Source organism: Pleurodeles waltl, chromosome 6 (assembly GCF_031143425.1).
Source record: "Pleurodeles waltl isolate 20211129_DDA chromosome 6, aPleWal1.hap1.20221129, whole genome shotgun sequence".
NCBI classification, from domain to species: domain Eukaryota; kingdom Metazoa; phylum Chordata; class Amphibia; order Caudata; family Salamandridae; genus Pleurodeles; species Pleurodeles waltl.
The window spans coordinates 413,128,745-413,272,923 of record NC_090445.1 but is presented as its reverse complement, the minus strand read 5'-3'; the positions used below and the strand labels follow the sequence as shown (position 1 = coordinate 413,272,923).

At 48.2% G+C, this 144,179-nt stretch overlaps 1 long non-coding RNA gene across 1 annotated transcript; it reads right to left on the bottom strand.

Annotated features, from left to right (window-relative positions):
• Positions 1–49,733: 49,733 nt before the first annotated feature.
• On the bottom strand, positions 49,734–134,505 carry LOC138301945 (uncharacterized). The gene is made up of 3 exons (XR_011205181.1): positions 134,399–134,505; positions 133,056–133,138; positions 49,734–50,042 (listed from the first exon to the last, which is right to left on the bottom strand). It is a non-coding gene; the product is annotated as an uncharacterized lncRNA (long non-coding RNA).
• Between the last annotated feature and the right edge of the window lie 9,674 nt (positions 134,506–144,179).

The window sequence follows — 144,179 nt, the reverse complement described above, 5'->3', positions numbered from 1 at the left end:
TCCACCTATGATCACATTACAAACTGGAATTGTTGGCAATATATACTTCATATGAAAGAATTATAGTGAAGATACATATCTACAATACTTATCTATTTACACCTAATAAACTAAAGTCAAAAGGGAGTTATGGTTAACAAATATGATTACAGTGGCTTCACCATCAAAACAAACTAAAATAATTCCATTGTTTAGGTTCTTCTTTCACCTCATGTTTTCCATTGGATATTGGCTATATAGACATCTGTTGATGAGTGATTTGGCATATTAATGTAGTTGTATGTCTGTGCGATAAGTGTTTTGTGGTCATATACTGCCATTTGTGTGTTCATCTAATAGTGCTCCTCAGTGTATATTTGATGTTGGGTTGATGTTACGGTGGGATTTCACCAGAAGTCTTGAGCCTCCAGAGTAAGACAGTGTGCTTATCACAAAGTCAGGCAGTGTGCTGAAGGATGTCATTCTCAGCACATGGCTGGGTATCCTTACACCCTAGAACACTTTGGCATTTCTGCAGCCGCGATCATCTGAAGGAGAGCTCTGAAAATTGTGACTAGCATCTGATAGGAAATGTATTGGTAGGACTTTGGAGTTCTGCAACAGGAGAAAGATGTTAAACTTGGGCTTCTAACATGCTTAGTCAACACTAAGGCCCTAATTTCGACCTCAGCGGTCTTCCTTAAATACCGCCGAGGTACGCCGGGCTGAAGACCACCAGTGCAGGCGGTTTTCCGCGCAGCGTATTATGGCTCTCATTTCGACCTCGGCGCTGAAGACCGCCAGTGCAGGCGGTTTTCCGCGCAGCGTATTATGACTGCTGGCAGCCCTTTTTCGGACGGAGAGCCATCAGCAGCCATACTGGCGGTCGGCGGGGAAGTGGAGGCTGCTCCACCTCCACCGCCCCATCATCAGAACACCACCCAACGAATCACGTCCCATGATTCAGTGTGGTGGTGTTCTGGTGAGGGGGAGCTGGCGGCGGAGCAGCCCCCATGGATCCCGTCCCCGCCCGAAGGATCAACGGACAAGGTAAGTTGATCGTCCGTTAGGGGGGGTGTTGTGTGTTGTTCGCGTGCATGGGGGTGTGCGTGTGAGTATGTAGAGGAGGTGTGTGAGTGCATGTATGCATGCGGAGGGTGTGTTGTGTGTATGGGAAATGTGTGCAGGTCGGTCTGTGTGCATGTCTGTTTGTATGTGTGCAGGTATGTGTTGTTGTAATGTATGTGTGCATGTTGGGGTGTGTGTATGTGCATGTTGGGGGTGGGGGTGGGGGTGGTGCGGGGGTGTGTGTATGTGCATGTTGAGGGTGGGGGTGTGGGGAGGGGGGTCCTGCCACCTTTGGGGAGTGGCAGGGGGGTGTGGGGGGAGGACTCTGGGGTGGGGGAGGGGGGAAGGGGAGACCCCTATCAGTGCCAGGGAAGGAATTCCCTGGCACTGATAGTGCCTACTGCCATGGATTTTGTGGCAGTTCCAAACCACCTGAAATCCATGGCGGTATGCAGGGTCCTGATACCACCGGCGGTCGGTGATGGCCGCCGGGCTGGAGACCGAAGTCTCCAGCCCAGCGGTCGGAGTGGAGAGGTGGCGGATGACCATGGCGATAACCACCATGGTCATAATTCAATTTGTTTTCCGCCGGCCTGTAGGCGGTTTTACTGCCACTTCTCCCCCATCCACCAGGGTCGTAATGAGGGCCTATGACTGCTGGCAGCCCTCCGTCCTTTTTCGGACAGAGAGCCGCCAGCAGCCATACTGGCGGTCGGCAGGGAAGTGGAGGCTGCACCACCTCCACCGCCCTGTCATCAGAACACCGCCCACCGAATCACGTCCCATGATTCGGTGTGGCGGTGTTCTGGTGACGGGGAGCTGGCGGCGGAGCAGCCCCCATGGATCCCGTCCCCTCCCGGAGGCTCAACGGACAAGGTAAGTTGATCGTCCGTTAAGGGAGGGGGGTGTTGTGTGTTGTGTGCGTGCATGGGGTGTGCGTGTGAGTATGTAGAGGAGGTTTATGAGTGCATATATGCATGAGGGGGGGGTGTTGTGTGTATGGGAAATGTGTGCGGGTCGGTCTGTGTGCATGTCTGTATGTGTGCGGTATGTGTTGTTGTAGTGTATGTGTGCGTGTAGGGGTGTGTGTATGTGCATGTTGGGTGTGGGGGTGGTGTGGGGGTGTATGTATGTGCATGTTGGGGGCGGGGGTGGGGAGGGGGGTCCTGCCACCTTTGGGGGTGGCAGGGGGAGGACTCGGGTGGGGGAGGGGGGTGGGGGAAACCCCTATCAGTGCCAGGGAAGGAACTCCCTGGCACTGATAGTGCCTACTGCCATGGATTTCGTGGCAGTTCCAAACCACACGAAATCCATGGCGGTATGCAGGGTCCTGATACCACTGGCCCAGCCTAGCGGTCGGAGTGGAGAAGTGGCGGATGACCATGGCGGTAACCGCCATGGTCATAATTCCATTTCTTTTTCCGCCGGCCTGTTGGCGGTTTTACCGCCACTTCTCCCCTGTCCGCCAGGGTTGTAATGAGGGGCTAAGTCCTAGAAGAGGTCAAGTGTTACCAATCGTAATTTTCTAGACAATGGTTGGTCCAGAGATACCTGCCTGAAGTTCCCAATCCAAGATTGAGTTAAGTTGCTCCTTTGACATCAGTTCCTATTTAAATCATATACATAAGGCATTAAAGAATAGAGGATGCATTTCAATGCATTTGTTCCCTTTTGTCATGTTCTTTGCCCACTTTACTACTATTGTTGTCCCTGACTTTGCTTCTTTCAGGATGGATTCCATTTGGCATTCTTCTGCATGTCTTTATTTGGCTCTTTCATTTTCCCTGATATCAGATAGCATTTGGGTTCTTGTTGCCCTGCACATAACCAGTGTCAGGTTGGAGGGTGCAAATTATCCACCTCTCTATTCAACAAGGTATGGGGAGTTTAAATGATGCCCCCTGCACATAGGCAGTTTCAGGTGGGCAAATCTGTCATCCTTGGTGTTAGAAATGGGGTCTTTGGTTGACAGTCAGGTTACCCCATGTTCAAGCAAGGACACTCTAGTCAGGGTAAAAGAGAATCACCCTCAGCTAACCCCTGCTTACCCCCTTGGTAGCTTGGCAGAGCAGTAGGCTTAACTTCAGAGCGCTAGGTGTAAAGTATTTGTACCAACACACACAGTAACTTAATGAAAACACTACAAAATGACACAACATCGGTTTAGAAAAATAGGAAATATTTATCTAAACAAAACAAGACCAAAACAAAAAAAATCCGACATACACAATTCAAGTTATGAATTTTTAGAGATTAAACTCAAAAATAGCGCTTAGAAACAAAAATGCTTCGATGAGATGTTAACACGGCGTCGTGACGGAGTCGTTCCCAACAAGCCGACACCAGCGGCGCCGGACACAGAGTCGTGTAGACCCCCAAGTACAGTACCTGTGGTGAAGAGTGAAAACAAGCCGATGCGCGACGTCGGGGATCGCGGCGTCTGTGCGAAACGTTGAATCCGTGCACTTCGAGCGGTGTGGCGATTTTCACGGAGTCGCGGACTTCAGCGGGGCTGCAGCGGCGTCGGGCCTGCGAAGAGCGTCGCGTTCCAGCGAGGGTCACGGCGTCGGGTGCAGGCGGCGTTACCGGATTCAGCAGCGGAATCGGTCCGGAGTCGTTCGAAGTCGATTTCCTTGGATTTCCACCAGCTTTCCTTTCAAGGGCCCAGGAACTGGATAGGGCACCACTTGTCAGAGCAGGAGTCTCTCCAGAGACTCCAGGTGCTGGAGAGAGAAGTCTTTGCTGTCCCTGAGACTTCAAACAACAGGAGGCAAGTGGAGATTTCTTCACAAGATGGAAGGCACACAAAGTCCAGTCTTTGCCCTCTTACTCGGGCAGAAGCAGCACTGCAGGAAAGCTCCACAAAGCACAGTCACAGGCAGGGCAGCACTTCTTCCTCAGCTATCAGCTCTTCTCCAGGCAGAGGTTCCTCTTCGTTCCAGAAGTGTTTCGAAAGTCTGTAGATTTGGGTGCCCTTCTTATACACATTTTAGTCTTTGAAGTCACCTTTCTTCAAAGGGGACTCACACCTACTTGTGAAATCCTGCCTTGCCCAGGCAAGGCCTCAGACACACACCAGGGGGTTGGAGCCGGCATTGTCAGAGGCAGGCACAGTCCTTTCAGATGAGAGTGACCACTCCACCCCTCTCTCCTAGCAGAGATGGCTAATCAGGAAAATGCAGGTTACACCCCAGTCCCCTTTGTGTCACTGTCTAGTGCGAGGTGAAAAACAACCCAACTGTCAAACTGACCCAGACAGGGAATCCACAAACACGGCAGAGTCACAGAATGGTTTAAGCAAGAAAATGCTCACTTTCTAAAAGTGGCATTTTCAAACGCACAATCTTAAAATCAACTTTACTAAAAGATGTATTTTTAAATTGTGAGTTCAGGGACCCCAAACTCCACATGTCCATCTACTCTCTAGGGGAATCTACACTTTAATCATATTTAAAGGTAGCCCCCATGTTATCCTATGAGAGAGACAGGCCTTGCAACAGTGAAAAACGAAGTTGACAGTATTTCACTGTCAGGACATATAAACCACATTACTATATGTCCTACCTTATCCATACACTGCACCCTGCCCTTGGGGCTACCTAGGGCCTACCTTAGGGGTGCCTTACATGTAAGAAATGGGAAGGTTTAGGCCTGGCAAGTGGGTACACTTGCCAAGTCGAATTTATAGTGTAAAAGTACACACACAGACATTGCAGTGGCAGGTCTGAGACATGATTACCGGGTTACTTGTGTGGGTGGCACAACCAGTGCTGCAGGCCCACTAGTAACATTTGATTTACAGGCCCTGGGCACCTCTAGTGCACTTTACTAGGGACTTAACAGTAAAACAAATATGCCAATCATGGATAAACCAATTACATACAATTTACACAGAGAGCATATGCACTTTAGCACTGGTTAGCAGTGGTAAAGTGCTCAGAGTTCAAAAGCCAACAGCAACAGGTCAGAAAAAATAGGAGGCGGGAGGCAAAAAGGTTGAGGATGACCCTGCATAATCAAAAAAATCCAACACTTGGGAAATGTGAGGAGGATTTAAATCAAAGTTATTTCATAATTTGGCAATGTCAGGGTGAAGTTGTGATACATTATTTGACCCCCCATTTGCGAAGGCGAGTAAGACAGATTTGAGCTATCCCAATATAATTTTTGATTACCTTCTTGTCTTTGGGCAAGGCATGAGGGCATGAGCACCAGCCCCTCTCCGAGGCCTTTATGCAAGGCAAGGGAGAGAATAAATTAACTCCTCTTACTCTTGGCCAAGACTGAAGGAGAGTGTGATTAGGCCACTTGGACCTGACCATGACAAGGGGGTCAGAAGCAAAATCATACTTTTTTTGATTCCTAGTGGCCTTCGTATCCAACCATGTATAAATAATGCAGCATCAAGTGTTCAGACCATGCCCATTTTGTTTCTTCCATTTTACTTTTCTCTTGTACAGTGTTGATGCAATTTTTATCGTTCACAGGAATGAAATACACATCAAGACCGACAAACCTTTTGACCCAGTAAGATGTGTGGTGAACCATAAGCAGTTACTTCAAAACTACCCCAATAATTTAGACACTATGACCAAAGTGACCTCAGAAGGAAAACTCCATTCAGGAATCTAGTTCAAAGCTTTATTATAAACACAAGCTCAAAGTCATGTAGACTATGCGCAAAACCAAATTATAAAGAGACATAGGGGGTCATTCCGACCCTGGCGGTCCATGACCGCCAGGGCCGGGGACCGCGGAAGCACCGCCAACAGGCTGGCGGTGCTTCCTGGGCTATTCTGACCGCGGCGGTAAAGCCGCAGTCAGAAAAGTGGAACCGGCGGTTTCCCGCCGGTTTTCCCCTGGCCCAGGGAATCCTCCATGGCGGCGCTGCTTGCAGCGCCGCCATGGGGATTCCGAGCCCCTTCCCGCCACCCTGTTTCTGGCGGTTCTTACCGCCAGGAACAGGATGGCTGGAACGGGTGTCGTAGGGCCCCTGCACTGCCCATGCCACTGGCATGGGCAGTGCAGGGGCCCCCTAACAGGGCCCCACAAAGATTTTCACTGTCTGCTTAGCAGACAGTGAAAATCGCGACGGGTGCCACTGCACCCGTCACACCCCTGCAACTCCGCCTGCTCCATTCGGAGCCGGCATCCTTGTTGCAGGGGCTTTCCCGCTGGGCCGGCGGGCGGGCTTTTGGCGGTCGCCCGCCGGCCCAGCGGGAAAGCCAGAATGGCCGCCGCGGTCTCCTGACCTCATTCGGCGGTAACCGCATAGCGGGTGGCGACCGCTGCCCGCCGCGGTCAGAATGACCGCCATAATCACCAAGGCTTGTCCAAGGCGATGAAATAAGATCAGGCACACTAATGTTAACAAAACTAAGCATTCGAGAATTAAAATACAGAAATTTAACAGAAATATCTGAGACGCAGCAATCACAGAGTGCATGAATTTCATAATCATTTAGTCAATTCAAATTCAGTCAAGCCAATACCATTTGGCTGGGCTCAGGTCAAACCTACAGCTAACCAAATTAGGAACATACATGTGTGATGAGTAACAAATGCAGGCAAAATACAAAATACAAAAAGGGACAAAAATAATTGGGAAAAATAGAATAACTCGGGGCACCAACTAAAAAGTAAAATAGGGGTCAGCATAGTGGAGAGTATAACCTAAAAAGGGCATTTCAAGACTCAAGGGTAAATAGCAGAGAGGAAGATACCTCTCCAAGGGATACAGCATTCAGGGAATCTTCATTAGCAAAGCATCAAGTCAGCAAGGCATCTGCCAGCATCAGGAGACATCTGGAGAACTTCTCTCTCTTATGGACATCTCAGCAAAGTTCGATCCACAAATGATATATCAGTCCACATGAACTATTCTGATTGTTTTCCATGGATAAGTTCTTTTTATGAAAAAGAGGCATCATCCAATCAAAATATTAGCAAACTTCAGATTGTAACAATCCAGTATTTTCTCAAGTCTTTCATGAGAACATCTCCTCTTTCCGTGTGATTCCAGTGGGTTGAAACAGAAGTATCCCATGTTCCTACAATATTAACTTTCCAAGGCCATATAAGCCCCCTTTTCACCTTTTAGACGTTTTACAAGTAGGGCTTTGCTTCTCATGGAAAGAAATCTGAAATACGACTTCATGTTATGAAAAAACAATATAGCAGTTTACATAACTGCAAGTGCAAGCTCTGCAGGCCTCATTTAAGCTAACATGAGAAAATCATAAAATGCAGTTAATTAATACTCTTTAGTAAAACATGTATAATATGAAAATATAAGTTCATCATTAATGATATTTCACCAATATGAGTAAAACATTTAGGGGGTCATTACAACCCTGGCGGACGGTGTTAAAGGTGCGGTAATACCGCAAACAGGCCGGCGGACAAAAAAAGGGAATTATGACCGTGGCGGAAACCGCCAACATAGACAGCCACTTTAACACTCCGACCGCCACGGCGGTACAGACAAGCAGCGCGGCGGTCACCGCCAACAGACAGGCGGAACACAATCTACCGCCCACAGTATCACAACCCGCCAATCCGCCACCTTTTCCGGGGCGGATTCACCGTGGATAAAAACACGGCGGAAACAGCTTTTGCAATGGGAAAACGCTCACCTTAACACACTCTATGAGGAAGGAGGACACCATGGAGCCGGAATTACAAATCCTACCTGCCCTTGTCTTCCTGCTCATTTATGAACACCAGCAACGGCGGCGGCGAAGACAGCGGTGAGTACTGCACCTACGACATAGGGCAGGGGGGAGGCAAAAGTAAGGGGGACACACACGAAACACCCCCACCCCTACTCTCGTACATTATAACACACACAGCTATGCATGTCAAAACATCACAGTAACAACCCACAACCCCCCCGGAAGAATGCAAAGACCAAAGGAAATCATTCGATAAATTGTAATGTATCAAAATACAGTTACCAAATATATACAGATATAAATATATACACAATCAAAAGTATATACATTACGAGAAGCAGTGCAGGTATGCACATATCAATGTCTGTGCACCACAGGTCCAAAAATGCATGGGCGAGGCCCACAATAGATACCTGTCCACAAACGGAGAGAACACTGCTGGGGCATCAGATAGATATACAACAGGCACCTCAGGGGGAAGGTAAGGGGGGTGCACCTCAGCCGGATTACAGCACCACGCCAGATCCACGACGGGGCTCCATGTCCATTGATGTATCCTGGGGAATGCAAAGCCACAGTTTCTCAAGTCACTACAGTGGGTGTGTTGCCCACTGTACCATCCTGGGGAGTACAAAGCCACAGTCTCGCAAGTCTCTACAGTGGGTGGGTTGCCCACTGTACCATCCTGGGGAGTGCAAAGCCACAGTCTCTCAAGTCACTACGGTGGGTGGTTTGCCCACTGTACCATCCTGGGGAATGCAAAGCCACAGTCTCTCAAGTCTCTACAGTGGGTGGGTTGCCCACTGTACCATCCTGGGGAGTGCAAAGCCACAGTCTCTCAAGTCACTACAGTGGGTGGTTTGCCCAATGTACCATCATGGGGAGTGCAAAGCCACAGTCTCTCAAGTGGATGACAGTCTCCACTGGTTCTGGAGGGGGAATGGTGCCCACACTGCATTTAGCTCCCCGTGACGGTTCCTGTACCGTCACAGTCCCAGCTGTACATGTGAAAACGATGCTTGATGTGGCGGTGATTCCCTTGTTCAGCGGTGCATTGCCATGCCGGTCTCTGATCTGTTCAGCGGTTCTCTGCCCTGTTCAGTGGTGCTGTGCCCTGTTCAGCGGTCTTCACCATGGCGGTGATTCCCTTGTTCAGCGGGGCTTTGCCATGGCGGTCTCTGATCTGTTCAGCGGTTTTCTGCCCTGTTCAGCGGTGCTGTGCCCTGTTCAGCGGTCTTCACCATGGGGGTGATTCCCTTGTTCAGCGGTGCATTGCCATGCCGGTCTCTGATCTGTTCAGCGGTTCTCTGCCCTGTTCAGCGGTGCTGTGCCCTGTTCAGCGGTTTTCACCATGGCGGTGATTCCCTTGTTCAGCGGGGCTTTGCCATGGCGGGTTCTGACCTGTGCATTGGTGTGTGGCATGACAGTCCCTCATTTTCCAGCGGGGCTGTGGCAGCCGGGGCCCTCCTGGGCACTGACTCTGGCGGTGGTCTCCTGACCAGTGACGATACTTGTGCCCTCCTGGGCAATGACTCTGGCGGTGGTCTCCTGACCAGTGACCATACTTGTGCCCTCCTGGGCAATGACTCTGGCGGTGGTCTCCTGACCAGTGACGACGGTGCTGGCGGTGGCGTCCCGGCCGCCGGGGAGGATGGCGCCCTTCTCCGCCGTGCTGCTCTCACCAGACTGTGCAGACTTCCTCTGGCCCTTCACCACCTTTGGAGGAGTCACAGCTGACTCTGCAATCCCCCTGGGACCCTTGTGAGCAGTTTTGCCGCCCGGAGTCTTCACCCTGTCCCGTCGGCCACTTTCCAACTTTAGATGCTTTACAGGGGGTGGACTGGCAGTGCTTTGGCTCCGTGTCACACTGCCTTCCCTGGTGGCCGGTGCACTCCACACACCTGTAACACGCACCACAGGTACTGGAGTTTTTTTGGCTGAGGCGCTACTACGGGACTTATGAATTGGAGGGGTGGAGATGGGGGCAAAGAGGTCAACGTTGCTGAGGGAGAGTTTATGACGAACACTGGGATGGGTCGCTGGAGGGGGTCTGGGAGTGGAGGAAGAGGAGGTGGTTGTAGGAGGTGTCACTTTAGGTGTTTTGGGTGCAGGTGCAGGTACTGGAGGCTGTCGTGAGGTGGATGGATGTTGGGTGTGTGGGTGCCCGCGTTTGTGTACTTTGGGAGGGGGCGTCACAGACACACTGGGAGAAGACACAGGGGACGTGTAAATGGGAGTGGGGGTGGTGAGTGCAGGTGAGCTGGGTGTGGTGCTGGGTGTTCTGGTGCGAGTCCTAGTGCCTGTAGATGTAGTGCATGCAGGTGAGAGTGTAGACGACACTGGGAGGGAGGAGGGAGACGATGAGGAGGGGGACACAGTGGAGGCAGTGGATGTTGCTGTGTCTGTATGTGTCTGATGCTTGTGTGAGTGCCTGTGGGATGTGTGGTGCCTATGTTTGCCTGAGCTACTTTTGTGTGTTGAGGTGTGTGCATGCTTGTCTGTTGGTGTGCTTGTGATAGGCTGGGGTACAGGGGACTGGGTCTGGGTGGAGGAAGTTGGAGGGGAGAGGCTAGACACAGGGACAATGGCTGCCATCAGTGCTGAGGCCAAAGATTGCAGGGTTCGATGAAGGGCAGCCTGACCAGAATGAATGCCCTCCAGGAATGCATTACCGTGTTGCAACTCCCTTTCTACACCCTGGATGGCATTCACAATGGTAGACTGCCCAACAATGAGTGACCTAAGGAGGTCAATGGCCTCCTCACTGAGGGCAGCAGGGGTGACAGGGGCAGGGCCTGAGGTGCCTGGGGCGAAGGTGATGCCCACCCTCCTGGGTGAGTGGGCACGGGGCGAACGCTGAGGGGCTGCTGGGAGGGCGGTGCTGGTAGGGGAGGTGGCGGCTGTACCTGTAGAAGTGGGGGGCACAGATGGTGCCGCCACCACAAGGGAGCTCCCATCGGCGGACGAGTCCGTGTCGCTGTTTGGTGATCCGGTGCCCGACGTGAAGCTCCCCTCGCCCTCCGTCCCACTGGTGCATTCTGAGTCCGTGGTGTGGCCCTCCATGGCCATGTGGGATGCAGCTCCCTCGTGCTCCAGTGCCACTGTACCTCCGCTTGATGATGCTGACGCACAAAAGAACAGGGAGAGCAGAAAAAGGGGGGGCGACAGAAGAAAGACAGGTTGAGTGCATGGCATACCGCTACGTTGGCGGACAATACAGACACAGCAGCCCCCTGCACTACGCCGTGCTCCTGGCCTCTACAGATGCAATTCCTGGGATCTGGCCTACATGGCTATGGTGGACATCTGCACACCTGGAAGCCACAGGGGCATGTATACCTGTACTTGGCACTCTACTGCGGTGGGGTGGAGTGCCACATGGCCTGCATTACGGAGGGGCCTAGCCTATGGAAGTCGCCCTGGCCTAGGGAAACCCACAGCCCTTCTCCCACACCTAGACCCCTCAACTGCGCGCAAAGTCCCCAGAATGATTGTGTACTCACCCCCTTGTGTCTGCTGTGATGCCCTCAAGCGCCCATCCAACTCAGGGTAGGCCACCGCCAGGATCCGGAACATCAGGGGGGTCATGGGGCGACGGGCACCCCTCCCACGTTGGGAGGCCATCCCCAGCTGAGCCTCCGCCATCTTCTTGCTCCAGCGGCGAATGTCCTCCCATCTTTTACGGCGGTGGGTGCCCCGTCTCTGGTGGACCCCCAGGGTCTGGACGTCCTTGGCGATGGCACGCCAAATGTCCTTCTTCTGGTGGGCGCTGACCTACATGACATGCACAGGGTAAGAAGAGAAGTCATTAGCAAGAGCACTGTCGAAGTGAGTGGGCCCCATCCCTGCCCTTGCCATGTGGCACATGCATTCACAGTCCTTCATGTTCACTGCACTCTGCCCCCTTCCCTCTTACAACCAGCCCTCTCCACCCAGGCATAGCCCATACAACGTGCTCCCTGTGTACTTACCTGTTGGTCTGGAGGACCGTAGAGTAGCGTGTACTGGGGGAGGACCCCGTCGACTAGCTTCTCCAACTCCTGAGCAGTGAAGGCAGGGGCCCTTTCCCCAGACGCAGCAGCCATTGTCTCTTCCAGACCGAGGTCATAGCAGCACTTGCAGTGTAGGTCCTCTCCTGTCGAAGATCAGGTATCAAGTGATTGAACAGATAGAAAATGGCAGTCACGTCCGCGGCGGTGACGTCCGCGGCGGTGCGTATCATCACCGCCGGCGCACTTCATCATTGGCTCCTGGGACCCATAGGGTCCAATGCTAGCCAATGCAGCATTGCGCCGCGGTCTATGACCGCCTACCGCGACGGTGTACAACGCCAGCGCAGTTACCTCACATCCCACTGTCCCAGTTTAGAGGTCAGGCAGTCGCCATTTCAGGGGTCCACATGGCTTAATTTGCAACTGCGTCACACATACCTGGGCCTACACTCGACACACATACTAGAAGAATTTTTGTCTTTGGTGTCGTGTTCTGTGTATCTGTGGCTACATACCTGGGATTTTGTTGACTCTGTGGTCGCTGTTGTCCTTCCTAGGCATCGTCAGCTTGGACATTTGAGAAGATGGCGGAATCCTCCGGTGTACCGACCGCTGGTGGACCTGTTGACAATGGAGGAGCGACATTTACTCATCACCTACACGTTTGACCGTGCCACTATCCAGGAACTATGTACCCAGTTGGAGCCAGATCTGATGTCACCAATCCGCCATCCCACAGGAATCCCCCCTCAAGTGCAGGTGCTGTCAGTGCTCCATTTCCTTGCAAGTGGGTCATTTCAGACAACAGTGGCCATGGCATCAGGGATGTCCCAGCCTATGTTTTCCAACGTGTTGTCCAGAGTGTTGTCTGCCCTGCTGAAACACATAAGGAGCTACATCGTTTTCCCTCAGGTGGAAGATTTGCCTACAGTGAAAGGTGACTTCTATGCCCTTGGACATATCCCCAACATCATAGGTGCTATTGAAGGCACCCATGTAGCTCTGCCCCCCCCCCACAGGAGTGAAGAGGTGTACAGGAACAGGAAGAGTTATCATTCCATGAATGTACAGATGGTATGTTTGGCAGACCAGTACATCTCCCAGGTAAATGCTATGTTCTCTGGATCAGTGAATGACGCCTACATCCTGCATAATAGCAGCATCCCTTATATGATGGGTCAACTCCAGAGGCACCGGGTGTGGCTGTTAGGGGACTCTGGTTACCCCAACCTGTCCTGGCTATTGACCCCAGTGAGGAATCCCAGAACCAGGGCAGAGGAACGCTACAATGAGGCCCATGGGCGGACTAGGAGGGTGATCAAACGCACCTTTGGCCTCCTGAAGGCCAGGTTCAGGTGCCTCCATATGACAGGTGGTTCCCTATTCTACTCACCAAGGAAGGTGTGCCAGATCATCATCGCCTGCTCGATGCTTTGCAATCTTGCTTTGCGATGCCAGGTGCCTTTTCTGTAGGAGGATGGTCCAGATGGCGGTGTTGTGGCAGCTGTGGAGCCTGTGGACAGTGATGAGGAGGACGCTGAGGAAGAAGACATAGACAACAGGGAGTCAGTCATACGGCAATATTTCCAGTGACACACAGGTGAGAACAGTTTTCTTTTTTACATTACATTCACTTTCACACTTCTACCTCTATCCTGTCTGTCATTTCATAGCAGTATTTGGTCACTGAGTTGTACCTTTCCATTACGGTTTCACAGGTGTGGTTAGCAACGTGTGTCATCTGCTTGCATCCTTCAAGGACTTGTGATGTGTGACATAGGTATGTTGGCTATAAAATCGGAAAGCATGTTGACACTGTCATTGATTATACGTATTTACCAAATCACAGACTGACTCCAGATTGTTTTGTGGTTCAAGGGTGTTTATTTCAGTGCTCAAAAATGGAGGGGGGTAGTGATATGGTGATGGGGGATGGTGGAGGAATGTCCATGGCAGAGTCCAGTCCATTAGTCACACAGCTGCACTGCCCATATGGGCATAGGAAGTGGAGATGGGGCACTTCCAATCGGGACAGGGTAACAAAGTGGGACAGTGGGAGGACAATCAGGGTGGTCTCATTTCCTGGCGGGGGTCTTGACATCTTGCTCTGTCCTGTTCCTGGATCTCAGGGACCGCTTGCGGGGTGGTTGTCCGTCTGCAGGGGTGGGGTGCTGGTGTGGTGTTCCTGTGGCGGGGCGTCCTGTCCACTAGCACCGGCCGAGGTGGTGGGCAGTTCATCGTCCATGCTGGTGTCAGGGGCCCCTTGGAGTGCCACGGTGTCCCTCATGGTCTTTTGTATGTCCTTCAGCACCCCTACGATGGTGCCCAGGGCGGAGCTGATGGTTCTGAGCTCCTCCCTGAACCCCAAATACAGTTCGTCCTGCAGGCGCTGGGTCTCCTGAAACTTGGCCATAGTCTCCTGGGAGTGTTGGTATGCTCCCATGATGGAGGAGAGGGCCTCGTGGAGAGTGGGTTCCCTTGGCCTGTCCGCCCCCTGTCGCACAGCAGCCCTCCCAGTTCCCCTGTGTTCCTGTGCCTCCGTCCCCTGGACCGTGTGCCCACTACCACTGCCCCCAGGTCCCTGTTGTTGTTGGGGTGGTGGGTTCTCCTGGGTTCCCTGTAGTGGTGGACACACCGCTGATTGACGTGTCCTGGGTAGGGAGGTATGGGCCCGCTGGGTGGGTGCTGTGCTGGTGTTACCAGAGGGTGGAAGGTCAGTGTTGGGCTGTGCCTGTGCAAGGGGAACCGACTGTCCCGAGGCCCCCGATGGTCCGGGCTGGTCATCAGGATCCAGTAGGGCAGAGCTGCTGTCGTCACTGTGGGCCTCTTCTGTGGGTGGAGTGGAGATGTCTGGACCCTCTGGAGTGGTGACGTTCCGTAGTGGTCCTGCTTGGATATAAGAGCATGATTAGTGCATGTGTGTGAGTAATGGTGTGCAATGGGTGGGTGTTTGTGTACCCCAGTGCAAGCATTCTTGTGTGTGGGTTTGTGTGATGATGGTTAGGGGGTTGTTATGGGTATGTGCAGTGAGCATGCTTTGGTGAGGGCTGACCATGCTTTGTTTTTGCATGCGGGCTTGGTGTTGGGATGGGTGGTTTGTGTTATGAGAACATTAGTGAGGAGTTGGAGTGATAGGGGAGGGGGTGAGGGTGGGGGTGTGTGATGGCATTCAGGTAGGGTGGGGGATATAATAGTTGAGATTGAACTTACCAGTGTCCATTCCTCCACCGACTCCTCCGAGGCCCTCTGGATGCATGATGGTCAAGACTTGCTCCTCCCATGCTGTTAGTTGTGGGGGAGGAGGTGGGGGTCCGCCGCCAGTCCGCTGTACCGCGATGTTGTGCCTGGATACCACAGAACGCACCTTCCCCCGTAGGTCGTTCCACCTCTTCCTGATGTCCTCCCGATTTCTTGGATGCTGTCCCAAAGCGTTGACCCTGTCGACGATTCTTTGCCGTAGCTCCATCTTCCTGGCTATGGATGTGTGCTGCACCTGTGAGCCAAATAGCTGTGGCTCTACCCGTAGGATTTCCTCCACCATGACCCTGAGCTCCTCCTCGGAAAACCGGGGGTGTCTTTGGAGTGACATGAGGTGGTGTGGGGTGATGTAAGTGTTGATGGATGTGGTGATGTGTAGTGGTGTGTGGTATATTGTGCGTGTAATGTTGTATCGATGATGGTGTTGTGTGCCTCTGTGTGGTGGGGTTCTCAGTTGCTGTGCTCTCTGTCTATCTGGCCTTCGTCTCTAATTTTTGGTTGTAGGGGTTTGTGGGTGATGTGGGTGAGTGTTTTATATTGTGTTGGGTGTGTGGGAGTGGTGTTTGTATGTGTATCAGGTGTGTGTATTTCGATTTGTCCAATGTGGCAGTGTTTTGTATGTGTGTGTGTATTCGTGTGTCGTGATAGCATGGGCGTGTTTCTGTTGGCGTGACGGTGGAGGATTTGTTTTCGCCAGTTTATCACTGACCTTTGGGGTGGCGGTCTTGTGTGGGTGTCTGAGTTTCGTCGGTTTCCGAGTTGTGGGTCATAATAGCTGTGGCGGAATTCCGCAGCCGCGGCGGTGTTTTGGCGGTCTTTTGCACGGCGGTAAACACCTTTTACCGCCAATGTTGTAATGAGGGCCTTAGTTCAAAATAAAAGAGCTTTGTTATTGCACTATTACATTAGGTGTACCGGAGAACCGCATTTTGTCATTTGCACATATTTTCAAAGTCATTAATCTTTCACTAAACATTAGAAATCGGCATTGGCTTTGAAATTGGCTATTAGTTTAGAGTTTAAATTACATTAACTTTAACCTTCCAGCATGCGATTAAAATAGAAAGGCACCTATTTCAAACTAAGAAATACAAGCAAATAGCACATTTAAAATGTGTCAGTGCAGCTTTCTATGTTAGTTTTTCACTCATGACCGCTCATAAACTTAAACTTGTCACAGTCTGCTGACTTTAGTGACATGAGGAACAGTGCTAAAATCTACTCTCTATCAGTCCCTCTTTGATGGCAAAATATGCCATCACAAAAAGGCCAAATTTTCATTTCAATGAGACAATTCAGAATTTTGGTGTCTTATGTTGATAAGGTCTGCTGTAATTTTCCATTTTCTTGAGCTTACACTAATAAATGCTTTTCCTACATATTTGTTTCTCTTTCAGTATCTTGTATACTTTGTAAAAATCCAGGTGTACCTATTGTACACAAAACCACAATCAAATGGGGGCCCCCATTGGTTTATACTATTCCCGTTCTCATGTCTCCAAACCATTTTCCAATGGCTGAAAAACCATTTCCATCAGCTTCCTATGCACCTGTCAGACCTTTCAGATCTCTCTTCAGGCCAATCATGTTTGCAATGTACTTTCTTATCTCCTTACTATTGTCAGGTATAACAGTGTTGCACATATAGGGGGTCATTCTGACCCCGGCGGTCTCAGACCGCCGGGGCCAGGGTCGGCGGGAGCACCGCCGACAGACCGGCGGTGCCCCGCAGGGCATTCTGACCGCGGCGCTTTGGCCGCGGTCAGTGCAGGAAAACCGGCGGTCTCCCGCCGGTTTTCCGCTGCCCGTCAGAATCCTCCAAGGCGGTGCAGCATGCTGCGCCGCCTTGGGGATTCTGACACCCCCTACCGCCATCCTGTTCCTGGCGGTTCGCCCGCCAGGAACAGGATGGCGGTAGGGGGTGTCGCGGGGCCCATGTGGGCCCCTGCAGTGCCCATGCCAATGGCATGGGCACTGCAGGGGCCCCCGTAAGAGGGCCCCGCTTGTATTTCACTGTCTGCATAGCAGACAGTGAAATACGCGACGGGTGCAGTAGCACCCGTCGCACCTTCCCACTCCGCCGGCTCGATTACGAGCCGGCTTCATGGTGGGAAGGTCGTTTTCCCCTGGGCTGGCGGGCGGCCTTTTGGAGGCCGCCCGCCAGCCCAGGGGAAAACTCAAAATACCCGCCGCGGTCTTCCGACCGCGGTACGGTATTTTGGCGGCTCCCGCCGGGCGCGCGGTGACCGCGCCCGGCGGGAGTCAGAATGACCCCCATAATATCTTACAGACTCCACTGTCCTTTGTGATAGGAGATGTCTAACACAACGATTCTGCAAAACCATTGATCTCTCAGGAGCCATCTCTGTGCCCATTAATAACAAAGCTCCCCCATAGTCAGTAGATAGCTTATCTACTATTGTTAACAATTTCCTAATCTTGATATCATTTAAGATAACTCACACTGATGGAGTTATGCCACCAAATATATCTCCTAGTATCTCTGAGGCACTTGCTCCTCTTTTAAGTCTGAAATGTTATTTCTCATCCCAAACTGGTTCATTGATGTTGTCCATGTGATACACAACCTACTCCCAGATGATAAGTCCCATACCAGCCTTTTTAATAAAATAAACTCCTGGTATTGCTGGATCCTGTCCTTTTAACATAGAGGTCCATGTACTTTTAAAAACAAAAACATGTCTACATTCACTAGCACCTACAAAATGTGTATCTGTCTCTATATACATACTTTTCCCACATGTTTCCAATCTAAAGCTAAGAATCCTTGACTTTCAGACACTGAGGGGGTCATTCTGACTTTGACGGGCAGCGGAGGCCGCCCGCCAAAGTCCCGCCGGCAGAATACCGCTGCGCGGTCAAAAGACCGCCGCGGTAATTCTGAGTTTCCCGCCAGCCCAGCGGGAAACCCCCTTCCATGAGGATGCCGGCTCCGAATGGTGCCGGCGGAGTGGAAGGGTGGAAGGGGTGCGACGGGTGCAGTTGCACCCGTCGCGATTTTCAGTGTCTGCTTGGCAGACACTGAAAATCTTGGTGGGGCCCTGTTAGGGGGCCCCTGCAGTGCCCATGCCATTGGCATGGGCACTGCAGGGGCCCCCAGGGGCCCCACGACACCCGTTACCGCCAGCCAGGTTCTGGCAGTCAAAACCGCCAGAACCAGGCTGGCGGTAAGGGGGTCGGAATCCCCATGGCGGCGCTGCTTGCATGATTCCCTTGGGCAGCGGGAAACCAGCGGGACACCACCGGTTTCCCGTTTCTGACCGCGGCTGTACCGCCGCAGTCAGAATCCACATGGGAGCACCGCCAGCCTGTTGGCGGTGCTCCCGCGGTCGTTGGCCCTGGCGGTCCATGACCGCCAGGGTCAGAATGACCCCCTGAATGTGTTGTCTTTTTCCCAATTTTGAAAAACTACTCCCTTTTCTGTTTTGGCTTTCATTGCCCACCTTCTATTGTCAACTTGTCCAATGATCTTCTTTTCTCCTGAACTAAGTATGAAGGCCTCAGTGTCAATGTTTTTCACCTTAGCAGTACTACTCAGGTGTTTCATGATAGGCCGAAAAGAAAACACTAGGTCATAGTTTGAATACAAGTATTGATAATATTCCTGATCAATCAGCCGTGTTAGTAACAGACTACAATAAATTTCATGTTAGTGGCAGGCTGTGATAAGTGATTCCTTCCTGTACTGATGACTAAATGTTCGTACAAACATAGCAGTTCTGCACCTCCGTGGTTTCAATGTGCTCATATAATAATTTCTAATATACATTTGATGTACTTGTGACTGAAGTTTTCTCACTTTCATCTTTAACATGCAAACTCAATCTGATAATCATCAATATGATCATAATCACTCATACTCCTGCTAAACTTACACACACATACTTAGATTCACTCTTATTACTTTAATCAGAATTATTAGCTTGTCTAGACTCAGACCAAAATATTTCACATTCCAAAATAAAAATAAAATGTAAAAATATAAAATCAATGCTGCTTTCATTTATTTCACTGTCTCTTTCAGTATTTTCTTTGAGCAAAGCAAATTGAAAAACAATATTTTTCAAAAATAAAATTCAAAAGTTCATCATGTGTCTCTCTCAATTACAAAATTCAAAAGTTCCAATGACAAGTTCAGCTGGCTCTAATAATAAACCATCTGGTAATCACTGATTAGCAATTCCAGTAAATAATGCCTTGTTCATCTAGTAGCAATAACATTTCAAAGTTCAGTTCCAAAGCAAACTCAAGTTCCAAAATGTTCAGCTGGATTCGAATTGTCAACACAAAAGGCAACAAACTCTGGCCCTCATTACAACCCTGGCGGTCGGTGTTAAAGCAGCGGTAATACAGGCCGGCGGAAAAAAAATTTAATCACAACCATGGCCAACACAGACAGCCACTTTAACACAGCGACCTCCACGGCGGTAGAAACAAACACGGCACCAGTAACCGCCAACAGACAGGCAGAAGACAATGTACTGCCCACTGTATTACAAGGCACCAATCTGCCAGCTTTTCCAGGGCGGTACCAGTGCCAACAAAAGCAGGGCGGAAACAGTACTTGGAACGGAAACCAATCACCTCTTGACACCCAACGAGGAACCAGGACGCCCTGGAGCCCGAACTACAGGTGTTACCAATGTTTGGTTTACCTCCTCTTCTACCAGGAACATCAAAGACGGCGGCGATGACCACAGTGAGTACTGCACCTAGCACACAGGGGAGGGGGGAAGAAAAAGAGAGTGACACACACACACAACACGCAACACCCCCAGCCCCACCCTCACCCACAACACCATACACACAAATACATGCATCAACATTACATATACACCCCGTAACCCTCTGGAAAAACGCAAGGACCAAATGAAATGATTGTAACGAGTGTAATCATCGAAATCCAGATAGGGCAACAGGTCTGTAAAAGATCAATATATATACAAATATGTACAGCAAATACACAAGTCCGGATAGTGTTCCATTCATTGTCCATGGACCAGTGGTCCCAAAATGCATGGGCGAAGCCTACACATGATACCTGCCTCAAAACGGAAAGAACACTGCAGGACTATCAGGTCAAAAAAAAAACAGGCACCTCAGGGGGAAGGGGAGGGGGGCACCTCAGCCGGATGATGGGACAACGCCACCACCCCACAAGGGGGCTCAATGCCCACTGCTTGCTCCTGGGAAGTGCAGAGCCACAGTCTCTCAACTCTTTCAAGTAGGTGGTTTGCCCACTGATTGGTCCTGGGGAGTGCAATGCCACAGTCTCTCAAGTGGGTGGTTTGCCCACTGATTGGTTCTGGGGAGTGCAAGGCCACAGTCTCTCTAGTGGATGCTTTTCTCCACTGGTTCTGGAGGGGGCTTTGTGCCCAGAGTGCTTCATTCTGCCAAGGACTGGGGTAGTGGATGCTTTTCTCCACTGGTTCTGGAGGGCGCTTTGTGCCCAGAGTGCTTCATCCTGCCAAGGACTGGGGTAGTGGATGCTTTTCTCCACTGGTTCTGAAGGGGGCTTGGTGCCCAGAGTGCTGCACATGGTGTGTGGCAGTTCCCATTCCCTCACCTGGGTATCAGAGCCACGAGATTTTGTGGGAACAGGTAGCATGATACTCCATGGAGGCAGAGACACACTCCACCCTGCGGCGACTTTGCCTGTCAACTGCTGATACTGCCAGTGCTGGCTGTGTTGCCTCATGTAGTGTGTGCAGGGTCCAGGACTTCTCCTGCAGCTTCGAACGACTGCCCACTGGGGATGATGTTCATGTCGGCTGTGGTGGCACTGGCTGAGCACGACACACGGCAGGTGGCGGTGGTTGCGTTGGTGTTTGCAGCAGAGATGCTGTCGGTGATGCATGTGTCAGCACCTGTGGAGGGAGACAGCAGGACGTCTCCTGCAGCCTCGGATGGCTGGCAACTGGGGATGATGCTGGGGAACAGTAGCAGAGGCAGCAGACGTGCAGGTGACAGTGCAGGTGGCGGTGCAGGTGGCGGAGAAGGTGGCGGTGCAGGTGGCGGTGGTCACGGCGGTGGTCACTGCCGTACAGGTTGCTGTTCTGTCTTGCAGAAGGGATGACGCAAGTCCCTCACCCGGAGGCTCCGTGCCCTGAGCTGACTTCCCTTTAGCCTTGTGTCCCTTCCCCACGTGGAAAGTCGCTGCTGGGACCTAGGCACTGTCCTCTTTTGTCTTGGAGGAGGCCTTGCTGGGTGGTTGGTGCGGCTTTTCCCTATGCCATGTGGGCCCCTTCTTAAGGTGGCGGAATAGGGTGATCCTTGGCCTCACTAGGTGGCAAACTGGCAGCCCTGATGGGTGCTGCCCACGATGATACTGGACTTGAAGGGGCCCCAGTGCTCCAGGATTTCGTGGCTGACATGTTGGGTTGGGATCTCAACATCCTGGCCCTTGGGGAAGGACGGGGGAAGTGTAGGGAAGAGGTCAATGTTAGCAAGGAAACGTTTTTTAGACACACTGGGACGGGAAGATGGAAGGGGTTTGGGAGTGGAGGAAGAGGTAGTGGTTGTAGGAGGTGTACGTCTGCTGAGTTTGGGTGAAGGTGCATGGGTTGGAGGCTGTTGTGAGGTGGATGGCTGTTGAGTGGGTGTGTGCCTGTGTTTGTGTAGTTTGGGAGGAAGGCTCACAGACACACTGGGTGAGGACACAGGGGACGTGTGAATGGTAGTGGGGGTGGTGATTGCACTTGAGCAGTGTGTTGTGATGGGCGTGCTGGTGATGGAGGTAGTGGCTGAGGATGTAGTGCATGCAGATGTGAGTGGAGATGAGACTGGGAGGGAGGAGGAGGATGTGGAGGAGGGGGACACAGTGGAGGCAGTGGATGATGGTGTGTCTGTATGGTGATGGTGCTTGTGTGAGTGCCTGTGGGATGTGTGGTGCTTATGTTTGCCATGTCCACTCTTGTGTGTTGATGAGTGGGCATGCTGGTCTGATGGTGTGCTTGGGATAGGCTGAGGTAGAGGTGATTGGGTCTGGGTAGTGGAAGTTGAAGGGGGGAGGCTGGACACAGAAATGCTCTCTGTTGGGCTGCCACGCCAGAATGAATGCCCTCCAGGTATGCATTTGTTTGCTGCAAATGCCTCTCGACACCCTGGATGGCATTCAGAATGGTTGATTGCCCAACAGTGAGGGATCTCAGGAGGTCAAAAGCCTCCTCACTGAGGGCAGCAGTGCTGACTGGGGCAGGGCCTGAGGTGCCTGGGGCGAAGGAGATGCCCACCTTCCTGGGTGAGTGGGCATGGGAAACACGCTGAGGGGCTGCTGGGAGGGCGGTGCTTGTTGGGGAGTGGCTGCTGTACCTGTTGATGCGGTGGGCACAGAGGTGCCCGCCACCGCAAGGGAGCTCCCATCAGAGGAGGAGTCGCTGTCTCTGGTGTCTCCTCCTGTCCCCGTCGTGGAGCTCCCCTCACCCTCCGTCCCACTGGTGCCTTCAGACTCCGTACATTCACCCTCCTGGGCCATGTGGGTTGCAGCTCCCTCCTGCTCCGGTGCCAATGCTCCTCCGTCAGATGATGCTAATGCACACAAGGACAGGGTGACAAAACAAAAAGGGGAGGAAAGACAGAAGAGACACATGGTCAATGCCTGCAACAACACCACCGTTGGCGGACACAACACACAAGGAGCAGCCCTATGCCCTAGGCCATGCACTAACAGTTCAGGGGAAAATCACATCCCCATGGGGGACTGTGCCTGGACCCATTTGATGCACACCTGGAACCCACAGGAGCCTGAATAGATGTAGATGGCCACTACCACTTTTGGGGTTGGAGTGCCACTGAGCCTGCCTAACAATGGATCTACCTTGGCACGTTTGCCCTGGCCTAGGGGAACACACATCCCACTTCCCCCACCCAGAAACCTCATAAAGTGCGCAGAGTCAGCTGAATGAAACCGTAATCACCCCCTTGTGGCTGCTGTGATGCCCTCAAGCGCCCATCCAACTCAGGATATGCCATCGCCAGGATCCGGTACATCAGGGGGGTCATGGTGCGACGGGCACCCCTTCCCCGTTGGGAGGCCATCCCCAGCTGGGCCTCCGCCATCTTCTTGCTCCAGCGGCACAAGTCCTTCCATCTTTTGTGGCAGTAGGTGGTCCGCACTTCCTTGGCAATGGCATGCCAAATACCCTTCTTCTGGTGGGCGGTGACCTAGAGGAAAAGTGAAGTAAAAATTGATTTTACTCCCCCGTCCGGTTCTTCTTACTCATTGCCCACAACTTCCCACCCTGGCACAGAAACACATACACTGGCCATCCTCACATGCTGGCCTCTGCCCACCCCCCAGTATCTTCCATCCAGACCACTCCATACATTCATGTCCCATCCATCATGCTCACAGTGTACTCACCTGTTTGTCTGGAGGACCGTAGAGTAGCGTGTACTGGGGGAGGACCCCAGCCACCAGGTTGTCCAACTCCTCTGCGGTGAAGGCAGGGGCCCTTTCCCTAGACACTGTAGCCATTGTCGCTTCCAGGCTCAGGTCACAGCAGCACTTGCAGTGTAGGTCCTCTCCTGTTGAAGGTCAGGTATGAAGTGAGTAAACAGATATAAAATGGCAGTCATGTCCGCGGCGGTGCGTACCGCCACCGTTGGCGTACATCGTCATTGGTTCCTGGAACCCTTAGAGGCCAATGATAACCAATGCTGAATTGCGCCGCGGTCTTCGTCCACCTACCGCGATGCTGCAGTGCCAGCGCAGTTACCTCATTTCCCCTTGTCCCTCCTTACAGGTCAGGCAGCCGCCATTTCAGGGGGCCACATGGCAGGGCAACTAACTGTCACATCACTTTTGTGCAGGAATACGGACAGCACAACACACCAATTACATTACAATTGCTCAAAACACCCTTGTGAAACCTTTGTAGTGTATGACCCTCTGCTCACCCTTCTCCTCCATAGGGCACTTCTGCTGGGGCAGATGATGAGATGACGTCATCCTCCGGTATACAGACACCTGTCGGACCTGTCGACAATGGAAGACAGACACATCATTATCTCCTACAGACTTGAGCGTGCCACAATCCATGAACTGTGTGCCCAATTGGAGCCAGACCTGATGTCAGCTATCTTCCATCCCACAGGAATCGCCCCTCTACTGCAGGTCCTGTCAGTACTCCATTTCCTGGCCAGTGGGTCCTTTCAAACAACAGTCACCATGGCATCAGGGATGTCACAGCCAATGTTCTCTAGCATGTTGTTCAGAGTGTTGTCCGCCCTGCTGAAACACATGCGCAGCTACATCGTTTTCCCTCAGGTGGAGGATTTGCCCACAGTGAAAGGTGACTTCTATGCCCTGGGACATATCCCCAACATCATTTGGTGCAATTGATGGTACACATGTGGCTTTTGTCCCCCGACGCAGGAATGAATAGGTGTACAGAAACCGCAAAAGCTACCATTCCATGAATGTGCAGGTGGTGTGTTTGGCAGACCAGTATATTTCCCATGTGAATGCCAAGTATCCTGGCTCTGTGCATGACGCTTACATTTTGAGGAATAGCAGCATCCCTTATGTGAAGGGGCAACTCCAGAGGCACCGTGTGTGGCTAATAGGTGAGCCCAAGTTCCCCACACAGTTTGAATAGGTGTCTGGGTATGGGAGAGTCCCTAATGGTTGGTGTGTGTCGAACAGTTGTCCCTTGATATTTGCAGGTGACTCTGGTTACCCCAACCTGTCATGGCTACTGACCCCACTGAGGAATCCCAGGAAAAGGGCAGAGGAACGCTACAATGAGGCACATGGGTGAACTAGTAGGATAATAGAGCGGACTTTCGGCCTCCAGAAGGCCAGGTTCCGGTGCCTCCATCTGACAGGAGGCTCCCTATACTACTCACCGAAGAAGGTGTGCCAGATCATCGTGGCATGCTGTATGTTGCACAACCTGGCTCTGCGATGCCAGGTGCCTTTTCTGCAGGAGGATGGGCCTGATGTTGGTCTTGTGGCAGCTGTGGAGCCTATGGACAGTGAAGAAGAGGAAGCAGAAGAAGATATAGACAACCGAAACAACATCATCATGCAATACTTCCAGTGAGACACAGGTAAGAGACTGGCACTGCTCCTCTCATATCAGACTGCAGTAGGACATTGCATGGTTCTGCCTTTTTACCTCTGTGTATGGACCCTGACAGTTCACTTAGCCTTTCCATTTCACAGATTTGGGTACCACTTTCTGCCTTCTGCTATGTTTACTGCTGCCCAACAACTGTCGAAAATTGGTATGTGAAAATGAACATTGACATTGCAATTTTTCTGAGAGGTTGCAATAACACATTTGTGAAAGTACAGACTGACTCCAGATTGATTTGTGATTCAAGGGTGTTTACTTCTGTGCTAATAAGTGGAGGGGGCTGTGCAATGGGCTGGGGGGATTGTGGAGGAATGTCCATGGTGGAGTCCAGTCTATTGGTATCACAGGTGCATTGTCCAAAGGGGCATAGGAAGTGGAGTAGTGGCAGTTCAAGGTTGTCCGGGTGACATAGTGGAACAGAAGGGTGACAATCAGGAGAGTCTTATTTCCTGGCGGGGTCTTGGCAATGTGCTCTGTCTTGTACCTGGATCTCAGGGACAGTTTGCAGGCTGGTTCTCCTTCTGCAGGAGGTGGGGTGCTGGTGGCCTGTCGGTCCTGTGGCGGGACCTCCTGTCCACTAGCGCCGGTGAAGGTGGAGGGCTGTTCATCGTTCAGGCTAGTGTCAGGGGCCCGTTGGTGTGCCACCGTGTCCCTCATGGTATTGGCCATGTCTGCCAGCACCCCTTCAATGGTGCCCAGGGTGGTGTTAATGGACTTCAAGTTCTCCCTGATCCCAAGGTACTGTTCCTCCTGCAGCCGCTGGGTCTCCTGAAACTTGGCCAGTAGAGTGCCCATGGTCTCCTGGGAATGGTGGTATGCTCCCATGATGTTGGAGAGTGCCTCGTGGAGAGTGGGCTCTCTGGGCCTGTCCTCCCCCTGTCGCACAGCAGTCCTCCCAGCTTCCCTGTTATCCTGGACCTCTGTCCCATGAACCGTGTGCCCACTGCCACTGACCCCAGGTCCCTGATTGTCTTGGGTTAGTGGGTTTGGCTGGGGTCCCTGTAGTGGTGGACACACTGCTGATTGACGTGTCCTGGGGACAGAGGGATGGGCCCGCTGGGTGGGTGCTGTGGTGGTATTTCCTGAGGGGGGAGGTTCAGTGGTGGTTTGTGACAGTGGCAGGGGAACCGATGGTCCAGAGGTCCCTGATGGGCCGAGCTGGTCATCTTGATCCAGGCGTGCAGAGCTGCTGTCGTCACTGTGGGCCTCTTCTGTGGGGGGACTGGATATGTCCAGCACCTCCTGTCCGGTGACATTGGGTAGGGGTCCTGTTGGGGTGTAAATGCATAGTTATTGTATCTGTGTGTGCCATCTTGTGCAATGTGTGAGTTACCCTCTACTCCTGTGCTTGGCTTATTGTCTTTGCCCTTGTGTGATTGGTGATTTTGGGGCCTAGGTGAGTATCTGTACTGGACCTGCTTTGGTGATGGGTGTCCATGCATTGGTGTAACATGCAGGCCTTGGTTTTGGGATGTGTGGATTGTGATAGTGGGGTGTCTGTGGGGTGTTGGGGTGATGGGTGTGAGGGTTGGGCTAGGAGTTTGTGATTGCATGCAGGTAGGGTGGGGGGGATCTAGTAGTAAAGATATGACTTACCAGAGTCCAGTCCTCCTGCTACTCCTGCGAGGCCCTCAGGATACATGATCGCCAAGACTTGCTCCTCACCTGTTGTTAGTTGTGGGGGAGAAGGTGGGGGTCCACCGCCAGTCCTCTGTACTGCTACCTGGTGTCTGGATACCAAGGAACGCACCTTCCCCCGTAGGTCATTCCACCTCTTCCTGATATCATCCTGTGTTCTTGGATGCTGTCCCACTGCGCTGACCCTGTCGACAATACTCCTGCGAGGCCCTCAGGATACATGATCGCCAAGACTTGCTCCTCACATGTTGTTAGTTGTGGGGGAGAAAGTGGGGGTCCACCGCCAGTCCTCTGTACTGCTACCTGGTGTCTGGATACCAAGGAACACACCTTCCCCCGTAGGTCATTCCAACTCTTCCTGATGTCATCCTGTGTTCTTGGATGCTGTCCCACTGCACTGACCCTGTCAACAATTCTCCGCCATAGCTCCATCTTCCTTGCAAAGGATGTCTGCTGCACCTGTGATCCGAATAGCTGTGGCTCTAGCTGGATGATTTTCTTCACCATGACCCTGAGGTCCTCCTCAGAAAACCTGGGGTGTCTTTTAGGTGTTATAATGTGGTGTGGGTGATGTGTGAGGTGATGATTGTTGTGCTGTGTGATGTTTTGTGTTGGTGTGTGTTCTTTGAGGTGCGTGGATGTTGTATAAGTGATTGTATTGTGTGCCTCTGGATGCTGGTGTTGTGTTTGCTATTCTCTCTCTCTTTGCTTCTTCCCAAAAATTCAGTGCAAGGAGTTGTGGGTAATTTGTGTGTGTATGTTATATAGTGGTGTGAGTGTGTGGGTGTGGTGTGTGTATGTGTATCAGGTGTGTGTATTTTTAATTGTCCAGTGTGGTCGTGTTTTGTAAATGTGTGTGTATTTTGAGCGCGACGGTGTGTACCAACAATGGATTACCGCGGTTGAATGACTGCCGTGTTGATTCGTGGGTCGTGATAGTGTGGGCGTATTCCTGTTGGTGTGACGGTGTAGGTTTTGCTATCACCAGTTTATCACTGACCTTTGGTGTGGCGGAACTTGTGTGGGTGTCTGTACTGTGGTGGATTACGAGACGTGGGTCGTAATACCTGTAGCGGACTTCCGCCGCGATCACGGTATCTTGACAGCCGTCAGCACGGCGGTAAGTAGGATTTACCGCCAAGTTTGTAATGAGGGCCTCTGTCTCCCAGGCATCAGCTGTGTAGTAAGTCAATTCGGGAGCAGAGTATCTGCAACTTTGCACTTTTTTTCTTTTTGACCTCTTTTTTCACATGATCTTCAGTTTCACTGTCACTTTGCTCTGATTCTTAAGATATTTCAGCAATAGTAGTTGGCACTTTTATCACTGGCTGTGGGTTTTTCTCGGGCCACTGATCTCCAGTAACAACTCTTTTATCTTGCAGTACTGGGATTTTAATGTTATTTGAGCTCGCAGCAGTCAGCTGACTCTGTCTTGACCCTTCTGTACCTTCAAATGCTGTTGACGCCCTCAGATTTTCACTAGACTGTGCATGCTCTGCGTTAGCTACTTGTCCAGTCCCCACAACTTGGCTAACCTGGACCCTTTCTCTCACTGTAACCAACCCTTCGGGAACAGTTGCTGTTTTGTCAAGCGGACTTGAACCTTTGCGTGTGTGGCTCACATGGACCCATTTCGGAAGACCAGCACACTTCACGCCTGTTGTCATAACCAGAACAATCTGGTATGGGCCTTTCCAATGCGGCTCCAAGCATGCCTTTTTTACATGCTTCTTCGCCAGCACCCGTGTGCCAGGAATCAGATTGTGATAAAGTTTTTGTTGTTTTTCCAACCTGGCGAGACACACAATGGACCACATCAGCTAGTCCTTTCCAACAATCCAGAACCTAGTCATCTGTAATGTTCACAAGAGCATTCACAGGCACTGTTGACAATCTCATAGCTCGGCCCATAATGATCTTGTGAGGTGGCAAGCCTGTCTTTCTGGCGGGTGCGCTGCACATGCTCATCAGTGCAAGAGGCAATGCATCTGGCCGTTTTAGTGTTGTCGATGCACATACGTTTGCCAGTAGAGACTTCAGTGTTCCATTTATCTGTTCTACCAGACCTGAGGCTTCTAGTCTGTAACTGCAATGAAATCTTTGCTCAACTTGTAATGCTGCACACAATAATTTATGGATCTCATTATTGAAATGAGTTTCTCAGTCTGATTCCAGAGAAGTCGGAAAACCATATTGAGGTATCAACTCCCTCAATAGCAGTTTTACAACTGTGAGGCTATCATTTCTTCTAGTTGGGCAATCTTTTGATTTCTTCCCAGCTATCAATAGCTGTCATAAAGACATTTTGATTTGTCTCATCGTCACTTCCAGAACTCAGTTCATCATTGAAGGAAGTGCAATGCAAGGCACAATACCTTGCTACTTCATCAGCATAGGTATTGTCCAGGGGAATTGTTGGAAAGTGGATTATTGGTAAGGGCAGGTAAGTACCTACACTCAGCAATAGGCCACCAACCCCCACTAGGTTTAGTTAGGTCTCAATAAATTAACCCCAGCTCAACCCCTGGTAGCTTGGCAACGAGCAGCAAGGCTTAACTTAGGAGACAAAGGGGGCCATTACGAGTTTTGCGGTCTCAGGACTGCCATGAAGCCGGCTACGGTTGTACCATCAAAGGGCCAGTGGTAAAGACCGCCAAATTATGACCATGGCGGTCATCCCAACAGAACACAGTCAAACAACTTCCAATACCGCCAGTGCGGACATGTCGCCACGGATGGCAGTAGGCACCTTCAGCCAGGCGAGGATCATGTTCCTGCTGGACATATTATGAGGCTGCACGCCGCCAAGGTTTGCGCTGCCGTCGCACCACTACGGAAACCCTGGCAGAATCCAACTCTATAAAAGGACCAACTCACCTTCTGGATCACACACCTGACTCGAGCCACCATGGAACCTGAACTGGAAGTCCTCCCACTGCTCCTCCTCGCACAACAACTACGGAACCAGGAATGACGATGAAGACAATAACCGTGAGTACACACACCTACCTGACACTGTAGGGAAAACCCACACTACACATGCACGCACAACATACACTTCCAGGATGGCTTGCGGCGGCGACACACACATGTAACCACACACCTGTATGCATATACACACACACTGACATACACACATGCACACCCGTACTACACACACCATGGCCAACAAACACGTGCCATACACACACCAACCAGCAGCTCCAGCACCAGCACGGTCTAACACAACCATCCACAACAGCACTGATACACACAATGACAACACAACTGCAACTACACAGATGCTTTGCCAAGCAATTTCATAGCACGCCTCCACATGCAACACATACTAACAACAACACGTAACAACACCAGACAGCCAATAAACACAATCGCACTGCAATACAACGAAACATACACCACAACATGCTAACACCACATATAACACATATGGCACAGCCATCACCACACACACGGACGCACACATAACAACCACACAAGGGCACACAACACCACTATTACACAGCTCTACACAAGCAGTACACAATTTTGCTACATACATGCATGTAACAAACACAATCATTCCTTACACACATAAAACAGCAATGACAGAAGGACAAATGACAGGGCCGCATCCACACATGCAGCTCAGGCACAACAGCTGGCACAATCAACACACACACGTCACTCACGCACAAACCAAAGCCCACAAACACCAAACTGCCATGCAGAAAGAAAGGCAGGACAAATAGGTAAACATCGAATCCAACAACATGTTGGTCCAGATGTATTAATAAATTAGAACATATAAAAAAGAAAACTATGTTCAAATAAAAGGCCAATGGCAGTCCAAAGTGCCAAAGGCACAAATAGCACCTTAGAGTGCCCCAACTTGACTCCTGACTGCAAAATGACCTCCACATGGTAGGAACATCACTGGGGCAGGAAGGCACCTCAGGAAATTAGGGGTGGGAGTGGAGGGGGGGGTTGGGCTTGGGTTTGGAAGAGGGTCCTTGGGCTTATGCTTGGGAATGGGGTCCTTGGCCATGGACTTGGGAGGGGTAGACTTCTTAGCAGGGGGAGGGGCATGGTCACTAGCAGGGGGAGCAGAGGAGGACTGGGAGGTGGAAGGGCTGGACTTGGGGAGTGGGGAAGAACGCTTGGGGGTATCAACTGGTGAGAGAGGAGTAGGGAACAAGGAAAACTCTGCAAGGAAATGTTTTTTGATACATGGAGGGGTCATGGCAAAAGAGTTTGGAAGTTGAGGGAGAGGGAGCGGTTGTAAGATGTGTCAGTTTGGATGTCTTGGGTGCAAGTGCGTGTGTGGATGCTTGTGGGTGCTGGTTGTCTGTTGGGTGGGTGAGTGCGGGCATTTAGGATGATGGGTGGAGGAGGTGCAGGGAGATGCCATGCTGGATGGGTGACTGTTTGGGTGGTGTCTGCAGGTATGGTAGATGTGCTGCATGTGGGGATGTCGGTGGTTGTGGTGGGTGTAGATGGGGTGGATGTCTGCGTGTCTGATATTGTGGTGACTGTGGGTAAGACAGGTGTTGTGGCTGGATCAGTGAATGATAGTGTGGTTGCAGCATGTGTGTCAGCTGTAGTGTCTGTGAAGGAGGGGGTGGTGGGGGAGTCTGTGTAGGTAGTGGATGTTGTTGTGTCTGCAGGTGGGTGTTGTATGTGTGAATGCCGATGGTGGGTCTTGTGGTGCTTGTGCTTGTCAGTGGTACCCTTGTCTTTTGAGGTGGATGCATGCCTGTGTGTATGTGTGCTTAAGGTGTATGCATGCCTGTGTGTATGTGTGCTTTGGATGGGTTTAGGGAGAGGGGTTTGGGATTGGGTAGAGGTAGGTGGAGAGGGGAGGATAGACACAGGGAGACTGGCTGCCGTCAGTGAGGAGGCCAGAGCCTTAAAGGATCTTGGGAGGCCAGCCAGGGCACCATGAATGTCCTCCAGGAACGCATTGATCAGTTGGGCTTGAGCTGCCAGTCCCTGGATGGCATTCACAATGGTGGACTGACCCACAGAGATGGACCTCAGGAGGTCAATAGCCTCCTCAGTGAGGGCAGCAGGGCTGACTGAGGCATGGGGCAGAGGTGCCTGCAGCGAGAGAGATGCCCACCCTCCTGGGTGAGCGGGCACGGGCAACTGGGTGGGGAGCTACAGGGAGGGCAGCGCTAATAAGGGTGGTGGTGGACAAAGATGGTGCTGGGGTGGTCCAAGATGGGTCTGCCACCACCAGGGAGTGTCCACTGAAGGAAGATTCTGAAGAAGAGGTGGTAGACCTGGTCTCCCCTGTGGCACTCCACTCGCCCTCTGTCCCACTGGGTCCCTCTTTGGTTCCAGCTTCCTGGGTCTCGTGGGCTGCTGCTTCCCCACTCAGCTGTACCCCTTCTCCTTTGCCTGACAATGCTGATGCACACAAATGGAGAGAGAGAGAGAGAGAGACAGAGAGAGATAGGGGGAAAATGGGTTAACATATTGCTCTCACACACACTGTTTAACAAGCACATCAGTGGCAATACTTATCCTGGCTAGGCCATTGCAGGTGACAATATACATTACCTACATCATATCACAACATGTCCCTACTACCCACCCCCGCATTGCAACCCTCACGCCTACATCAATGTCTAAGTTGGACAGCACAAAATGAGTCATCCACATGATGACTACCAAAGCCATTTCTGCTGGCACAGCATGCCCTGGATGCAGTATCAATAGTTTGCCTGAATACACATCATACCTCCACATGCCACTGCAGTAACAACACATGATCAGACCATGCCCTCTGTAACATATCCATAACATTGAAGACAACTCCACTCAGACCACTCAGCACCTGCCTGTCACATTACATGCCAGACCAAACACTGTGTACTGTTATGCCACTATGGACATCAACACTGATTTGGCCATTACAAGTCAGACACCCAAACAGTTGACATCTGATGTGTGTAGTAAGAGTCTATGGTATAGCCAGCTGAATAGTGTGACCCAATCATAGAGCCAAATCAGCAGACCCCAAACACATATATATCACAACTGATAATACTGCTAAGTGCATCTACGAAGTCCCATATCTCACATATGACACATCCATACTCAATCACTGATTGCAGTGTCACACAAGATGTACTCCAGGAACACACATATTGCATCATGGCCTGCTTTAAATGCAACCACACTTGCAGACACACCTTTCAGACTCCACACTCAAACACCATTCCAGAAATGGCAATACTTGTCACAGAGGCCAGAGAACACACATCTCAAACGGTAAATGTCATGATGCATTAGGCACACATGGACCAACACCACTGACTGTACACCACTTACACATCCCACTACTACATGAGCCAGTCAGGGGAGACTAAATGCAATATTAGATTCATATCTACTTGCCAGGTGACATGCAATAGGTAACAACTCCTAATCTGCCATTTCAGCTTGCCCAAGGCAAGCAGAAAAGTCCCAGCCCGATGTGCCATCAACTTACCATTAGGATATGATGTAGGCAGTAACTCTGCAATGTAGCATATCAATTGCTAGGCCATTATCATACATCCCATATACAAGTCATGGTGACATTTACAAGACATGTCGAGGCACTTGCCACCTCTAGTACCATTCCATTGGTTGAACAGTACAATCCCCACAAGTATTGCACCTAGGAATGCACAATGTCTGTAACCAGAACTCATCAATTGTACATGTATCAGTATCCCAGTCAGCCTAACTTCACAAACCCTACAGTCAGCATACCACCTATATACGACAATACAGCTATTAAATAAATGATCCAGTCCCATGAAGGCCATATCTCTAGTGGAACTGTAATGGCAGCCCCACATTCAGTCAATAACATTACCAGTACATGATGTATTAAGTCCCTGTGATAAAACTAGAGTCACACAGTACCATATATAGAGGTATCCAACAAAGATGGGAGTGGACCGACACCTCAGAGCCACAAATGCTGATGGATGGAGATGATCATACTCACTGTATAAGATGATAATAATACTCAGATCCTTTGCATAGGGAAGATGGTCTCACACATGTGGCTATGTGATTTGACCATCTCCACATTCCAGACATGGAGAGGTCTAGTAATGGGAGCAGTACATCAACTGACAGTAAAGCATTTCAATACATCTACTATCTATACTCAGCCAGGGTGCATGATACCCATTTCCAATAGACGATACACAGGATGTCATTACAACAATGTCACTGTGCCTAAAGTGAGGCACATTATCCCTATTAGGCCAACCAAGTGCCAGGATTCACTCAGTACTCATCCCCTTGTAGCTGATGTGCTGCCCTCATACGCCCATCCACCTCAGGGTAGACTACTACCAAAATGCGGGCCATGGGGGGGGGGGGTCAGGGTCCGATGGGCACCTCTCCCTCATTAGGAGGACATCCCCAGCTAGGCCTTCATGGTCTTCCAGGCCCAGTATCTCATGTCCTCCCACCGCTTTCTGCAGTGGGTGCTCTGCCGGCTGTGGACCCCCAGGGTCCACACTTGCTTGGCAATGGCACGCCAGATCCATTTTCTTCTGATGGGCGTTCAGCTGCATTGATGACACGACAGAAGGAGAAAGTCAGGTACACGTGCTCCATACCAACAGCAGTGGACAATACACATCTGACTCACCAAGTGGCCACAAATGCCCTTCCTCTTGGCTCACATGCCTCAACTCCATGCCCCCTGCATGCATGTACTCCCTCCCCAGTACACTTACCCCTTACACCATCACACACACCCCTATAACACATGAATATGGCATTGGGCTCACCTGTTCCTCTGGTGCCCCATACAGCTGTTCATGCAGGGGTAGGACCCCGTCCACGAGCTTCAACAGCTTTTCTGGGGGCCCTAGCACCTGCAGGACATGGCATGATGACTGCCAGAGACAGGACACAGCAGCTCAGTTCGTGGACGTCTTGCTTGCAAGAGTGTCAGGAGTCAAGTGAGCAAGGCAGCAAAAAATGACGGTCACGGCTGCATCATACAGGACCGCCACTGCCGGCGGTGATCACCATTGGCCCCAATCCCCCATAGGCATCAATATTATCAAACAAGAAGTTGCATGGCGGTTCCGACATACCCCGACGGACTTAGGTCACTTCCTACTATCCTGTGCATCATACACATTAATGTGCAAACTGAGGAGTAGGCCTATGTTGTGCTATCATAGTTTAGCCAATACATGTGACATGCATGTCACTGTGATGCTTCAGCTTGCCCATAATGGTATGTCTGCAGTGCGACGCAAATCTACAGTGTTAGTTGTGTGTCGCTGATGACATGTTCTGCTTACATGTGTGAAGTACTTATCATTTAGTACATTTTCTACTCTCTATCCTAGATACTCTGCCATGAGGAGATTGAGACTTACCATTGTACCGACTACTAGTTGACCTTGCAACCATGGAGGACAAGCATATCATTCAGGCCTGTTGTCTGAATTGTCAAACCATCATGGATCTATGTGCCCAGTTGGAGCCTGATCTATTGCCTGCCCCACGCAATTCCTATGCCATCCCTTCACAGTACAAGTCCTGTCAGTGCTACTCTTTCTTGTCACTGGGTCATTTTAGAATACAGCGGGCTTGACAGCAGGGATGTCACAGACCATGTTCAGTCTTGTGTTGAAGGATGTACTGTGTGCTTTATTGAAACACCTGGACAGCTACATCAGGTTCCCCCAACTTGGAGATTTGGCCTATGTGAAGGCAGACTTCTATGATGTGGGAAACATCCCTCATAGACGGCACTCATATAACCTTGGTCCCTCCCAGTGCCAATGAAAAGATGTAGACGAACAGGAAGAACTACCACTCGATCAATGTTCATGTGATGTGTCTGGCAAACCAGTACATCACACAGGTGACAGCCAAGTTTCCAGGATCAGTGCATGACTCCTAAATTCTGAGGAACAGCAATGTACCACACATGATGGCACGACTACACACAGAGAGGGCTTGGCTTATTGGTATGTATACATTTCAATGTGTGTCTCTGTTATAGCACCTGTAACAGATCCTACCTTTATGCACACAGGTGACGCTGGCTAACCTAACATTCCCTGGCTGTTGACACCAGTGAGGTACCTTACCACGGAAGGGAAACTCTGTTTCAATGAGGCCTACGGCAGGACAAGGCGTGTAATCGAAAGGACATTCGGCCTTCTGAAAGCCATGTTCAGGTGCCTGGACATCTCTGGAGGTTCCCTCCTCTACACTACCCAAAAGATCATAGTTGCCTGCTGCCTGCTCCACAATCTTGCTCTGAGACATCAGATACCATTGCAAGCTGATGCTGACAAGGCAGCAGGACCAGTGGCTGGTGATGCAAACATGGAAAGTGATGAGGAGGCAGATGAGGATGGTGCAGCTGACTCTAGGGCTGAGCTCATCAATCAGTACTTCCACTGACATACAGGTATGCTGACTGTGTATTTGCAAGTGATGTGTATTCACATTGATTATTGGCTATTATCCTCCTGATTAGTTTCATCAGTGGTGTTGTATTATATTCTTATCTCTTTGTGTGTGCTGAAGGAGGTAAGTGCTTGAATGTAAGGTGCAGAATTTACATGTATCTTATCTTACATGTGTACTCACTGCAGCTTGCTAAGTTTACATCTCCTATGGACAGAACTGTGTTGAGCTATGTGTCCTGCATTCTCTTGTCCTCATGTTATTCCACCCACTGACTGTGCTATGTAAATCAATGCCTTTGCTAGCTATGACTTGAGGCATTCATGCTCATTAGCCATTGGTAACTGTATGCAGAATAGTGTTTAGTACATGACAGATAGCAGTTCCATTGAATTGTCATGTGTTTCCTGTGTCTGGAGATGTAGAAATCTCATCTATTTTACCCTGCTTCAGTGGCAATCTACACTGGGCTGGACAACTATGTACTACATATGTGCTTTGCATGGCACCATGCCTTCTATCCTGATGCAAGTCTGTGTCATGGTCTCTTTTGCAGTGTAGTGTGTGGCTGGAATAGTGACTACCTTACATCTGCCCTGGGACATATCTGTTGTACTGTGTCTCCTGCAGCATATGCCTCCCTCTGCTGTTCATTACACTGCCTGTTGGTTTAGGGGGGCATACCCACATCACAATTTGCTGACAAAACATTTCTACATGTTCAGATAAAGACACATATGTTGTTGCTGTGATCACTAGGGTTTATTGGGCATACAGGGGAAATGTGAACAATCTATGGTGCATACAGTGACATACAGGTGATGAGTCTGGTTATGGTAGTTGTAATCATCAAAATAGGTGGCACAGCAGTAAGTAGCACAGGTCCAGTGTCCAAGGGCCATGGGAAAAATGAATAATGTAATTGAACTGTCAACAGGGTGTCTCAGTGGCATATATGGGAAACAATCAGGAGAGTTTAACTTCCTGGCAGTGGGTTTGGTCTTGGCATCTGGTCCAGCCGGATGTCTGGATGGATGTCCACGTTTGCAGGGGTGTGTTCATCAGCTACAGAGGGAGGGGTGCCAGAGGCCTGTGGTTCCCTTGGCAGGGCCTCCATTCCACTGGCTGTGGCAGATATGGAAGACTCTGATGTGATGTGCGTAGTGGAAGAGGCCTGCTGGTGGGTGGTGGAAGCACAGAGGGTGGTGTTGAGGTCCCTGAACACCCCTGCAAAGGAGGCCATGGTGGCATTGTGGGCCTGCCACTGCTGCATGACCTCCTGGTGGTATTCCCTCTGCAGCCTTTGGTTTGCCCCCAAATGGTAATGATCTGGCCCATCCTGTCCTGGGATCCTCTGGCCCACAGGTTCCTTCCCACACCCCTTGCCCCCATGTGCCTGTGCCCCTGGCACGGTGTGCCCACTTCCAGTGTCAACAGGACCTTCATAGTCATTGGTGTGAGTGGTCGACTCAGGTCCCTGTACTGTGGGGAACACTATTGATTGACTGTCCTTAGGACACAAGTTTGGGGACAAAGGGTTGACTGTGCTGTTGATGCTACAGGGTGGGCAGGGTGAGGCAGGGAGTGGTGGACTGACCAGGTGTCCCAGATGGACCAGGTAAGTCATCAATGTCCAGACATCCAGAGGCATTGTCCTCACTGGGGCCTTCATCCTGAGGAGGGCTGTCTGTCTCTGGCATCCTCTCCATGGTGGCAGTGGCAGGGGTACCTGTGGATGGAGTGGGAGAAAGTTGCATGGTGGACGTGTGATTGGTTATCTCTTTGCCTGATGCATACAGGGGCATATTTCTACTCCGTTTGCGCCGGAATTGCGTCGTTTTTTTTTAACGCAATTCCGACGCAAAACTAACTCCATATTTATACTTTGGCGTTAGACGCGTCTAGCGCCAAAGTCCATGGAGTTAGCGTAATTTTTTAGCGTGGACACCTACTTTGCGTTAATTATATGCAAGGTAGGCGTTCCCGTCTAAAAAATCGACTCCGAGGCATGTGCGTCGGATTTATACTCCCGGGCAAAATTCACGGCCGGGAGTGGGCGGGTCAAAAAAAATGACGTACGGCCGCTTTTGCGCCGTTTTTTAGCGCCTGCAAAAGGCAGGCGTTAAGGGACCTGTGGGCTCTGAAGGAGCCCAGAGGTGCCCTCCCATGCCCCCAGGGACACCCCCTGTCACCCTTGCCCACCCCAGGAGGACACCCAAGGCTGGAGGGACCCATCCCTGGGACATTAAGGTAAGTTCAGGTAGGTATTTTTTTTTTTTTTTTTGTGGCATAGGGGGGCCTGATTTGTGCCCCCCTACATGCCACTATGCCCAATGACCATGCCCAGGGGACAGAAGTCCCCTGTCTTTGCTAAGACAGGAGTCATTTCTATGGGGGTTGGGAGTGAAAAAAAATGGCGCAAATCGGGTTGAGGCAAAAAAATTGCCTCAACCTGACTTGCCCCATTTCTTGACGCCCAAGCCCCATATCCCCCTACGCCGGCGCTGCCTGGTGTACGTCGTTTTTTTTAACGCACACCAGACGGCGCCGGCGGCTAACGCCGGCTAACGTCATTCGATAAATACGTGCCCGCATGGCGCTTCAGAATGGCGTTAGCCGGCGCTAATTTTTTTGACGCAAAACTGCGTTAGCGCAGTTTTGCGTCAAAAAGTATAAATATGGGCCACAGTGTCTTGACATGATTCCCAGCAATGGCAATGACAGATGAAGCACTGCAGACATTGTGGATAGTGGATTGTGGCATGTGTAGCATGCTCCATTGAGGACTAGTGTCAATCAGGCTAGGTAACCTTTGGTGGGTGGGTTCAGGTCCTGTGTGATGGTTCACATTACAGGTGTGCCCTGTTTGCTTGTGGTAAATCAGGCTTACTAGATGTGAGTGGGAATAGCTGTACATTGCAGCATGGTGTCCAAGTGGGAGGCGGGTATGTGTGTATGCATGGTAACTTGTCCTCTCTGTGCATTTGGTACATGGGGTTTAGCTACTAACTTTCTAGCCCATGCACAGTCCATTTCAGGGTTGTAGATATGGATAAGTGGCCATTGGGTTTGGTGACAGTGCTGTGGCTGTGTTTGGCCTTGTTTGATATTATCTAGTGCCATTGCATTGCTGTCATTGCCATGTAGTGGTCCTCAGTCGAAGCATCCAGTTGGTGTAGCCAGTGCAATAGTCATACATGCAAGAGAGGTGCTGTGAAGTTGGTATTGCAGGTTTTGATGTAGAATGGCTAGTGCATGTGGGAGTCGAGTGATTGTTATTGGCACTGCTATCCGTGCACTTGCCAGGGACTGTGTGGGCATTGGGGCTGGGTAGTGGTGTGGCATGCAGGAGAGGGGCATTAGGTGATTAAGTGGGGGTGTAGTGGGAGATAGAGTGAATTGGGGAGTGTTTGGGCGGTGTGGAAGAATGTTGGACAGGACTAATGTGTGCCAGGGGAGTGGTAGTTACTTTCCAGAGGCCAGTCCTCTGGGTATTTCAGTCAGGCCTTCTGGTGCAGGATGTGCAAGACCTTCTCCTCCCATGATGTGAACTCTGGGGGAGGAGGAGGGGGCACGCTGACACCCTTCCACCTCTTCCTGATGTCCTCCCTTGTGCATGGATGGATGCTTACTGAGTTGACCCTATCGACAATTCTCTGCCATAACTCAATTTTCCTGGCAGTGGAGGTTTGCTGGACCTGTGCTCCAAACAGTTGTGGCTCTACCCTGACAATTTCATCGACCATGACCCTCAACTCATTGTCTGTGAAGCGTGAGTACTTTTGGCGGGACATGGTGGGGGTTGTGTTGTAGGTGGGGGTTCTGTGTGCAAGGATGCAGTGTAGGCTGCTTGGTGGGGTGGGGGTGTTTAGTTGTATGTGATGGTTGGTTGTGGTGTTTGTGTGTCTTCGTTATATGTGTATTGTGCTGTTCCTGCAGTTGGATGGTGTGTGCTTAGTGAGATGTGTATGTGTGCCTAAAGTGTAAAGGTGGTGTCTGTCGATTCTTTCCTGCTCTCAGTGTATGCGATTGTCGTTTTGGTAGCAAAGGATTGTGGGTTGTGTGGAGGTGTGTTATATAGTGCAGTGGATAGGTGTGTCTGTTGTGTGTATGTGTGTCAGGTGTGGGGTTTTCGAACTGGCCAATGTGGTATTGTATTCTATCTCAGGTGAGTTTGAGTGCGCGGTGTTTCGCACCGCCAGTGGTTTTCTGTCATGGTACTACAGCTGTGCTGATTTTTGGGTCGTAATCTTGTGGGCGGTAAGTTGTCGGGCTGGCGGTGATGATTGTTGAACCGCCTCTTGCCCGCCCACCTTTGCGGTGTCAGATTTGTCGTTGTATAGTAGCGGTCTTCAGTGTGAGACTCTCAATACGGCGGTTGGGTGACTGCCAACATGGTAGTCTTTTGGCGGCCGCCCCCGTGGAGGTCTTCCGAAAAAAACGCCAAAGTCGTAATGAGGCCCAAAGTGTGTAAAGCAAAACAGTAATAAAATAAAACACAGGAAAGTTTTACAATCCAAAACCAATTTTTAAAAATAGGAAATATTTTAATCTTTAATTTGAAACCAAAACAAATAGAATTGGATAAGGGGAACCAGAGATATACATTTTTTAAGTATTAATGTTTTCTACAGCATCGAACGACCCTCCACATCAAGCTGATTTAGAGTCGACGTCATCAGATTGTCTTTCCAGGAGCCCCTGGTGAAATCCTGGACGTCTGGGACTCCGGAGCTTTTCAGCAGTGTGAACCTGCAAGTCAGGCCGGGTTGCAGTCGACGTACGTCAGTTTGACTCACGACGGCGGGTCAGTCCCTTTATGGAGGTTTTTCCAAAAGTTCTCCAAACTACTGGATCTTTTTCCAGAAGGTCTTTGAAGGTCCTCTAGGAGTCCACAGCTCACTCCTAGGTTCTAGAAGCTCTGACTTGCTTCTTGAGTGCTAGGACTCCAGCTTCCAGAATGCACCTGGCTCAAACTCCAAAATGACCACTGGACAGTGGTCAGCTGGTCAGTTTCTTTGGGATTTGATGCAGGGGACTCTGGTTAGCTATTTTACACCTGTAGCAAGCAGGGAGTTCCCTTCTTGAACCAGTTGGAGCCAGGCAAAGTCCTTTTTGTGGTGAAGCCCAAGTGACCAGCTGGTGCAGGCCTTTCGAGTGCAGTGTCCAGGTCAGGGGTCCAGCAGGGCAGTCCTTCTTCTGATGTTATTCCTTGTAGGGATCTGAGGTGTGGGTGCAGCTCTGTCATATTTATCCTTGCTCCTTGGTGGAAAGCGGGGGGGGGGCAACTGTCCAATCACAGGCAGGCCACTCAAGCCACTACCCTCTTGGATGACCACTTTCTGGGAAGTGTGGCAAAAATCAGTCCCAGGGAGCAACATTCCTTAAAAATCCAAAATGGCTGAAACTGAATTTTGGAGGTTAGGTCTGGCTGAGCCCACCCTCTGTTGTGGCTAAAAATTCTTAACACACCCCTCTCTTGCCCTCTCCTAATCTCATGAAGAGGGCACCTGGTGTCTGGGTTCGTAGGAAATGGGAGAGATCCTGCGCTGCTCCAAATGTTCTTCCCTCCTTTGAAGTCCAGTTTGGCTGCTCTCCCCCTTATCCTGTTTACTCCATCCACTGAGGCAGATCTCCTCCCCCAGGCACATTCTTTGTCTTCAGCCCAGGCCACTTCACACCTCATCAAGGCAGCCTAGCCAGGCTGCCATAGCCTGGCCAATCAGAGAAGGGCACTACAGAGCTGAAGTTGTCAACTTTCAGGTAGAGTTCTAAAACTCTTTCCCTGAACTAGTTATATTATATCCAACATTGGCAAGTGGTGGGATGTATTATTACAATCAGTTTGATGCCAAACATGAAATATCTGTCTCCTATTGGGACTCTATTAATTAAAAATAAAGTTTCCCCATTTTAGTCTATGGAGCCCATTCACTGCAGTTAGGGAAAAACACATTTGGCCAATTTACCTCACCAGGGCTTATAAAACAATTTGTATAAGGTATCTGCTTATAGTTACATAGCAACCAGCCCTAAGGGCACTTAGGACACACCTTATGGGTGACATATGTAAAAATAAGGGGGTTTAAGACGTTGGAAGTACTTTTAATTCCAAAATCAAATTTGTATATAACTTTAGTTCAACAGTAGCCAGCAAGGCAGGCCTGCCTTTAAAATGACACTGGGGTCCCTAAACCTACATGCCCTACCATATACTAGGAACTTATAGGTAGGTTGATACTGCCAATTATAATTAGCCTAATTTGCATATCCACTTTACGCAAAGCACTGGCCCTGGGATTGGTAAGCAGTACCCAGGGCACAGCCAAGAGTCAGTAACTACCACTATCTGTCCAAAATGTTTGGGGGTGACCAGGGCAAAAAAGAAGACTTTCATACAGGAATGTAATCATTTGCTTTCTGGTGACCTTCACATTTTCCAACTGCAATTTTCACAGGTAACTGTAATGCTTTCAGCAATTGGTAAACTTTGTCACCGTTTTGGATAGGTGATCCAGAAAAGGTCATAAAGCCTCTCTGGGACCACAACTGTCCGAAGTCATGAACCACACCAAACCCATATTGACTATCAGTAAATATTGTTATTTTGAGCAGTTCAGAAATACAGCATGCTCTAGTAAGAGCAATCAATTTGGCTACTTGGGCAGAAAAGACTCCCTGAAGCCAAAAAGCTTCTATCACACCCAAGACTGTGCAAACTGCATAATCAGCTTTCAGGGCCCCTTCAGGATCTTTTAAACAGGAGCCACCAACTAAAAGAACATAGGCCCTCATTTTGACCTCGGCTGTCTTTTTTAAAGACCGCCGGGGTACCGGCGTGCTAAAGACCGCCAGTGCAGGTGGTTTTCCGCTCAGCGTATTATGACTGTTGGCAGCCCTCCGTCCTTTTTCAGATGGAGAGCCGCCAGCAGCCATACTGGCAGTCGGCGGGGAAGTGGAGGCTGCTGCCACCTTCACTGCCCCGTCATCAGACACGTCCCATGATTCGGTGTGGCGGTGTTCTGGTGACAGGGAGCTGGCGGCGGAGCAGCCTCCATGGATCCCGTCCCCTCCAGGAGGATCAAGGGACAAGGTAAGTTGATCGTCCGTTAGGGGAATGGGGTGGGGGGTGTTGTGTGTTGTGTGCATGCATTGGGGTGTGCATGTGAGTATGTAGAGGAGGTGTGTGAGTGCGTGTATGCATGTGGGGGGGTGTTGTGTGTATGGGAAATGTGTGCGGGTCGGTCTGTGTGCATGTCTGTTTGTATGTGTGCCGGTATGTGTTGTAGTGTATGTGTGTGTGTGTGTGTGTAGGGGTGTGTGTATGTGCATGTTGGGGGTGGGGGTGGGAAGGGGGGTCCTGCCACCTTTGGGGAGTGGCAGGGGGGTGAGGGGGTGGGGGGAGTACTCGGGTGGGGAAGGGGGTGGGGGAGACCCCTATCAGTGCCAGGGAAGAAATTCCCTGGCACTGATAGTGCCTACCACCATGGATTTCGTGGTGATTCCAAACCACCCAAAATCCATGGCGGTATGCAGAGTCCTGATACCGCCGCTGGTCTGGTGACGGGCGCCGGGCTAGAGCCTGAAGTCTCCAGCCCAGCGGTCGGAGTGGAGAATTGGCAGATGACCATGGCGGTAACCGCCATGGTCATAATTCCATTTTTTTTCCACCGGCCTGTTGACGGTTTTACTGCCACTTTTCCCCCTGTCCGCCAGGGTCGTAATGAGGGCCATAGTCATTTTTGGCCACGGTGACATTTAAATATCGGGTCGTGGTTTGACGCACAGTTCAGTCACATCAAGACAGTCATGTTCAACCTCATCCTTGTGGTCGCTTGCATTTTCAACAGCATCAGGCATAAGAGTTGCAACATTCAGAACATTACATTGCTTAAGGGTTACATTTGGGGATCCAAGGATTACTTGTTCATAATGGGTCAGACAAGCATATGGTAAATACTGTGTCTTCGTAAGGGTAAGCAAAATCTACACTGAATGGGGAATACAAATGTTCAAGGGGTGGCCCATAACAATGCCTTTGCACTGAATAATGCTGACACTCAACACAGCCATGGCTCCTAAACAGCAGGGCAACACAGCAACTACAAGATCAAGTGTGGCTAAAAAATAAGCCACAGGCTTGTTAGCACTTCTGTGTAACAGTGTCAAAACAGAGCGAGCCAATCCATCTCTCTCATGGCAAAACAAAGGAAAAATTTGTTGTAATTGGGCATTCCCAGGATTGGGGCTTGGCACAAGCTTCCTCTCACCTCATTGAAGGCTTCCATGCATTTGTCATCAAATGGTACCGGATCAGAAACATTTTTGTGATTCAATCATTGTAAGGGCTTGGAAATAAGTGAAACATTCGAATCCATTGGGGACAATAGCTAACCATTCCCAGGAACATTCTGACTTCCCTCTGAGTAACTGGGAGATTCATCTGCATGATTGCTGAAATTCCCTCTTGGGAAACTTTTCTTGCACCTTTCTCTATATGGTAACCTAAGTATTGGACTTCCTTTTTACAGTACTGTAACCTTGCCGGGGAAACTTAATGTCTGTTTTCTCCTAAATGTTTCAGGAGACTTATGGTATCTCTTCTGCATGTTTCTCTCGTATTTGACACAATCAACAGGTTGTCAATATACTGCACCAAGACTGAATGGCAGGTCAGTTTAAGGGACTCTAAGATTGATGGCAATTACGTACACCCCAGAGGTGTATGACACCACGTTAAAATTCGACTGCCAAATTTCAATGCAAAAAGGAACTGACTTTCCTCATGGAGTGGAATGGAGAAAAATGCTTGGTACAAATCAATGACTGTAAACCATTCCGCTTCACAAGGAATCTGAAATAAGATCACTGCTGGACTCGGTACCACAGGACAACATGGAACGACAATCTTGTTCATTTTTCTCAGATTCTGAACTATGCTGTATTTTCCATTGTGTTTCTGCAATCCCAAAATAGGGGAATTACAAGGGCTTCCCAAAATCTCCTTCAGAACATCTTGCTCAATCAGACTGTCAATCAAGGGTGTTATTCCTGCAACTATCTTGGGTGTCATGTTGTATGATGGTATTCTCGAATACACTGCACATGGCTTAACTGTGATTTTGACTGGATCACCTCCTTTTATGAGACCAATATCCTTTCCTGAAAAATCCCAAACTTCAGGAACAACTGTTTCTCGCAATTCTTCTGGCAAATCATTACATGTCATTGCTGGATACAACGTGACAAGTGGATACTGTTCTACAGTTTTACATGGAACATCTTCATCCTCATTTGTCTGTATTTCGATTCCTTTGGGTGTGCAGCTCATGGAACAATTTAGCTTGCACAACAGGTCACGTCCTAACAAATTTACTGGACTTGATTTGCAAACCAGAAATTGGTGCTTGTCTTCAAATGAACCCATTTTTACTGGGACATGTTCTGTTACAGGATTTGTCAACTGCTTAATTGCTACTCCTGTAACCTTAATTATTCTTCCTTTTGGGGTAAGTCTGGCTCTTCTGATGTTCTGGCAGTGGAACGTGTAGCTCCAGTGTCGACCAAAAATGACACATCATGTCCCATAACGTTGGCATTTACATACGGACCACATTGATCTACGTCTAGGGATGTGGCTAACATGCGATCCTTATCATCAGAACTATCACTGTGGAATGTTTCTAAGAATTCCTCATCAATCAAATCAATTAAGGGAAATTGTGATTTACATTCGCATTTGTCAATTTATTTGTGTTTATTTTTGACACCTCAGTCATGTTTTGCTGCGGAACAGTCTCCTGGTGCTGTGTCACCGGGGCTTGTGGCATCTGCATCAGTTGTACTGGGAACAATTGTACATTCTGAATTCGGGGTCTTTTGACTCTCTGAATTTGAATCTGATGGTTACCTTGAGTTTAACATCTCCAGCATTCTGCACCAAAATTATTCACATTATTATTGTGACATTTCCTCTGCCAATTACCTAAATGTCCACAAACATGACATGGACTTGTTTTCTTCAATGACTGAACATCAACCAAATTTCAATTCTGATCTACATAAACACCACACCCCTTGCATTTCACTTGTCTTCACCATTACCGGTGCATCAACCTTTTTCTCAACTTTTTCTGGTTCAATTCAGTTTCATCAGTACAGTACCACGCACACTGCAATACATTACCAACAGGGTTATTCTGCCAACAAATAAATACTGAGGAGTCATTGTACTAATCTCGGGCTTCAATCCTTGCACAAATCTATATACAAAATTACTCATATCTTTCGGCTCAATCTTTTCTTAACCACTGTGCTGTTTGAAAGCTTGCAGCAATCTCTCATGATAAGCATGAATCGATTTTTTAGTTTCCTGTGCGGTCCTGTCAATTTTCTGCCAATCAACATCTTTTGGGGAAACTTTGTTCTTCAGGAATTCAATTACCTTGTAATACTTTTTCATCATCTCTTCAAACTGTGCATCTGTTACAGGATCTCTCGGAGGTTCATATTCTGGCCAATCAACACATCTTTTACACACTGTCCACAAATTAACTGGAACAACAATATCAAACAATGTATTCAACTCTTCCCACAGGTATTTTGAAAGTTTCACAAATCTCTCTGCTTGTACCATTGTATTGGCTTCTCTCTCTCAATCACGGGTAATCATTAGTGAATGACAGTATATCAGTCCTACTCCAAGGTACATGCACATAACTTCCACCTAGTATTTCTCGCATCAGCATCATTTTTACATTGTCTTCAGCCTGATTTGCTCCTGCTAGAGACAAATTCGGCATTGCTTTCTTCTGATCTCTTTTCTTTACCAACCTGCTTTCCCATTTATCTAATGCTTCCCATGTTTGAATGCATGTAATTAATTATTGAATGTGCATTCTCATTCCAGGTGGTCTCATGTTCATAATGTGTTACTGAACTCTAATCTGTAGCTTCTCTGTAAGGGTTTAGAATTTTCTAAATCTACTTCATATTTCTCAGCCAGTTCTGCTAACTTCTCAAAGGTCTGTCCTGCACGTTGATTAGCAACTTTACGCATAAAACCCAAGTTATCATCTGTGTATGTTTCTAATTGCTGTACATCTAGAGTTCTCAAAATTAATTTGTTTTATTCTAATTTCACTCTGGGCACATTCACTGTCTTATCTCTCTTGAGTGTCTCTTCTGAGGTTATCATTTGTTGCACTTATTGCTCCTTGCGTCCTCAGATTATTTAACCAATTTGTCAACTGTTGTGTTGAAAGACTTGCAAACTAATGTTATTTTTCTGTGGCACATTTTGCGGGGTACTGCAGTGTACGCTTGTAATCTGATCACTTTGATATGTAGCTGTCTTTTTACACTCATCTTCTGCTGTCCGATTTGCTTTTGCTGTCTGTTTCTTTAGATTCGTAGGTTTTGTACTTCCATCACCTTCCTCTGTAATGGCTGGAAACATTTTCACTCCATCTAATATCTCTGCTTTCCATATTTTTTGTTCTGCATCCCATCTAGCTTCAACTAATGTCTTAATTGCTTTCTTTGTTCTGTTCTCAAATTTTGTCAATTCTTTCTGTCTTGCAACAAGTTCCCAAATAGCAAGGCCTTCAAATTGTGCACGTCTCGGAGGAGGCTTTAATTCGCACATCACTCTCCTCAAATTGTCTAAACGTTTCCGATCAAATGTTCCATAAGAAGGAAAAGCTAATGAACCCTCCTTCTCGGTTATTTTACACCATTGTTAAAGCCATTTGCAAGCTGAAACTCCTTTTTTTCTGAAACTTCATAAGCTGGTGTTTCCTCTGTGCTACTTCTTGACCCTTTCTAATAGGAATAAACACATCTCCGCACTTCTCAAAGCTTTGAAAAATTTCACTTTTACAAAGATTCAATTCACCGCAATAACTTTCAATCAGATCAGGAAGTAAATTCAATCTTTTCACAAGCTGTTCTTAACCAATAGCAATGCGGTAAAGTCGCTCTATACCAGAGCGGCTTTACACTAACCGACCTTTACCAGTGTGGCTCAAAATGACATCATACTCACTTCTCTCAGCAGCTGCAATCGCTTTGCAATTGTCTCACACACAATCACTCACTCACACCTAATGCAATATATTGCGAGCTAAAACAAACAACCTGTCTGCACACTACGGGTAGAAACTCAATTGCTTTGTACAGCTGAACAAGCTACACTTCCAACTGTGGCTTTCACATTTACACAACAAGTGAAACTTGCCCAGCAATTCTTACTTCAGTTGATATAGATCCTCCATGTGCACTCAGGATGCACTAAATACCAACCACAACCCACACTATCTCAAGGAAACTACTGGCACTGTCAACAAAGTCTCATGACAAGTACCTCACTGCAGACAATAAATTAACCAAGTGCCTTCTACACTTGTGAGTTATCCTGGGATCTTAGGCCTTGATGGACCCGTCAACAACAACCGCAGGCATTTTTTAGCATAAAGCACCACAATCACTTTGAGTGCGACGACTCCTCAAAACACTTCACAACATCACACTTCATCATACTCTTCAAGCAAAAAGCATCGCTAACGCAAATCCCTATTTAAACTCATGCAACACTTACAAGTAATGTTTGTAGGCATGACGCTGGAACTTCATCAATCTTTGGAACAGACCATGGGACGAACTGCAAGTTGGGCAATTCTTGGACTGGGCAATGACATGGGGTAAATCCTAACTCCGTAACACTAAACAAAATATGGTTCCTCCTCTTATGGGACGAAACCATAACTCTACAGCCAAAACTGTCAATCCTAGCTACTTAACATCAAACAAAAATATGGTTACCCCTCTTGTGGGACAAAACCGTACCTCTACTTCTAAGACTGTGGATTCATGTTTCATTTTTTGCAGAAATCAAATGAACATTGGGATTGGCAAATCTTTTGACCCAGTAAGATGTGTGGTGAACCATAAACAGCTACTTCAACTCTACCCCAATAATTTAGACACCAAGACCAAAGTGGCCATGGAAGCAAAACTCCAATCCGTAATCTAGTTTAAAGCTTTATTATAAACACAAGCTCAAAGTCATGTAGACTATGCGCAAAACCAAATTATAACGATACATAATTACCAAGGGTTGTCCAAGACGATGAAATAAGTTCAGACACACTAACAGTAACAAAACTAAGCATTTGAGAAGAAAAATGCAGAAGGTTTGAAGAAATATCGGAGGCACAGAAATCACGTGGTGCTTAGATTTCACAATCATTTAGTCAATTCAAATTCAGTCAAGCCAATAACCTTTGGCTGGGCACAGGTCAAACCTACAGCTAACCAAATTAGGGACATACATGTGTGATGAGCAACACATGCATGCAAAATACAAAAAAGGACAAAAATAATTTGGAAAAATAGAATACCTCTGGACACTAACCAGAAAAGTAAAATAAGCATGAGCATAGTGGAGAGTCAAGGAACAATGGCAAATGGCTGAGAGGAAGATAGCTCTCCAAGGGATACAGCATTCAGGGAATCTTCATCAGTAAAGTATCAGGTCAGCAAGACATCTGCCAGCATCAGGAGACATGAAGGAATTTCTCTCTCTTGTGGGCATCTGAGCAAAGTTCGATCTGCAAACGATATATCAATACACATGAAATATTCTGATTGGTTTCCATGGATAAGTTCATATTACGAAAAAGGGGCATCATCCAATCAAAATATTAGCAAACTTCAAGTTGTAGCAGGCCGGTATTTGCTCAGGTCTGTGATGAGAGCATCTCTTCTTTCCGTGTGACTCCAATGGGTTGAAACAAAAGTATCCCATGTTCCTACAATATTAACTTTCCAAGGCCGTCTTCCCCAGTTAGACAATAAATGTTTTACAAGTAGGGCTTTGCTTCTCATGGGAAAGAAATCTGAAATAAGAAATCATGTTATGAAAAACACAATTCAGCACGTTTGCTTGACTGCAAATGCAAGCTCTGCAGGCCTAATTGAAGCTAACGTAAGAAAATCATAAAATACAGCTAGTTAAATCTCTTTAGTAAAACACGTATAATATGCAAACATATAAGTTCATCATTAGTAATATTTCATCAATATGAGTAGAACATTTCATTTAACATGGAAGAGCATTGATATTGGATTACATTAGGTATAACAGACAACTGCATTTTCTCACTTGCACATATTTTCTAAGTCATTTATTTCTCACTAAATATTAGGAATCTAAATGCGTTTTGACACTGGCCATTAGTTTAGAGCAGTGGTTTTCAAACTTTTTAATGCTGCGCCCCCCCCCCAGTGGAGGACAAAAAACATTGGGCTCCCCTCAGAACTTTTAAAAATTATTCTTTTAAGTTGCCAATTTTAAAATATGTCTAGACTTATTTAAGCATTGCAGTTAAGTTCGGTTACCTTTTTTAAAATACAACAAATTGTTTTCTGCTTAAAACAAAGCAGCTGTTATCTGCATAATGCTTCTTTTGGTCAGAGCCTGGTGCCCACCCTGGGATCACTTGAGGCCCCCTTGGGGGGGCACCCCCCCCAATTTGAAGACAGACCCCTGGTTTAGAGTCTAAATTACAAGTCAACATCAACTTTGACCTTCTAGCATGTGATTGAAATAGAAAGGCATCTATGTCAAACTATGAAATACAAGCAAATAGCACATTTAAAATGCGTGTAAGTGCAGCTTTCTACCTTAGTTTGTCACTCATGAGCGCTTATAAACTTAAATTTGTCACAGTCTGATGACTTTAGTGACACAAGGAACAGAGCTAAAACTTACGCTCTATCACCAGTTTTTCTCCCAAGTTTTCAATCACTGGGAGGAAAACCCTTGCTGTGAGTTCCCAAGTGCCCAGTAGCATGTGCAATGTGTTGTGCATGTGCATTGGGTTCCAATATGACTGTACATACTTATTTGGGCATTTAAAAACTAATTTAAAAACATACATACTCTGACTGTCACACATTTTACCTTATATCTTCAAAATGGCTGAAAGGATTTCCACAAAATCATGAAAATGCACTGAATGACCAAAAGTCTGCTGTGATATAACATTTGATGACTATCTGTTCAGCTGTTTTGGAGTTACATGCAGAGAAACATTTTGTATGGAAAAGGCTACTTTTTTGGCACACCCTCATTATAACTGTTGATCTGTTTGACCGGCCTGCACCAAGTTGGCGCACTATATTTCACTTACAGGTTGACAGTTGCCATTGTGTAGTTCTGATTCAAATGCACTTTGCATTGAAAGGTTATTTTTTTTTTTTACTTGCCTATACCTTTTCCTTCCTTGGACGGCTCTACACGAAATTTGGAAAATGAAAAGTTCAGTCAACTATGTCTTGCATGGCAAATTATTTTAATTTTTTGTTTGTTTCTTTTTGAGTCCTCATATATGGGCATATACAGACAAGATCAACCACAACAAATTCAGAACCAGGGTCTTGGCCTGGTGGACCACCTGGGATCAGATAGCGAAAGGCCCCCCATCAGCCTTAGGGGGGTGGGGCAGAGCTAATCCGCCCCCAACTTCCAGGTTATTGGATTTTAAAGGCTTAATCCTTGGACTCATACAAAAACCAAAACTCAAGCCTAGTTATTTCCCACTGACCTCATGCCTACCGAGAAGGTTCTATAAAAAACAAAAAAGGGCTCCCACATTCTAAGGAACCTATCCGAGCCGTTACTACAGTCTAAATCAGAGATTCTCTTAACTGACAACAGCCAATCCCTATGAGTGAGGGGGAGACTAGAGATCCACTTGATACATATTTCCCGCCTGGCTATCAGAACCAAATAGAAAAAGAGATGCATCAAGGGCCTCTCCAATCTATCACACAGACTCCTCTCGGCGGTCTCGAATAACCCAAATACCACCATTGGAAGAGTTATCTCGCTACGCCTATTTATAATAGATGAAATCGAGTTACCCACTTGTTCCCAAAAAGTATGAATCCCTGGGCACTGCCACCAAAGATGTATATCATCTGCCCTCTCTAAATCACACTTTGGGCAGCCGCTCTTACCTTGGGAAGTTATTTTAGCAAACCTTTTAGGGGTCCGGCAGGCCCGATACATGGTGAACAAGTAGTTCCACCGCAAACGGGCAGATTTAACCCCAGGCCACAGAATCTTCATAGAGGTCCGCCAGAGATAAGGGAGATCAAGTGCAGTAAACGCCAAGTCCCATCCCTCTGTAGAGGGTGGGCAAGATGCCTCTTCAGCTTATATAAGTGCCCAATACCACTTGGAAACCTCTTCCTTTTGGCTTAATGGACCGGTAATTTCCTTCTCCCATCCTGTAGAACACCCAGCCTCAGGTTCTCCTTGTAACCATCCTTTAATTTGCAGGTATTTAAACCTAGATAATTTAGCGTTAGTTACTTCAGATAGGGATTCCCAAGAGCTAACCAAGCCCCCACTGACTAGTTGTCCCCACTGTACGATTCCTCCCTCTATCAGTGGTTTAGCTGGTACATCCTGGAGACGCATCGGAGTACCAGGAGAATTCCATATTGGGGCCAGCTCACTGTAATATGGGATACCCAATCTTCTTTTTACTACATACCAGATACTACAAGCATTAAAGAGAGTTATGGGAAATTTTGTGCACTTCCCTGCAGGGGAATTTTTTTAAAGGAGTGAAAATAGTTGTGTTTTCCCATTTTAGCTCCAATGGGAAATATTGCTTGTTTCTACAGCAAAAAGCACTCAACGAATGCATGGCAAATGTAGCATTAGAGTAAAACTTTACTCAGAAAACATTTGTTGGTTTTGTGTAAAATGCATTTAGTAGTTTTAGAGGTATAAGACTACAAAATTACTGAGTGTGCTTTAAAAGGTTAACACTTTTGCATACCTGTACAATTTAGTATTAAGATTTAGAAATTCAAAAATCCTGTCAATCACATTTGATTTTTTTCTTAAATGTGATTGGCTAATAGAGGAGATTTATTTATTCTGACATTTCGAAATTTAGAATTTTCTAAAGAAATCATGATTTGTATGGAGTGGAAAAAGTTCCACAGAAATAGTTGGTCACTATGAGAGGTGCCTACTCTCAGGGGAGTGTTGGGAGACACTGAGTTTTGTGGAAAATGGTGATAAAAAATTGAAATATTTTGCCACAGTAAAATTGCAATTTTTAAGAAAATCGCAATTCTGCGGTCAGGTTTTTGTTTATCCCTTTAAAAGTTTAAAGAAAAAGTAAATGTAAAAAATTGAAAATGGCCTCTCCTTTTGGAAGTCAGTATGGTGGCAAAAACAGTGGACACATAGTTAAGCGAGTGGGATAGTTGAGAAAAGCAGTGCCAAAGAAGCAGGTGTGAGTGTAATTATAAAAGTAGATTAACATTTTTGGATGGTTAGTAATGATTTGGCAGGAGGAGCTAGCATGTTGTTCAAGAGCCTAAGTTTGGTTCTGCTGGGCTCTATCAGAAGAAGAGTGATGGGTATGGCTCATGAGGGACATTTAGGCATGGTAAAGACTAAGTAAAGATTTTATTTATTTTAAGAGTTTTATAAAGCCCTACCAACACCATAGGATTTTAAAGCACTGTAAAAAGAGAACTCCCCATCCCGTTACAACATATGTAGTAACCAATAAGATATAATCAAAGTAAAACTAAATGTACACAGTCCCATACCATCCTGTGTGTGGAGACGATGACTAGCGTTGATATAACTATGTTTATATTACAAGGGATTCCACTAGCTGGACCTTCCTGAGCCTCCAGTGTCCGACCCGATCAAGCCAGATCCTGAATTGGAGATCTTAGGGAAGGACTTTGTTAAATAACATCATTAAGACTTCTTTGTTGAAGGCTGAGATTGAAGGGTTTGCACATGTCTCTGGAGGAAGAGAGTTCTGGATTCTTGGGGCGGATCCAGAGAAGGCACAGTCATAGGTCTTCTTTTTCTCTGAAAGCTTGAAGTTCTAACAGGAGGGAGCTAGCACTCCTAAGAGAGCATCTACCTCCTGATATTGTGAACTTCTGCACCAGGTAAAAGGGCTTCTTATGGTGGAGGACTTTGCAGTTCATGCAGCCCATCTTACAGCTGCAACGTGAGTTAACAAGGGAGCCAGGAAAGAGATTTAAGAGATGGAGTGAAGTAGTTGAAATGTCTCAATCCTGTAATCAATCTTGCTGCTGAGTTGAGGGTCTCATTAAGTCATGACATTGTTGCTTTCGGAAGATCTGCTATTATCTCACTCCCATATTCTAGTCTGGAGATGACTAGGGACTGTACTACTATGTTGAATTCAGGAGGTGGTATAAGTGGTTTTACCTTTCTGGGAAGATTCATTTGGATAAAATCTCTTCTTGTGGCTGCACTGTGTGCTTGCATGTTGAGGTTTTTATCCAGCCTTATCCCGAGGAATTTTGTTGACTCAATGATAGCAATGTTTGCAATTGAGGGCACTAAGTACCTGCTGAATTCCGTACTCTAAACTATTTAAACAGTCTGCTTTTGATGGCAATCACAATATAAGAAAACAATATAAATTACAATACAAATCACACACATGATTTTTGCAACGTCCTTTGAGTATGTCGACTCTTAAGATGTTCCGAGTGTATATTTGTCAATAATAATGAGAATGTGCTGAATTTACTAAGGTATCTTTGCATCTATTTGGTACTTGTGGGTGCAAAAACTATCATGTGATCAGATATGTTTGCTTGTTTGATGATCTCTGTCAGTGGTTCCATATAAAGGCTAAACTGAGCGGGGCTTAGGGTGGATCCTTGCGCTACCCCAAGTGTGACTGGGGATGAGTTGGAGAGTGAGTCCCCACTTTTGATTTGTTGTTATCCATTATGGAGAAACAAGGTGTTTCACTATTCCAGACACTCCCTTTCTGTGTTCTAGTAACTCCAAGAGCCTGTTGTGGCTGAAAGCTGAGGACAGCCGTATAGGCAAGAATCATTATGGTCAAAGATTTTGAGTATGTCATCCATAATGTCTAGAGTGGCTGATTCAGTGGTGTGCCCAGGTCTGAAACACAACTGAAACTTATCCAAAAGGTTGAATTTTTTGATGTGCTAGCATAGTTAATTATGAACACATTTTCCAGTAGTTTAGCGAGTAACAGGATGTTAGACACTGTTAGACACTGTTGGTTTATTGACAGCATGATTTTATGTATTTCTGCTTTGCTTAGGGTTTAGAAATCTCTTGAGGTTGTCTTGCTCTTGGTCTTGGTGGGAATGATGCACACTATTATTAATTTGTTGCCGGGATTGGTGGGCATTTGGACTCAGATCATGAAACTGTTTGATGTCAATTATGTTTAGTTTCTTCTCGAAGGTAGAGAAAGCTTCACAGTTCTGTGAGGAAGTGATGCAGGTTGCTGTGGTGTTGTTAGACCTAGCTTGTTGATCGATAATCTCAAACAGTTTGCCTGAGTGGTTTCTAGTGTTATCCAGTAGGTGACTGAAGAATTCTGTTTTGGCATTTTGTATATGTTTTTCGTAGGTGTTTCTTAGTTCTCTAAGTTGTTGTAGGTGATGAGAGGAGGATTCGTGTCTCCAAAGCCTCCTTTCTTCATTTAGGTTCTGGTTGACTGTGGCTCTGATCATTTTGTTTGTTGGCCTTTTGAGGCATAAAGGAGCTACGACCTCCATTAATCTGGTCATTGTGTGATTATAGTGTTGTTGTATACACCATAGCTCCTCTGGGGTTGTAAGGTTTCTCTGCAGAGAGAGGAGTCATTGTCCCAATTTAGGTTTCTGGTATCTCTGAACCAGTATCTTGGTTTCACCCTGCCAGTCTCTTGATTTCTGAACATGGACTGTGATGTGGAAGATGATGTAGTGATGGTCTGACCAGTCACATGGTATAATAGAGTTGATGATTAGGGCTTCTGCCTTGAATATAATTAGGTTGAGCATCACTCCTGTGTTGTGAGTTGGTCCTGTATATGATTGCACAAGGTTTTGATCACTGAGGAAGTTCTTTAGAATGTTAACATGTATGGCATCCATTTTGTGCCCGTGAAGGATGAAGTCCACAAGAAAGATCGCATTTGAGTGTTGCAGAAAGTTGACTGTGATAGTTTCTGTTATTTGCCCGGTGAACAACTGGTTGTCTCACTGAGAGTGGTAGATGAAGTTCATTTTAGCCAATGAGCTGCCTGCTGTGCAGTTTTCCACACCCATATATTCACAGGAGGATAGGTTATTTATATGGAGGGACTTTACCTTCAAGGATGTGCATTGGATGCATGTAGGAGGCTGGGTCTCTATACAGTGTACAAAAAATGACGTACACTGTGCAGGGAGTCCAAGCAACCCCACCTTGGTATCCAGATGTAAAAAGCAGACCACCTAATGCTCTGTTTTTGTGGTTGTGTGGGCGAGCAGTTAGGCTTCTCTTGGAGATGTGCTAAGCATTTGTTGTACTCACAGTATTAATAAATGTGAACACGCATTTGCAAGAATAACTTGAAACCAATTTACAAACATACTTCAGATTTTTATGAAATTTTTAAGACCAATATCATCAAAATCATTATGATTTTTCGAAGTTTATAGAATATAGGCCCTCATTATGACATTGGCGGTAAGTACCGCTTACCGCCATGCTGACTGCCACCAAAATACCGCAGCCGCAGCGGATTTGCACTACCCATATTATGACACACACATAGCAATCCGTCACTATACAGCCACACACACACGTCTGCCAGCCCAAAGGTCAGTGATAAACTGGCAGTAGCAAAACCCACACCGGTATGCCAACAGAACTACACCCACAGCATTATGACCCACGAATCTCCGTGGCGGACACTCAATGGTGATAAACCATTGGCGCTACATACCGCTGCGCTCAAAATACACACACACTAACAAAACAACACTACATTGGGCAATTTGAATAACACACACCTGACACCCATACACACACCACATCCACACACCCACACCACTATAAAACACACACCCACATTACCCACAACCCTTTACGACTAAAAACAATTGCCACAAGAGAGATAGCAAGACCACAGACAAGACCACATCCACACACCACCATCACCTATACACCATCCACGCACCTTACATCACACACCCCAACACATCACCCCACAAACCCACACTACACCCATGGCACCACAACAACACCCCAGGTTCTCAGACGAGGAGCTAATGGTCATGGTGGAGGAAATCATCTGGGTTGAGCCACAGCTATTCGGATCACAGGTGCGGCAGACATCCATTGCAAGAAAGATGGAGCTATGGCTGAGAATCGTGGACAGGATCGATGCCGTGGGACAGCACCCCAGAACAAGGGATGACATCAGGAAGAGGTGGCATGACCTATGGGGGAAGGTGCGTTCCACAGCAGCAAGACACCAAATAGCTGTACAGAGGACTTGTGGTGGACCCCCACCTCCTCCCCCACAACTAACAACATGGGAGGAGCAAGTCCTGGCAATCATGCATCCTGAGGGCCTGGCAGGAGTAGGAAGAGGGCTGGGCTCTGGTAAGTCAAATCTCTATTACAATCACAAACCCCCCCCTTACTCTCACTCCCATCACTCACAATCCACCCCTCCCAATACCAAGTCCTGCATGTAGCACCAATGCACGGACCCCCATCACAGACCTGCATGGACACCCATCACTAAAGCATGCACACTAGAGAGAAGCCCACCAAATAACTACTCACACAAGGCAAAGCTGCCAGGGCAATAATACCCATAGAGGGCAACACACCCATGCACAAGATGTCACACGTAGAAACAATAACACTGCATTTACATCCCCACAGGTCCCCCAGCCAACGTCACCCGATAGGAGGTGCTAGCAACATCCAGCCCCGCTCCCCCAGAAGAGGCCCACAGTGATGACAGCAGCTCTGGACGCCTGGATCTAGATGACCAACCTGACCCATCAGGGACCTCCGGAGAGTCGGTTACCCAGGCACAGTCCCATACCACCATAGAGCCTCCTCCCTCAGGAAACACCACCACAGTACCCACCTAGCGGGCCCATACCTCTGTCCCCAGGACACGTCAATCAGCAGTGTGTCCACCACTACAGGGACCCTAGGCCATTCCACAAACACAGGACGATCAGGGACCTGGGATCAGTGGCAGTGGGCACACGGTTCAGGGGACAGAGGCACAGGACAACAGGAAAGCTGGGAGGGCTACTGTGCGACAGGGGGAAGACAGGCCCAGGGAACCGACTGTCCAAGAGGCACTTGAAGGGATCATGGGAGCATACTACCATTCCCAGGAGACGATGGGACAGATACTGGACACCCAGCAGGACACCCAGCGGCTACAGGGGGGACAGTACCTGGGGATCAGGGAGGACTTGAAGCACATCAACACCACCTTGGTCACCATAGCAGGGTGCTGGCAGACATGGCAGAAGGAGAACCACCCAGCAAACATTCCCTGTGATCCAGGCAGAAGCCGAGACTATTGCCAAGACCCCCGCCAGGAAATAAGATTCTCCTGATTGTCACCCTTGTGTCCCACTCTGTCACCCTGTCCACCTTGAACTGCCATTGCTCCCGTTCCTATGCCCCCTTGGACAATGCACCTGTTATACAAATAGACTGGACTCTATCCTGGACATTCCTCCACCATCACCCCAGCCCATTGCACACCCCCTCTACTTATTGGCACTTAAATAAACACCATTTGAATAAATACAAGTATGGAGTCTGTCAAATGATTGAACTATGTATTCGTTTAACAAGCTTTAAACACTGCAATAGAACTGTACAGTAATGTTTACATAAGAATGACATGTAGTTGGCTGCAGTCAACACACCAGGAGTGACAGTGGGGCACAAATATCTGAAAATAGACATGCCAAAGGGTACAGTAAGTGACCATAGACGTGGGAAAATCAGCCTTCCAGTGACAATGTCAAACGCAAAACTGTCAAAGAAAAGTGAAGTTACAGTGTCTTATCTGTGTGTTATTGGAAGTATTGTTGTATTATTGAACTTCTGTTGTCCTCCTCCTCATCCTCTGCCTCCTCATCTTTACTATCCACAGGGTCCACTGCTGCCACATGGCCATCCCCAGCCTCATCCTCCAGCAGAAATGGCACCTGGCGACATAAGGAAAGGTTGTGCCACATACAGCATGCCACGTTGATCTGGCAGACCTTCTTGGGTAAGTAGTACAGGGATCCACCTGTTAGATGGAGGCAACGAAACCTGGCCTTCAGGAGGCCAAATGTCCTCTCTATGATTCTTCTTGTCTACCCATGTGCCTCATTGTGACGTTCCTTTGCCCTTGTCCTGGCATTCCTCACATGGGTCAGTTGCCATGAGAGTTTGGGGTAACCAGAGTCACCTGCAAATATCAAGGGACAACTGTTAGACAGACACTAACCCTTAGGGCCCACACCATACCCATACACCTACTGGGTGGGAACTAGGGCTCACCTATTAGCCACACCTGGTGCCTCTGGGGTTGAGCCATCACATATGGTATGCAGCTATTCCTCAGGATAAAGGCATCATGCACGGACCCAGGATACTTTGCATTGACATGGGAGATGTACTGGTCCGCCAGGCACACTATGGGGGTCATTCTGACCCCGGCGGTCAAGGACCGCCGGGGCCGGGGTCGGCGGTAGCACCGCCAACAGACTGGCGGTGCTCCGCCGGGCATTCTGACCGCGGCGGTACAGCCGCGGCCAGAAGCGGAAAGTCGGCTTCCGCTGCCCATGGGAATCCGCCATGGGGATTCCGACCCCCTCACCGCCATCCTGTTCCTGGCGGTTCCGCCCGCCAGGAACAGGATGGCGGTGAGGGGTGTCGTGGGGCCCCTGGGGGCCCCTGCAGTGCCCATGCCAATGGCATGGGCACTGCAGGGGCCCCCGTAAGAGGGCCCCACTTTGAATGTCAGTGTCTGCTCAGCAGACACTGAAATTCGCGACGGGTGCTACTGCACCCGTCGCACATCCTCCACTCGCCGGCTCCATTCGGAGCCGGCATCCTCATGGAAGGGTGTTTCCCACTGGGCTGGCGGGCGGCCTTTTGGCTGTCGCCCGCCAGCCCAGTGGGAAACCCAGAATACCCGCGGCGGTCTTTTGACCGCGCAGCGGTATTCTGGCGGTTCCCTCCAGGCGGGCGGCTCCTGCCGCCCGCCGGGGTCAGAATGACCCCCTATATGTCCATTCATGGAGTGAAAGCTCTTTCGATTTTTGAACACCTGTTCGTTTCTGCGGGGGGACAATTGCAATATGTGTACCATCAGTAGCCCCAATATTGTTGGGGTTATGTCCCATTGCATAGAAATCAGCTTTCACTGTGGTCAAATCCTCCACCTGGGGAAAACGATGTAGCTGCACATGTGTTTAATCAGGGTAGACAACACTCTGGTCAGCACTAATGAGAACATTTGCTGAGACATTCCTTCTGCCAAGGCCACTATCACTTGGAAGAAGCCAGTTGCCAGGAAATGGAGCACAGATAGGACTTGCACAAGAGGGGGGATCCCGGTGGGCTGACGGATAGCAGATATCAGGTCAGGCTCCAATTGGGCACACAGCTCTGTGATTGTGGCCCTGTCCAGTCTATAGGTGAGGATAATGTGCCTGTCCTCCATTGTTGCAAAGTCCACCAGGGGCTTGTACACAGGTGGGGGTCTCCATCTCCTATTCATCCACAGCGGTTGCAATATAGGGGACAAAACTGTGAGCAGCTGGTCAGTATTCCATATTTACAAACACTACACTGCATTGCATGTTGTGACTGTAACAGTATATTGTTGGATAGGCCCAAATGGTGCCTATGTGTTCTGTGATGCAGTTAGGTGCCATGGCCTGCCCCCTCTGAAATGGCATCTGCCTGTCCTTTATGGAGGGACATGTGGAAATTAGGTAATTCCGCTGACGTTGTGCGCCGTTGCGGGAGGCGGTCGAGAACCGCCGTGCAACTCCTCATTGGATACCTTTGGGCCCTATGGATTACAGTGGCCAATGGTGATGTGTGCCGGCGGTGACGGTATGCACCACCGCGGATGTAACTGCCATTTTCTATCTGTTCACTCACTTGCTAACTGACCTTCAATAGGAGAGGACATACACTGCAAGTGCTGCTGTGACCTGTATCTGGAACCGACCGAGGCTCGTGTCACTGGGGAAAGAGCCCCTGCCTTCACCGCTGCGGAGTTGGAGAGACTGGTGGATGGGGTCCTACCCCAGTACTGAATGCTGTATGGGCCTCCAGACCAACAGGTGAATACACTGTGAGCAGGATCCATGGGGCATGAATGCATGGAGTGCTGTGTGTGAGGGCCTCATGTGGGGGGGGGGTGGTGGAAAGGCCCTGGGCAGTGTGCTGCATGTATGGTGGGCAATGTCTGTGCGTAAGGGGATGTGAGGGTTATGGTGGACCATGAGTGTAACAGGCAGGATGGTCTGACTGATACCTTTTCCTATGTGTATTTATCTGCAGGTCAGCGCCTATCAAAAGAAGGGTATATGGCGTGCCATTGCCAAGGACGTGCAGACCCTGGTCTACGGCAGGCAGAGCACCCACTGTTGGAAACAGTGGGAGGACCTGACTCACTGGGCACGGAAGACGGCGGAGGCCCAGCTGGGGAAGGCCCCCAAACAAGAAAGGGGTGCCCGTCGAACCCTGACCCCTCTGATGGTCCGCATACTGGTGGTGGCCTATCCGGAGCTGGATGGGAGCATCACAGCAGCCACAAGGGGGTGAGTGCAGTGCCCCAATATACACTTGCACCTTGTGGGGTGGCATCCGGGTAGGGATGTGGACTTCTGGGTGCCTGCCGGACATTGCAGGATAGGGCCCATGTTGGGCAGGGTCTGATATAAACCTCCTCCAACCAACCTAGTAGGCATCCACTACTGGGCAGGAGTCTGTGGGTCTCAGGTATGCTGCAATTGGAGTTACGTATCCCTGTCCATGGGCTGGTGACTAGCATTGTGACTGTTGATGCGTTGCCTAGTATGTAGGGCTGTTCCCTTTGTGTGTGTGTGTGTGTGTTGTGTACGCCAACGGTGGTGTTGTTGCCGCCATTGACCAAGGGTATCCTTTGTCTCTCCTCCCCACTTTTTGTTTTTTCACCCTGTCCTTATGTGCATTAGCATCATCTGGCGGAGGAGCAGAGGCACCAGCGACGGGTAGAGCTGCATCCCACAGGGCCCAGGAGGCCGAATCCCCCGACGATGAGGGCACCAGTGGGACGGAGGGCGAGGGGAGAACCACAGCAGAGACTGGAGGGGACAGTTCAGAAAGTGATACCTCCTCCGATGGAAGCTCCCTGGTGGTGGTGAGGACCTTTGTGCCCACCCCAACTACAGGTACAGCAGCCACCCCTGTACCAGCACCGCCCTCCCAGCAGCACCTCAGCATGTTTCCTGTGCCCGCTCACCCTGGAGGGTGGGCATCTCCTTCGCCCCGGGCACCTCAGGCCCTGCCCCAGTTAGCCCTGCTGCCTTGAGTGAGGAGGCTATTGACCTCCTGCGATCCATGTCTTTTGGGCAGTCAACCATTGTGAATGCCATCCAGGGGCTGGCAGCCCATTTGCAACAAACAAAAGCATTCCTGGAGGGCATTTACTCTGGCATGGCGGCCCAACAGAGATCAATCCAGACTCTGGCCTCTTCCCTGATGGCAGCCAGTGTCCGTGTTTCTAGCCTACCCCCTCCAACTTCCTCTACCCAATCCCATTCCCCTCAACCCCAACCTATCCCAAGCACACAGGCAGTCAAGCGTGCACACAAGACAAAACAGGAGTGGTTCAGGCAAACACAAGCACCACACATCATCCCACAGGCACTCACACAAACGCCATCCAGATGCAGACATACCAACATCCACTGCGTCCACTGTGGCCCCCTCCTCCTCCTTGTCCACCACCCTCCCAGTTGCAACTACCTGCGTGCACTACATCCTCATCCACTACCACCATCACGCCTATCACTACATGCTCCTCACTGGCAGTCACCACCCCCACATCCATGCACACGTCCCCTGTGTCCTCTCCCACTGTGTCTGACCCCCCCTCCTCCCAAAGTACACAAACGCAAGCACTCAGACACCCAACAGCCATCCACCTCACAACAGCATCCAGCCCCTTCACCTGCACCCAGTTATAGGCAAAGTTGTCCCATTGTAGTCCTGATGAGGCCCAGAATCGAAGGGACCAAACTCGTGGACACCTTGTCAATTGCGGCAGGGTTGGGTAGAAAGTATAGTTGACCCCCCAGAAGCACATCGTACAGTGCAAGAAACCCCATGAAGTAATTGATCTGGGTTCAGCATCTGTTGATAGAACTAACCACAACCACCGCTCTCGAGTGGATTACGTCTTTAGGCACTTCACGTACAACCACCTCCTAAGGAGGAGATTTAGTTGGGCCAATTTTTAGATGTTTCAGTTTGTTTAATTTTTGTCATTTTTTCATGATTTGTTCATATTCTCTTACATGTTGTATAATTGGTATTGTTGTGTAAATGTTATTCCTGGTGTTATTTTCCGGTTTAATTGGGATAGTTAATTTTGTTGATGATTCCCTTCATCCTATGTGATCATATATGAATAAATATGACAAAGAAATAATTTCCCCAAGAGAGGATTCGTTACTTCTCTTGTTAGAAAATTGAGTAATCGATCCCGGCCTTTTGACCAATTTTGTATGCATACATGTTTCCTTACCCAGGTCAGGTAGGGTTTTTGGGTAAACCTCTTTTTATTACCTGCACCCAAACACAGCAGACAGACACCTCCTACAACCACTTCCTCTTCCTCCACTCCCAAACCTTCACTCTCTCCCCCCCCAATGTCCCTAAGAAGCTTTCCTCTCCACCGCTGACCCCTTCCCTACCACTCCCCCCATCCTTCACGTCGGGCCAAAGTGGTCAGAACCTAGGCGAGCCCCTCAGCCACCCAGTCCACAGCCACAGTAGTGTCGACAGCTACTCCAGGTGGGAGAGGATCCCAGGCACCAGGCAGCAACACTGAAAGGGTGCCTGCACCAGGTGCTTCAAGGTAGGACAAGGAGGCACCACCCGCTGCGACAGGGAAGGGCAAGGAGGCACCACCAGCAGCGTCTAGGAAGGGCAAGGAGGCACAACCAGCTGCAATGGGGAAGGGCAAGGAGGCACCACCAGCTGCAGGAGTGAAGGGCAGGGGGCAATCCCCGGCTGCTGACAGGAAGGGCAAGGGGCCTGCACCAGCAGGCAGGAAGGAGAGGAGGCCTGGTGCTGGGACTCATTCGGAGCCCCCACCACCAACCATGGAGGTTCAGCCATCAAAGGTTGCAAGGGAAGGGCTGGAGCCTCCCCCCACCACAGCCAGCACCGCCACCAGCACCACTGCCAGCACCACAACCAGCAGCAGCAGCCCCAGTGGGCAGCTGTCCGAGGCTGCAAGAGAAGGGCTGGAGCCTCCCCCCACCACTGCCTGCACTGCTACCAGCAGCACCACCACCAGCACTGCCACCAGCACCACCACCAGCAGCAGCAGCCCCAGTGGGCAGCCGTCCGAGGCTGCAAGGGAAGGGCTGGAGCCTCCCCCCACCACTGCCAGCACCGTCAACAGCACCACTGCCAGCACCACCACCAGCAGCAGCAGCCCCAGTGGGCAGCCGTCCGAGACTGCAGGGGATGGGTTGGATTCTCCCCCCACCACTGCCAGCACCAACACTAGCCCCGCCACTGCCTCCACTGAGCAGCCGTCACCGCCGGCAGACAGTGTGTAGTCCTGCCTCCATGAGCTGTTATGCGTCCTGGCCCCTGCAAATCCTGTGGGTCTGACACCCAGGTGAGAGACTGTGACCTTGCACTCCCCAAGATTTGCATCACAGGGCACAGTGCCCCCTCCAGAACCAGTGGAAGAAGCCATCCACTCACCCCATCCTTCCCAGGATGAAGCACACTGGCCACAATGCCCACTCCAGAACCAGTGGAGAACGCAGGGTACAATGCCCCCTCCAGAACCAGTGGAGAATCCATCCACTCACCCCATCCTTCCCAGGATGAAGCACACTGGGCACAATGCTCCCTCCAGAACCAGTGGATAATCCATCCACTCACCCCATCCTTCCCAGGATGAAGCACACTGGGCACAATGCCCCCTACAGAACCAGTGGAAGAAGCCATCCACTCACCCCATCCTTTCCAGGATGAAGCACACTGGGCACAATGCCCCCTCCAGAACTAGTGGAGAAGACATCCACTAGAGAGACTGTGGCCTTGCATTCCCCAGGACCAAGCACAGGGCTTGTTGGCACCTCTAATGCCAGTGGGCAAGTCACCCACTTGAGAGACTGTGGCCTTGCACTCCCCAGTACAGCGCACAGGGCACGTTGGCCCCTCCAGGACCAGTGCTGTTGTACTATCTTCCAGGTGAGGTGCCCCCCGTTCCCCGCCCCCCTGAAGTGCCTGTGTATTTTCGACCTAATGCCCCTGCAGTGTTCTCTCTGTGTTGTTGCAGGAGTGAGGTGGGGCCCTGGCCTATGTGTTGTGGCCCTGTGGCCCACGGACATGGAAGCGGGCAGCATCCCTACATTTGTAAATATGTATATACGTTTGTATTTTGATGCACTTCTTCATGTTATTTTATCGCATTGCACTCACTTTCTTCAAATCATTTTGTCCTTGCATTATTCCTGAAGGGTACGGGGGGAATATGTAATGTTTGTGCATCTGGTTGTGTGTATGGTGGTGGGGGTGTTGCGTGTGTGTGTCACTCTCTTTTTCCTCCCACCTCCCTTGTGTGCTAGGCGGCAGTACTCACTGTGGTTGTCTTCGCCGGCGTTGATGTTCATAATGCTGCAGAAGGTAGACAAGTATTGGAAATATGTGCAGCTCGGGCTCCATGGTATCGTGGTTGTTCCCTGAATCTCCACAGGTTAGTCCTTTGTCTTCTGTGCAGGGTTTCCGCCATGCTTTTGATGTTGTTGGTACTGCCCCGGAAAAGGTGGCGGATAGGTCGGTCGTAATAGTGTGGGCGGTACATTGTCTTCCGCCTGGCTGTTGGCGGTTACCGCTGTGGTGCTTGTTGATTCTGCCGTGGCGGTCGGTGTGTTAAAGTGGCTGTCTGTCTGAGGGGTTTCCGCCCTGGTCATGATTCCATTTTGGTTACCGCTGGCCTGTTGGCGGTATTACTGCCGCTTTATGACCGACCGCCAGGGTTGCAATGAGGGCACTAGTCTTTTTGTGAGTTATTACGCACCATAAGAATGAATGGGAAAAACTTTTTAAAATGCTAATAAAATCAGGCAATGGTCACACAAGTGTCACCTTCAATTAGTAGGTCAAGGTCATTGAGAGGTCCTGGGGGCCAGCCGAAGAAGTTTGGGTGGTTCCTGGTTCAACTGGGAGCAGTGGCTGAAAATCTTGGAACTGGTACAGAGCGGAGAAGGGGCCCACTTGGAAACACACTACACAGATGAACCTAAAGTTAAGTCGGGTGGGTCTCCTTGGAGTGTAAAGGTCACAAAGGGTTAGGGACCCCTAGAGCACAGCTGGTTTTCTGATGCAGGGGCCAGGAAGGCCAGGTGCAATGCAGATAGGACAGCCAAGGGTTGTGCGTCAGGGAGTCCTTGGAGCCAGGTTCAGGTCACTTTGAGGGCAGATTGCAGGTCAGCAGGGCCACTCTGGTGGTGGTTCTTGGGTGTCCTGAAGTCATTCAACTGGTGCTTGCTTCTGGTCCTCGGAGAATCCAAAGTGGACTTTCCTTCTGGGTGTCCAACATTGGGGGTCCAGTACCCCAGGTATTGGGATGTCTCGGGTTGTAAATGTCACAGTGCCACCAACCTTGGCACACTGGTAGGATTTGTCCCTTGGGTCCGGTGGATGTTGGTCAGGCTGCTGTGGTTGGTTCGTTGGTCAGTGGTCGGTTCAGGGAACTGGTCTTCACCAGTTTCTTGCTTGCAGTGCATAGGGAGTTATGCCTTCACTCAGAGAAAGGTTCTTGGTGATTTTCAGAAGACTGGAGGTCATCCAGGGTTTCTTAGAGTCCTTCCATTGTCCACTCGACCCCTCAGCAGTGATTGTCGAGCCCTAAGTGCAGCAGGCAGGGTTTGGTGCCTTCTTCTTCTTGCAGCAGGACTTCTTTTCTCGTACCTTGGGTATTCTTTGTTGCTGGTCTTCTTGTGTCCGTCAAATCTGATCTGTAAGTCTAGGGATGCCCACTAAATACTGCATTTGGTGGGCAATAGGGGGAGAACCCGGTACTGGCCAATGGGCTACCTACCTTAGGATCGCTACACTCACTATGTGACCACTTTCCATGGGGAGGGGACACATCCCTAACCCTGATTGGCTATTTTCCTACCATCCAAGATGGAAGAAAATGAAATGGAGTGGTCACCTCGACTGCCACACCTGAGGGGTGGTGTAGGCTGGGAGTGGCCACTCCTCTTACTCTGGCTACATTTTCCTACTGGTTTTCCCACTCAAAGTGGGGGAAAATCCATTGGGCAGCCATCTGCTGCTACCAGCAGAGTCAGAGATCAGATTTCAAAGGCAGTGACCCCTTTGAAGCTTACCCCTGGTGCAGGGTGCCTGCTTATGGGAGGAGGTGTAACACCTCCACCCTGGAAAGGCTTTGTGTTCTGGCTCCTGAGAGCAGAGGCTCTCTCCCCAGGAGTCCAGACATCTGTTTGGTGGTGGCAGGCTGGTAGAAACCAGTCGGCAACCATGCCAGGGCTGTTAGGTTTTGCAAGGGACACCTCTAAGGTACCCTCTGGGTACATTTTATAATAAATCCAACACTGGAGTCAGTATGGGTTTATTATTCTGAGTTGTTTGATACCAAACAACCCAGTATTCAGAGAGGCCATCATGCAGCTGGAAGACTTGTAATGATCAATGTCCAGCACATGCATTTGCTAAGGCTTCCCTGTACACTTACCATGTCTTAAGGGTTTGCAAAGACACAGTAGGGGCATATTTGCTCATGCACACATATGCCCTCACATGCATTATAGTGCACCATGCCTTAGGGCTGTAAGGTGTGCCAGAGGGCTAACTTACCTATGGTGCATGCTGTGTTAGTGGACATGGTAGTCTTGGGGAGTGCCATGTCAAGTTTGCCACTTTTAAATACGCTTTGTCATGTACTTGCAATAGCAGTCTGCATGAGGCTGGTGTGGGGCATCTCGGAGTGGCACAGATGGTGCTGCAGCTCTGGGGGGGCCCTCTTCAGTTCTCATGCCCTAGGTACCAGGGGTACCATTTACTAAGGACGTATAAGGGTGGCTGAAGTGCCAATACATAGTAAAAGTTTAGGGAAAGAGATCTGGCCCTGGGAACCTGTTTAGCAGGGGGCCAGGGCACCTACTTATTGAAACCACATCATTTTCCAGGCAAAAAGTGGGGGGCTACCATATCAAAAGAGGCCCTTTCTCAAAATGCATGCAATCTCACCACCTACTTTTTAAATGTGATCAAGGATTATGATGACATTGGAGGGACTAGAATATCAATTACGGGTAATGAAGAGTGATTTAGCCATGTTTCAATCTGGAATCACATGGTAATCTCATGATGTAGGATATCCTCTGCTATGTCTGCTGTGTCTGTGGCATGATTACATTTGGACTTTTGTAGCCCAAGTCTTGATCTGGAAGTAGAACAAGCCATCAAATGATGTATGGAATGCATTAATATTTGAAAGATACTCAAAACATGCAAGACACCTATACAATGTCGAACCCTGTCTAACAAGCCTTAGCAGGATTTAGCTCTCTATAACTCACGCCCCTGCCATGCACAGTTTTGTTAGGAATAATTTTACAAAAAATGTTACAGTGATATTTTCAATGATGTTTTGAAAGATGCCATGATTGCTGTAATATCTGGGGTAATTAGCAGTGCATGGTGAGGGTGCAAGTCATAGTTACCTTAGGGCACAAGTTATAGTTACTTTAGATAACTCTAACCATAACCGGTGAATTTCTATGGTTTGGTACGTTTAAAATGTGAGCCTAACTATATTGTCCCAGCAACCTTTGGTTTTTAAGTGAATTTGTATGTTCTTTTAAATTCTATTTCCTAACTATAACGTCCCTGTAACCTTTGTTTTTCTCAGTGAATTTTTATGTTTTTTTGTTAACTTAAAGTAAATTTCATTACTTTACGTTAATCCAACCACCACCGCGCAAGGCCTGCAGCTAGGCCTTATGGCCAGCTGCAGCCAACCCCTATTGCAAGCCAACCCCACGCTGCGCATGGCCTGCTGTGCACAGGGGGGGTTGGCCCCAGAGCCTATAACCACCCAACTGTATGCTGCGCATGGCCTTTAGGCTGTGCGCAACGGGAGTTGGCTGTGGCCTGTCTCTCTGGGTTTGAGAATAGATGTTAGATGGTGTATTTGGCGGGTGAGAGTGGATGTGAGGGTGTCTGTCTAGGTGTGAGAGTGGGTGCATCAGTGTCTTAGTGGGCTTCAGTTTCTGTGTGGGTCTGTGAGTGGGTGTGTGAGAGTTTCAGTGAGTCTGTCAGTGGGTGCACAAGGGTCTGAGTGGGTTTGTGAGCTGGTGTGTGTTCCTGAGTGGGTCTGTGAGTGGGTGCGTAAGGGGCTGAGTGGGCCTGTGAATGGGTGCACAAGAGTCTGAGTGGGTCTGTGAGTGAGTTTGTGAGTGGGTGCATGATTGTGAGTGGGTCTGTGAGTGGGTGTGTAAGGGTCTGGGTGGGTGTGTGAGTAGATGAAAGAGATTAAAAAAGAGACTGTAGCAAGGTGAAGGTATTATATGGTATGACTAGGTAGTCTTACCTACATAATACCTAGTTGTGGACCTCGGATTCACTCTCGGAAACCCTAGCTCAGTCCTGGTAGTGTGGCAAAGAGCAGTCAGGCTACGTAGAGGAACATGTGTAAAGCATTTCACATTGCAAACATGGACAACAAGTAAATGACACGACTTAAAAAAAATCGGACAGCAATTTAGAAGAATTGATTCGATTTTAATCTTAATTTAGACACCAAAATGAACTTTGTAGCTTTTGTACAACCAGAAAACGTTACATTTTTAAGTCTTTAGAAAATGCAGTACTTTGTAGGTTTAACCCCCTGGGTGCCTGGGGCAAGGTGGCCTTGTACTTGGCCACGGTTCCCGGGCTTCGGGGATGAGACCAGCTCGTCCTGCAACCGGCCCACGGGGGGAGCACTAGTGCTCCCCCCGGAGGCCTCCCACCCACACCCCCAGTCAGGGATGGAATAGGAATCGCTTCCCCTTCCACCCCGACCCCACCTTGGCAATCTGATGATGTCCGCACATCAAATGTTGCCGTGGACGCGCTGGAAGCCATTTGATTTCAGCACATTTGGAGAAAGGACATCTGAAAGGTGAGTCCTTCCCCTGGGTGGTTTTGGGGGGCAAAACAGACACAAGGGGAAAGGAAATAGTTTTTCCTTTCCCCCGTGCCTGTTTTCAGTGGATTCCTGCTCCACTAGGCACCAGGGATTGCTTTTTGCGTAATTTGGGGAGCAACACCGTAGGCAAGGGTCGCTCCCCTGGGGGCAATAGTCTATCCGTGTTTCGACCCCCCTGGGGTACTAGATCGACCATTTTTTGGCTGATCTGCCCCCGGGGGTCAAAACCCTCTAGACACCAGGGATCACTTTCTGTTTTATATTTTCGGGCAGCGACACCTTGGGGAAGGGTCGCTGCCCTGGGGGCTTGATTGTTTTGTATGTTTCGCCCATCCCCGGGCCTAGATCGGTCATGTTCTCGGCCAATCTGGCCCCGGGGGGGTGGAAATCCACTAGGCCCCAGGGATTGTTGTGTTTGTGTGTTTTTTTGTTTTTTGGGGGCAAAAGGGGCATAAGACTGATGGCCTATTTTGTTAGGCCCTTCTGCCCCAAATGGGGCAGAAGCCCCCAAGATGCCAGGAATTTTTTTTCTTTGTTTTTTTGTGTTGGGGGCGTCCCCTTTGGCAAGGATCATCTCCCAAAGGGGGCACAGAACTCTTTGCCATTTCTGCCCCCCTGGGGGACAGATCAACCCATTTTTTTAGGCCCATCTGCCCCCAAGAGGGGCAGAATCCACTTAGGCACCAGAGATTTTGTGTATGTTTTGTGTGGGCGGGCATATTACTGATGGCCATTTCTGCCTCCCTTGGGGGAAGATCAGCCTATTTTTTTTAGGTACATCTGCCCCCCTAGGGACCATCAAGACGGCAAGGATTTTTTTTTATTTTCCCCTTTGTTTTTTGTGTTGGGGAGCACCCCGTTTGGCAAGGGTCGCCCTGAAAAGGGGCACAGAAATGTTGGCCATTTCTGTCCCCCTGGGGGGCAGATCAGCCTATTTTTTTAGGACCCCAGAATCCACTTAGGCACCAGGGAAAATTTCTAAATGCTTGGTGGCGGGGTGTTTGTCAACTGACGAAGTATTTGCATTTGTGATTATAACAGTTTATTTCTCCTTTTTGTTCTAGTTCAAAGCTTTTGCTTCCTTTGCTGTGGCTTCTTGCGGTTTGGCAGTAGTTGACCTGCGGGTTGCGTAGTTGCATGTTTTAGGTAAGTAAAAACAATTTACTCCAAAGGAGTATTGTTGCCATGCATGAATGACATGTTTGTAGGTGGTGTACTAAATGCAGGATTGTGTGTGAAATTGTCCTTAGATTTGTGCAGAATTATATTTGTGTTGTCTCACATCGAATATGCTTTTCTCTTTTTCTTTTTAGTGGGATATCATTGGTGATTGTGGTGTCTGTGCAGAGTAGTTGCTGGTGAGTCTAGCTGTTTCAGGCAAGTGATTGGTATAGTTTTTAAGTACATAACTCTTCGTGATAAAGCCAAGCTTTGTTTATTACTTATTTTAGACAGTGCTGGTTGTTGTTGGCACATTTGTCATGTTAGACTTCTCAGAAAGGATCATGGCTAACCACATTTTGACCGCTCAGCAGGTTGTTGCCATGCTTTTTGAATCTTCTTCTGACCATGATTATGAGACTGACTCTGCATCTGAGGCAGAGGAGGAAGTGAGAGATTCTGGCAGTGAGTTTTCTGTCCAAGAGGAATCTTCTGATGAGGAAGGCACTCTCAGTGCAGAGAAGGGCCTGTTTCAGAGAAGGACACTGATGTGCCAATAGTGCAGCAGCCTGGGGCTGAAAGGTTTCCCATTGGAAGACCTGGCACCTGGGTTGCCTAAACATGGAGCAGCCACAGTTGCCTGCCTTGACTGGTCTCCCAGGGTATAGAGTGAATACGGAAAACTTTTTGCCTGTCAATTTCTTTCAGGTGTTTATGGACGATGTATTTTTGGAAGAAATTGTTGAGCAGACTAATTTGTATGCGGAGCAGTATTTGAGGGACAACACTGCCAGACTTAGGCCTGAGTCTAGAGCTACCCAGTGGATTCCCACAAATATGGAAGAGTTGAAAAAGTTCCTGGGTTTAACTTTTTTGATGAGGTCGATAAGGAAGCTGCCACTGGCTTCTTATTGGTCTACTAGTCCCTTGATGGCAACGGCTATATTTCCTGCAACCATGACTCATAATCGGTATTTGCTTCTTCTTCGGATGCTGCATTTTGTTGACAATATTTTAGCCTTGTCACAGGATCACCCTGATTGGGACTGTCTTTTTAAGATTAGGCCTGTCCTTGATCATTTTGTAGATCGGTTTTCATAGGTGTATGTTCCAGGCAAAGAAATGTGTGAACGAGTCTTTGGTTCTGTTTAAGGGGCGTTTGGTTTTTAAGCAGTACATTCCTAGCAACAGGGCACAGTATGGAATTAAGATGTAAATGCTGTCTGAAAGTAGTACAGAATATGTGTATAATTTGCGGGTCTGCACTTGTAGGGATTCCAGTTTTGACCACCCTGGTTGATCACCCACTTTTGGAGTTAGTGAGAAAATTGTGTGGGAGTTTGGTAGACGACTGTTTAAAAAGGTCACCATTTGTACGTAGATAACTTGCGGAAGTGCACAAACCTGCATGCATTTTGGACTACAATAAGCACATGGGTGGTGTTGATAGAATAGATCAATGGTTGAAACCTTACACTGCTCTTCGTAAGTCTTACGTGTGGTATAAAAAGTTGGCTATACATTTGTTTCATTTGGCAACTTTTAATGCTTTTATTGTGTTCACGGATTGTTCCCCTGAGTCAAGGATGAAATTTGTTAATTTTCAGGAGTCAGTGATAGAGAGCTGTATTGTGGTGGAACAGGCAAGTGTTCCTGGAGTAGCAGTGGTGGAGGATGAGGCTAGATTGAAAGATTGCCACTTTCCTGATCACATCCCTCCCACTCCCAAAAAAGACTTGCCCACTAAGAAATGTAGAGTCTTTGCCCAAAGAGGTATCCGGAGGGAGAGCTGAATGTACTGCCAGCACTGTCCTTCAAAGCCTGAGCTCTGTGTGGCTGGCTGTTTCAGACGTTAACACTCCCCGAAGAACTACCGTGAGTGTAAACTGCCTGTTTTATATTTTCATTTGTTCAGTTTCACGGTTGGCATTACTGTCATGTATTTAGTTAGAGCTTTTGCATTTTTAAGTGATGGCGGTGTGCGTTGAGTGGCGCTTGGCTGGCGGTGTGCGTGGAGTGGGGCTTAGCTGGTGGTGTAAATAGTGACTTGCTGTTGGCCACTGCATCACACAGCCAGTCAAACGCCAGTCCACACACTCCCATCAGCTGGCGTGATTGCTGTATCAGGAATGTTGGCGTATGAAAGTGATGGGCCCTTGAATGACCTGTCTGTTGATGCGAGTATTGTAATGTGCTGGGCCCGCGGCTGGTGGCGTGAATGGTCTTGTGCATGTCATGTATGAAAGGTGTATGAATGGACTGTAAAGCGGACCAACCTTGACGCGGCTATTTAGCTCACGAACTGTGAGTCATTAGGTCAGTTTTTTGGCCTTTCACTTATTAACAGTGCATTACTTTTTTGTGAATAAAATTTGATCTACTGAACCATCACTCACCCTCGTGCCAAATCCAACCAGTATTTGTGGTAAAAATTACAAAACCTGCTCCGCTGTAATCAGGGGTCGCAGCATTCCTGTGACATGCTAGGTGTCTCGGGTGGGACCCCGATGATGAAGCATGCCACCAACTTGGTTGGTTGGTGAGGGGTCTTTTTAACATAACCTAAGTGAGTTTCATTTCACAATTTTAGCGTTTGGAACATCACAGATGGATATGGATACATCAAAAGGATCTATTACAAAACTACCTCTTTATATGGGGGAGAGGAGGGCACCTCCGTTTTTGGTCCTGGGTGTGGCCTTCATGTAGGGAAACCTGCCAAACCCAGACCTTTTTTTAAACTAGAAACCTGGAGGAGTTCAGGGAGATGTGGCTTGTGTGGATCCCCCAACATTTTCTTACTCAGACTTCTCTGCAAACCTCAAAATTTGCTTTAAAAAGCATATTTTCCTCACTTTTCTTTGTAGGATCACCGCGCTTACACACATTTCCTACCACCCACTATTTCCCTCAGTCTCCCAAGTAAAATGATACCTCACTTGTGTGGGTCCCCAAAGCAGAGTCAGGCTAAAAATGTATAAAAGAAAAAAGTGTGCTTATCAACTTGTTGTGCTATCCCCTCAATCTCTACAAGTTTTGTCCTTTTCTTTCTGCAGGCACCTGGGCCACCCACACAAGTGAGGTATTGTTTTTATCGGCTGACCAAGGGGAACATTGGATGGTAGGAAATTTGCACCGGCACAGAGATCCTACAAAGAAAAGTGTGGAAAATGTAATTTATTTAGCTATATTTGAGATATGTATGCTTGCAGAGAAGTCTGGGTAAGAAAATGTTTGGGGATCCACGCAAGCCACACCTCCCTGGACTCCTCCAGGTGTCTAGTTTAAAAAAATATCTGGGTTTGGTAGGTTTCCCTAGATGAAGGCTGCACCCAGGACCAAAAACGCAGGTGTCTCCCACCCCCGGAGAGAGAGGTAGTTTTGCAATACATAATTTTGATGTGCCCACGTTGTGTTTTGGGGCATCTCCAGGATGCGGGTACTAGACCTACCCACACAAGTGAGGTACCATTTTTATCGGGAGACTTGGGGGAACACTGGGTTGCGGCTCCTCTTCGATTCCAGAACTTTCCATCACCGAAATGTGAGGAAAAGGTGTTTTCTTTTGCTAAATTTTGAGGTTTGCAAAGGATTCTGGGTAACAGAACCTGGTGAGAGCCCAACAAGTCACCCCATCGTGGATTCCCCTAGGTGTCTAGCTTTAAAAAATCCACAGGTGTGGTAGGTTTCTCTAAGTGCCGGCTGAGCTAGAGACCAAAATTCACAGCAAGGCACTTTCCAAAAAACACGTCAGATTTCAATATAAAAACGTGATGTGTCCATGTTGTGTTTTGGGGCATTTCCTGTCACAGGCACTAGGCCTACCCACACAAGTGAGGTACCATTTTTATCAGGAGACCTGGGGGAACACTGGGTAGAAGGAAGTTTGTGGCTCCCATAAGGGTTCCAGAACTTCCCATCACCGAAATGTGAGGAAAAAGTGTTTTGTTCCCAAATTTTAAGGTTTGCAAACGATTCTGGGTTACAGAACCTGGTGAGAGCCCCACAAGCCACCCCATCCTGGATTTCCCTAGATGTCTAGTTTTGAGAAATGCACAGGTTTGGTAGATTTTCGTAGGTGCCGGCTGAGCTAGAGGCCAAAATCCACAGCTAGTCACTTTCCAGAAAACACACGTCAGATTTCAGTGTAAAAATGTGATGTGTCCGTGTTGTGTTTTGGGGCATTTCCTGTCGCGGGCACTAGGCCTACCCACATAAGTGAGGTATCATTTTCATTGGGAGACTTGAGGGAACGCTGGGTAGAAGGAAGTTTGTGGCTTCACTTTGATTCCAGAACTTTCCATCACCGAAATGTGAGGAAAAAGTGTTTTTTTGCCAAATGTTGAGGTTTGCAAAGGATTCTGGGTAACAGAACCTGGTGAGAGCACCACAGGTTACCCCATCCTGGGTTCCCCTAGGTGTCTAGTTTTAAAAAATGCACAGGTTTGGTAGGTTTCCCTAAGTGCCGGCTGAGCTAGAGGCCAAAATACACAGCTAGGCACTTTCCCAAAACTCGTCAGATTTCAGTGTAAAAATGTGATGTGTCCGTGTTGTGTTTTGGGGCATTTCCTTTCACGGGCACTAGGCCTACCCACACAAGTGAGGTACCATTTTTATCGGGAGACTTGAGGAAATGCTGGGTAGAAGGAAGTTTGTGCCTCCTCCGGGATTCCAAAACTTTCTATCACCGAAATGTGAGGAAAAAGTGTTTTTCTGCCAATTTTGAGGTTTGCAAAGGATTCTGGGTAACAGAACCTGATGAGAGCCCCACAAGTCACCATATCCTGGATTCCTCTAGGCGTCTAGTTTAAAAAAATGCACAGGTTTTGTAGATTTTCCCAGGTAGCGGCTGAGCTAGAGACCAAAATCCACAGCTAGGCATTTTTTCCAAAAAACAAGTCAGTTTTCAATGTAAAAATGTGATGTGTCCATGTTGAGTTTTGGGGGTTTTCCTGTCGCAGGCACTAGGCCTACTGTTATGTTCTACTTTGTAAATAGGCTGGCAGAATGCTCAGCATGTGACAGAGAATTCTGTCAACGGTATGGTTCTTTTGTTGTGTAATGGGAACTTTGGTGGCTGGAGGTTCTAGGGCAGTTGATGTGAGCTCTTGGATGAGTTGCCTGCTCCGGTTGGTTGCTCCTGATTAAACTCTTACATTTGAAACCTGGTTGTGACAGTCTTTGTAACACTGGTGACGAGGTGCCTGGGAGGAGACAGGCATTACCACCAACCTCTCCTTGAACCCACGAAACAAGAGGAATCAGTGGACTTACCTTTTCCTTCGCAGGACTTCTACTGTGTGCTGGTTGGGTCCGTTGACGAGCTGCGTGTTACACAAGCCATCCAGTTAGGCCTGCTGACTGGGTCATGTGCAGCGCTGCCTTCTGATCCTGCTGGTGAGGTACCCGTTTCGTTTGCTGCTGCTTTGGTGGTTCCTCATGCTTATGCAGCGCTGCCTTCGGATTCCTCTGTGCAGTGCTGGCTTCCGATTTTGCTGTGGAGGTGTTTTCCCTGTGTTGCTGGTGGCGTTTGGGTGTTCGGCGCAGCGCTTGAGAGATGTGTGCATCCAGCCCCCAGTTTCTTACTGCAGCTGCAATCCAAATAGGCATGTGTGTGCACCCGAAGCTCTTAACTCTCCAATGGCAACTGGACCGTGTCATAGGAGACACGCGTCTCTTCAGGGTTCTTTGCCTCAAGGGACCCACGTCATTTTCAAACAACTAGATAGTATCTGTTGCCGCCATCTTGGGTGTATATTGGATTTATCTCCTGGGAGATAAAGTCTACTCCATAGCTTTATTCGAGACCTTTGTCTCCACAATGGCAACAACTTCAATGTCACAACCACCTGCCTTCCTATCTGATAAAGGTGAACCAAACCTGGCATGGAAGCATTGGAAACATTTATTTGACTCTTATTTGATAGCGATTGGGGGTGAAAAGTTTTCTCCAGCAAGAAAACAAGGTGTTCTTTTACATAATTTGGGTGTGGAAGGCAGGAACATATATGACAGTCTTGAAATATTGCCTATTGGTGGGGCAGAAGGACAACCAAGAGATGTTTATGAAATTTCTGTAACAATTTTGGCAAAACATTTTGAATCTAAGCTCAATGTTGTCTTAGAAAGACACAAATTTTTTGCTAGAGTTCAAGGAAAGACAGAAATTGTGGGGAATTTTGTTGCTGCCTTATGTACATTGGCACATACTTGTGACTTTGGTGATAACACTGATTCTCTCATCCAAGATCAACTTCTACACTGTACTAACAGCAGGCGGGTCCAAGAGAAATTATTAACAAAAAATCCTGACCTGAGGGAGGCAATTGCTGTAGTAGAGGGAATGGAAAGTACAAGTAACTGGATTAAGGAAATGAATGACCACGAAACATGTGGTGCCCCCAGTTCTGATATTATGAAAATTACTCATGTTCAGGATGAAGTTTTAAAAGTGAGCATTGACAACAAAGCATCTGTTTCCCCAAAGGAAAGAGGAAAGGAAAACAAAGACACTGGATCGCGGTGTTACCGTTGTGGAAATCCAGGGCATTCGGCTAATAGTCTAAACTGTTATGCTAGAAACTCTGAATGTAGAAGGTGCGGGAAGAAGGGTCATTACGCAAGGGTTTGCAAGGGTGACAAACAATGGAGTGTTGATTCTGTTACAGAAAATGAAAACAAAATTATATTTTGTGTGAAACCTGAGGTTAACCAAGTGGTGGGAGATTTTGAAGCTGTGGATGAAGGACCAATCATTATTCCTGAATGCTCGGTCAAGATGGACAATAAGGCCGTTAAGGTCTTATCGGATTCGGGGTCACCTTACACGATGGTGGGAAATAAGAATTGGCAAGTGATATTTGGTGATGAGTATGGTCCTCTAATAGAGCCCGACATCAATCCCGTGAGTTACGGGGGAACTAAAATTGGCGTAGTAGGATACAGGGTCATGAAAATTTAATTCCAGGACAAAGCAAATGTTGGGAAAGTCTATGTGGCAAAACTTGGGGATAACCTTTTGGGCTAGTGCCATCAACGGGACATGGGTATCAAGTTGGATCCCAACTCTCCTTGTCAAGTCATGGTAGTAAACAATGAAAATACAAATTTTGACATTCTCAAGGAAATATCCACAGTTTTTAGTTATGTATTAGGCTGTTTGAATGACTTTGAACATAGGATTATACTCAAGAGTAATGCCATTCCCACTGTGCACAAGGTGAGAAGGGTTCCCAAGTTGATGATGGAGCCTCTTAAAAGGGAACTTAGCAAGTTACTGGATTTAGGGATAATTGAGGAAATCGAATCTTCTGACTGGTTGGCTCCGATTGTTTTAGCACCAAAGGAGGGTGGGAAACAGATTTGTTTGTGTGTAAACCTTAGAGACCTCAATAAGCACATATGGGTGGATCGCCAACCTTTACCCACTATTTCAGAAGAGTTGTCAGGTTTGGGAGGGTCAACATTTTTTTGTGTTTTGGATCTTTCGTCAGCCTATCACCAGGTTGTTCTACATCCTGAGTCTAGGCATCTTACATCATTTGTGACACCTTTGGGTGCATACCAGTTTCTAAGGATGTCGTTTGGGCTAGCTTCGGCAGCCGCTTGTTTCCAACGCATTATGAAGAAGGTTCTAGGGGGACTTTCTGGTGCTTTATTGTTTCAGGATGATATCTTGGTGCACAGGAAAACATTGAGTGACCATGATAAGATTTTTATGGAAGTGTTGAGTAAATTGGCTTCATCGGGACTGACTGTGAAGAAAGAGAAACACAAGTTTAGGGTTACTGCTGTGACTTATTTAGGCCATACTATTTCGGGCGAAGGTATCAAACCCAAATTGGAGTTGGTGGACTCCATTATCCAGGCACCTGAACCAAAGGATAAGGATGGAGGCAGGTCCTTTTTAGGCCTGGCTTAGTACTACTCGAGTATGGTTCAGCCCCTGAGACCTCTTTTGAAGAAAGGAAGTTAATTCAATTGGTCGAGTGAATGTATGTCTGCTTTTGCCTTTATTAAAAACAGTATTGGTAAGATGCCCACCTTGGGGCATTTTGATGTATTTGCAAAAAACATATTGCATACTGATGCAAGCATTAATGGTTTGGGAGCTGTTTTGACCCAGAATGTGGGTGGTGAGGAAAAAGTAATTGCTTTTGCTTCTCAACCTCTTAAGGGTGAGGAGCAGAACTATTCTGTTATAGTGAGGGAGGCTCTTGTGTGTGCTTGGGCAATTAGACATTTCAAATTTTACTTGTGGGGTTTGCCTTTTGTTGTAAAAACAGATCATAGGCCCCTCATTCACATTTTCTCCCCAAAGAAGAGTGAAGAATTAACACCCAGAATAAAAAGATGGGTGGAGGGTTTGATGGAGTATAATTTCCAGGTGGAGTACATACCAGATACAAGAAATAGTGTAGCTGTTTTTTTTATCACAAGCTTTAATCGATTGTGTTGGTGACGTGGAGGATGGTTGTGTAATCAATTGGGTGAGAGAAGTGGCCCTTTCTGAGGAGGAGTGGATGTGTGTGAGGAATTTATTGTAAAAAGATGGCTGGATTTTAGAGATGTTCCAGACTCTCTGAAGGGGTTTTGGAATATATGAGAAGAACTTTGTTTTTCCAAGGGTGAGCTATTCAGAGGTACCAAGACTATACCACCCATAGTTGGGAGGGAAAAGACAATCAACTTGGCTCATGAAGGCCATTTGGGCGGAGGTTTAACCAAGTCAAGGTTGAGGGAGGTGTACTGGTGGCCGGGTTTGGATCGTGAAGTGGAGGCTGTGGTGAAGGACTGTGTATCCTGTGCACGAAGTGATAAGAGCAAATTTTTTGTTAGAGCTCCGCTTTCCCCCTGTCAAGGTACCTGAGAAGCCTTGGATGAAGTTAGGGTTAGATTTCATGGGTCCATTGCAATTATTGCCTGCCAATGAACGGTATGTCATACTTCTAGTTGATTCTGCCTCAAAATGGGTAGTGACAAAGTGCGTGAGCACTTTATATACTAGGGCTGTGATTGAGTTTCTTAAAGAAGAGTTCTCTTGAGAAGGCGTACCTAGTCACTTAGTGACAGATAATGGAGTGCAGTTGACATCCCAGGAGATGCAGGATTACTTGAGATCATTAGCTGTGGTGCATTTGAGGACGGCTCTGTATTTACCTCAAGCCAATGGTCTTGCTAAACGCATGAATAGGATGGTAAAGTTTTGTGTTCAGGAGGATGTGGAAACCAGAGATCCTTTGTCTGACCTTCTTAGAGAGATGTGGTGGGCACATCGCAGTACTCCTAATGCCATTACTGCAATTGCCCCTTTTGAGTATTTAAGAGGCAGAACGGGTTGTACCAAAATGAATCCAGCATGGATGAAAAGGATGTTGTTACAGCTGGAACAAGGAAGTGAGAAGTTTAACAGAGGACCTGAACTCAGGAACACTTATCAGCAAAAATATAAATCTAGGTATGATTTCAAACATGGTGTCTCTGAAGTTAATGGATAGTGGGTGAGAAGGTGATGATAACAAAATATGGTTTTGGGAGGAAAAGAAGTTCGGGATTCATGGGTCCGTTCCGTATCAAGGAAGTGAGAAGAAATGTAGTTGTTTTAGACTACAATGATGTATGAAGCATGTCCCGGATTGTAAGATGGAAGTGTCCAGTCGTCGATCTGAATTCATCTTATTCTTCTGACAGGCCCAATGTGTCGATGTATCATTCTGACAAGTCCAAAGTTCTGACTGAGTTGGAAACGGGTTCTAGAGTTCGATGCAAACCTCAATGGTTGAAGGACTATGGGGATCATTATGAACTTGGCGGTCTGGACCGCCATGCCGGCGGTGGCGGTAAATACTGCCAGCCGGCATGGCGACCCAGACCGCCGTATTATGAACCACCCAAAACCCTACAGCAGAAGACACAGCCAGCGGTAATGCTGGGGGGGGGGTGTATTCCTATCCGACACGGAAGCGCTGCAAGCAGCGCTGCCCTCCGGATAATGATACCCATTCCACCAGCCTTTTCCCGGTGGTTCACACCGCCAGGGAAAGGCTGGCAGAATGGGTATCGGGCGATTTGGGACCCTCGTGTAGTGCCCTGTCGCGCAGGTCACTGCTCGATTTACAGGCAGTGATCTGTGCGACGGGTGCAGCTGCACCCGCCGCACAGAGATAATGTCCTGGCCCAGCAGAATGTACATTATACGGCCAGCAGGGTCCCGGGGGGCTGGGGGACAGTTAAATGATCGCAAGCCTGAACACGGCGGTTAACACCGCCGTGTTCATAACACGGCAGTTAACACCGCTGTGTTCATAATGAGGGCCTATGCGTCTTCAATTTTTGTAATTGTGCAGTTTTAGTATGTTGTAATTTTATTTATTTATTTTTGTTTGCATTTTTGTTCCAAATTGCTATTGTTTGTAATAATGTGGGTAAGGGGGGGTGTTATGTTCTACTTTGTAAATACGCTGGCAGAATGCTCAGCATGTGACAGACAATTCTGTCAACCGTATGTTTCTTTTGTTGCTTAATGGGAACTTTGGTGGCTGGAGGTTCTAGGGCAGTTGATGTGAGCTCTTGGATGAGTTGCCTGCTCCGGTTGGTGGTTCCTGATTAAACTCTTACATTTCAAACCTCCTTGTGACAGTCTTTGTAACACCTACCCACAGAAGTAAGGTACCATTTTTATCGAGAGACCTGGGGGAACGCTGGGTAGAAGGAAGTTTGTGTCTCCCCTCAGATTCCAGAATTTTCCTTCACCGAAATTTGAGTTAAAAGTGTTTTGTTTGCCAAATTTTGAGGTTTGCAAAGGATTCTGGGTAACAGAACCTGGTGAGAGCCCCACGAGTCACCCCATCCTGGATTCCCCTAGGTGTCTAGTTTTCAAAAATGCACAGGTTTGGTAGGTTTCCCTAGGTACCGACTGAGCTAGAGGCCAAAACCCACAGCTAGACACTTACCAAAAAACACATCAGATTTCAATGTAAAAATGTGATGTGGCCATGTTGTGTTTTGGGGCATTTCCTGTTGCGGGCACTAGGCCTACCCACATAAGTGAGGAACCATTTTTATCTGGAGTCTTGGGGGAACGCTGGGTAGAAGGAATTTTGTGGCTCCCCTCAGATTCCATCATCGAAATGTGAGTTAAAAGTGTTTTTTTGCCAAATTTTGAGGTTTGCAAAGGATTCTGGGTAACAGAACCTGGTGAGAGACCCAAACGTCACCCATCCTGGATTCCCCCAGGTGTCTAGTTTTAAAAAATGCACAGCTTTGGTAGGTTTCCCTACCAAAATTCACAGCTAGGCGCTTTCCATAAAACACATCAGATTTCAATGTAAAAATGTGATGTGTCCATGTTGTGTTTTGGGGCATTTCCTGTCATGGGCACTAGGCCTACCCACACACGTGAGGTAGCATTTTTATCTGGAGACTTGGGGAACACATAATAGAAGATCAAGTGCTATTTCTCCTTGTATTTCTCTACATTTTTTCCTTCCAAATGTAAGACAGTGTGTAAAAAAGACATCTGTTTGGGAAATGCTCTGTAATTCGCATGCTAGGATGGGGACCCCAGAATTCAGAGATGTGCAAATAACCACTGCTTCTCAACGCCTTATCTTGTGCCCATTTTGGAAATATAAAAGTTTCCTTGATACCTATTTTTCATTCTTTATATTTCAGCAAATAAAGTGCTGTGTACTCGGTATATTGCAAGGGGCAGCTCCTTTATTGGCCCGGGTACCTAGGCGTCTTGATGAACCTACAAGTCCTATTTATCCCCGCAATTAGAAGAATCCAGCAGACGTAACGGTATATTGCTTTTGAAAATCTGACATGGCAGGCAAAAGTTACAAGGTAAAACCTGGAGAGAAATGGCTGTTTTTTTCACGTCAATTTCAATATTATTTTATTTCACCTTGTAGGATCTACACAAATGACCCCTTGCCCAATTCAGAATGTTTTCTACTTTTTTTTTAGAAATGTTTAACTGTCCGGGGACCAGCATTGGTTTTACACCCATTTCTGTCACTAACTGGAAGGAGGCTAAAAGCACAAAAAACAGTAAAAACAGGGTATGTCCCAGTAAAATGCCAAAATTGTGTTGAAAAATGTGGTTTTCTGATTCAAGTCTGCCTGTACCTGAAAGCTGGGAAGATGGTGGTTTTAGCACCACAAACTCTTTGTTGATGCAATTGTCAGGGACAAAACCACAAGCTTTCTTCTGCAGCTCTTTTTTTCTCCTTTAAAAAAAAAAACTATTTTCTTTGTATTTTGGCTAATTTCTTGGTCTCCTTCAGGGGAACCCACAAACTCTGGGTACCTCTAGCTACGGATGGCCAAACACACTCCCTGCCTTGTAATCGCTTCCTCTGCAATAATGGACAACCTCAGACCACCCTTTCTTTGGGTCCCAGCACTAGCAGTAGCAAACCAACTCACCACCAGCAGCCTGATGCTCCCCGATCTCCAGCTTTCCCTGCTGGCCTCAGCACGGTATTCTCATAACACCACTTCCTTTCCCAGGAACTCTGGGGAGACAGGTTCTTTTCAAGTGGCCCTCTGACTGCAACTTTCTTTTTTCCCAGCACAGCCCCCCTTTATGCAAATACTGTCAATGCCCAGTGCTGTCCCCCATGTGCACACAGAGGAGAAAGAAAAAAAAACGAGGACTTACCTGGGTCCAGGCAGGTCTTCTTTGCAAGCGACCTGGCTCTCTGCCTCCCTCTGCCCCGTGCTCCTGGGCAGAGGACAGTGAAAGGAAGAAGACCTGGATCTGGTGCTGGAGTCAGTGCAGCCCCTCTACAGCAGCGCCACGCCTGGCCACCGCCTACATTTTATTTGTGCCGAGTGCATACTGCAGTCCAGGTATGGTGTGCCACACAGCGCAAGCGCAGACTGTCTGCGATTGCACTGTGTGGCTCATAACTGGGCTGCAGTGCGCATGTGGTAAGCTCTGTTCCTCTGCCGGCGCTAGTGGAGTTTTTGGCCAAACTCTGCACTCCAAGCAGAGCGCGGCGTGCCAAAAACTCTGTTAACTCTGACTGCGGAGCAGAGCTCACCGCCCACCCCTAAATTACACCAAATTTGGCAGAAAGCTAGCTTTCGATATGCAGATTGTGCTTTCACTTGTTTGCAGGGGTGTGGAATTTAATAAAATATCCACTTGCCCATGGGACAGGTTGCTTATTAAATCCACTTGTTCTGTAAAAAAATCTACTTGTCCATTTGGTGCCATGTAGTGCGGCAATCTGATTATATAAGAGTGCTGATAATAGCCTCTCTGATTATGCCAGGGCTACTTCTGTAGTAGGGCTTGAATACTTGCAATTTCAATCCCTACTATAGCAATTTCCATATTTTGCCACCTTTCTGCAGATCTACATACTGTGGCTGGAGGAAGTAGTAAGCTATAGTTCCAGGGCTGGAATGCCTTTGTGTCTGCAAACCTACTAACTTGCATGTTTTAAGGATTTTCACTAGCTCTTTTCTAATCTTTTCCTGTAATGAAAAGGGTTAGAAATGTACTCCTGACAATGGCAAATCAAATCAAATAAAAATGAAATCAATGTTTATAAAGTGCAGCTACTCACTCGTAAGGGTCTCAAGATGCTGAGGGGGTTTATCTTCTGAGCTTCAGTTGAAGAGCCAGTTTTTAAGATCCTTCCTGAACTGATGCAGCAATAGAGACTGCCTGCGGTGCAGGGTGTTTCAGCTCTTTGCCACAAGGTAGGGGAAGGATCTTCCACCAACCAAGGTCTTCTGTATGCAGGGTATGGTGGCTAGTGCTTGTTGAGCAGTGTGGAGAGGTCTGGTTCCCAACCTTGGAAGTTGTTCTTCCAAGGTTGGGAAAAAAGTGGTAGGAGGGAAAGTGAATTAGTAAATGATAGATTTTAACATGAGCAAATCTACACATGCATATTTGCTCGTGCTAAAATACAGTTTACAAATATTTTCTAGGAGAACGATTTCCTGTTCTACTTCTGTAAGTTATTGTGAATTCATGGAAACCACTAATTTAAAGACATATACATGGGTGCACTTTTATGACTTTCTTTAAGAATTGGGTCCTTAATTAGGTCTGGCATTAATAAAGACATTTTGTTTTTTATTAAACTTCTATTTCTCCATCTATTGGCTGGTTTTACTGTGAGTGATCGCATTCTGCTCTTCCACAAGGAGCATATTGGCACACAAAGTCGTTTTGTTGGTGCCAGGAAGTACTATGGCAATCAGTGGTATAATGCAACTGAAGGGGGCTCCCCTGCAAAGAACATGGAGCCTCCCCCCAGACTCACTCAGGACAGGTGCTGTGCTGAGAGGGCCCCCTGGTGAGGGGCTGCTTGGCCTTTATTACGCCACTGGTGGCAATGTGTACTTTTCGGGACCAAAAAGCTTTTTTTTTTCTTTTTGTCAGTGTTTGTTACAATGGGGAGGGCCTGGCAGCTCCCATAACAATAAAGTGTTACAAAAGCCATTCAAAGCAAGACACGCATTGACAAAACCAAATGACTCACACAAAATGTTTGATCGGTTGGCTTTGCCAGTGCTTATTTATTGTCATGCTTCCCATAATCTTGCTGAAAATGGCTACATTGTTTTTCCATTAGGAATATTTTTGGGAAATACTACCATGCATCAACACATTTTACTAAATGACGCGTCAAAGAAATAGCACCTAAAATGTCATTGTAGCAAAACGTTTTTTTCCTACCTTTATATCTTTTTTGAACATTTTATTTTGAAATCATAGAATCATCACTTTTCCTTACAAGCTTCTGCAAACATTTGCATCTAATCAGAGGGCATTCTGGGAGCATTAAACTTAGCCTCATATTGTTGAACTTTTGATATGTGTTTATACATTTTTATTTTTTACTGGAACCACTGTCAGAAGTGCAGTGTGACCTTAAAATGTTTATTTACAATGCTTACCCTAATATCGAAGACTTTTCATTCATGAACCATAAATACAAGTTCAAATAAGGCTAACCTACAGATAAATGTATTACCTCAACTGCAGACAGTTCCCTTCATTGTAAACTGGTTATCAGAGTGTTGGTTATGCAAGGGTTTGGGCCTACTTGTCTTAAGGACAAAAGAAATATGAAGACATGTTGCTCTTCACCCCACACAATATGTCCCAGGCAAGAGGAATTTCACATCCCTGATTTGGTGTAAATCCATTCAATAGTTTTTGAGAAATTAATGGGAAAGAAAATTTGAACATCTCTGGTTGCAACGGCTTCGCGAATAATGACGAGCTCATGCAGGGAAATGCAGAGCTCTGATTGGCTGCCAACACATCAACCAGGAAGTGTTGGGAGCCATCTTAGGGCTCAGCTTTAGCCGAGTCCCAACAACAAACGCAAAAAAAAAGAAAAGGGGTCATGGTAGGTATACCCTGACCCCTTAGCTCTAGTGTTGGGGGCCCCAGAGAGACCCTGCCAGAGCAAAAAAAACACTTTTAAAAAAATATGTTTACCATGAATTCGCAATGTCGCTGCAAATTCACTGTAATAATTTAGATAAAAGAAGTGAGGTCTCCTGCACTTGTTTTTTATTAAGCCCCCGGGTAAGCCAGGTCCCGGGGGCATGGAAACTATAAGGAGTGTGGTGCACGAGGAGACCCTCCAGGGCTTATATTTGCCCCAGGCACCGCCACCTCCTTAGGGCTTTGTTCATATTGCATGCAAGGGGTCCACATTGCCCCCATGCCCCGTGGACCACCACCTTGGGGCAAAATGCCTTAACTAATATAGGGGAGTCCTACAGACCCCCCATTGGGCCAGGGGGACCACCACCACTCTGGGGCTTTTTTTGAGTATATGAGGGGGGCAGCGCAACCTTAATGTAATGTAATGCAGGGGCCACGTGGCCCCGCCTGCAGCGCTGGGGACTGCCACCTCCCTGGGGCCCTATTGAAATGTAATGTGGGGGGGGCACAGGCCCCTCCACATCCCCAGGGACCATCACCTCCCCAGGGCTTCAATGAAAGAATGGGGGGTCTGTTTTGGACCCCTGAGCTAGATTACTTTGGGGTGGAGCTGCGCGGCCCCCTCAAGGAGCCATTGATGACCCTGGGGACCACCACCCCCCAGGGCCAGTTTCTGCTATCTCCTGGGGTGCCCACTCCCAGGACATATCTATTTGCTTTTGCTAGATGGGATCTTCGACAGCTCCCACCAAGCAAAAGCAAACAAAGTCTGCTTTCTGACAGCGAGAGCTGTCAAACAGCTCCCACTGGCAGAAGGCGGAGTTTTCATCTGTTTCCTTGCATGCAAATATGCGTGCAGGGAAACAGATTAAAACATTGCTCCCATGAGCAGGGAGCTGCTATTTAAAGCAGCTCCCTGTTTATGGCAGCAATGCCGGCTCCCACAGGACGTGGGGAGGAGGCTATTACCACGGGGGCCCTCTGGCCCCCCCTGTGGTCCTGTCACTCTCTATCTCACTCTTCCATCCCATAATGGGATGGAAGAGAGAGAGACAGATTTTAATTGCAATTGTCTCTCCATACAATGACTTCAGAGAGTTAGACTAGCAAAGTGTTTGGTTCAAATGTTATAAGTTACATTTGGAAGCAGAGAATGACATAGTTAACATAGTCACTTCTGGCCTAATGGTCAAGGTCTTGTGCTGTCATTCAGTAGGCTGAAGGTTCAAATCCTAGTATTGGTTGGCAGTGTCTTTGTTTATTTACTAGTGTTTTGACTTCCAAACCTTCCTAGTGATGGAATGTTCACGTTTCTTTTCAACCACATGTGTGGGTTGACTGTCATAGGTATATCTGGAAGCATCATGTTAAGGAGTCACCTATGGCCTAAAGGTTAAGGAGTGTCCCCTGACCTGTTTTGGCCAGGTGAAACACACCCTGCGCGCACAGCACCACCGAGCCGTGCCCGTGTCTCCCCCTCCCCGCCCTTGCTGCTCCAAGGGATTGAGGCCCTCCTGGACCCGATCCGCCCTGGTGCCTGGTGAGCACTAGAGTGCTTTCCTGTTTCTTTGTCGATCTTTGGCTATCTTTGTCAATCTTCTTGCATTCCTTGTTCTGTTTTTTCTGCTTCTTCACTTTTTGTCACTTTTTCACTTTTTCTGCCCACTACTCCCCTGTTTATTGTATTGTGCCTTTTTTTCCTGCACTCTCTCCGCTCCCCCCACCCCCGCGCCCACTTTCGCCCGCGCCTCCCGCCTCCCAGCTGCTCCTCTCTCCCCCCTCCATTGTTAATGGTAGTTGCTGCGTGCTAAGGTGAGTGTCCCCTGACCTGTTTTGGCCAGGTGAAACACTCCCCGCGTGCACAGCACCACCGAGCTGTGCCCGTGTCTCCCCCTTCCCACCCTCGCTGCTCCAAGGGATCGAGGCCCTCCTGGACCCGATCCGCCCTGGTGAGCACTAGAGTGCTTTTCTGTTTCTTTGTTTCTTTGTCCATCTTTGTCGATCTTTGGCTATCTTTGTCAAGCTTCTTGCATTCCTTGGTCTGGTTTTTCTGCTTTTTCACTTTTTGTCACTTTTTCACTTTTTCTGCCCACTGCTCCCTGGTTTATTGTATTGCGCATTTTCTTTTCCCACTCTCTCTCCGCTCCCCCACTCCCTGCACCCCCATTTGCCTGCGCCTCCCGCCTCCCAGCTGCTCCTCCCTCCCCCCTCCCTTCTTAATGGCGGTCACTGCACGACCGCGCACAGCGTGTGCGCCGCTGGCGCGCCAGAGGCAAGCCCGTCTGCACCGGTCCGCGCCTGGACCGCACCCAGCGCCAGAACCTCTGGACCCCGCAACAGCCACACCGCCAGCCTCCGTTATCACCCCAGCACCCTCCTCACACTCAACACCGGTCAAGACACCACCTGCTTCCAGGCCACTTCGAAAAGCACACACGGACCCTTCTCCTGCCACAACTGTAGCTTCACCTGCGACAGAGCCTATAAACCTCCCAGGACCAAGACCAACCACCTCCACTGCATACTCCTCAACACTCGCTCCGCACGTAAGCACGCCCTGGGACCTGCACGACACCACCACCCCGATGTAGCCTTCCTGACCGAAACCTGGTGGAACAACTCCTCAGCACCTGACATCGCCATAGCCATTCCGGACAGGTACAAGATATCCCGCAGAGACCGCATCAACGGAACCGGAGGAGGCATAGCCATCGTCCACAAGGCCACCCTCGTAGTCCACACTCACCTGGACGACTCCCTCAACTCCGCCGAACTCCTACACTTTCAAATCCACACCGACCCCAACACCACCCTCAGCAGAACGCTCGTCTACAGACCCCCTGGACCCAGGGCACTGTTCAGCAACGCCATCGCCGACCTTGCCAGCACCCACGCACTCGCCTCCATGGATTACATCCTCCTCAGGGACCTAAACTTCCACCTCGAAAACAATAAAGACGTCAACTCCATCACCCTGATTGACAACCTCGCCAACCTCGGCCTCAGACAGCTTGTCGATGCACCCACCCACGCCACCGGTCACACTCTAGACCCCATTTTCTCCACAAGCGACCACATCGCCTTCAACCGTACCACCGAACTCTACTAGACCAACCACCACTGCATCCACTTCACCTTCAAGAAACAAACTAAATACCACCACACCGAGCGACCATCCCGTCGATGCTGGAGCAAAGTCACTGAAGATCAGCTGACCAACACTCTAGCCCAGAAACCGCCCAATGACTCCACCGACCCTGACATCGCCGCCCACAACTCCAGGCTATGGATCAACAACTGCGCCAACCGCCTCGCACCACTAAAAAAACCTTCCAACAACCGAACCAATAAGAAAGCCACCTGGTTCACCAACGACCTCCAAGCCTCCAAATGCAACTGCCGTAACCTCAAGAAGAAATGGCTCCACGAACGCACACCCAACAGCCAGACAGCACTCAAGAACGCCACATGCAGACATCACCAACTCCTCAGGCTAGCAAAGAGATCCTCCTTCAAAACCCGCCTGGAAAACAACGCTCACGACTGCAAAGAACTCTTCAACATCGTGAAGGAGCTCTCCAACCCCAGCGCCACCGTCAACGACATTCCACCCTCCCAAGAACTGTGCGATGCCCTAGCCACCGCTTTCCACCGAAAGATCGCTGACATCCACAACAGCTTCAACACCCCAACTACCTCAAACACGCCAATCTCCCCCTCCACGAACTCCACCCGCACCAACCGCCTGACCTCCTGGACCAGCATCAACAACAATGAGACTCGCAAGACCATGAATTCCATGCACTCTGGATCACCGTCAGACCCGTGCCCACACCACATATACAACAAAGCAGACACAGCCATCGCACCACATCTACGGAAGGTCATCAACATCTCCTTCGAAACAGCAAGATTCCCGGAAAGCTGGAAACACGCCGAAATCAACGCTCTACTCAAAAAACCGAAGGCAGACCCCAAAGACCTTAAGAATTTCCGGCCCATCTCCCTTCTCCCATTCCCGGCGAAGGTCATTGAGAAAATCGTCAACACACAACTTACTCGCCACATCGAAGACAACAAAATCCTCGACCCCTCCCAGTCCGGATTCAGACGGAACCACAGCACCAAGACTGCTCTCCTCGCTGCCACAGACAACATCAGAAGCCAACTCGACAATGGAGAAACATCAGCCCTCATCCTCCTAGACCTGTCAGCCGCCTTCAACACAGTCTGCCACCACACTCTAAAAATCCGTCTCCACGAAGCAGGGATCCAAGAGAAAGCCCTCGACTGGACCACATCCTTCCTCTCCGGCAGAACCCAGAGATTCCACCTCCCCCCTTTCCACTCCGAAGCCACCAACATCATCTGTGGCGTACCCCAGGGCTCATCCCTCAGCCCGACGCTGTTCAACATCTACATGTCCCCCCTCGCACAAGTGGCCCGCCAACACAACCTAAGCATCATCTCCTACGCCGACAACACCCAACTCATCCTGTCCCTCACCAAGGACCCACACACCGCCAAAACCAACCTCCACGAGGGCATGAAGGCCGTCGCCGACTGGATGAGAGGCAGCCGGCTGAAACTGAACTCTGATAAAACGGAGGTCCTCATCCTTGGGCCCAATCCCTCCACCTGGAACGACTCGTGGTGGCCAGCCTCGCTGGGAACCCCACCGACACCAACTGACCACGCACGCAACCTTGGCTTTATCCTCAACTCATCCCTCTCCATGTCAAAACGGGTCAACGCCATCTCCTCCTCCTGCTACAACACTCTCTGCATGCTTCGCAGGATCTTCAAATGGATCCCAACTGAAACAAGAAAAACAGTAACACAGGCCCTCGTCAGCAGCAGGCTCGACTACGGCAACGTACTCTACGCAGGCATCCCGTCCAAACACCTGCAACGCCTCCAACGCATCCAAAACGCCTCCACCTGACTCATCCTCAACATACCCTGCCGCAGCCACATCACCCCCCACCTGAGAGACCTGCACTGGCTCCCCGTCGACAAGAGGATCACCTTCAAGCTCCTCACCCACGCACACAAAGCACTCCACAACATCGGACCAGCCTACCTGAACAACAGACTCAGCTTCTACACCCCCACCCGACAACTCTGCTCTTCCAACCTCGCCCTCGCCTCCATCCCCCGCATCCGACGTAAATCCAGCGGCAGATCTTTCTCCTACCTCGCCTCCAAAGACCTGGAACACCCTCCCGACCGACCTATGAAAGATAGAGGACCTGCTCATCCTTCAGAAAACACCTCAAGACCTGGCTCTTCGAGCAGTAGCAGCACCCCCCCCTTTTTTTCCCCAGCGCCTTGAGACCCTCGCGAGTATGTAGTGCGCTTTATAAGTGTATTGATTGATTGATTGATTGACACACCCTCACACTGAACGTTGAGGGTTCTACTCCAGGTGTGAAAGTGGTTGTTTTCCTTCCTTAATTTATTTAACATTTCAAAAGTATAAGAATCATATTGAAAGGTGATCTCACTCTTTTTAATTGACAAATACAAGAGATCAAATCTAGAGTGTAGTGGAGTGACGTAGAGTAGAGTGGCATGGTGTACAGTAGTGGAGTGGTGCACAATGGAATGACATAAACTGGAGTGTTGTAGAGTAGAGAGGAATGTGATAGAGTGAACTAGCATGAAGGCATGAAGTGGCTTGCATAGAGTGGAGTGGCATACAGTGGAATAGCATACAGTGGACTTGCATACATTGATTAAGCTTTGAGTGGAGTGGCATTCAGTGGAATAGCGAAAAGTGGAGTGGCGTAAACTGGAGTGGCATTGAGCGAACTGGCATAGAGTGGAATAGCATCGAGTGAAGTGGTGTACAGTGAAGTAGCATAGAGTAGAGTGGCATAGAGTGGAGTTGCGTAGAGTGCAATAGCGTACATTGGAGTGGTGTAGAATGGAGTGGCATAGAGTAGAGTGGCGTACAGTGGAATAGCATACAGTGGAGTGGCAGACAGTGGAATGGCATAGAGTGAACTGGCATAGAGTGGAGTTGCATACAGTGGAATAACATGGAGGGGCATAGAGTGGAGTGGTGTAGAGTGGAATAGCATACACTGGAATAGTGTATACTGGAGTGGCATAGAATGGAGTGGCATAGAGTTGAGTGCCATAAAGTGGAGTGGCGTACAGTCGAATAGCGTACGGTAGAGAAGCATGTAGTGGAGAAGAGTGGAATGGCATGTTGTAGAGTAGAGTCGAGTGACGTACAGTGGATTGGTATTGACTGGAGTGACATAGAGCCCAATAGTGTTTGGTAGAATGGAGTGGAGTGCCATAGAGTGAAATAGCATAGACTGGTGTGAGGTAGAGTGGATTACCGTAGAGTGGCGTAGTATACAGTATAGTGGCATGCAATGGAATACCATACAGTTGAGTGCATAGAGTGGAGTGGCATATTGTACAGTAGAGTGGGGTGGTGTAGAGTGGAGTGGGGTAGAGTGGAACAGTATAGAGTAGAGGGACATAGAGTGGAATAGTGTAGAGTGGAGTGGCGTAGGCTGGAGTGTTGTACAGTGGAATAGCGTAGAGTGGAGTAGCAAAGAGTGGAGTTGGGTAAAGTGGAGTGGAATAGAGTGGAATAGCGTACAGTGAAGTGGTGTAGAGTGGAGTGGACTGTTGTAGAGTGGATTGATGAGTTGTACAGTGGAGTGGCATAAAGTGGAGTGACGTGTGGTACAGTAGAGTGGAGTGCCATAGAGTGGCGTTTGGTTAAGGATCTTAGAGTGGAGAGCTGTAGAGTGGAGTGCTGTAGAGTGAACTAGGACATAGATTGGCATACAGTGGAGTGGCATGTTGTAGAGTGTTATGGTTTGTGGTTAGATGAAGTTGCATGTCATACAGTGGAGTGGTGTATCATAGAATGGAGTGGCATGTTGTAGAGTAGAGTACAGTGGCGTGTGTTAGAGTGGAGTGTTGTGTCGAGGAGTGGAGTGGCATGTCATAAAGTGGAGTGTCATAGACTGGAGTGGACTGCATTGGAGTGGAGTGGCGTGTTGTAGAGTGGAGTGACGTGTTATAAATTGGAGTGTTGTGTCGTACAGTGGTATGGAGTGGCATGTTCTGTCATAGAGTCTAGTTTAAACAGACAGTGTGAAAATGGCTGAACGGATGTAGATTAAATTTGGCAGGAATGTAAAATATGGGGTGGAAAGGGTAATTCTTTGCAGTAGATATAACATGGTTAAGTAGTGTTAAAATTACAAGTCACAAAAAACATGGGGCAGATTTATTAAAATGTCAAGCAATGCAACCTACTCAGGCACCCTTTCACTGTGGTGCATGGGTGCCTATGTTGCATGCATGATTTTTTGGACAGGAAGGGACCCCTCCTGCACAAAAGCAATCCTTAGATGCTCTTTCCCCTTTCTGAGTTTGCTGCAGAGTTCAACACACTTAGAAATAAGAAACAGTGAGGAGAAATAAGGATATTTTTCCTCATTGCATCGCCCCTGGGAAGGTGTAGCATTTGGCTGCATTCCCATGTTTACTAGTTTTAGTAAATCAACGCTGGTGCCAATGACGGGTGCATCTTCCGTCTAAAATGTTCCAAAGAAAAGCATTCACACATACGGCACTCCTGTGTAAATACATACGTTTATTTCAGCTATAGTGCGGCTCTCCTAAAGGAAGCCTTTGTCAAGTGAAATATCCAATCTCCCATCAAAACACATAGGCCCTCATTCTGACCTTGGCGGGCGGCGGAGGCCGCCCGCCAAAGTCCCGCCGTCAGGTTACCGTTCCGCGGTCGAAAGACCGCGGCGGTAATTCTGACTTTCCCGCTGGGCTGGCGGGCGGTCGCCTTCAGACCGCCAGCCAGCCCAGCGGGAAAGAGGCTTCCACGATGAAGCCGGCTCGGAATCGAGCCGGCGGAGTGGAAGCTGTGCGACGGGTGCAGTTGCACCCGTCGCGTATTTCACTGTCTGCGCAGCAGACAGTGAAATACATGTAGGGGCCCTCTTTCGGGGGCCCCTGCAATGCCCATGCCAGTGGCATGGGCACTGCAGGGGCCCCCAGGGGCCCCGCGACCCCCCCTACCGCCATCCGGATCTCGGCGGTCCGACCGCCGGGATCTGGATGGCGGTAGGGGGGGTCAGAATCCCCGCGGCGGTGCAGCAAGCTGCGCCGCCGCGGAGGATTCAATGGGGCCGCGGTACACTGGCGGGACCCCGCCAGTGGTGCCGGTCCGACCGCGGCTTTACCGCCGCGGTCGGAATCCCCATTGGAGCACCGCCGGCTTGTCGGCGGTGCTCCCGCGGTCCTCCGCCCTGGCGGTCAAAGACCGCCAGGGTCAGAATGAGGGCCATAGTGACCAAATAAACAACATAGAAAAAACATACTGCAAGTAAAGCAATTGCAGTTTTGAAGGAAAAAAACATTCCATAATACCATTTCGCCACCTTAAATTATTACAATAAGCCAGAAGCTTTATTCATTTCTTATTTGTAGATATAAGTCTGTCATGGAACCCATGTTGCCCTGTGACTGGTAGGTCATAAACCCTAAATAAATTGCCCCAATCTGTTTATGAGTTATCACATCGATACCTGATAATGTTGTTATATATTAATCATGGACATAATAAAAATGACATACCATATCATACCAATGAACAAATAATGTAATATAAAGAGGTAATTAGACATATATTCTAACATCCCTCAATATGTTGTATTAGTTAAAATCTTGAATCATAGCTAATGTGTGGGGTTGCATGTGCGGCACATTAACTCCTGGTTGTCGGTGGGGAAAAATGAAGGGTGTTGTATATATTACGAATAACAATTTGCAAAGGGAGCAGTGCTAAGTATTTCACATATCATATCACTCATGACATGTTCTATGACACTATTGATAACATCACAGCAACATCTGAAATGGCATCATTCATGACAAGACTGCATGGCGGGGGTGCGACTTATAGCGACTTTAGGGCCCGAGTTATAGTTACTTGAGATAACTATAACTGGTGAATCACAATGGTTTCTTAAATTTAAAACGGTATGTTTTAACTGACATTTTTACCTAATTATAACATCCATTTAACATTTATTTTTTAGTGAATTTCGCAGGTTTTTTAATGTAATGAGATATAGGTAATGGCTTGGTGTTAAAGACTTGTGATGTAATGTCATACATCCCTCTTAGAATATTATTCAAGCTCAACCTTGCAGGCCCAGCCTTAATGCAAGCAGCCACCTAACAATGAATTCTCCCCAGTATGTGAAAATTATAAACAATGAATCCTGTCAGTAAAAAGTTACACTGTCTCACATTGCATTTTATTATTTTCTTCAAATAAATCTACTCTATATTGTCAGTGTGCTACAAAAAGCGCTCGGTAAAAGCATGTTTTTAATTTCCTTTCAATGCACGTGGCACTTTAAATCTGATTTATTATAATACATATTGGTGCATAAAACACATTTTAAATATTAGCACTTTACCCACAACAAAAACACACAATTCTCTCCTGCCTATATGCTCTCACGATAACTACTGGACAAAGCCCTGTCTTGCCACCTCTGCAGGAAGAGGGTGCCAGGGTGCGGGTGTGTGGGCGCGACCTAATGACTTTATCTCATCTGTACCCAAAGGACCATTTTATACACCCACTTGAGGCCTCTTCTGCGACGCATCCCACAGTGCTTGAAATCCTGCTTTACTATCAACTTATAGCAGCAGCCTGCCATGCTCTGCATGATACTTTGTCAGCTCCTCCCCCTGCTCAGTAGGCTGTAGAGCATATACTTACAAACCCATCACCATGCAAACTGGCTACCCGCCTATACTCCATTATGCAAGGCACTGCCCCATTCACAACGCTAGCATGGCGCACTCACTGGGAGACAGACAGAGACCACCCCGACACCCAGTGGTCCTACTGCTGTGGCCAGACAGCGAACCTCTCACCTAAATACAGACTACAATTAATAAACTTCTAATTTTACATAGATTACACCGCACACTGGTACAGCTTCTAAGAATGGGGTCGATTAAAGACGTGTGCTGCCTTAAGTGCATGGCACCGCAGGCTTCCTTCACACACCTCGCATGGGAGTATCTGAGAGTGGCGGAGCTCTGGGTGGGGGTGTGCTCAACTATGTACACCATTACGTGTCATTTATCACCACAAACCCCCCTGATTGGCCTCCTGGAATATGTCAAAGACGTAACTAACGGCGACTGCCCACTTACTGCCATTCTTCTTCTCCTGGCCAAGCGCAGAGTAGCCCTGCCCTGGGTAATGATGGCCTGCCCACACTGCAGAGGCTTGGTTGCAAGGCGCAACATGCTGTCAAGAGCAATTATCCCATTTCTGGCAATTGATGCCAGTGCGCTCCCGCCCCACGTTTGTCTGGTAGCCCCTATTAACTTTCCTGCGTCACAGGGATTCTTCCCCACCATTAGAGGGGGAGGCCACACTCGAAACAACCCGACACCTTCTGGGGTCTGAACGTATCCATACTTGGGACGGTGGGGTATCACCTACCACTGCGTCCTGGTAAGATACATAACGAGCTGGAGCCCTATTACCACTCATTCATTAACTATACGGCCTGCATGAAAGACCTATGCAGTGTGGGGAAGAAGCTGCCAAAATTGCTGAGCTTGGGTTACATGTACATGGGTATTAAGTAACATTGTCATTGCTTTGGAACCATGCGTCCCATCACTCCCCCCTCTTTTTCTCTCCTCCCCACCATCCCCTCTTCACTCCCAGAGGTTCACCCTCCTCATCCCTACTATTTGTTGAAACAGTTGTACTGTTGTCTGGCCTCAATTTTCAAAGAATAAATTATGTAAAAAATGCTTACAAAACCCCACACAATTCTCAAAACATTGGCAGACATATCTCAGTCTTTATGTAAACAACGAACAGTAAACAAATAGCGCTCAAATGCTCTAATTCTTTCTAAAGAGTACTAAAATCAATTAATGAATCATGTAATATTAAAACACATGATGAGTATTGTGTGCAGTATGGTCCTATAATGCCATCTCAGGGTTCAGGTGATGTTTCTAAAACAGTCGGCCTTTGGCCTGGTGGTTTGTAAATGTTATGAGAACACCCTAATGGCAATGTAGACCCATATTACACATTTTCAATTATTTATCCTTTCTCTCTCTCTCTCTCTCTCTTTATGTATATATATACACAGGGTCCTTAACCAGGCTTACGTGCGCTCTACCTTACTCTCGAGAGATGTCCAAGTGAATTTTATACCATGCCTTTTGATGGAGCCCATACCTTTGGAGAGATAGCTGATTCAGGCCTGGAGTGCTCCAAACAGGGACCTGGGTGATCCTTGTAACTAGCTTTTCCTACACGCTAGTTCCACTCGCAGTACTGCAAGGTACTTTGACGGTCTACCCTTTTGGCAGTGCCCACCCTCACAGCTTGCAAACCCACTTTATTACATCCTTGGAGGAGCATGTGCAGCCTGTGGAGAGAGGGTGCCTCATCACTTGAAACACTGACGGTCTATCACAAAGGATCATTGGGCCTTGCAAACTAATGAGAAGTGTTACTCCTTTCTCTTCCTAGATTTGCAGCCTCCTTTCTGTTTGAGCAAAGGTGCCATGGAGTTGGTTCTAGAGAAGGAGATAGGCAAATTGCAAGGAGGCCCATAATTTTCTATGGGAGCATAATTTTAACGCTTGCTCTGAGCAGGCGTTAAAAATGATGCCAAAAATGGCGCAGTGAAATCTGTTTAATTTCACTACGCCATTTTTACAGGCCTCCTAGTGCCGGAACGCCCCTCTTGCATACATTATGCCTGGCGCAGGCATAATGTGGCGCAAAGGTTTACAAAGTTTGGGCAATGCATGCATTGCACCACTTTATAATTATGGCATGGGGGAAAAGCCACTTTAGAGCCACCTTAGCAAAAAAGAAATGACACTATGGCAGCACTAAGGTGGTGTTAAGGGCTCTTAAATATGCCTCTAAGTATGGGCAGATTAGGGCTAACACTGCTATTGCTCTCATGTAAATGTTTAGTAGTGCAGGCAGGGATTTTAGGTTCACTAGTGTGACAGGATGTTGGGACTTTTAATCTGTTTCTCATTTCTGGTCACAATGATAACATTGTATTTTATCATCGCAGTTCATGCCTATTTACGTACAACGCAGTTGCTTCAATAAATATATTTAATCAAATCCTGCTTCTGGTTATCTTCTGCATGTATGAGACTTATGTAAGAAAGGGGGTAAGATCTTTTCCTCCACAACTTCCCTGAGAATTCACAGAGTGCTATGCATCAGGCTGCCACAAATCACCTTTACTTCTAGGTTCTGGTGAGGTGCTGCTAGCTAGCCAAAAAGGTTAGGCCGACAGCTCCCAGATGGTGTGGGAAAAGACTCAGTTCCCCCACACACTATAGTGCTGCCGCCCAAATCCATCAGTCTCGTCCCCATGACAGGAGTCTTATGACATGGCGCCACGAACGTTGGTAAGGCACTAACTTTACGAATCTCACAAGTATCTCTGTCTCTTTCTGTGCTAAAGGCACCCTAATTACCTTATACAGAGACATTCGTGGTATTAAGTAATATTCTCTTCAGCTAAATAGGTACAACATATTTTAGACCGTAGTTTTTTCAAGCTTAAACATTAAAAAGGGATTTCCCCAAATTGGTGTTTCTATCTCTGAGCTGACCATTTCTCAAATATGGCGGAACCTCATCAAGTAGCAATTTCAGCAAACATGAGACAACCTCTCACACAACATTTATTAAATAATGGTCACACCGCTGAGGGCGGGAAGGTCACATTTGTAGTAGAAGCTCATGCAGTTTACAGAACTGAAATTTTCTATTCTTGGGTTACTTTTCCAGTAGCAGATGGGCCCACAAACACATTTCATCAGTACACAATAGCAGACGCACTGTCACAATACAGACCATATGTGTATTCAGAAATACCTTTACCCTTCCAAAAACTCCACAGTTGACTTGATGGCACCCTATCACACATTCCACAAAATGCTAGACTAGGTCCTTTAAGTAATGAAGGTCCTATATGGCCAGAGTTGGCTACCTAAACACCATACTCTAATGTAGGAACCATAACAGTAGCGGAGGTGCATTCCTTATATAATAATTTAGTAGAAATATATAGACACTTAATACAATTCGGAATACTGACTTTAAACACTGTCCCAGAGAGGGCTGCTCAAGCACAACAACATTTGGCTGCAGCAGGAATACATCCTGTGACTGTGCATTCAATGATGGGTAAGATACCATCCAAACCTGAAGAAACCCAGTTTTGGTTAACACAAACAATAAGCACTTAGGAAGCAGTGTTTCCCCATACAGGACCCCAAGATAAACATAGAATGCTCACAGTGTGCTTACCCTTTTGGATGGTTCCATCAGTGGACAACTGTGCCACTTGGGGTGCAGATTTTTCTGCACTCTATACTACTGCACAGGGTACACCGACACTTGCGAATCTTCCAGAAGTACTACAACAGACTCAAGATAAATATGGGGCAGCCCCAGCTGTGGACTTGGGGATGCAATTAATAGGCAATTTTGTCACAGTGTTCTCCATTATATTAAATAATGTAAAAGGGGAAGCTGTAGCAGTATGCCAGTGGCTCTGGGATGTTCCTGCACAAGATCAAGAATGCGAGCTGCCAAAGATTATCGCCAAAACCAATATTAGTTTAGGCAGGGATGTTCTGGGAGCCAGACCAGGTGAACCACAACAACAAGGAAAATCCAATAGGGATTCTACCAAACAAGCACAAGAAGGCTTTAAAAATGTTGGAATAAACAAAAACAAAATAAAGATAATAAAAAAAGAAAGAGGAGAGTCTCTGTGTTCGGAGACCTCTGAGAAATGCTACGATCTTAGAAATAGGGCCACTTTAAAACACCCCTATAAATACCAATATACTGACACGCACCAATCTCATTCCTTTTAAGACTAACCCTACAAACCCTTTGAGAGAGGAGGGTTGTCAGACCCCTGAAACAAGTACGTATACCAAGAAAAGATTCACAGCGCTCATCTGAAGTTTCAATAAAAAAGAAAGAGAAGCTTCCACAACAGAAACCCCAATTCAAAAAGATAAAGGTTGCAACCATCTTGGCAAAAAATGCTGCACATATTGAAAACTTTACTGAAGAACAGGACATGGGCAATGGCTCTGCTTGACAGCGCAGCAGAGATCACAATAGTTCGGCAGAATCTTCAAGAGCTTCTGGATGTAAAAGCAACTAACAACCTTTTCGAAGTTGAAACTGTGGACAGGTGCATCTCCCCACCCAGTATAGTTTATCGATCAAAAATACAAACAGAGGGAGACATAGAGCACTCTATGAAAGTTATATCTGAATTTGTCCTTAATCTCCCACGAGGGGAAGAGGTTAATATGCCTCCTTTCTTGGTTCTTGTTCCGGATACTCTAAAAGAAGCATACGCTGTATCCAGCACTATACAGCAACCGTGTAGGGTGGGATGAAGATTCTCCCTATGAAATAATACCAGTTAGGTCCATACCACAGGTCCAACCACAATACCCGATTAAATATGAGGATAAAAACCCAGTGAGAGAAATACTTTCACAACCTGAGCACAAGGGAGTAAATGAATAACCCTTTGTTTTCTGTAGCTAAGCCAGATCATTCGTATAGAATAGTCTTAGATTACAAATACCGCAAAGGTCATACACTCACATTTGCAACACAAGATACACACAGCACAGCACTTATTAATAATTTTAGTGTGCAAAAAATACAAAACAACATTGGATATTTCCAACATTTTTTTCTGCCAAAATGTAGCACCTGAAAGTCAGGATTTGAGTGCCTTTGGCGTGCTTGACTCCAAAGAACATTTGCAGACTCCCACAAGGGTATAAGAACGGCCCAGGATTGTTCTCCGCCCATGGAACATTAATAGTACATGAGGCTTTGTCCTATGTGGATGACATCTATCTCACAGATGGCACCCTGAGAACACACCTAAAACGGGTGGATCGCATTGTTGTGGGATTTGCAAATTGGGCTACAAATGTAATTTTAAGGAAACTAAAATTGCTTTTCTCGGTGTCCTATTTTTGGGATATGAGTTATAAGATGAAAGAAAGAGTCCGGCACTCCACTTTCTAGAGAAGTGCGCACAGGTACAACCTCCTAATACCCTCAGAAAGCTACAGTCATTGCTGGTCTTTTTCAATTCTGGCAGAACTTACATTCCGGATTATGCACAATGCATAAAACCACTTATGACTTAATAAGTCCAGACTTTTCAAGCAAACATTGGACACCTGAGCACACACGCTTTCTTAGAACATTGCAACAGGACATACTTGATGCAAAACACTTACACACATGTGATAACAAAACAAACTTGGTCATCAGAGTAATTGCTGGTACCATCTGGTTCATCTACATAACATTCAATGAAGGTGACACCGTACTCATAGCATGCAAATAACACTTATATTCAAACACTGAACAACATTTTGCTCCCACTGAAAAAATTCAGACTGTTGTTCAGATGGCTGTCATAAAAGAGAGACCTCTGAACCAGGGCAAACACATTATTTTCATTACCCCAATACCAGCCCGTGAGGCTGCTACCAAAGCTAGCGCCCCAATTGCAAAAGCATTACATCGATGTTGGATTCAATGGGCAACGTCTCTGATGGCCACCTATGTTGATTGTGTTTTCGATCCAAAACTACAGACATAAGAATTCCTCCAATATGAAATAGAATACCTAATGTCTACAAACATTTTGCCTCTTGAACAGTACCAGATCATTATTTATTTATACTGATGTTTCAGCCCAACCAGCAGTAGGTACTTAACACCAATACTCTACGGCTTGTGCAGCTGTGAGCGGGGTAATGAGGGATGGTGCATTCCTCCCTCAGAATATCTATATGCAGACCTTAGGTGACTGAACTTCACAACTTGCAGAGCTTAAAGCTCTGATTTTGGCACTGGAACACACAGATTCTGAACTTTCTACATTGATTGTGTGTGATTGGTATTACTGTGTCCAGTCCTTCAAGGAATATCTGCATTATTAGCTCCAAAAATGGGTTCAGAGATTCCAAAGGGGACACCATCAAACACACATTTATGTGGAGGAAGGTAGAACATCTTGAAGACAAGCTACCGAAGGCCCATGTAGTTTATTCATTGGGTCACCAAAGTGTTGGAGTACATGTTGTAGGAAACACTTTGGCCAAAGCGGCAGCCCAATCAGCAATAGCCATGGATTCTGTTGCTATGATTGCTCGTTCTTCTACGAGACTGGATGATAAAACACTAGCTGCTGTGAAGGCTTCGGCTGACAGCAAACCCTTACCAAAGACATATAGGGGGTGATTCTGACCTCGGCGGTAAAATGCCCTTACCGCCGGTCAGAAGACCGCCATAACACCGCCGCGGCCGCGGTCAACCGCCACGGTCATTCTGACCCACAACGGCCAAACCTCCAAAAATCCGTCCTCTACTGCAGCCCGCCACATCGGCGGGCAGCGATAAACTGGAGATGACCAAACCTCCACCGTCACGCCAACAGAAATACGCCCATGCCATTACGACCCACGAATCCACACGGCGGTCATTCAAACGCGGTATTCCATTGGCGCTACACACCGCCTCGGTCAGAATACACACACATCACCAAAACACAGCCACATTGGACAATTTGAAAAACACACACCTGATACACATACACACACCACTCCCACACAATCAACCAACTATAAAACACACACCCACAAACCCCTGCGACCCCAATTACTGAGAGAAGGAGAGAGAGACACAGCAGACAATCCAAAGCAAGACACACTGAGGCACACTACACCATCACACACACCACATAGTAGCACAAAGCACCACTCACCAACACACTCCTCATCACATACACCACCCCACACCTCACCCACACCACCCCATGGCACCCCAAAGGCATCCACGATTTTCGGACCAAGAACTCCGGGTCATGGTGGAGGAAATCCTAAGAGTGGAACCCCAGCTCTTCGGCTCGCAGGTGCAGCACACCAGTATAGCCAGGAAGGCGGAGCTATGGCAGCGGATCGTGGACAGGGTCAACGCGGTGGGACAGCATCCCAGGAATAGGGAGGACATCCGCAAAAGATGGAACGACCTACGGGGGAAGGTCCGATCGATGGTCTCCAGGCACAACATCGCGGTCCAGAAGACTGGCGGCGGACCCCCACCCACCCCTCCCGAATTTACATCGTGGGAGCAAGAGGTCTTGACCATCCTGCATCCTCAGGGCCTCGCAGGAGTAGCCGGAGGAATGGACTCTGGTAAGTCCCATCTCAACTACTATATCCCCCCCACCCCACCAGCATGCCAACCCACACCCCCACCCTCACCCCCAACCCCCCAGCACACATCCTTCCTGACAATGTCTCACCAGCACAACCCACCCATCCCAACACCAACTCCTGCATGCCAACACAAACCATGGGCACCCATCACCTAAGCATGACCACTGCACTAACCCCTCCCCCCCACTAAATACCCTCACAACACCTCCCTCCAGGGAATGCCTGCACTGGGGGACAAGGGCACCCACAACACGCATGCTATTGCACACACAGAAACAATAACCAAACTCTCTTACCCCATGCAGGACCCGAACGACAACACACCAGCCAGGAGGGTCCAGAAGTGTCCATCCCACCACCGGAACAGGCCCACACTGAGGATAGCAGCTCTGTCGACAGTGAACCTGATGACCAGCCCGGACCATCGGGGACCTCTGGGCAGTCGGTTCCCCTCACCCAGACACAGGCCACACCAGACCCGACCCCCTCTGCCGACACCAGCACAGCTCCCACCCAGCGGGCCCATGCCTCTGTCTCTAGGACAGCTCAATCAGCGGTGTGTCTGCCACTACAGGGCACCCAGGCTAACCCGACACCCCAACAACAACAGGGACCTGGGGGCAGTGGGAGCGGGCACACCGGCCAGGGGACAGAGGCCGGGGGAAACCGGGCAGCTCGGAGGGCTGCTGTGCGACAGGGGGGGGAGGAGAGGCCCAGGGAACCCACTCTCCAAGAGGCCCTCACCACCATCATGGGGGCCTACCACCACTCCCAAGAGACGATGGCGACGGTACTGGCCAGGTTCACTGAGATCCAGGCACAGCAGGAAGAACGCTACATGGGGTTCAGGGAGGAGCTGAGAATCATCGGGACCGCAATGGGGACCATCGTCCTGGCCCTCCACAGGATAGAGGACGCGTTGCGGGACCATGGTGCACCACACAGGGCCCCTGTCACTAGGCCGGACCAGGAACAGCCTACCACCTCCGCCTGCGCTAGTGGACAGGAGGTCCCAACACCTCGACAGCCCCCCAGAACCCCACCTCCTGCTGAAGAACAACCACCCCGTAAGAGGAGCCTGAGACCAAAGAAAAAGACAGAGTAGGATGTCAAGACCCCCGCCAGCAGGACATACCCCCTCAAGTCTTCCCACTGTCCCACATTGCCACCCTGTCCAACCATGAACTGCCTATGCTCCATCCTTCCACAGGCAAAAGAACAATGCACCTGTGAGACTGAGAACTGGACTCTGCCATGGATATTCCTCCACCCCCACCCATCACCCTTAGAATCACATGTACCGATATCTAGCACTGTAAATAAATCACATTTTGCACACAAACCTGTTTTGAGTCATGCTGTATTATTAACAAATGGATAACATATTACTGTTCAATTTCTGTTCTGTCAATTAGTCATGACAACATACCAATGTCAATACGCTGTATTTCATGGGTGAACCAAGCAGAAGTCAGGTACTGAGTCAGACAGCACTGAGAAGGGAAGGGAAAGGCATAAATTAATAAAAAACATCTGTGGGGAACTACAGAAAGTACAGATGCAGGAGGCTAGAAGCAATTGTGAAATGGCGTGGGTGATTCTTACCTGGGTGTTACTGGAAATACTGTTGTATCACTCTGTCCCTATTGTCTGTGTCGTCCTCAGAGTCTTCCTCCTCTTCACTCTCCACAGGCTCCACGGCTTCTACAACACCACCATCTGGACCATCCTCCTGCAGGAAAGGCACCTGGCGTCGCAAAGCCAGGTTGTGAAGCATACAGCACGCCACGATGATATGGCACACCTTCTTTGGTGAGTACATTAGGGATCCACCAGTCATATGCAGGCACCTAAACCTGGCCTTCAGGAGGCCAAAGGTTCGCTCAATCACCCTCCTTGTACGCCCATGGGCCTCATTGTAGCGTTCCTCTGCCCTTGTCCGGGGATTCCTTACTGGGGTCAGTAGCCACGGCAGGTTGGGGTAACCAGAGTCACCTATTAGCCACACACGTTGTCTCTGTAGCTGCTCCATCACATAGGGGATGCTGCTATTTCGCATCACATACGCGTCATGCACTGACCCTGGGAACTTGGCATTTACATGGGAGATGTACTGGTCAGCCAAACAGACCACCTGGACATTCATCGAATGATAATTTTTTCTGTTTCGGTACACCTGCTCATCGTCTTTTGGGGGTACCAAAGCCACATGGGTCCCATCAATGTCACCAATGATGTTGGGGATATGTCCAAGGGCATAGAAATCACCCTTCACTGTGGGCAAGTCACCCTCCTCGGGGAAAATGATGTAGCTCCGCATGAGTTTCATCAGGGCAGACAACACTCTGCTCAAAATCTTAGAAAACATAGGCTGAGACATTCCAGATGACATGGCCACTGTGGTCTGGAATGACCCACTGGCCAAAAAATGGAGGACTGACAAAACCTGCACCAGAGGGGGAATCCCTGTGGGTTGGCGGATGGGGGACATCAGGGCTGGCTCCAGCTGGGCACACAGTTCATGGATAGTGGCACGGTCAAGTCGGTATCGAAGTATTATATGGCGTTCTTCCATTGTCGACAGGTCCACCAGCGGTCAGTACACGCGAGGATTCCTCCTTCTCATCCCAAGTCCCAGCGGACGGTGCCTAGGAAGGACAACATGGAGCACAGAGTCAGCCAAACCACAGGTACTTACAGACAGCTTGCACAGTTAAAGAATGGCAATGGGTTGAAAGGCGTGTATGTGTGGCAATGCAAGGCCTAGGCCTGTGTGTCGCAGTCAAAATTAAGCCATGTGGGCCCTTGAAATGGCGGCTGCCTGACCTGTGAAGTGGGACAATGGGATGTGAGGTCACTGCGCTGGCGGGGCACACCGTGGCGGTAGGCGGTCGAAGACCGCGGCGCAAAGCCGCCTTGGTTAACATTGAAGCCTATGGGTTTCAGGAGCCAATAACGAAGTGCGCCGGCGGTCGCGGTACGCACCGCCGCGGTACGCACCGCCGCGGACGTGACCGCCATTTTCTATCTGCTTAATCACTCGAGACCTGATCATCCACAGGAGAGGACCTATACTGCAAGTGCTGCTGTGACCTCGGTCTGGAAGATACAATGGCTGCTGCGACTGGGGAAAGGGCCCCTGCCTTCACGTCTGAAGAATTGGACAAGCTCGTGGATGGGGTCCTCCCCCAGTATGCGCTACTCTACGGTCCTCCAGACCAACAAGTGAGTACACCGGGTGCTAATGGAATGGGCTATGCCTGTGTGGATTGGGGTGGATGTAAGTTGGTGGGGTGGGGGGCGAATGAGGAGTGCAACGCCCGACAGATGAGAGCATGTGCCATATGGCAAAGTGGGTGGGGGGGGCCAATTACATCTAACATGCAGGCCATTGATGATTTCCTCCTTTCCACCCTGTACATGTCTAATAGGTCAGCGCCCATCAGAAGATCGAGATTTGGCGTGCCATCGCCAAGGAAGTCCGGACCTTGGGGGTCCACAACAGACGGGGCACCCACTGCCGCAAGAGGTGGGAGGACATCCGCCGCGGAACAAGGAAGACCGCAGAAACACTGCTGGGGATGGCCTCCCAACCTAGGAGGGGTGCCAGTCGCACCATGACCCCCCTGATGTCCCGGATCCTGGCGGTGGCCTACCCTGAATTGGATGGGCGCTTTAAGACATCACAGCAGACACAAGGGGGTGAGTATCAGCATATTCTCCTATCTTTCTGCGCAGTGGAGGCGTCTGGGTGGGGGAGGAGGGCTGTGGGTGACATTAGGCCAGGGCGCTTTCTGTAGTGTAGTCCTCTCCCTTAGGCATGGCCCTGTGCCCCCGGCCCCCACCTCGGTAGGGTGACAAGTACAGCCATTGAAGGTCCAGCATCTCCCATGTGCGCGTTTGACGTCTCTTGGCCTGTTGTCTTAGTCAGTAGTACTGAGTAGTGTACCCCGAATGCGCGGCTTAGTGCATTAGGCACCTGTGTCTGTCCTCTCCGCCAACGGTGTTGACATTGCATGCACTCAACCTGGTCTTCTTTTTTCTCCCCCCACCCTTTCTCTCCATCTTCTTGTGCATGTGTGCATTAGCATCATCAGGCGGAGGAGATTTGGCATCGGAGCACGAGGGAGCTGCAGGACACAAGGCCCCGGTGGGCCCAGGAACAGACACCGAGGGCACCAGTGATCCGGAGGGCGAGGGGAGCACCACGACGGGGACCGCTGGTGAGAGCAGCGAAAGCGACACGTCCTCGGATGGGAGCTCCCTAGGGGTGGCGGCAACATCCGTGCCCCCCGCCTCTACAGGTACAGCCGCCACCCAGCGCACCAGCCCCGCCCTCCCAGCAGCCCCTCAGTCTTCGCTCCGTGCCGGTTCGCCCAGGAAGGCGCGCGTCTCCTTCGCCCCAGGCACCTTAGCCCCTGCCCCTGTTGCCCCTGCTGCCCTCAGTGCGGAGCTCATTGACCTGGTAAGGACGCTCATTGTTGGGCAGACGACCCTTTTGAATGCCATCCAGGGTGTGCAAAGGGAGGTGCAACAGAGCAATGCGTACCTGGAGGGCATTCATTCGGGTCAGGCTGCCCATCAACGAGCGTTCACTGCTCTGGCCTCAGCACTGACGGCAGCCATTGTCCCTGTTTCCAGCCTCCCTCTTCTGACTGCCTCCAGCCTGTCTCTGTCTCCTGTTCCTCAGCCTATCCCATCCACACCATCAGACCAGCCTGCACACACCTCAACACCCAAGAGCAGCTCATCCAAACACAAGCACCACAGATCCCGCAAACACTCACCCGAGCAACACCCAGATGCAGACATGCCAACAGCCACTGCCACCCCTGTGTCCCCCTCCTCCTCGTCTCCCTCCTCCCTCCCTGTGACGTCTACACTCACACCTGCATGCACCCCAACATCAGCCAGTGCTTCCATCACCACCTCACCCTCCAGTACAGTCCACACTTGTGCAGTCACCACCCCCACTGCCATTTACACATCCCCTGTGTCCTCTCCCACTGTGTCTGTCACCCCCTCTTCCAAGACACACAAACGCAGGCAGCCACCCACCCAACAGCCATCCACCTCACGACAGCCTACAGCACCAGCACCTTCACCCAATGACAGCACACCTGACTCTCCTACAACCACCTCCTCTACCTCCACTTCCATCTCCACTTCTCCTACCCTTTACCTTGGCCCTAAAAAACTTTTCCTGGCTAACCTTAACCTCTTTCCCCCCGATGACCTCCCCCATCCATCTTCAAAGAGTCCCAAGAGCACCGCAGCCACCACCAGCCCAGCTTCGGGTGTCACTGTTGTGCCTGGGTTCTGGAGCCCACCCTTTGCCAGCAGTGACACATCGATCAGCAGCAAGGACACGTCCAGCCCCCCCCCCCGGCAAGAGGACCCGCCAAAACAAGGACCGCCGTGCGAGGACCGACAGGGCTGCCCCCAAGGAGCAATGTGCGGCCACTTCACCACCCACACCATCTAGGGGAGGCAAGGGCCCGAGAGCCCCATCAAAGGAGCGGAAGGGCAGCAGGAGCGCGGAGAAGGTGGACCCCACATGCCACATCCCAGCTGGGAAGGAGGACACTGAGGAGGCCAGGAGTCCGTCCCCGAAGGGTCCAGAAACGTCACGGTCCCAGGGCGACTGAACAGGGAGTCCAGGCCAGGTCTGGCTCCCTTGACCTGCTGGATGAGCACCGCTGAACAGGGCCCGCGGTGCAGAAGAGTACCGCTGAACAGGGCCCCGCCGTGGAGATAGGCACCGCTGAACAGGGCCCGCGGTGCAGAAGAGTACCGCTGAACAGGGCCCCGCCGTGGAGATAGGCACCGCTGAACAGGGCCCGCGGTGCAGAAGAGTACCGCTGAACAGGGCCCCGCCGTGGAGATAGGCACCGCTGAACAGGGCCCGCGGTGCAGAAGAGCACCGCTGAACAGGGCCCCGCCGTGGAGATAGGCACCGCTGAACAGGGCCCGCGGTGCAGAAGAGCACCGCTGAACAGGGCCCCGCCGTGGAGATAGGCACCGCTGAACAGGGCCCGCGGTGCAGAAGAGCACCGCTGAACAGGGCCCCGCCGTGGAGATAGGCACCGCTGAACAGGACCCCGCCGTCTCAAGCACCGCTCCGCTGGGCCCCGCCGTCTCAAGCACCGCTCCGCTGGGCCCTTCCTCTCAAGCACCGCTCCGCTGGGCCCTTCCTCTCAAGCACCGCTCCGCTGCGCACCGCCGTCTCAAGCACCGCTCCGCTGGGCCCTTCCTCTCAAGCACCGCTCCGCTGGGCCCTTCCTGTCAAGCACCGCTCCGCTGGGCCCCGCCGTCTCAAGCACCGCTCCGCTGGGCCCTTCCTCTCAAGCACCGCTCCGCTGGACCCTTCCTCTCAAGCACCGCTCCGCTGGGCCCCGCCGTCTCAAGCACCGCTCCGCTGGGCCCTTCCTGTCAAGCACCGCTCCGCTGGGCCCTTCTTCTCAAGCACTGCTCCGCTGTGCCCTTCTTCTCAAGCACCGCTCCGCTGGGCCCTTCCTGTCAAGCATCGCTCCGCTGGGCCCTTCTTCTCAAGCACCGCTCCGCTGGGCCCTTCTTCTCAAGCACCGCTCCGCTGGGCCCCGCCGTCTCAAGCACCGCTCCGCTGGGCCCTTCCTGTCAAGCACCGCTCCGCTGGGCCCTTCCTCTCAAGCACCGCTCCGCTGGGCCCGCCGTCTCAAGCACCGCTCCGCTGGGCCCTTCCTGTCAAGCACCGCTCCGCTGGGCCCTTCCTGTCAAGCATCGCTCCGCTGGTCCCTTCTTCTCAAGCACCGCTCCGCTGGGCCCTTCCTCTCAAGCACCGCTCCGCTGGGCCCCGCCGTCTCAAGCACCGCTGAACAGGGCACCGCCGTCTCAAGCACCGTTGATGGTTCACTGTGCCCACCATGCCTCCTCCTTGACCAGTGGAGACTGTCATCCACCTGATGGACTGTGGCTTTGCACTCCCCAGGATGGTCCAGTGGGCAGCCCACCCACTGTAGAGACATTGAGAGACTGTGGCTTTGCACTCCCCAGGATGGTCCAGTGGGCAGCCCACCCACTGTAGAGACATTGAGAGACTGTGGCTTTGCACTCCCCAGGATGGTCCAGTGGGCATGGTGGCTCCTCGTGGATCTGGTGTCGTGGACTCATGTGGCTGTGGTGCCCCCCCCTTCCCTTCCCCCTGAGGTGCCTGTAGTTTTTACATCTGATGCCCCTGCAGTGTTCTCTCCAAAGGACTCAGGTCTCCTGTGTGGGCTTTGCCCTTGTTTCTCAAGACTTTGGCCCACGGACATGCTGAATTCGTAGGATGTGCAGGACTTGGTACTTCAGTTATACACTGATGTGTATGTCATTTGTTTTGTTGTGGATATCTTTCATGGTTGTACGCTAATTTTCTGGAGCTTTTTGGTACATAAATATTTATTCCAAATATGATTATGTCCTAGCATTTTTCAGGGGTGTTTGGGTGGTGTCACTGTGACTTGGTGCTCTGCATTGGTGAGTACATAGTTGGGGGGGGTTGCATATGTGTGTGCCCGTAACCTTTCGTCCTCCCCCTCCCGTGTGTCGTAGGTGCAGTACTCACCGTTGTCGTCTGCGCCGGACTTCGTACTCGTGGTAGATGAGAAGGTAGACGAGAGCAGGTAGGATGTTTAATTCGGGTTCCACGCTGTCCTCCGTACTCGTGGAGTGTGTTTTGGTGAGCGTTTTCCCGTTCGTAGTCTGTTTCCGCCGTGTTTTTATCGGCGGTGCTCCCGCCCCGGAAAAGGTGGCGGATTGGTGAGATATGATAGTGTGGGCGGTACATTGTCTGCCGCCTGCCTGTTGGCGGTGACCGCCGCGCTGTTTGTCTGTACCGCCGCGGCGGTCGGAGTGTTAAGTTGGCGGGCTGTGTTGGCGGTTCCCGCCAGGGTCAGAATTCCATTTTTTGGACCGCCAGCCTGTTGGCGGGTTGGCCGCCGCTTTAACACCGACCGCTAGGGTTAGAATCACCCCCATACTGTCAAATATCACTACCACTTAAGTGCCCAAAACTTTGCATTTGCAACAATACCCAGGGTGGGTGATCGTGTGATCCCCAAACAGGACTGGAGACTAGGGGCCAGATGTAGGTACAAAAAAATTAGCGACTCGCAATTTGCGAGCATGTGTGACTCGCAATTTGTGTGTCGCTAACTGGAATGTAGGTATAATTTGCGGGGACAAATTGCGACTCGCACCCGGAGTCGCACCGCAGATAGCGAGTCCGCTGTTTGCGAGGGCGCTTTTTGCGACCGCGCAAAAAACGGACTCCCAATTTGTGAGTGGGTGTCGCAAATTGCGACTGTGCTGAAAATTGAATGCAGGTGCTGCAGAACACTCCAGAAACCACTCCAGAACACTCGGGAAAACACTTCCTGGCACATGATGATGACATCACAGCCAGGAAGTTTACAAATACACCTGGGAGGAGGGAGGACCACACCCTTTTTAACTGCAGCACAGCTAACAGAGCAACAGCAACCATAGCTGACACTCCCAGCAAGAGAAAGCTGAAGTTTGCAGAGAAGGAGCTGGAGGTGCTCACAGAGGAGTGCTGTCAGCACCATGATGAGCTTTTTGGGAAGGCAGCCCTCAATGTGCCAGCCTCTGCCAAAAAACGAATTTGGCAGGAAATTCAGGAGAAGGTAAACTCCCTGGGGGTCAGCCACAGGAGTGTGGATGAAATAAAGAAGAGGTGGTACGACCTCCGCTCCCGGACCAAGGAGAGGGTGGCAGAAAGGCTCCGTGAGATGAGAGGCACAAGAGGGGGACCATCTTCCATACCACCACTCACACCCCTGGAGGAAAGGGTGGAGGAGACCCTGGAGCCGGAGTCAGTAACTGGATTTGGAGAACTGGACACCTCTGAGCCCAGAACATCAACCGGTGAGTACCATGTGATATGCCTGTACCCCCATCAATGCCATACCCCCACCCACCATGTACACAGGGGCATGCACAACCAAGAGAGCTCTATTTCAGAGTAGCATATACCAGCATGATGCATTATAGGCAATGTAGTCAAGTAGGCAGTTAATAGGCAAATGTTTATTAGGAAGTGTGCAACAGATAGTAGACACTGACAGTGTTTTCCCCATGTCCCACAGGTCTCCCACAAGACACCAGCCACAGTAGCCAGGTGCCTATGGTCAGCCAGCCCCTGAGGATACAACAGGAGCAGCCACCACTCCCACCTGCACCACCAACACCATCCCCTCTATGGTAACACCCGCTGCAACAGTGGTCTCGGAGCCTGCACCAGAAACAACCAGGAGTGCCACATCACACATCACAGGGCCTCCAACGCTGCGCAGGCGACGCAGGATGAGGAGAGCAGGGCTGCAGGCAGAGTCAGGGCTTCCATCCACCACACCGACGGAGGCACAACTGCTACGGGCTCAGTGCCTGCAGAATCAACAGTTAGGGCGGATTAGTGGGGTTTTGCAGCGCTTCGAAAGGAACCATGCAAACAGCATGCAGCAGGTTCATGCACAACTGGAGGTAATTGGCAACAACACTGGTGAGCTAGCCCTGTCAATGCGTGAACTGGTGGCTGGACTGCTTACGCAGAGTGAGGGTGCGCGGCGCAGGGACCGCCAGCTGCTCCAAAGGCTGGACAGGATGGCCTCCTCTATTTGCAGACTGGCAGTGAACACAACTGGGCTGTCAAGGAGAACAGTCGGCCTCCAGGTTGAAATGGGCCACTTTGCGGGTGATGTGGCAAGGGGCCTGGGCCGGATCACCCATGCGATAGACCTCATGGAGGCACGGCAGATGTCCAGGGGTACAGGGGACACCCCACAAGACAGTGAGGAGGGCTCCACTGTCAGCAGTGTCTCTGCTGGTGACACCAGGGTGCTACGGAGTGGGAGTATGAGGCAGAGCACTGCTGAGCAACCTGGTACCAGCCAGGCTGGCAGAGGCCGCCGAAGGCTGTGAACTAACCACTGTCCCTGATGTTGGGGCACATGATGGCAATGTGTCCCATGCCAGGTGGACTTTTTGAAGTCCCTGAACAGTTTTTCATTGTATATAGTTTGGTTTTTGCACATATTAAATAATTTTCTTGTTCCACTTAACAAATGGAGTGTTTGTTCAATTGGTGAGTATGGTAGAAGTTGGCACGTACCTTCCAAAGTATTGGGTTGCAATGTGTTCCCGTCTCAGTCTGCCTTGATTTGCGATGCTCCTATCCCCATGATGGCGATGTGGTTGCTCTTGCTCTTCATCCTCAGAATCTGGGTCTGCAGGGGTGAGAGGTAGCCCACGTCGGGTGGCAATGTTGTGCAGGATAGCGCATGCAACAACTATTTTGAATGCCGTTATGGGGGTATACTGGAGGGCACCTCCACTTCGGTGAAGGCATCTGAACCGTGCTTTCAGCAATCCAAAGGTTCTTTCAATCAGGTTCCTGGTCCTCTTATGTGCACTGTTGTATCGCCTCTCACATTCATTGCTGGGTGTTAAGTACGGAGTCAGTATCCATGGCCGTAGTGCATATGCACTGTCACCTGTTGGGCACAAAAAGTACACTGTTAGAAAGTCCTGGTTGGTGTGCACATTGATCAGTGTGCATGTCTACAAGGTGTATGCAGCTCTACCTAGGAGGTATCCGTCTCCAAACTCCCCACGTTCCAGGCGTTGGTGTATCCCACTGTGCCTAAAAATGTAGGAGTCATGAGTACTGCCTGGAAATTTAGGTACAATGTCAGTGATGACATAATGGGCATCACAAACAACCTGAATATTGAGTGAGTGGGTACACTTTCTATTGCGGAACAGATATTCCAGGTTTGCAGGGGGGCATATTTGAATATGTGTCCCATCTACACACCCTATGACATGGGGAAATTGGCAATCCGGTAAAAGTCCAACTTTGTGCTGTTGATTTCTGCCTCATTCCTGGGTAGGTATATGTATTGGGACATGTGTGCGAGTAAGGCATCTAGGAAAGCCCTGAGGAACCTTGATAGTGCACTTTGGGATACCCCACCTGTCACAGCTATGACCCCCTGATAGCTCCCCGAGGCCAAGAGGTACAGTGAGCATAGCACTTGCACATGCGTAGGGATGGCGCAGCCGCGCAGAGTCTGGCGTTCTAGCTGTGGTTTGAGTAAATCTATTAAATCTAGTATAGCTGCGCTGCTAAGTCTGTATTTATCATAGATTTCCTCCTCAGTTTGCTGGAAGAGTGTCTGCCTTGTTCTGTAAATCTTCTCCTGTCTCTGTCTCCTCTGCTGGGCTGAGTGGGCTCTCCTCCTCACTCCTATCAGGTATATTCCGCCATCTTGAGTAACCCAGATGCCTTCTGGGTCTCCTTTTATACTTTGGTAATGGTTACCACCTTCTCTGAGTTAGTGGTAAATTGGACATGCAAACTGGGCTTTTTGCGACTACGCGCAATTTGCGAGTGGCTATTGCATTTGGTTTGCGACTCGCAAATTGCGACTTCCTATTAGCGGGTCGCAAAATGGAGTCGCAAATTTTGCGAGTCGGTAACGGCTCGCATCACTTTTTGCGAGTCGGAAATGGGATTTTTACATCCCATTTCCAATTTTGCGGAGTCGCAAATAGCGATTCGGGCCATTTGCGACTTGCAAACGTTTGCTACATCTGGCCCTAGATCTCATAAAAGCAGCTCATGAGGGGGTTGCTTCTACCTATGCAGGTGTGGTGGCTACAGACCAAATAGTATGTCCTTGGTTGTGACATCTGTCAGCAAAAAGAGTCCAGTGTTAAGCACCCACCGTAGACACCTCTCTTGGTTTCCAACAAACCACTTCAATGTGTGTACCTGGACCATTGCAGTCCCTTACAATCTGATGGCACATACAAATACATCTTAGTCACTGTTGATTCATGTTCTAGATTATGGTGGGTATGGCCACAATGATCGGTTGACCCTTGAACCAGTATTAAAGATTTGCAAGTCTTCTTCAGGACATATACTGTTGCACCATTCCACTCAGACCAGGGCCCTGACTTTGCCTCCAAGGTATTCAGGGACATTATTGTGACATTGGGTGTTCAACTACATTTCCCATCTCCCTATCAACCTCAGGTAAACGCAATTGTGGAGTGGAAAAAACAAAACTTAAAGCAATCCTTAACAGCAAGAGTATTAGGTACAGGTCGTAGTTGGCTGCTGTGTGGAGTCCAGAGAGCATTAGATAATCTGCCCAGAAGGTGTTTGGGGGGACAGACACCATACGAAGTCCTGTTCGGGACACCCATGTATGTTCCAAATCTTTATGACTCTGGCGCGGTGGCAGCAGAAACACCTTTTGACATAAATGAACATGTCACTGTCTTGCAGGAAGTACAACATTTCTGCTGCTACCACCTTGGGAATGAGGGATTTGCCAGCAACATCCAGTGACAGGATTTCTAAAGTTGGGGATCTAGGGAGTGAAAATATTGCTGTAAAGAAGGATTTTGGAGACAAATGATCATGATTGTGGTTATTAATCAGGGTAACAAACACCTCTTAAATACACACCCAGACTTTCATGCTATTAACTTTTTATTATATTTCCTCATATATCTGTACACTATATCTAGTGATTTGATTGTATTACTTATCTCTTACAGTTACATGTGTAATAAATAAGTTATGGTGTGCTCCACTATTTTTTTGTCTCTGCGATTAACTGGTTTGGCGTTTTTGATTCCAGTATGTACATGTTGGCAACAGATGTACTGTAGTGTATGAGCACCACAAACATATATAGTTTGAATTGAAAACTTGAGGAATGTGTAGCTAATTAGAGTCATTGTTGCCTTCTGTGTTTTTAAAGAAGGAATTTGGCCCAGCTTATGGAGCACCGGTTTCAGCCCTGGAAATACATGGTACCAGAACTGTCATTTTACCACTGTTGCCTGGTTCCAATGTAAACTGATTTGTTTCAATTGACAATGTCAAGTTAACCATGTGGCCAGTCCTGCAGAGTGGACCAAGAGAACTACTAGGTAGTCCCCATAACCCCTTCACTGACCATCAGGATGTTCCTCTACAACAACTAAATAATGATGAAGAAACTTCCCTGAACTTGGGGAGGGTAGAAAATGATCTTTCATTGGTTCTTGTCACAATACAATTGACATGAAATGTCCAAAATTCAGATTTTTTTATTCAAAATCAACACAAATGGATAGAACTGTTACTATGAACCACCACAGGATACCCCAGGATACATCTGCCAGTTCTCCTTCTACTGCACCGGCTCCAGTATTTGCGTCTGTTTATGTTGCAGACATTAACAACTCATTTTCAAATTCCTCAGCGTCTACTGCAGCACCGGTATCAAGAGCACATAAGCTTTTCAACTAGCTTAAAAACACCTATTAGATTTGTCAATGGTATTATCTGTGGATATTTCTGACTTTGCTTGCCTTCCTTCTTTGGATTGGTTTTGCTGATAAATGGTCACCACCTTTCTGAACGCTCTGCTGTTGAACTGTTGGATAAAGTTTTAAAAAATTACCTATCCTCACAAAAGGTGCGAAGAGAATTGTCCCTAGTGAACATTTAATTTCAAACATGTGTTTGGTATAAAGCACAGTTCGATATCTTTGGTCCTTCAGAAATGCTTCAAGTTCCATATGTGTTCAAAGTTTCTATGAATGATATTATGTTTGGTATATTAAATGGTGGAGGGTCTGTTCTAAACTGCGGAAGTACCAGTCACGTTTAAATTTAATTTTGGTGTTGATTGCAGGTAGGGTGATTTGCATGAAATGATTATCCCCAGAGGCACCAAAAGGTTGTAGGGTGGGTTAGAGCAGCAAGGTGCATCTGTAGACTAGACTGCGTGAACAGGTCACAGAAAAAGAGCGAGGTTGTGGGATCCCTTTCAAAAAATATTTTTGGAAGACGGGTCTAAGGATTAAAGACAGAACAACATTGAGAGGAGTATGGAGTTTAAACTTTGGAAACCCGCTATACATTGGAAAAGGTTTGGCGGCAAGGTCGGGACCCATTGGAGGATATAGCCTATTTAAAACATCGAGCAGCCAATGTACCTCTTGTCTCTTATGAGGTCAAAAAATAAAAACAAAACGTTTCTATGAAGGATATTATAACACCATGGGTTGTTTCTGATAATTGGGGTGTAAAACAGTTGATTCTATGCTTTCTGAGCTTGAATATTACACTGTATTTGAGAGTGAATATGTTTATCAAACAACTGGAATAATGGGGAAATGTTTTGCTACCATCAGTACAGACATATTTCCGCACAAAGCCAGCACCCCAAGAACTGTTTATAATTACACACAATGGGAACATTGTCCAACCCCACCAGAGGAGAGTTCAAAAACATATGTAGAAAAGTTTTCACATTTTACTGGGCATGATGTTAAAGTTCTGAATCGTATTATTTTAAATTGGCACCTTCAAAATTGTGGAAGATTTTGGCCCTCATTACGACCCTGGCGGTTTGTAACCGCCAGGGCCGCGGCACGCGGGAGCACCGCCGACAGGCCGGCGGTGCCCCGCGGGGCATTCTGACCGCGGCGGCTTAGCCGCGGTCAGAGAAGGGAAACCGGCGGTCTCCCGCCGGTTTCCCGCTGCCCCCAAGGAATCCTCCAAGCCGGCGCAGCTTGCTGCGCCGGCTTGGGGATTCCGACTCCCCCTCCCGCCATCCAGTTCCTGGCGGTTCTCCTGCCGGGAACCGGATGGCGGGAGGGGGAGTCGCGGGGCCCCTGGGGGCCCCTGCAGTGCCCATGCCAACGGCATGGGCACTGCAGGGGCCCCCGTAAGAGGGCCCCAAAATGTATTTCACTGTCTGCCTTGCAGACAGTGAAATACGCGACGGGTGCAGTAGCACCCGTCGCACCTTCCCACTCCGCCGGCTCGATTACGAGCCGGCATCCTCGTGGGAAGGGAGTTTTTCCCTGGGCTGGCGGGCGGTCTTTTGGAGACCGCCCGCCAGCCCAGGGAAAAACTCATAATACCCTCCGCGGTCTTCTTACCGCGTAGCGGTATTATGGAGGGCGGAATCCTGGCGGGCGGCCTCCGCCGCCCGCCAGGGTCGTAATGAGGGCCTTTGTTAGCTGATACCAAATTGATTTATTCTGATTCCTTTGTTTTCCAGCTGGCTATAGAAGTCTATTTGTCGATTCACTTGAAAAGTGTGTGGGGAACTAGGAATTGGCAAATACAGCATAGGGAAGCATTGTGTAGAGCATTCCTTATTCCGTTACAAATTATATTTCTCAATGACACAGTACAACAAAAAAGTTGCTTAGGCTTAGTGAAAATCAAAGAATTGAATGTGACCAGTATTCCCTCACTAGCCAAGTTAGAAAAATGGCAAGCGCCACTCGCCAAGTTGAAACCGCCGCGGGACGCCAATGCAGCCGCACTCCTGCAGTGTCTATTTGGAGATCCCTGCTGGGCCGGCGGGGATCTCGGCCGCAACACAGGAGCTGGCTCCAAATGGAGCCAGCGGTGTTGTGGAGGTGCGACGGGTGCAGTTGCGACTCCTTTTTCCGCCAGCCTTTTCATGGCGGTTCATACCGTCATGAAAATGCTGGCGGGAGGGGAACTCGTAATCCCCTGGGCAGCGCTGCCCTGGGGGATTACAACCGCCGGGACCAATGTGGCAGGAAACCGCCGGTCTCAGCAGTGCGACCGCGGCGCGTCTGCCGCGGTCGTAATCCCATGAGAAGCACGGCCAGCCTGTTTGCGGTGCTTCCGTCAAAACAGCCCTGGCGGAAGGTTGTAATGAGGGCCTTAGAGTTAAATACAGTTTTTCTCCATTTTCTTGTCTGGATTTTTTAAATTTTATAGTGATTTGTTTACCATTTTACTGTACAGGTATTTTACTGCTTGGGGGCTAGTTTGCCCTGCAGTAGGCTTTGGTTGTATTTTTGATGTATTTTTCACATTCCCATTGCTGTTTTGCTACATGCTTTTAAAAAACATCTAGGGGGTTGTGGATGGCAAACAGTAGGTCATTTTATTTTGTGTCCGTTGCTGACTAGGATTGGGGTGGCTCTTGGAGTCCAGGCCCGTGCAGCCAGACGTCTTCCTTTGTTCTCAGCAACCTTCGTCTTGCCCACCACTTTTTGTGAGTTGTGCATGTGTGATATGGTTAATATTGTGGTTGGGGATTTTTTTAAATTAATTTAAACTTTATTTTTGGAATTGCTGATTTCATGGTAGTGGGTGAACAGCAGTTGCATGTATTGGCCCAGACACATTTGGTTAATAATCGTTTTGCAACCCTTTGCGAGGGCAATTGTCTTCTTTCTTTGCTGACCATGTGGTGGCTATATTGTGAAACCAATGTGTGTACATGTTTTCCATTGATAGACGAGGTCTATGAGATTTTTGTTATTTTTCTTTCTGTTTTTTCCTGATTTTTGCTTGTGGCTCATTGTAGTACACTTTTGTTGTTTTCTAAGTCTTTTTTCCTGCTTCCCCCTGCCTCCCATATAGTTCCCATTGGCCCTGGTGGGGCACCAGCAATTATTTAATGCATTTATTATATTTTTCCCTGTGTCCACTGCCTCCTATAGGGTTCCTGTGGCTTTAGAGGGACAAAAACATTTCTGCGTAATGTTGCCATGTGGAAAATTAGTTGATGCATCTTTGGGTAAACTATTGTTAGGCTTTTGGGAAGATGATGATGATTATGATCACTTCACTTTTGTTACATTGGCTAGATTCTTCTGATTAACCATGTTTCATTGACTTTTTTGTTGCTTTGCTTGCAGGTGCTGCAAAATACATCATACATGGTATTAATACTGAGAGAACTCTGTGAAGAAATCAGTCTTCTACTGTTAAGTGTTGCTGATCCTAGTGCTAGGTACTAACTGCTAGTGCTAAGGTAGCCCAACAGAAGGAGGCTCTTGTCAAGAAAGTGGCCAGTGGAGAGGAGAAGAAGCCACTTGCCACCACTTGCATCAAGCACTCTTCCTGTTACAGGAACTGTGATGTACCTGCTGCCCCCTCCTCTAGGCAGAAATAGGCTGAAATTCCTCCATCAATGGCACCACCAAAACCTAAGGCCATGTCTCTCAGTTCTGCAGTGACTGCAGTCATGGAGAGCAGTGAATCTGAAATTGAATTGTCTTAGCTACAATCTGAATCATCGCCAGAAAATGTACAACAGGCTTAGCAGTCAGCAACAGATCTTTTATATAATAATATTTATGTGGTGTGTGCAGCTTGCTTACTATCACCACCTAAATATTAAAACTAAAATATAGTGAACCAGTGTGCATAGCGCAGATAGATGATCAAGTAGAACACAGCAATTATTTGGACCTGTCTGGTTGAGGGGTAACAGCTGAGAAAGACTAATTCAACCTTCTGTTCAACCGTTGACTTTGAACTGGTCAATAGAAAATCTCTTTAATAAAAGGAAGTTGAAAAACAAAAAGATGTCTCCCTTCCTTCTCCTTTCTTTCATCCCCTTGCTGGGCTGCCAGCGAAGATTTATATTGTTTGACGCTCCCATAGGTAACACAGACACAGAGGTACACTACAACCCTGGAGCAGGTATTTTACTTGCACTAATGAATATAACCAAATTAATGATTCACCATGTTGTGGTGGATGAGAGGATCTGGTAAGCTACACTTGACAATATATTGCCTGGTGGAATCATTCTGCATCAATGCTTGCCTTTCACATAATGGGATACATACTTTAATTTTCATTTTGATAACTTAAGTCCATCATCTCAAGGTTCTTCTGGGACCAGTCAGTTTATTTACTAAGACTAAACTAATATTACTAATCCCCAAAATGTTTTCATGTTCTTGGCAACACTACAGGTATATCACTTTCAGTTGAAATAAATCTTAAAATAATGTTGGCAAAGATCAGAAGGAACATTGCCTAGTACATGCTTCAATGGCAAACAAGAGGACTCAAGGGGACTACTTCTGTGGACTTGAGGGGTGTATTGATCAGGAAAATGCAGAGTTGTGGCTCAAAATGCATACTCTAATTAAGTGTTTAACTTGTGGTCTGCTTTACTGCACACAGCAAAATGTTGCTATTGTGAGAGTGATCAGCCAGATACATGAAACTAGTTGTCTGTGATTGGGGGTAAGAGATTGGTTCTTCTCACTTCTTTTTTAATGGCACGCCACTATACCAGCCTATGCCCTCTTGCTCTTCATATACCATCATGCTTACCCATGGCTCTCTAATATTGACATTTTATTTTTTGCACTCCACAGGCCATCTTGTCTGTAAGACGAATGCTCCATAATGCTCTAGCATTGCGGTTCAGCGATGCACCCAAGATGGACAATGCCAGAAGAGTGTAGATGTACCATTCATTTGTATAGAGTATCATTGTTCTTTTCAAAACTATGACTACTTTTGAATTGTGTGAGTCCTCGATATTTTGCATTTTTCAAGTCATAGGTAACAAATTGACTAGATAACTTGTGAGTGTGGGTGCTGAAGGACTGTTTGCCTTTGGTAACTGAACTGTCATCTTCCTTCCACAACAGATGTGATGGTTTCCTCAGCTTGATGAAGTGTGTTTGTTTACCTCTCATCTTTCCCTAATTCTCTGTACCCATCCATTCATAACACCCCAAACTGTCTTCCCCCAGTTTCTGTGATCAGTTTAATTGTGTTAATTTCCACCATTAACTGATCTCACACGTGGTGGGGCAGATGTGATTAAAGTGACACCAACTATTAAAGGAAATTGACATTTGCCCATACCTCCCCTCCTACCCAGGCATGAAAGGGACATCATAGTGCAGAGACTTAATTACAATAATGTGTGTCTTAGGATCAGTAGTGTGCGCTTTTTTCACAATCTATGTCCAATGTATTCTACGGATGTAATCTTCTACTGAGTCCTCTTGACACCAGCTGAGACCTGATGGGTTTATTTTGTTTACTTTGGTAAGTGATGCAACACTATCTTGCTAATTTTTTTGCCTTATCATAGTAGTGTCAGTATTGGATATTCCACTCATTCTGTTTTCTTTTAGACTAGTTGGTGGCTGTGATGCACTAGTTCACCTCACCAGAATAATTTAAGAATAAGAATAATGTCCTTTTGAAACCCCTGTGATGTTGTCCCTGACAACACCATTGCTCCACCGCCACTAGCATTAGGAAGGCCCTTTGCAAAATCTTGCTTTGAGGTATGGGCAAAATATAAGAAAGGTAGCAGAAAAGAAGCTCTTGGGAAGGTGGGATTGTTTTTGATGTATGCTGAGCAACACCATTAGCACTCCCTAGTTACAGAGGGTAGGGGAAAGTGCAGTATGTAATATTACTGACGTTGATGGGAGACTGGGAGGGTTGTGTATGGTCACTCATATTCTGTTTTACAACACTTTGCAGGGGGGTTCTGAATTGATGAAGTATAGTAAGTAAAGTAGTTAACAACACATGGGAAGGGAGCTCGGGTAGGGAAATATTAAAAACTTTAAAGGTAAAGATGATGGATACAGAGGGACATTTGAATTGCGATGAGGCAGGTGTGAGGAAGAACATTCTCTGTCATCACTGTGTTAATATCTCTTCCTCTTTATCTGTGTGTGATGCTATTCTTCTAACCAGTAGTGTAAAGACAGATATTCATGATGATAAACAAACCCATTAATTTAATTTAACAAAAACGTATAAAAGCCCCACCCTCTCCTTCTGTACCAGGTCAACCCCCTCACCCAAACCCAACATACCCTAAAATCAGCCTGCCCCCAAATGTCCTTCCCACCCTCACCTCCAACAACACGTCCCACCCCTCATAAAAAAATATGCCTCCACCCGGCCATACTTTATCTCCTCCAGGTCCAGCACAATTTTCCTGGAGGAGGACAGAGTCTGTGGTGGTGGTTGGGCTGGGGGTTGGCTTGGATGGCTGGGGACCTCTTTTGCCAACAATGATGGTGATGTCATTATCAGTGTCGCTCCAGCTGGTGACCTGAAGCAGCAGTGGATGCCTCCTCCCCCTTCTCCTCGAGTACCACCAGCTGACAGTACTCCACTGCAATTGCCTCCATTTTCAGGAGGTGCAGCCGAGCGGCTGTGTCCCACCGGGAGTGGGCCTCTGAAACAGATCCTCAAGCAGAGTAGCTAGATGATCCAAAGAAAAAAAGAAAAGAGCATGAAATGTAGTACTGAATGCATTGTAGAGTAGCCATAACATTGCTGTTACCCTAGGGCCACTGGATTATTTTTTTATGTGATTCTTGGTCAGAGGGCAAATTTTACTCATACATACTTCCCACAATGCAGAAGCAGTGTGTGGAATGAATTAATCCATGATCACCACCATAATAAAAAATATGTATGTTTACTAAAAAGAATGAAAAGTAAAAATTTGTTTCATGTGGCGAGTGACTCCTGTAACACACAGTTAGGCCCTCATTATGAACCTACGGTCTCATTACTGCTAGGTTCACAGTGGCGGTCGGAACGGCCGTCATTGCAGCAGTCTGAGTGCCATATTATGACGACGGAGGTCGGTCCGCGGTCAGACCGTCAGCACTGCCAGGATTAGTGGTCCTGGCAGTCTGGTGGTCTTGGCGGTCCTAATCTGCCAGGGCAGCGCTGCAAGCAGCACTGCCTTGGGGAATACAACTTCATTCTCTGCCAATGATTTCAGGCCAGTAGCACCAACCATGAAAAGGCTGGTAGAAAATGGGTGCAGGGGCCTTCCTGGTCAGCACCGTCGCAATGTTTACTGTCTGCTTTGCACTGTAAACACTGTGAGGGTGCTGGTGCACCATGCAAACTACAGCATTGCCGCTGGATCTATTAAGAGCCGAAGACAATGCTGGAGGCCATTTCTCACTGGGCCAGCTGGCGGAAACTGTGGTTTCTTCCCGCTGACCCAGTGGGAAACTCATAATGGGCCTGGCGGGGAGGCAGCTACAATAGCAGCAAACTCCCCGTCTGAATTTCGGCAGATGGGCTTTTCCGTCTTCTGAAATCATAATGAGGCCCTTAATGTGTGTTACTGAATTAATTATCTACCAGATATAAATATATTTTGCTGTTGATGAATATCTTTGCAGACAGTGAACACTGTGAGGGTGCTGGTGCACCCTGCACACTACAGCATTGCCGCATGCTCTATTACGAGCCGGAGACAATGCTGTATGCCATTTCCCGCTGGGATTAGTGGGCTGAAACTAAGATTTCTGTCCACTGATCCAGCGGGAAACTTGTAATGGGCCCCGCAGGGAGGCAGCCACAATGGCGACAAACTCCTCGTAAGAATTTCGGGGGATGGGCTTTTCCATCCACTGAAATCGTAATGAGGCCCTTAATGTGTTTTTACGTAATGAATTATCTACCAGATATAAATATATTTTGCTGTTGATGAATATGGTGCATTTAATTAATGCTACACAATTTTCTTGACTCTAATGTGCAACATTAAAGGAGACATCCTGGAAGGGCAGCATATTTTTGGGACAGCTAGTCGCATGTTATCATAAATTCCAATGGCCCTGTTCTTATTCTTCCTACTCCCTCCTGAGTCCCACTCTGAGTAAGACTTCCTACTGAGTTCCTACCTATACCCTCCACTCAAAATAATGCTCTACAAATATTTTTTCCCTTGGCTGTGGGGCAAGTAAGCAACAGTGCAGGGTAAGGAAAGTTTAACAGCAGACCTTGGGCTTGGGTTATATTTGGCCACGGACTGGTTGGGCATCATATATTAGTAGACTTAGTCACATGGTTAATGTGAGGTATACGCTCGGACAGTAATGAAGTCTTGTGACGCTTTGATTAAGCACTCCACACTGGTGAGATGAAGAGTTTAAATACATACTTTATTATCATGTGCCCAGCAACTCGAGTGTGGCTGGACCTCTGCCAGTCAACTCCCAACTGTCCTTTTCAGAACGCCTGCACTACAACTGGAACTTAGAATGCAGAATGCATTGGCACTCTAAGTTCTAACTATAAATCATAATACATCTTCCTCCTTTACAAATAATACATGGAATAAGGAAACTTAATGCAACAAGAACAATAAGGTCAGTACTAAACATATTGTAACTAAAGAAATATACATAGGAACATACACACAATCATATGACCACAGTCATGTATTTTCTTAACATATATAATCTCCCAAATCTGAAGGAAGTGGACCATTCCTCCTACTCCTCCTTAGTTCCACTGATTGATCCATTGGATTAGATTCCAAACCCCCATGAGCCCCACTATCTCCTCTATCTCTCCTATTTTCAGATGTTTGTCTATTGTTACACAAATCATCATCCAACATCAACATGAAAGTATTGCCAAACGATCTTCCTGTGTTTACATCACACTGCCCACCTCTCTGGTACAAGGCCATCCGTCTATTATTTCACCTTTCACCATTTTCTAAGACTACAAAGAATCTACTAACACTTACAATTTTGTAGGGACCTTTGAATTTCATCAACCCTCTTCTTTTCTGTCCATAAAGAACTTTTACCTACTCATCAACTCTTATGCCTCTTTGAATCTCCAAATCACTATCTCGTTTACCATTTCCATGAGTTCTTTCATGTGACTTTCCCACTACTTCTTTAATCCAGGCCGGAACTAACTTGGTTCCTGGTGATCTGCCACACATCATTTGAAATGGTGTACTGTCCGTCAACCCATGTTCACTCGTTCTATATTCCCACAACATTTCTGCAAACATTCTCTCCACATCCTACTTGCTCGCCACTGCCATCTGGATAGTTCCTTAAGCTGATCTATTGGCTCTCTTCACCATTCCATTTCCTCACTGATTATACAATGAGGCATGACTGTGTCTCACCCCCAACACCTCCAAGAACGTCTTCATCTCATGTGAGGTCAACTGCGTACCAATATCAGTTACCAACACTGAGGGAACCCCTTCTTCACTAAACACATTCTCTAGACAAAGCATTGTTGCTTTAGTGGTTATTTCCCTCATGAACTTTACAATCAACCATTTGGTATGGGCATCAATAATCATCATAGCATACCTCAAATCAACTTTCACTTTATTCAAAGGTCCAATAAAGTCTAAGGGCACCGTGTGCCAAGCCTTTACAGGATCATGAATATGTCACAAATCTGCTTGACTAACTACCTTCAACCTCTTTTCACCTTCCTTACATACATCGCACCTCTCTACACATTCATCTACCTGGTTATCCATTCCTGGCCACCACCAATCTGCTCTTAACCTCTTCTTTGTTCTTGTTCTACCCAAGTGACCTTCATGTGCTAGTTCTATTAATCTGATCCTAAGACCTAAAGGAGGTACAAATTTGCAAACTGATAATTCTTCAATAATCTTAACACAGAGTCTGAACGAAACAGGTACCGTGCTTTCCCTCCTGCGCCTAATAAAACCAGGTGTTTCACTACTTTGAGCATAAAATCTAACTCCATTTCCTTAATCCACTCCTGCCCAGTGATGGCACATTTCTCTTGCACACTCAATACATCTTGTATTGAAGCTATAGCACCCTCCGCTTCTCTGGCTAGAACAGCGGGACCATCTACCTCCTTCCAACCCAAAGACATCCTGGATAAACAAACTGCCTGGCAATTCCTTTACCCTTTGATGTATTCTAATGTATAGCAATACTCTTGTAAACAAGATGCAAGTCTAGCTAGTCTTGCTGATTCACTACTAGCCCCTCCTGGGAGAAGAATTCTTACCAAACGCTTATGATCAGTTCACAAAATAAATTTTGTCCCCCACAAATAAGTCTGAAAATATTCAGCTCCCCATGCTGCTGCTAGTGCCACTCTTTCAATTACTGAGTAATTTCTTTCAGAAGTGGTCAAAGTCCTGGATGCAAATGCTACAGATTTCTCCTGTTTGTCATACACTTGAGCAAGAACAGCTCCTACACCTGTAGCACTTGCATCCACTGTAAGAATCAATTTTAATTTAATGTTGAATAGTGCCAGGATTCCCGCACTACAAATTTCATCTTTTATGTGTTCAAAACATTTCTGCTGTATGTCACTCCAAACGAAGTTGGCATCTTTCCTCAATAACGATCTTAAGCATTCCGTTTTATCTGAAAAACCCTGCACAAATTTGTAGTAGTATTCAACCAATCCTAGAAAAGATCTCAAATTGTCCTTGTCTTTTGGTGCCACAGCTAATTTTATAGCATCCAAAAGATTATTTTTTGGTTTCACACCGTCGGCTGTAATATTGAACACAAGATACTCCACTTGATCTACCAGAAATTTACATTTGTCACGTCTGAGAGACAAGCCAGCTTCATTAAATCTATGGAGAGCCTGTCTGAGTACCATGTTATGCTGTTGTACAGAATCTCCAAAAATTTAAATATCATCCCTAAAGTATAAGATATTACTATTCCTTTGAATATCACACCCATCATCCTTTTAAACATACTTGCCACCGAACATAAACCAAAAGGCATACAGGTGAATTATAATGTTCCTTCATTCGTGATGAATGCTGCAAGGGATTTAGGGCTAGATGTAGCAAAAAAATATTTTGCGAGTTGCAAATTGCGAGTCACAGCGACTCGCAATTTGCAACTCGCAAAATATTATGCAGAAAGGTGTCTCAGACACCTTCTGCGACTCGCTATGGGGTCGCAAAGACCCACCTCATGAATATTAATAAGGTGGGTCGCAGTTTGCGACCCCATAGCGAGTCAAAGCACTCACAGGGATGGTGGCCTGCTGGAGACAGCAGACCACCATGTCTGTGACTGCTTTTAAATAAAGCAGTTTTTTTTTCTTTTTGCAGCCCGTTTTCCTTAAAGGAAAATGAGCAGCAAAACGAAAAACTTCCTAAGCCATTTAGTTTCGTTTTTTTCAGAGCAGGCAGTGGTCTATAGGACCACTGCCTGCTCTAAAAAAAAATTGGGGGGGCATTCACAAAGGGGAAGGGGTCCCATGGGGACCCCTTCCCTTTTGTGAATGTGTTACCATCCACTTCAAGTGGATGGTAACTGCGAGTTGGTTTGCGACTGCATTCGCGGTCACAAACCAACTCAGCATGGCGATGCGGTCGCAAATAGGAAGGGAACACCCCTTCCTATTTGCGAGTCGTAGCCTCAAATTGCGAGTCGGTACCGACTCGCAATTTGAGGTTGTGCATCGCGTTAAGCCTTTTGCGCGTCGCAAACTGCGTTTTTCGCAGTTTGCGACGCGCAAAAGGCTTCCTACATCTGGCCCTTAGAGTCTTCCGGCAGCTTTATCTGATGGTAAGCATTTTTTTTATCCAATTTAGAGAAATATCTGCCCCCGCCTAAGGCTAAGATCAACTCATTTATATTTGGCAATGGATAAGTATCCATCACCACATTTTGATTCACAGATGTAAGGTCAACACAAAACCTATACTTCCCATCAGCTTTTTCCGTAATAACTAGTGGAGCTATACCTCTAGCTGTTTCTTTTGGCTCAACCACTCCAGCATCAACCATTTCTTTTAACAATTCTTTCACTGCATCTCAAGCTACTGAAGGAATTCTCCTCAATTTGTGTTGGGCCAGAACTGCATTGGGCTTCAATACTATTTTGTGAACATATCCCTTTAAATGCCCTAATTTTTCTCAAAACACTTCTTGTGCTTCTTGCAAAATATCTGAAAGTGCAATGTCTTCTACCACCATTACTTGATTGGAAGCTCTGGGACTTACCATAATGTCAAGGTCATATTGATGCATCCAACCCAATACGGGTGGTCCACTCTCAGCCACATAAACTTTACCACTGGTATTTTTCCCTCCAAATTCAATAATTACTTCTATGTACCCTATCAAATTAATCCTTGATTAATTCTTTGGAAGGAGCTTAGCATTAGGCCAAAAGGCATTAAGTATTTCTTTAGAAATAATGGTATACATAGAGCCTGAGTCTATCATCAGTTGGACCGTCTTATTATCAATGATAAAGTCAGCTACAGGTCTTTTTTTCCTGCCCTGATTGACTTCTTTATCTCCGACACAAAGAACTCTATCAGTTACTCCAGTACCCACCAATGCATCAAGTTCTTCATCTACAGTGGCTACCCTAGATCTATTCTCCTGTTTACACACATTAGCGAAGTGTCCTTTACGTCCACATTTTCAACATGTTTTGTTAATAGCTATACATTTTGAGTAATCTGCAGTATGAAAGTTTCTCCCACACTGGTAACATCGCTTAGTTTGTTGTATGAACTTTGACAATTTTTTGTTATTTCTCCCAATTGCTCCAACTTCTGATTCAGATTTGTCAAACCCTGAGATTGCAGATACTGTAGTTTAAGGGATTATATTTTATTTTTCCATTTCTTTCATGCAGTGCTCAAACTGTTCAACAATTCTTGCAATATCATCCTTAAGAATGGATTCTTAGCTGCCCAGAGTCGCTCCTGAATTTTCCTGCTCTTGCAGTGCACTATGAGTTGATCACATACCAACTCATCAGTCATAACACCAGATTTACATTTCAGCGATAATTGTCTTAATTTAAAGACAAAGGGGGTCATTCCGACCCCGGCGGTCAAGGACCGCCGGGGCCGGGGTCGGCGGGAGCACCGCCAACAGGCTGGCGGTGCCCCGCAGGGCATTCTGACCGCGGCGGTTTGGCCGCGGTCAGAACAGGAAAACCGGCGGTCTCCCGCCGGTTTTCCGCTGCCCTCAGGAATCCTCCATGGTGGCGCAGCTTCCTGCGCCGCCATGGGGATTCCGACACCCCATACCGCCATCCTGTTCCTGGCGGTTCGCCCGCCAGTAACAGGATGGCGGTATGGGGTGTCGTGGGGCCCCTGGGGGCCCCTGCAGTGCCCATGCCAATGGCATGGGCACTGCAGGGGCCCCCGTAAGAGGGCCCCACAATGAATTTCAGTGTCTGCTTAGCAGACACTGAAATTCGCGACGGGTGCAACTGCACCCGTCGCACCTTCCCACTCCGCCGGCTCCATTCGGAGCCGGCTTCCTCGTGGGAAGGGGTTTCCCGCTGGGCTGGCGGGCGGCCGCCCGCCGGCCTCGGAATGAGGCCCAAAGTCATCAATAGATTCACCTTCAGTTTGTGCATGTGTATAAAATTTATATTTATTGATTACTATGTTTCTGTTCTTTGCAAATCTAATTTCCAGGCATTTCTTTGCTTCCAGATAAACATCCTCAAGTGGATCTCCATTAGATGCTCTAGCAACTGGTAAGTACTTAAAAATGGGTTGCCCTTCTTTACCTAAAGCATTAAGACGTAGGGCCTTTTTCCTTGACGCATTAAAGTTCTGACCTCCTAAAGCTTCCACATAAGTTTCAAACATAGTTATCCAATCCTCCCATTCTCTAGATAATGTTCTAGGTTGGTCTAGAAATGTTGGTGGTGAGTTTATAGTATTAAGCTGCATGTTATAAAAACAATATATGGTACTGTGAACAAAAGAGAAATAAAATGTATATATTACAGTTACCTATGTTATACACACACTGTAATGCACCTAAGTGTATAGAATGAACAATAAGATCCCGTGTTGGTAAGTTAAGCAATGCTATTTCGTCATGTAAAGTTAATGAATATGCAGAATTATACAAATATAAATGGTGATCATATCATCTTTGATCTCGACGATTTAAATCAAATAAGTGTGATCAGAATTGATCTCGACAATTTAAATCAAATGCAGTGTGCGTATCACTGTTTCCAGGGTGATATGCAATGCCAATCATAATGAAAGGTGTGCTTATCACCGTTATTCTGCAGCACAAAATGGTGGCACGCACAACATAAGAGTGTCACCAGCAACGATGACACGTTGAAATCAAGTGTGCGTATCACTGTTTCCAAGGTGATATGCAATGCCATTCGCAATGAATGGTGTGCCCAAATGGTGGCACGCACAACGTAGAAGCGACAGCAGCGTGATGATGCCTGCACAAGATGGTGGCACACAAATGTCAGAAAGCATCAGGAACGTGATGACGTCTTTTGGCACAAGAGCGTGACTTACACAGGCATCAAAATAGGAAAAAAAAAAACGTATGCAGTACCACTGAAGATGATGATAATGCGATCACAATACCCTCTTTCTTTTCACCATCTATCTCGTTCGTAGATCTGGAACTGCTGCCACCATCGACGATGGGCTCGAAGCCACCTCAAATGGTTGCAAGGACAAGAAGAATGGCTCAGCTTGTCGACAAATCTTGGGATGCTTCGATCAAGCACTCCACACTGGTAAGATGAAGAGTTTAAACATGTACTTTATTATCATGTGCCCAGCAACACGAGCGTGGCTGTCCCTCGGCCAGTCAACTCCCAACTGTCCTTTTCAGAATGCCCACACTACAACTGGAACTTAGAATGCAGAATTCATTGGCACTCCAAGTTCCAACTACAGATCATAACATGAAGCCATGAAAGTAGTCACTTTGTCAGAAATTGTGGGAGAAATGCGGCACATGCCAAGATGGGATTACAATTTTAGGTGCTGCATTGGACAAGATGAATGTGATAAGATATAAGTGAGTGGGCACTGGGCATCGCACTGTTTGTTCTAAACATGGAATGGTAGGGAGGATGAGACAGAAACATAGGAGGTTGGATAATGTAGAAGAATTGCTAAGTGGACTTGGAAGAAAGGAAGAAATACACTAACAAATGCAGCAGTTGTCATTGACAAAGGAACACGACTTACCACATGTCCCAGCAGCCACTTCTTCCTCTTCACTGGATAGTGGTCTCTGCCCTCCTCCATAGGAGTTTGGAATACTTCCCGTCCTAGACAAATACATAACATACATATTTAAATACCGGTAACCATCACATTATTTTGCACTAATGTTGGGTTATCTACTATCCAAAGTATCACTTTGAAAGGTTTAATGGACCAAGCAAGTAATCAACTATTCATCGCTATATTATATTGTCTTTTCATAATGTAGGATCATGCCTCTGAGAGGACTGGAAAAACAATGATGGGGTGGAAGGGAATAGAAAGGACTTGTGGCATCCTGCCATGCTGCGCTGTCATGACATTAAATCTTGTATGGGAGATGGCATCTTGTTGGGGTCCATGATAACTATCTCTGTACCTGTACTATGGACTGTTTGCTCAGTAAAGCCGTTTGTCAACCTACATGTTGTGAATACGTAGGCCTCTGTTGTTCTATACATTATCAACAGTCTTCTGTTAACACAAGACTAGGTATGTAAAAGAGAGGCGAGGGAGAGGTTACTAAAAAAGGCAGATGAAGAAAGCTACAGACAGGAGGGAGTTAGCTGCAGAAACTAGTGGAATATAAAGGAAGAGGAAGGTATGGGTCTTTAAAGAGGACACTAAAGTAGATAGGGGAATTTAGAGAAAATACAGAAGACCCTAATTCATTCAAGTTTAAAAGCACAAACCGTGGCACAAGCAGAAATGGCACAAGTGGAAACTGCTTCAGCCCTATGGGCTGAGGTGTAGGAGGGGTTTGGTGGTAGTGGGATGTCCTGAAACTAGGACAAACGAAGAGGAGACTGAATAGTAGTTATTACTAGGTACTTCTAAAAAAAATGGCATCCTAGAGGCAAACAAATCAAATGCTTGACTAAGCAATCCTTTATTTACCTTCAATTCATCCCTAAAAATAAATTAGTTTAGTTTCCCGGTCATACACACAATTTACTACAAAATAAATTACTCCTCGCCCTTGTTTCATACAGTTTTTAAATTTTGGCCCTATGAAAACCTATGGGTAAAATCAGTTTCCCTTTGTGTACTGCACTGCACAGAGATGGAGCAGAGATTTGTACAAGTAAGGTGAGGTAAAGGTTTCTGTCACTATAACTCAAAGGGGTGGGGGAAAACAGCTGCACACAGGAGAAAGTCAGCTGCAGAAAGAGGAAATATAGAAAACACAAGGAAATATGTAGGGATAACGAACACTAAAGGAGGCCAAGGGAATTTGGGAAAATGTAAAATACAGAATGCCATAATATGCAGTAGGTGGGAATAGGTAAAGTAAGAAATATATAGTAAACATTACAGACACGCACCAGTGGGAATGCCTTCTGTACCCGGGGCATCTTCCCCTGCACCATAGCCAGCTTGGGCCTTGGCTGTGCTGCTGCTTGAGGCATTCCCCCTCTTGCCCGATTTGCTCTTTTCGTTTTTTCCTAACAGAAGAAAGGTAAAGAGGACAATGATTAGTAGAAGTCTCTACAGAGGGGCATTCAAGCATTGTACTGCCTTGCTAACCAATCCGATTCCTCCCTTCAAACTCCTCCCTAAACTCAGTTCTCTTTCGTACACATTGGGCCCAATTCACAAAGGTAAACTTAGATGTTTGGCCTAAGGTTAGACAAAACATCTAAGTTTACAACTTTGAGAATTCACAAAGGTGATTTACGAGTACAATCTTTTTGTCCACACTCGGAGCTTGTACTCACCATCTCTGCAATGTGTTGTCCACGCAATACAGCTTTGAGAGCGTCCCAATCTATCAATAACTGAGGCAGCTGTATCCTAGTTCTCTGCAAGTACTGCTAAATCATTTCCCCAATTTTGTGCCTAAATGCCAGATCCTCAAGGACATCTGCTTTCAACCTTCAGTTGGGTATACTTTCCCTGTCCACTTGCCACCCCATTATCATGAGGACGGGTTGTGATTAGAGCAAGTCATAGTAACAATGTTCAGTGTAGTCTATATAAGGCTGCATTTGCGGAGAACAGTAAAATGTATCCTGTCTGACTTGGAGGTCGTGCATACGCAAGTAAACTAAGTATTCCCTTGCAATTGGATGTGGTACCTGCCACATATCTGTCAGGCCTTAGTGTGTCACCCATGCCTCTTGTGCTTCAGCAGATCCATACATTCCAGATGTGAGAAGCAGCAGATACGACCTATCGAGCTTCACGTCATTTATGCAGTTCAAATCTTCCCCTATAATCAGCATGTAACATAGTATGTTGCTCAGCAAATAATCAAGTATCCCCCTTCCGTATCATTACCTTTCATTGTTGGCTATAATAGGATTCCTGGGTTAACCCAAATCAACACATTACGAGGGTAGGTGGAGTAATGAGTATAGAAGACCTGCCCATGCCAACGCACTTCTAGTGCAACCCCATTCCACTTTATAGAGAGTGCCAACTGAAGGTATGCTGTTTGACCCCCTACTATGTGATGGAAGCCCACGTTATACCTTTTCACCATTGTATTAAGATCTAAATTCCAGGTGATTATGCTCAGTTTATACCTGTCTATATCCTATCTGTCTGTATCCGTCTGTATCCTATTGATGTTGCTGCCATTGACAAAACCCCCACTCTCTCCCATACCCCCACATTAAACTCAGTACGGTGCCTTTCACCACAAGAACAAAACCGTGGACAGTAATACTTAGCCCAAACTGTGCCCACCAATGTCAGCAAGGAAAACGCCCCATTCAACTTCAGATCAACAAGGATCATACTCTTCTACTGCCAAAGTCCCCCTCCAGACCCCTATCAGGCAGTGCAAGTGAGGGGGTGCATGGACCCAAAGAAAGCTGTACCCCTGGCCACATCCTATAACCATTGTAGCACAAACCTATCTGTTAAGTCCCACCAAATAAAGTCCACCTCTGGTCTCAGAGTTTATAAACAGCATTGTTAAACGCTATATCAGTTCACCTGTTGCTCTTGGAGTTACTTTAGGCATCTTCATGCTGCTTGCAATGTCATTTGACATGTCCATGGAAAAGGTGTTTCCACCTTATGTGGAGTCTCTGGTATGGTGTGTGGGAGAGCCCTTCCTTACATGAGCCATCACTGCCTCTGCTTTGTTTCTCTCCACTTGTACCTGTTGATGAGTCGGTCATCTCAAACTGAGTCTTTTCTTATGGCTCTTCTAGGAACCCGGTGCACTGAAAGCACAAGGATAAGCCCTCATCTGTATTGCATTTGTCTGCCCAATTCCCAACGTCTCACAGGTTTGTGAAAAAAATGAGAACCCTCTCCCACACCATAACCTTAAGATTAGCCGGGATGAGCGAAGCATATTTTATGCCTATTTCACGCAGTCATCACTTTGGTTTTGGGAAGGGGGTCCTCTGCTACTGGACCGCGGACATATAATCAGGGAAGAGCATAACTTTACTATTCCCCACCAGACATGGCTTTCACGCATGCTTGATGTAGTATGTGGTCACATCCCCATAGTGCAGGAATTTAGCCACCACCAACTTCAGTAGAGCGCCAAGTGGCAGAGGTCTTCAAGGGACTCAATGTGCCTTCTTCTGAGCAAAGAACAGTATGAGTCCATCTGGTGCAACCATTTACTGTTCAGAAAAATCATAGCATTGCCTTCTATCTTTTCAGGAATATCTACTAATCTAATATTGTTTCTCCTGGTTTCCTGCTTTGAGTGCTTCACCCTATGCTCTTGAAACCTAACTCAATGAAGTAGGTCTCTGATATGTCCTCAAAGCTCCTCTGTGACTGGCTGCTAGTCCAACAAAGCCTTCTCTGCCTTACTGAATCATTTTGCCATTTTCCAATAGTCATCTTGGAGTACATGTATTAAATCATATGCTCCAATGAGTCCCTAGTGGTTGTTATAGCTTCCAGAATCACTTGTAGCTTATCTACAGGGTTGACATTTGACAATAAGGGCTCAACTAGTTTATTCACAGCCTAAAGTTGTCCCCGAAGTGTGCCATCTCTGGGTTTGAAATGTCTCCTCATCTTGTCCATCTTGAGCAGGCTTCTCCAACAAGTGAGCTACTGGTGGCTCTCCAGCTACCTGTAAGTAGCTCTCCTGTGTGCAACCAGGCTACTAAATTAGTCGCTTTTGCATGGCGTAATTAATATACATATACCAAAATTGAAAGCATGTATTCAAGATGAAAATATGTTTATTGTCAGAACTCAGCAGTTGCTAATTGGAGAAAAACAGTTGAATTATTTGAGTGATTAATCATGTGACATTCTACAAATGTTATTCCCTTAGTGCCCGAGTCATTGCAGCTATGGCTGCTCTATATTATACATGTAGAGGCATTCCATACTGACAAACAGTTTTTATATTACTGCTTACAAAAATGCCTGATGCACTGAAGTGACCATTGGCAATAATCTTGCATATGGTGACCTTTTGCGTAATCTCATCTGATGTGGTCACTATTGCAACACCAATAATAAAATATTAGTAGCTCTCAATGAATTTCATTGAACATAAGTGCTCTTAGTACAGAAAAGGTTGGGGACTCCTGATCTAGAGTGCAAATAAAAAGAGTTCAGTGGGCGAGCAGTTTCAGAGCTCTGCCCTATTCCTCCCTTTGTCCTCAGAATCGGCAGTAGGGCGGCTTCTCCTTGAAGATGGGTTGATGGACAACACTCATATCCACTCACATGTGTCTGCCACAATGGCTGAGGCTGTCGTGTCCCTTGAGGTTCTACAGTGAAAGAGGGGTGAAAGGGAGCATCAATCAACAACCATGACACCCCTCCACATGGCTCACCAGGATGCGCATCGCAGTGGGCCAATACAAACACGTTGTAAGACTGTGGTAAGTGCAGTTTGAACAGTGCACACCAAGCCATGTGTCACACCATCTAATGAGCTCTGGGGTTAGGGCTGCAGTCAATACCTTGCGGGTTGGTCCCATTCGTCTCCGTGACCAGGGTTCCAGCGCTTACCACGGACCTCTGCTCCAGGTTGCTCCCCGCCACTTAGAGGCCATGCGACGCTTGTAGACTTGTCAGCTGGAGCAACCAGCTGCCATCTCAGCAGTAGCGAAGTGCTGCTCCATCTTCTATTGGTGATACCATTGGGCTGGCTCTGCCACGTCTTAGAGTGTAAATGGCCGCTGTACACCTTCAGCTTTCACAGGTCTGTGTTTTGACCAGTGCTTACTTTATAAAGAAAAACGGGCCGGTGCCCAAAGTTCTCCTTTGAAAAACGCAACTGTTGCATTTATATGTGGGAGCACAGAATACTGCGGCAGCGAAACACTAAAGCCATCTCGGGCCTCTTTAATCCATTTACAACCAGTCCCTGCCCCTTTAGTTTACTCATACAGCTTTCTGGTTTCTCCCTGTGTGATGCCTTTTCATTTTCTCTTCATCTGCCTTTCCCATATGTTTATTTAGCTCGAAGTAAATGATTGATGCAGAAAAGTAAGTGCTGGCCCTCAAAAATAGGTGCCTGGCAGTGCACCGAAAACCACCGGCTCAAATTAAGCACTGGTTTTGACGCTGCAGGATTTAGAACAGCTGCAGAGGGTGTCAGGGAGCTCCAAAGAAATAGCCCCTCACTACAAGATGTCCAAGCCACTCCCCGCTCCAGAACTTTGTAGTGTCGCTGGCCAGTAAGGTAACCGGCCGGCCGACAATCCCCTATTAAGAGGGGTGTTTAGTATTGTGTAACTGCTGTAGGTGAAATCCCCGGATGTTCCCGAGGGGTTTCACCTCTAATTAGGTTGTTTATGGTTTGCTCCAGGGCTTTCGCCCGGAGCTATATAAATAAACGGAGGCGTGGTCGGGGAGGAAAAACGGCGCCGAAAGCAGTTAGAGACCCGTGCTGCCGGGCTCTCATAACTGAAAGGCCCAAACCTGCCACGCCGACACGAAACAGCAACGCGGCGTCCCGTGAATTTATTAAACAGATCGGCGGAACGAGCGCGGAGTGTTGTGGCCCTTTTCAGGGCTACAACACAACAAATTGGCGACGAGGATGGGCGATTCCACACCCCTGGGCTCTGGCCCCGCTGCGGCCACGTGTAAAACGCGGTGCTCGTGCGGCGGGCGTGCAGCCCAACAATAAAAAAAAATAAGGAACAGCTGACAGAGTGGCAGCTGTGAATAAACGGTGTTTGTGCCCACCCCACAATTTTCTTGTGGAAAAGGAACTGCAGTGGCAAACATTGAAAGACTGGTGTGACCCAAGGAATAGAATTTACACAGAAGCTGCCAGCAAGACCAAAGCTGGAAAACAATAGGGGCACATCAGGACACCGTGAGTACCAGAGTGTCCTACCCCATAACCTGTGACTACGCCGGTAACGCCAATCCTTAACACAGAACAATCTTAGTCATCTCCTAATATATTACTTCAAGAGGCCTGTCTAGCTCCACCCTGGCCACAATGTCTGCAATACCTCCAGTAGAACCGTTTGTTGTAGAAGGTGCTCCCTCTGCACAAGCGCCAAAGTGGAAAGAATGGGTGGAAAGAGTGTTGCTATTTTTTGAAGCCACTAAGGTAGCAAATGACCAGAAGTGTGCCATGTTCATCCACATAGGAGGGAAGGACATATATAAGATATCAAAAAACCTAGTGGAAGATGCACCCAAGACACATGCGACACTCATAGCGGCCCTCAACCGTCACTTTGAACCCATGGTCAATACTGATTACCAGAGGTTCATATTTAGACAAGCGAGGCAACAGGCGGAGGAGTCGCTAGATGCTTTCCACCTAAGGCTAAGAGAACTAGCGAGTACGTGCAGATTTAATGATGAGACCGAAGAGGTCAGAGGACAATTAATACAAGGGTGTGCATCCCTCAAGCTCAGGGAGCACATCCTAGAGGAGTCTGGAAAATCTTTACCGGACATTCTACAATTGGGTCGCACAAAGGAGCTGTCGAGAGCTAGGGCATCGCATATGGAGGCAGCCCTACAGCGTCCCATAAAGGAAGAGGTAACCAATGCAGTCATGGCACCCATGAATAGACCCCGACAAAAGGTGAACAAGGCACGCACCAGGCAGTGTGGGTATTGTGGTGGAGTACCACACAGAGCATCTGAGTGCCCGGCAAGAGGAAAAGTATGCTCTGGCTGCGGAAAGATGAATCACTTCGCAAAGGTTTGCAGATCCAAGAACACTCGAGGTGCATCTGTCAACGTTGCACTTGAAGAGGCCCCTCCAGAGAAATCGGAGCGGGGGAGTGATATGGATGATGATGAAGCGGTTATTCATGTCGTTCACTCCTTATTTGCTGTCAGACCCACCAGCCATCGGCAAGCGCAACTTCCAAAATGCCAGATCCTCATGGGCCAGCATGAAATTGTCACAGTAGTGTAAACGGGAGCGTCCATAAATCTATTGGCAGCCGAAGAACACTGCCGAATGTCGCCGACCCCAGCACTGACCAAGGCAAATGTCAAGGTGCATGCTTACGGGCAAAGCACCCCTTTAGCTTTGAGGGGCATGTTCCAGACTGTTATCACCCATGGATCGCAATCCATACCTGCAAAAGTCTATGTGACGGAGGGAGGAACTGGTATGCTGCTAGGCTGTAAGGCCGCGGAGGAGTTAGCCATTGTGGCGTTCGCGCTCAGCATTCACCAAGAGTCTGTGACTGAACTGGTAGCCCGATATGAAGGGGTTTTCAAAGGTATTGGGTGTCTCCGAGGCTGAGAGATCAAGCTCCACATTGATCGCACAGTGCAACCGGTAGCCCTCCGCCATCGGCCGGTGGCATTCCACCTTCGACCCCAAGTGGAAAAAGAGCTGGATAACTTGGAAAGGGCCGGGATCATTAAAAAGGTCTCTGGACCCACACTGTGGGTGTCTCCCATTGTGGTAGCGAGGAAACCCAAGCAGCCAGGCGAGGTGCGGATATGCGTAGACATGCGTCTCCCTAATGCTGCCATCAAGAGAGAGAGACACCTGACCCCGACGATTGACGACATATTGGGAGAGCTCAGTGACTCTAAATGGTTTTCGAAACTGGATCTCCGGTCTGGCTACCACCAGCTGGTGCTAGCCAAGGAATCCCGTTATATCACGACCTTCTCCACACATGTGGGGCTCAGGAGATATAAACGTTGAGTTTTGGGGTGTCAACCGCTGCAGAAGTGTTTCAGAATGTCATCCAGGAGCTGTTGGTGGGATTACCTGGAACCATCAATGTCAGTGACGACATTCTCGTTCATCCGCCTACCATTGCAGAACACCACTCCAGGCTACAGAGGGTTCTGCAACGCATTCAGGATTCTGGACTCACACTGCATCGCCAAAAGTGTGAATTTCAACGAGATCGGATACAGTTTTTTGGTTACACTTTTTCAGCGAGTGGAGTAGCCCCTTAGCCAGCAAATGTAGATGACATTAAAAAGGCGCCCCCTCCTACCAACATCACTGAGGTCCGAAGTTTTCTAGAAATGGTAAACTACTGTGGCCGATTCATTAAGGACTTGTCTAACCTGACACAGCCTCTAAGAAGTCTCACCAAGACCTCTGAGCCATGGAGGTGGGGGTCCACTGAACAGACTGCTTTTGATAACATTAAAGAGGCATTATCCAACTAAACCATTTTGAGATACTTCGATCCAAAGAAAAATACTAAGAACGCTGTTGACGCTGGGCCAAAGGGCGTAGGTGCTGTTTTGCTGCAAGAACAGGGAGAAGGAATGTGGTCTCCCGTTGCTTATGCCAGCCGGTCACTTACTGAAACGGAACAGAGGTATTCGCAGATAGAAAAGGAAGCGATTGCTGTACACTGGGGCTGTAAGCATTTCCACATTTATGTGTATGGCCGCCCGTTTGTAGTGACCACCGACCATAAGCCGTTGCTTCCTCTGTTCAATGGAACTGCTTCCAAACCGCCGCCGAGGATTGAGAAGTGGATGCTACAGTTGCAGGACTACCTTTGTCAGTTAGAGTATCGCCCGGGATCGGAAAACCCTGCTGACTATCTGTCAAGGCATCCCAGAGCGGCCTCGGATGTGGAGATCGAAGAAGCGCAAGAGACAGAGGAGTATGTCAGATATGTCACTGATCGATCCCGGCCCATGCCTATAACGGTGAATGGAATTGTACAAGCAACTAAAATGGATGAGTGTTTGCAGAAGGTCCTGGTGGCAATGCAGAATAACCAGTAGCACCAGATAAAAAGACAATTGCCTTTGTTAAACGTCGAGTCTCAACGCATCATAGGGAGTCTGTATAATGTCAAAGGTGAACTCACCACTGATGCTGAAGGGTGCCTGTTGAGGGGAAGCCGATTAGTTATTCCATCCTCCATCACCACCAAAGCTATTGAGCTGACTCACAATGGCCACCAAGGGATGGTCAAAACCAAGAGCCGTCTCCGCTCAAAGGTATGGTTTCCCCTTAGGGACGAAAAAGTTGAGAGCATGGTAAGGTCTTGCTGTTGATGTCGGGCTACTGGTGACTCAAATAGGCCTGCTCCCATTGAAACTGAACCCTTTCCAACAGGTCCCTGGGTTTCAGCTCCTTTTGGACTTTGGCAGTTTGCCCGATGGCCGACACACCATGGTCATCATTGATGATTTCTCTAAGTATCCTGAAGTAGAAATTATCCCTGCCCTCACGGCCGACGTAGTGATTTCCGGTCTCGAGAAAGTTATGGCCACTCATGGTCTCATAGCTGAGGTAAAGACAGACAATGGACCACCCTTTCAAAGCAAAGAACTGGCTGAATATCTAAAGGTTACAGGAACCCGTCATCGTCGAATTATACCGCGGTGGCCTCAAGCGAATGGTGAGGTTGAGCGGTTTATGAGGACTTTAAATAAGGTGATTAGAATCGCTCTAGCAGGTGGACAGGCCGTCGACTATGCCATATTCTCGTTTCTACGGAACTATCGACAAACGCCCCATTCCACCACGAACCAGGCACCAAGCAACGTAGCATTTGGGAGGGCATCTGTCGATGCCATTCCTCATCATTCGTCCTGGATGCCTCCCCCCTTGGCTAGAGATTTGGTTCAAGAGAAAAGGCTGTTGTCCAATCAACGGGTCAGCCGTGCTCGACGAGCGACCGTGTCTGATCTCAAAGTGGGTGATCATGTGCTGCTAAAACAAACCCTGCTGGGTAGTAAATTTTGTATGCCTTTCAGCTCTGTACCGTGGAAAATTGTTCAAAGGAATGGATCTGCCATAGTTGCCCAGCGTGGTAGTGAAACGGTGACTCGTAACATGTCGTTGTTTAAGAGGTTCCACCCTTCTGGAAACACTGAGGAAGAAGGTTCTGGTGACCCTAATGATGTCGGTACTTGGTCTTCGGGGTCTGACGTTAACATTTCAACGCCTGATGCTGAGGATAGATGTGTTGTTTCTGAGTCTGCCCCGATGGAGCCAGTGACTGATGGGCCGGTCCCAGAGTTATTGTCCCAACGCTCTGGGTCTGCTAGATACGAGCTGCATAGTAATCCACGTCCCTCAACTCGTCTGCGTGATCACATGTGTGACTAATGATCCAGTATTATGTAATGTTTCAGTTTTTGTATTTTGTGGAGGAATGTAGTGTCGCTGGCCAGTGAGGTAACCGGCCGGCCGACACTCCCCTATTAAGAGGGGTGTTTAGTATTGTGTAACTGCTGTAGGTGAAATCCCCGGATGTTCCCGAGGGGTTTAATCTCTAATTAGGTTGGTTATGGTTTGCTCCAGGGCTTTCGCCCGGAGCTATATAAATAAACAGAGGCGTGGTCGGGGAGAAAAAACGGCGCCTCAAGCAGTTAGAGACCCGTGCTGCCGGGCTCTCGTAACTGAAAGGCCCAAACCTGCCACGCCGACACGAAACAGCAACGCGGCGTCGCATGAATTTATTAAACAGATCGGCAGAACGAGCGCGGAGTGTTGTAGCCCTTTTCAGGGCTACAACACAACAAACTTCTGCCTTCATGTCTGGAGGTTGAGTGCAGCAATCTGAGCTCGTTTGACCTTTCTGCAAAGGTCGTGGATGTCCTTTTGTTATGTGAACGCCTCTCTGCAAAGTCTGCCTAATCTAGTCCACGCTCCTATGGGCCGAGGGAGAAGTGGATTATCTCAAGGCACAGTAACAGATGTGCTGCTCTTTGCTCTATTTCTTGCCCTGCGAAGCTTTA